At 43.2% G+C, this 137,171-nt stretch overlaps 3 protein-coding genes and 2 long non-coding RNA genes across 5 annotated transcripts; 3 read left to right on the top strand and 2 right to left on the bottom strand.

The window, feature by feature from the left end:
- Nucleotides 1–1,758: 1,758 nt before the first annotated feature.
- Nucleotides 1,759–8,133, bottom strand: dkk3b (dickkopf WNT signaling pathway inhibitor 3b). The gene is made up of 7 exons (XM_070831146.1): nt 7,940–8,133; nt 7,199–7,324; nt 6,919–6,999; nt 4,462–4,554; nt 3,472–3,616; nt 2,228–2,378; nt 1,759–2,010 (listed from the first exon to the last, which is right to left on the bottom strand). The coding sequence occupies exons 1-7, from the start codon at nt 8,108–8,110 to the stop codon at nt 1,968–1,970; spliced, it is 810 nt and encodes a 269-aa protein (XP_070687247.1). The 5' UTR covers nt 8,111–8,133; the 3' UTR covers nt 1,759–1,967.
- A 24,529-nt stretch (nt 8,134–32,662) lies between these two features.
- Nucleotides 32,663–92,323, top strand: mical2b (microtubule associated monooxygenase, calponin and LIM domain containing 2b). The gene is made up of 38 exons (XM_070830284.1): nt 32,663–32,827; nt 51,021–51,420; nt 52,852–53,059; nt 55,313–55,429; nt 56,140–56,241; nt 56,868–57,023; nt 57,179–57,279; nt 59,279–59,536; nt 59,654–59,769; nt 60,726–60,852; nt 61,597–61,687; nt 65,227–65,374; nt 68,012–68,211; nt 69,883–69,977; nt 71,146–71,214; nt 71,368–71,496; nt 72,679–72,879; nt 73,057–73,305; nt 73,406–73,531; nt 74,251–74,778; nt 75,288–75,389; nt 75,562–75,654; nt 77,396–77,582; nt 78,093–78,166; nt 78,965–79,043; nt 83,498–83,659; nt 84,455–84,505; nt 85,892–86,013; nt 86,410–86,640; nt 86,866–87,041; nt 87,177–87,559; nt 88,243–88,316; nt 88,421–88,510; nt 89,593–89,686; nt 90,354–90,462; nt 90,591–90,664; nt 90,757–91,002; nt 91,123–92,323. Exons 2-37 carry the CDS (start codon nt 51,157–51,159, stop codon nt 90,975–90,977), a joined length of 5,607 nt encoding a protein of 1,868 aa, XP_070686385.1. The 5' UTR covers nt 32,663–32,827; nt 51,021–51,156; the 3' UTR covers nt 90,978–91,002; nt 91,123–92,323.
- On the bottom strand, nt 89,574–90,811 carry LOC139201069 (uncharacterized). The gene is made up of 4 exons (XR_011584308.1): nt 90,728–90,811; nt 90,549–90,639; nt 90,305–90,415; nt 89,574–89,637 (listed from the first exon to the last, which is right to left on the bottom strand). It is a non-coding gene; the product is annotated as an uncharacterized lncRNA (long non-coding RNA).
- A 535-nt stretch (nt 92,324–92,858) lies between the features above and the next one.
- parvaa (parvin, alpha a) lies at nt 92,859–111,156 on the top strand. The gene is made up of 13 exons (XM_070830301.1): nt 92,859–93,065; nt 97,088–97,177; nt 97,532–97,602; nt 98,151–98,253; nt 98,397–98,537; nt 101,880–101,995; nt 102,234–102,292; nt 103,973–103,992; nt 104,099–104,160; nt 105,220–105,288; nt 105,875–105,976; nt 107,782–107,854; nt 110,133–111,156. The coding sequence occupies exons 1-13, from the start codon at nt 92,930–92,932 to the stop codon at nt 110,207–110,209; spliced, it is 1,119 nt and encodes a 372-aa protein (XP_070686402.1). The 5' UTR covers nt 92,859–92,929; the 3' UTR covers nt 110,210–111,156.
- LOC139200871 (uncharacterized) lies at nt 104,231–104,589 on the top strand. The gene is made up of 2 exons (XR_011584304.1): nt 104,231–104,401; nt 104,434–104,589. It is a non-coding gene; the product is annotated as an uncharacterized lncRNA (long non-coding RNA).
- Nucleotides 111,157–137,171: the final 26,015 nt, after the last annotated feature.

The following is a 137,171-nucleotide window of genomic DNA, read 5'->3' as shown; positions in this document are numbered from 1 at the left end:
ATATTGCCAAACGATATTTTTCTGTAAGTTTGCTGACTTTATGACTTTTCTTTTACGGCACATTTTAGCATTAACTGCTTGTGGCCACTGTGTTCAGCAATAGTCAAACTTTAACAATTAGATTACCATATTTCCTGCAGTGACCCATTCCTAAATATTTAAGTCAGTCACATCTCCGCTCCATTTGGATTATCAGTGCCTAAGTCATGGCACTCATAGCTGTCTTTATTTCCTCTAATGACCTCCTGAACCCTCTGTGAAATGCCTACATGGAGACCCAGAGACAGACCAGTACTCCTATGCTGTAAGGTTGAAATAAGGTTTTAAAACTAGACTTTGACACAGGGCCTCTTTAAAAGACAAAACTTGTAACACCAGATCCACTTCAGCTGATTGGTGCAAAATTCCTTTCCAAATTTGCAATCAAATAACCAAAAATGTGCACTGAAGCTGGGGCACTGGAGAACCCTTGGAGTGTGGGGATCTGGTGTACTTGCCCACTTTGCACAGTTGTTAATCCAGCCTGTGAGTGTTTTCAACCAGGGGAAATCAGCACATCCAGTGGAAACACACATAAACAACAATGGGTTTCCACATAATAAGACCCGTGTAGGATCTGAAATGGGGACATTTTAATCATCGAGCCATCGTGCATCACAGCCAGCAGAAGCTAGACACTTGTTGGCTAAATTGTACGAGTTAACATTTGCACTTTGGATACATTTTGAATGCTGAAAATTAAAGCACCTGATTGTAATGAAAACTTCGTAAAAGCTCAGTTCTAAGCTCTGGCTGGTGTTCTCACTGTAGAAAAAGGTGGATGAGGCTCATGGGTACTGTAGTGCTTCTTGGGGACAAATCTATGCATATGAAGGAATGTTTCATTTGCGCACTGAGAGGGATACGCTGACATTCACACTTGGCATACTTGGCAGACTCTGGGTGTCCTGAGGTGACGATAAGATATCGACTTTGTTGAAGTTCCAGACTCCCCAGATAATAATGGAGGGGATTTGACTGGGATGCAGCTCACACACGTTGTTTTGGCTCCTGGTATGATTATATGTGATTCTGTATGACATAGAACACAATGTACAAAGCTGAGCGAATGTAATTTCACTATGAGCTGTGTCCATGTGTACCTGCTGTGCCAAGATCCTTGCTGTTGTCAGATGTGTGCTGTAATAAACGTATGAATGCATGTAAGGACAAGATGGGCTGAACCAGATTGTACATGCTTTTCCACATCATCTGCCTAAACGTGATTGTTGGTAATAAACATTTAACAGGTTTAACATTTAAGAATGATGACCTTTTCCTTGTACATGCTCATATCATATGCTAGTGGAGGATGTATTTGGATATGAACTTTCTGGAAAAACAGAATTTGAATCAAAAATATTTCTTAATATGCAAGTCAAAGACCTTTTTGTTTCCTATGGTTGTGCTAACTGTGTGTGTGTGTGTGTGTGTGTGTGTGTGTGTGTGTGTTAGTGTGCCAGGGAGACAGAGATCTGTATCAGTTTGCACAACGGTCATTTGACTATCAGCCTCTTCCTGAACATTTCCTTCATGCGTCTCCATGAATTCGTGTGCATGTGTGTGTTGTTTCTCGGCTTATGCTGCCTGACACACAGTAAAGTGACAGAGGTTTGCCCTCTAGTGGTCAGCGCTGTGTCTTGCTCTCACTCAGCAAAAAAAGAAATGAAGTCCACCTGAGGGCGTAATGAATAGGAGAATACCACAGTAGAGCTTTTCTTGGTTCTCAGTCAAAACTAAAAACAAGTCTTTTATTTGCTTCATGACATATAATACACATCGGTAGTAAGGCATAAATAAGACAGTGCAAGTCCTGTCCCGAAGCTACATCCTATGTTTGTATGAACTGTTGATCAGCAGGTTTGATGGATGCTCAGAGAGGATGTTAGAACAGCTCCTGGACTGTGTTATGTATAACTTCCTCGTGCTCACTCCATCTCCGGGTGCCACCCTCCACAAACAGATCCACGTCTGTGAGAGAAAGGACGCAGCTCAGAAAAACAAAACATTTGCAGCGATGCTTTTGCTTACTTCTATTCTATACCCCCAGACATAGCTTATAGAATCTGTTGTTAATCGATATTGTATGATGTTACTACAACAGATAAAAGATATATCTTCAATCTAAAGAACGATTTCTGATTTCTGGGGGGGTTTCGGTGTAAATGTAGACGATGTTTGCTCTCACCCATGAGGTTGGCACTGGAGGTCATCGGCACACGGGCAGTGGTCACGGGGGCCCTCCTGGTCCCAGGCCAGCATGTCCATCAGCAGGTTGTTGTGGCTCAGACAGGCCTCCCCCTTCTCCGGTTTGGGATTACACACTGGGAACAACAACTCTGGAGGAGTCAGAAGAAAAATTAGATATAAATAATACATTTTTAAAAAGTCCCAAACTGTTTTTTACTTTGTTGGTTCAGCCACTCCATCACTTCTAATATGAACTGCACAGTACATGTTGTTACAAACTAAAAATATAAAGCCCATATCAGATTCATAGATATGAAGACTAGACAGCACAGATTACTAGGTCAATCAAAATCAGACAAGTTCTACTGTACAAGTGCTATTTGGTGGGAAACATAGCAGTCAGCACGAGAATGTGCACAAGTTCTTCCACTCAGTGCTTCAATGTCAGTCCTTCAGTGGTGACTGGCTGTGATGACCGCTAAAGTTTCCCCACACCATTTCTATTTGAGACCTTTACACAGTATATGTGACCGATATCATGGAGGGAGGATATTCTGTACAGTGTGTGTTTGAAGACAGAGAGTGGAGGGAAACGTGAAACCTTAAAGAGCAATTTAACAGCCCAGAAGATTTCAGAAGTGTAACTTCATAACTGCTGCACTTCCACTGTACTGGGATGGAAGCAGAGATGTCAGAGGAATGGTGAACGGGTCGTACTTGTATTGTGTCTAGTCTTTTTCAACCCTACATTCACCCACTGACACAACAGTAACACAGGAGGTATCTAGTTTGAATGGAGGAAACTATTCATCGCATTCTGATGCTGTGCACGAGCAATTTGAAGCTGAAGACTGAACCTCCGATCATCTGAGCCACGGGAGGACACCTAATAAATATAAGCTTCTTTGTTGCTGATATCTCTAGTGGTCAGGGAACAAATGTGTGTTTTTGTAATTCAAGTGGGCCAGTTCACCCAAATTCAGTTCAAAACAATAGTAGCAGTAGCAACAAAATGCACAAGACAGTTAAAAGGATATGAGAAGCAATAGAATTAGATTATGGATGAAAGGACAGGGGAAATTAAAGCTTATGTGAGGGGCACGCAAAGACGCATCACCAGACTTGACTTAAGATAACCCTACAGCATAATTGTGCTCATACCAACTTATGAGGAATATGAGGGGGTAAGTCTGTCCATCTTCTCTTATGTCAGTGTCCAAGGGTGTCACTGTTAAAGCTCACCCCTTTGAAAGGCACAGCAGAGATCCGGCCTGCAGTCGCTCTGACCCTGACAGATGGTTCCCTCTGTTCCTTTGGTGGCATTGACTGTACACTGGCCCCACACACACATCTGGTCTGAGCAACACTCCTCATCCTTAGTGCAGGGCTGAGCGGGGACACACGTTTAGAGATGAAAACACACGTGGGCTGTTGCCGCATTCACGGTTAATGCAGTTTTGTACCATCATTCAGTCTTTCATGGGTGTTTTTGATTTATTAATGTTGCTTTACTGTACAGGTGTAACTTCACCTGACATTGTAACCTCCACCGAGGAGGTTCCTTGGTTCGGTTTTGTCAGTTTGTCAGGAAGATTACAGACAAACTGCTGGCTTGATTTTTTATAAATGTTGGCAGAAGAGCCTAGCATGGACCAAGGATGAACCCAAGAACTTTCAGAGTAGATCCAGATCCGACTAGATCTGCTCCGAAACTGTAACAACACCAAATTATAATATATATTATTATATTATTGGTACGACCAAACATACGACACGTTTTGGTAAAGTGTCCAAGCATATAGTGCTTACATACATACGCTTACATAGATACACAGCGCTTGTATAGAAGACCAGACTATTAGCCTCAGCAGAGGTCTGTGCTGTCCAGGTACCCTTCTAGTTTTCAGCATTTTTTGCATTGTGTTGAAGCACTTTATCATGATAATACACCTTTATGTGACTTGACTTATTGGTTATGTTGCTAGCATCCATACTTAATTTGTCATTGGTTAAATTATGTGCAAAATCTGCTACTGGGTTGGACAAAGAAACATATTACTTTTGAAGTTATAAAGCAAACAGTTGCCTTTGATGACGTTCACCTGACAATGGAGCCTTTTGGATTAATTCATCATCTTTCTGGTTGCTAAATGACTGTGAGTCTAATATTCTCTCTTGTCTTAGTGTCAGCTTTAACAAATAACTACACCACAACACTGACGGAGTCCCCACCATATCTGTTGGTATGCAGGGGAGGCACTTGGAGTGCTCGATCTCATACAGGCAGTACTTCAGGTCACCACAGTCCTCGTCCACCATGCATTCCTGGGTTGAGATAGAGAGAGTTGCTTATATAGCCTGTAACAGAATTAAAGTGCATATAGAAAGCTAGATTGTAGACCAGGATTTGGGTTCTTTTAAATGTTGTCACTGCAAATCATCAGCTTCCTCTCTCTTTCTTAAAGAGAAATGACTATTTCAACTTTTGATACATTTATTATCTTTCAGACACAATAATGGCATTAATGTAAACACAAGCTCATCTGATGGCAGTAAAATATGCAACACTGCCAAGATGCACTCAACCAAATATAATTATGGTTTCCGTTTTCCTGTATCACAGTAAAAGTTGTCCTCTGCCCCCCCCCTCCAGTGAGTTCCTAAAGCTGTGTTTCTGGCAGCCACAGTCCATCTCGATGGAAACTGTCTGCTGGAGAACATCAGCGACGTCTGAATTACACAGAAGGGCTGAATCTAAAGTTTAAACTCCCCTCTCTCCTCTACACTACGCTACTGTGATCACTGATCACAGTAGCAGACTACACCGCACACTGCTTTAAAAAAAGGGTACATTTTTAGGGCAGATTTTCCCTGTAGCATAAATAAGACTCTTTTAGTTGAGATATTTGAGAATTATTTAACTCTTTTCTAGCGGTCAGAGGAAACAGCGCCTGCCAAAATCAGCACAGGCCTGCTGTGAATCCACCATTTTGGTGCTTTTTTTCTTTAGTCTTTATCTTTGTGTGTGCTGCCTCTGGGAAATCAACACAGAGACAGAGCCAAGCCCCTGAAAGCAAAGCATTATTGAGGCTGGCTGGGCTGTGTCAAAGTCAGAGACAGGATCAAAAGCCTGACAGCAGAATCTGTTTGTTATTAACCAGGGTTACTTCTAATGATAGACACTGGAGCATGTCGGCTGCACCCCTGCTACCAAGTGAATTGTTAGTTGTCTAGTGAATCTGTCCTTAAAATGTGTGTTCACCGTGTGACTGATGTTAAAGCGTTCCTCCCACATTCAGTTTCATAAAGCTCTCACTCCTCGACATGGCATGGCGTGCAAATAAGAAGGATTTTAACAGGCTTTTCCTCTGTGCTGTTGTCAGTATGGTCTGTCTTTCTGTAACATTTGCCGTGAAATCAGATATGATTAAGCAAACAGAGCTACAAGTATGGACCACACTACCCACAATACCCTGCAATTATCTTGATAAATGCCAGATGACTACAGCAGTTATTGGTCTCCTAGGCACAGTATCAACTTTTACCTTTCTATAACATTTTCCACAAATGACTTTGCAGGAAAAGGAGGAAGAACTGTAACACAGAGGACCCACTGAGCAACAGACCCCATTTAAGCTACTAAGCCTGAGGGATTTCTAGTTAAACTGAGCAAAGCTAAGCCCTCATATAATCAACCAACTAAGCTTAAGTCACATTTTGAATTTGAGGCCTGTTAAACTACCCGTAGACCACACTTACCTCAATTTCATCCAGCTATATCTACCACTATTCATTCCCACGTTCATTCGGAGTATTGTCTATGAAGTGCGTACCAACATCACTGTGACTTCCTTCAGTCTAATTCAAGTGTGAGGCTAACATTTCTATACAGTTAGTCATTTTAGAGGAGTGGACCTTACCCTGCCTGGCTCGCAAGCTCACTTGCTTCCCTGGCATTTTTTTCCAGGCGCGAGCTCTATTAACATAACCACTTTCTGTACTTCTGCCAGGAAAGCAAAAGATCAAAACCAGCGTTGTAAAGTAAAAATGGCAAAACAGGCAGCGAGCAGCAGTAATGGCCTCAATCCAAGCTGGCCTCCTGAAGGTTAAAACTATGAAAAGTATACAGTAGGTCTGGTTGTTGGATGATCTCATTCTTTATAAAACAAGTTGAGACAACGCAGCCACAGTTGTAGAGGCACTCCACCTCTCTGTCTCTTCTTCCAGACACCATGAATACTCACAAAAATGAGGGGAACGTGTTCATATAAAAACTTCACATTTCAATGACAAAGCGTTCTGAATAAGTTGGCCATTTCTTGAACTAAAAATACAAGATGACTGACGCTCACTGGGGCTTTATCTGTGTTTCCCGAGGGCTGCATTTACAGTTTCCTTCATCATTACTGAAGGAGAAACATTTGGTCTGAATCCGGGGCCGTTGGGGTTTCGTGTTCCTGTCTGAAAACCAAACATTTCTGGAAACCTGAGTCGACCAGCTATCAGCTGGACAAGCAGACCCAACACGTTACACTGCTATGTGTATATAAAACTACATATTTAGTGTCATTCTAATACTCTCAGTGTCAGGATGGAGTAAGATCAGATTACAGGGAAACTTAGGCCAGAATGCAGCAGGTCCATTAGTAACAATTCACATAGACTAAACAGGGAAGGCAAAAGACTCACGTGATCCACACTGTTCCACTGGCCAGAAATCTCCATATGGATGTGTGAAAGATGAATCTCTCCTGTTTTATTATCGGTCTCCTATAAATGGCACAAAAGGGTATCAAACCTAATGGTATGTTTGTGTTTTATTCATGATTTATTCAAAATAAAAAGTTAGAAAACCACCTCAACCCACCCAGACATGTAACTCAAGAAACAAAGCTGCTTTTTCTCCATTTCTGAAAACATGACCTGAGAGTTGCATGATGTTACCATCCTGTCAAAAGTGAAGCCCTACCTTGTCGGCTGTATCCAGGACCTGAACCGCTCTGTCTCCGTCCTTTACCACCTTCTTCGTATCATTGTGGTAGCTGGGACGCACATCCATTGACGTTAAAGCCGATTTAGCACTCTCAGTGGTTATCTGTTGGGTTGAATGTTAGCACACACGTGGAATCAATTCATCAGTCTTAGAAATAGCCACATATGCCAAAAGGGGGGGTGGAGTATGAATCCTCAGGGTGGCTCTAACTGAGCAGAGTTTGTTGATACACAGCACCAAGTGATTGAGATTAATCTCCTTCTCTTGGATGACACGAAGGGGAAACTTCCCAGTGCTTCACAAATGATCAAAACCAGACACTGTCTTCTGAAACATCTGCAGACCTGTTGAAATCCAATTGCAGGGAAAATGTCTGCCCTTCCTGCTGCCTTCTCACCTGGTACCAAAGACTGGTGGGTGTGTGTAGAGTTCTCAGCCACAGGAGTGTAAGGGGTTAATACCATAGAACTATTCCCTTTATTGAACTGAGTGGACAATATCCATTTCGAGCAGCTACAATGATGAGGACTGTTCATACAGAAAGCTGACATGGAAACTATGCCTAGTATGTAAGTGTGATGATCAGAATTAGGCTGACCACCAAAACAATTCAACGTGATGTGACTCCTAATAAAGCAGGGGTTTGATAAACAGTGGCTTTCTCCACCCGAATATACAGCTGCGCCCTTGTATGAATGAATAAAATATGACGCAGACCTGGTCCACAGCCTCCTCCAGTATGTGCTGAGTGTCCTCCATCAGCTCCTCCACCTCCCGGAACATGTCGTTCAGACTGACCGGGACCCGCTCCAGGATCCCAGCCCCGCCGCCTGCCGCACACAGCAAGCACAAAGTCAGAGACACCGACAGCAGCATGATCCCGGACATCTTCCCTTCTCCTCCTCCTCCTCCTACTGTAGCCTCTGTAGCTCCGTCTGTCCGAGCAGCGGCGCAGAGTGACGCACGGAGAGCGCACAGCCGCACACAGCTGGAAACGTTTTATTTGGAAAGTCTGAGAGGTGGTGGAGGAGGTGGGGTGCGGTGAGGGACTGGAACAAATCAGGTTTAATGGCGTGGAAAAGGTTCAAATTGCATTTCATGAAGTATATGTCAGAACGAAACGGCTTTTTAAGGCTTAGGCGCTGTAAAATGAAAAGTTACAGAAGATGAGAAGCTGCTGGCGGGGGATGTGATCTCCAAAGGGAAGTTCAGCCCAAGTCCAAGACTCACTCATCACACTGCCAGTGGAGCTGACAGGAAGCCTTATGAACCTTATTGCAGTGATCTTCTGTTACTGGAGTTCTAACCAAAACTTTTGCACACAAAAAATCCTAATTTTACACGTGAAGTTCACGGAACCATCGTCACAACAGCAGAGAGAGAGAGAGAGAGAGTTTTCATTTTATTTCATGCACTCTTAGAAATTCCCCCTGTTAAAAAACGGTAAACAACTGGCAGTAGGGTTGCCAGGAAATTACTGTAAAATTAACGGTATATTACAGTTTACAGTTAACTACTGTTAGTATAAATACAGCAAAAAGCTGTTATTTTAAACCTTTACAGGAAAGTACTGTTGAAAAGATTAGCAGTTTATTACCGTTTATTTACACTTCTTAAGACGTATATTTGCAGCTTTTAACTGTGAATTTCAGCAAAATACTACACCTTGTTGTTAATTCATTTCCTTCTAGCAAAATAGACAATATATTTATTTTTCTAAACCTAGTGATTTGATAAATTACTTCTTGCATGTCATGTTATAAACGCCATGTTTTAATGTGATAAAGAAACATAGCCTTTGAAACTGCAACTTAAAATGCCAAGACAAATAATAAAACTTCAAAGTGTCTTCTCAAACCATGCCTCTTTATTGAAATTGAACAAAGTATCAACAAGAACAAGGACAAGTATTGCACTGCCTTGCCAAAACCTTGTGCGAAAAGGTCACCTTTTTAAGGTTAAACAAAAAGAGTTTGGTGGCTCTTAGGATTAACACACTTTCTCATAACATAGAGAATAACTTCAAACTTAAATTCTTCTTAAAACACTAAAATAACAAAACCAAAAAGTTGCTTGAGAACTGAGAACAGCAGCAACTACGTGTGTGTGTGTGTGTGTGTGTGTGTCTGCGTGTGTGTGCATGTCTATGTGTGTGTATGTGTGTAACTGACTATATGAAGTCCCACTCAAAATCCATCAGTCTCTTCAGGAGACTTGAGACCGGAGGGCTGACGGAGGGAGAAGCTCTCTTCTTGCCTTTTCCTTTGCCCCCTGCAGCCTTTGTGCCCCGCTCAGGGTTGATCCTGATGAATCGCCTGAAAAACAAGAGTGCATGTTCAGAGTTGGTGTTGAAAAACATTTACTGTAATTATATCCATGTGTTTAATGTTCTTGATATTCCATATTGTAGTTGATTTACTAAGCCCAGCCAGGGTATGAATTGAACCAATATTAATATGTCTCAAGGCATTGCATACCCATATAACAACCCCTACCGACATTTGAAATTACAAGAAAATGTTTTGTGGGGTTTTCCCCTTTAGCAACTGTTAAGGTCGCGCTAGCTAGTTAGCTAGCAAAGAATTTACTCATGGTGTGCCTAGCTAATGCTAATCTTACAAATGACTCCAATTTAAGTAAGTGATGGTTTTTGCCTATTCTAATTAGCAAAGCAGTAAGAAACTCACCTGTTTGTTGTGGTGATGGAACTAGATAACAATTTGGCATCAAACTCCACTCTCCAACGTGTCTCCTGCTCTCTCACCTTCTTGTTCCCAAAATGCATTGCAAAAAATACAAGAAATTACTGTTTTCTTTTCTTGAAGTAATAATACAGTAAACTAATGTTATAAACTGTTATTATACAGGGTAACCCTGTATTTAAACATATCAGGATCTTACTGTTGAAATTTCACCGTAAATTTACAGCAATTTCTTAGAGTGTGGTACGCAGGCAGAAATACAGCAGGCTACAGTCCTGCTTCCACTCATAATCTCTACTGAAGTCACTGACTGTATTTAATCCTATTAAACTGCCAATCATGTCATGGCAGTCTTCTAACTGTGATGAGCTGTACTGACAGCTGAATACCAACATACGGCCTTATTTTCCCAGGGTTTATTGGGAAATCATTAAAGCAAGTTGCCAGCTCCAAGAGGATTCAGATTTGTGCTTTACTAATTTATATCTAGCTGTATAAGCAGTAGAATGAAGTTAACCTAGGAGGACAATAAGAAACAATAACTAGCAGTACCCTTTCACACAGACATAGAACTGCAAGCAAGTGATGCCACAAATGACCTTTTCCCTGCCTGCCACTGTGCTAGACAGGTAATGTTTTGTCTGCCACTTAGAAACTTTATCTGCCACTTTTAAGTTTATGTGCTAAATGAGGGGATAACATTTAGTTAATGTAGATGTCGTTTAATTTAAAGAATGTTGTCATTCAGTGGATGATAGGCCTGTATTTACACAAAAAACATGGCATGCATGATAAATTCACTGTAGAAGTTGGAGAGACTGAACACTACAGGTGCTCCTCTGACTGAGAGAGAGGCGCCACCCTGTCCATAACCTTTGTTTTTTTCCTCTCCATCCAATTTTACGGGTTTCTTAATATTTGGAAAATGATGCCACTGTAGCCAGGTTTCCACCCAAATGTAACACATATTCTAATCAAAAGAAAATGCGTATGAATGCTTGTTTCCATCCACTGCTGTTATACAATTACTGGGGGCTGGTGCCAATTCTCCCACCAAAAAAACCATTAAACTAGTGCAAAAGAAGAGTGTGCAACAAGATGGCTAAATACAGGCACTGAGGCAATTATTTAAAAATGCAAAATATGCAGTGGGGCGTGCTGGAGTGGGGTTATGAAAGTATGCATGGACTTATACATACAGCCACAAGCTCTATACATTATGCAAGTTCAAGGTTTCTTCCTGTTAAAGGGGAGTTTCTTCCTGCCACTGTTGCCTGATATAATATCTGATGCTTGCTCTCCTGCTGATTCTTGAATCCTTTATTTTGAATTCCTGAATCGTTGGGTCTCTCTCTTAATTAAAGAGTTTGGTCTAGACCTGCTGCGTATGGAAAGTGTCTTGTTATGAATTGCCGCTATATTAATAAAGATTGGTTGATATATTATGCTCTAAGCAGCAATGCTCAGCTCCAGACATGTAAAAGGTAATACCCAACAACTGCAAGTGCTGTAAATTTCCTGTAATAAAATAAATAACTGAATTGCCGTAATTGGGTTTCAATGATGCAGGTCTTTCAACAAAATTCTTAATTTGCCTGTAATTAGTACCACATTTTGTAGTTCTTCACAGGGAATGTTTCAGCAAATAATTAGTAAGTTACAGACCAATAAAATAAAGATCTTTCAATCAAGATAATAATTCTGTACACTTTTAATGTTTGCTGCACTATTACCTGAGTATTACTTTCTAATTGTCAGATTATTGAAAATACTGTGGTTACAAAACCGTTGTGATGTAGCCTCTCCAGTCTGTGTGCCAGTCCCCCTTCTTTCTGTCTCTCAAGAACACATTGAGTGAGTGTCGGTCGTCTTGGCAATGATGCTTGTTGAAGCTACCCATACGGGGTCGCTCCAATCTGCTTCATCACCTTTGTGGTAATGGCTTAGTTTGAGCTGGTGAACCTGGTGGTGGCAGCAATCATTCAGGCTCTGAAGGACAGCAACGAGACACTGTTGCTGAAAAGCAGGGACGATGTGGGATGGAGGAGACTCTGAAACTTCAGGAGTTAGCTGATCTTCCAAGGGATCGCTGTCTGAAGGGTTGAGGAAGAGTTCCTGATCCATTCATAGAAATAAATCTTGACTGACTGACAGAAGTCAAAGTATTTTACAATGTTGTTGAATTGGATTCAATAGACCAATCTTCATTAACACTGAATAGCATTATATGTAGCTTGTTGCAGAGTGCGTTAACAGCACGGCAGCGGGCTAGCGCCATAGCTAACACCAGGATTGGTTAAAAATAAATGTAGCAAGTCTAGCGTGATCTAATGCTACACTTTCAGCTTGAAGTTAGCACCAATAAAGTACCAGTGAAACTGTATCAGCAAACAGATTAAAACAGTCAAATGATGCCATTCGGCTCCTGCCTGCAGCTCCACACCAGCTGCCTGTCTGCTCACAGCACAGAGGCAACCCAGTCTCCTAGAAGTTTGTGACATAGTCACGAAATTGTAATCTATGATTTAATCTATTCTCTTTTTTTTCCCCATAATTTCAGATTTGTTGGTATATGTCAGATATTCCTGTTCCTGTTGCCATGGTACTGTAGTACTGCTAAAGGCGGTAGCAGTAGTGAGTGAGTGAGTGAACAGTGCTGAGCCACAGAGGAGCCTAATGGTCGTTTCCACTAGTACCTACTCGGCTCGACTTGACTCGGTCTTGTTGCGTTTCCACTAGCGCTAGTACCTGGTACCAGGTGCTATTTTAGTACCTCCTCACTGGGGCGCCCCCAGAAATTTTTCACAGGGGGGGCCAGATAGGGCCAGAGAAAATCCTGGGGTGGCACACCAAAACCAAAAACAATAACGGAATTTCAAGAAGAAAAGCTGTTGTAAGTATTGAGGCTAGTCAAGATCAATGTCAGTATGAGAGTTAAGGAATCACATACTCATATACTTTCTAATTTTACAGTTAATGTTACTTAGATGTACATGGACTAATACAGTACGAGCCTGTTTTATTAAGTGTTGGTTTATTTATGAGTTAGGACATTCATTGTTCTAATAGGGTAGTTGTATTATACAGCTTTACTATTAGGGAGTACATTCATGTAATGAACTAAACAGTAACAGGGAACAAGTCTACTCAAGTTTAAAAACACCACACAGAGGCCTTTGATTGTTTTCAATACAGCTTTATTCTGTTGTAAACATGTAACAGACTATGTCCACAAAAGCATTGTCTTTGACAGTAGACATTTGACCACAGCTCTGAGAGGATTCTAGCCATGCGTGCGCACTTATTGAAGCCTCGTCTTCTGTCCCCTTGAAGAGTACGAGGGAAAAACTTGAGATGCAGCTGTTTGGCCCCTCTGATGTTGACTGGGAAATATCTGTGATGAAACATGAGGACAATAAGTTACTCTGAATTTAAAATAGCAGCAGCAAAAACAACAATAATAACATGAGTAGCTGTCCATAGTAATCTCAGATTACAGGTGTATTATTAGATTAGATTAGATTCAACTTTATTGTCATTACACCTGTACAGTACAAGGCAATGACATGCAGTTTGACATCTAACCAGAAGTACAATTAGTAGCAAGTGCAAAAATATATAAGGAGGATATACAGAATATACAGAAGGATGTTTAGATGCTCTATACAGATTATGGACCCACAGTCAGTTCTGTTCTGACTGTTCAAACTCATCTACCTGTAAACATGAATAAGAAGCTTTCTGTTGTTGCACCAGGATTCATAACTCAGTGTTGACACCTTGTTACCACACGTTTATCCAGGTGAAGTTACTCTCTTGCCATTCATTTCCTCATGAGGGACCCTGTTCTCGGCTCACCTGTTGGTCCAGCCAGAGCCGGCTCTACCCAATGTGGCGCCCTAGGCGAGATTTTAGATGGCGCCCCCCTCCATCGGCGATTATGTAAAACTGCTACACCTGATGCTCACTGTGATAACTGCTACACCTGATGCTCACTGTGATAACTGCTACACCTGATGCTCACTGTGATAACTGCTACACCTGATGTTACACTGTGATAACTGCTACACCTGATGTTACACTGTGATAACTGCTACACCTGATGCTCACTGTGATAACTGCTACACCTGATGCTCACTGTGATAACTGCTACACCTGATGCTCACTGTGATAACTGCTACACCTGATGCTCACTGTGATAACTGCTACACCTGATGTTACACTGTGATAACTGCTACACCTGATGCTACACTGTGATAACTGCTACACCTGATGCTCACTGTGATAACTGCTACACCTGATGTTACACTGTGATAACTGCTACACCTGATGTTACACTGTGATAACTGCTACACCTGATGCTCACTGTGATAACTGCTACACCTGATGTTCCACTGTGATAACTGCTACACCTGATGCTCTCTGTGATAACTGCTACACCTGATGTTCCACTGTGATAACTGCTACACCTGATGCTCTCTGTGATAACTGCTACACCTGATGCTACACTGTGATAACTGCTACACCTGATGCTCACTGTGATAACTGCTACACCTGATGTTACACTGTGATAACTGCTACACCTGATGCTCTCTGTGATAACTGCTACACCTGATGCTCACTGTGATAACTGCTACACCTGATGTTACACTGTGATAACTGCTACACCTGATGCTCTCTGTGATAACTGCTACACCTGATGCTCACTGTGATAACTGCTACACCTGATGCTACACTGTGATAACTGCTACACCTGATGTTCCACTGTGATAACTGCTACACCTGATGTTCCACTGTGATAACTGCTACACCTGATGTTCCACTGTGATAACTGCTACACCTGATGCTCTCTGTGATAACTGCTACACCTGATGCTACACTGTGATAACTGCTACACCTGATGCTCACTGTGATAACTGCTACACCTGATGTTACACTGTGATAACTGCTACACCTGATGCTCACTGTGATAACTGCTACACCTGATGTTACACTGTGATAACTGCTACACCTGATGCTCTCTGTGATAACTGCTACACCTGATGTTACACTGTGATAACTGCTACACCTGATGCTCTCTGTGATAACTGCTACACCTGATGTTACACTGTGATAACTGCTACACCTGATGCTCTCTGTGATAACTGCTACACCTGATGCTACACTGTGATAACTGCTACACCTGATGCTCACTGTGATAACTGCTACACCTGATGTTACACTGTGATAACTGCTACACCTGATGCTCTCTGTGATAACTGCTACACCTTTCTTTACATTTGAATCAATGTGAGCTTTTTCATTTTTAGAGTTAATAGTAATAACTAGTTTTAATATAATTGTATTTAAGGTATTTTTCCCCCTTTTGTGGCGCCCCCTGGAGGCCACGGCGCCCTTAGCATTTGCCTCTATTGCCTATTGGAAGAGCCGGCCCTGGGTCCAGCAGGTCCTGTCTGACCTGCCTTACTTCTTCCCTGTTCTCTGGACCTGTCGCTGCCTGAACCTGCTCTGTCTCTGTCCCTGTCTGTTCATGGGTTTGCTCGGCGGTGTTATCCTGGCCTCCATCATCACACATATGGAAGAGATGTCCGTAGACTTTCTCTTCATTGTCTGCAAATTGCCGTAGCATCACGGCACAGGTGCTGGTGATCCGACGCTAGCGGCCCTTCACACAAGCTAATGAGATGCTCAGTAACGGAGAGCAGCCAGCAGGAGGTTCAGCACAGACACAGTTTACCAAACACATACTATTTGTTCTAAAAGTAAGTACTGTTTGACTGACTAACCTGTTGGTAGTCTGGTTGACGTTCACAAGAATCAACCGCCATTTTTAAATTTTATTATTTCTGTGAACGAGGTAAACGGATACACACAAACCAAACGCTCCATGTCTATAGTTGTGTTTGTTTGTGCCGTATACAAATTACGCCACCGGAGTTTCGGGCCGCCTTGCTATGACCACCCCACCCACTTTGAGGTGGTACGCTACTGTAATGGAAATGCAACCAAACTGAGTCGAGCCGAGCCGAGCCGAGTAGGTACTAGTGGACACGCGCCATAACTGTTGATAGCACACAGAGCCCTGCGGAGGGGCCACTTTAACAAGCCCTAAGATGAAAACAGTAGGTCATAGAGCTGAACCAAACATCACAGTGAGCAGCAGAAGACTTTGCTGAAGATAAAGATGTGTAATTTGTTTGGATAAAGTTGAAAAATTACCTCAATATCACTGTTTAAAAAGTCCAAACTTTGTGGTTTTGGTCAAAGATTTCAGTGAATGAGTTGAAGTTGAAGTAGTGTCCTGTTGCTTTGGGGCCGATAGTTCAAAAACTGTGGGACCGACAGCTGAAATGGTTACACACTCTTAATGTCTTACTAAACTCTTTTGAATGAAGTCTCTAGCTGAAAGTATGAGGAAACTATAACCTTTCAAAGTGGAGGAAGTTGGAGAGGATTTGAACATTTCTCCTATAGACCTCAATGTTAAAAAAAAATATTTGAGAAGTTTAAAAGGTAGAAATGTGAAAAGTCATAGCACACATGTCCTTAACAAGCTGAACATTTTGATGTTTAAACGGTTTCTGTAGCTCAAAGTATGAAGGAGTTGAAATGCTGCCAAAAATGTACGGAAGAAAAAGTCCGGATAATAAAGAACAGGACTAGAAAATTTCCCGCAGAAATTTTAGGCGGGGGCCGCCGTGGTGCGTGCGACGTCTGAGTGTGAGTGAGTGAGTGAGTGAGTGTACGTGTGTGAGTGAGTGTGTGTGTGTGAGTGAGTGAGTGTGTGTGTGTGTGAGTGAGTGAGTGTGTGAGTGAGTGTGTGTGTGTGTGTGTGTGTGTGTGTGTGTGTGTGTGTGTGTGAGTGTGTGTGGGTGAGTGTGTGAGTGAAGTTGAAGGATGTACAGATGAACAATCTGAGGAAATTTATTTTGAAAAGCACAGGGCTTTTATTTTGAAAATCGGACTCTGGCAGAGTTCCTGTGACTGTTGTGAGTCAACACATGTAGTTGTTTGTATGTATGTATGTATGTCTGTGTGAGTGAGTGTGTGAGTGTGTGTGTGTGTGTGAGTGTGTGTGTGTGTGAGTGAGAGTGAGTGTGTGTGTGTGTGTGTGTGTGTGTGTGTGAGTGAGTGAGTGTGTGTGTGTGTGTGTGTGTGAGTGAGTGTGAGTGAGAGTGAGAGTGAGTGTGTGTGTGTGTGTGTGTGAGAGTGAGTGAGTGTGTGTGTGTGTGTGTGTGTGTGTGTGTGAGAGAGAGAGAGTGAGTGTCTCTGTGTGTGTGACAGTTCAATTTGTTCAGTTAAAATCTCTGAGTGAGTGAGTGTGTGTGTGTGTGTGTGTGAGTGTGTGTGTGTGTGAGTGAGTGTGTGTGAGTGAGTGTGTGTGTGTGTGTGTGTGTGTGTGTGTGTGAGTGAGTGTGAGTGAGAGTGAGTGTGTGTGTGTGTGTGTGTGTGTGTGTGAGTGAGTGAGTGTGAGTGAGTGAGTGAGTGTGTGTGTGAGTGTGTGTGTGTGTGTGAGTGTGTGTGTGTGTGAGTGAGTGTGTGTGAGTGAGTGTGTGTGTGTGTGTGAGTGAGTGTGTGTGTGTGTGTGTGTGAGTGAGTGTGAGTGAGAGTGAGAGTGAGTGTGTGTGTGTGTGTGTGTGAGAGTGAGTGAGTGTGTGTGTGTGTGTGTGTGTGTGTGTGAGAGAGAGAGAGTGAGTGTCTCTGTGTGTGTGACAGTTCAATTTGTTCAGTTAAAATCTCTGAGTGAGTGAGTGTGTGTGTGTGTGTGTGTGAGTGAGTGAGTGAGTGTGAGTGAGTGAGTGAGTGTGTGTGTGAGTGAGTGTGTGTGTGAGTGTGTGTGTGTGTGTGTGTGAGTGAGTGTGTGTGAGTGAGTGTGTGTGTGTGAGTGAGTGAGTGTGTGCGTGTGAGTGAGTGTGTGTGTGTGTGTGTGTCTGATGAAATCTGATTCCCACCAACTGAGCATGCTCAGTGTCTCTGTGGGGCTCAGAGGTCACTCATCACCTGATGGTTGCTATGGTGATGTTGCCTAATGAGCCACTCTGGGGAGACACAGCTCTTTTCATGGAGCTTTGAGCTGTGATATGCCTCTGAAAATGAGGGTTTTACTTGAGTGTCATAGCTTTGGCGTGTGAACCAGTGGACAGACGAGGGTCTGCTGAACAGGTACGTGTAGTTTTGAGGTCTCTAACTTGTGAAATGAGAGAGCTGGAGCAGGTTAGAAAAGTGGTTGCGTCTGCCTCCCTCCTCAGATTTGAGCTGCCAGTTAACATGGCACTTAATGCGGCAGTTCCTGTCAGTTTCCGTCGCTTGGAGGCTCGTGGGGGCTGCTGCGTGTGTTTCTGTGGGTCCAAAGTCACATCGTTGCGACCGGCCCGAGGAGTCCTACGTTTTTCTGTATGAATCATGAGTCTGAGTGACACGCTGTGGGCATGAGAGCGAGTTGTTCCCGAAATTTTCAGACGATTTTTCTGCTCCTCTCCACTCTAGCGATGACATCACCCACTCTAGCTCCTCATTCATTTTCTATGGAGTGATTTTTGGTGCAAAGCGCCAAAACGTGCACTCCGACCTCTGAGAAAAGTCACAGCAACTCGACCGCCGCCGAGCCGCACGTTTTGGTGCGTTTTTTGTGTGTGTGGTGCAAAAGCTCTGGGAGGAGTAGCGAAATGAAATTCGCAAGGCCCACTATTGTGCCCTATGCTTTGCATAGCTGGCACAATAGTGGGCCTTGCTTGCAAGCGGCCCCCTAATGACAAGACTACTGTGAATGCTGAAGCAGCATTCATGGATAAACACTTTTAGTGGTTAGCTGAATTACTTAGCACTATGTACTCACTGATCTTTGCTGACTGTTTGTGCATTGTGGGGGAAAACCGGAGCACCCGGAGTAAACCCACACAAGTACAAGACGTGTGTTAATCTGTTATCTTACCTGACCAACCTCATTACTTACTGTTCACTTACTGTTTTGTTCCATATGTTACCAAAAATGTACGGAAGAAAAAGTCCGGATAATAAAGAAACACTTTTAGTGGTTAGCTGAATTACTTAGCACTGTGTACTCACTGATCTTTCCAATAAAGGTAAAAATGCCAATAATCATATTTCCAATTAAATAATGATTTAATTTTTATTTACTTTTGTTTGTGCATTGTGGGGGCAAACCGGAGCACCCGGAGTAAACCCACACAAGTACAAGACGTGTGTTAATCTGTTATCTTACCTGACCAACCTCATTACTTACTGTTCACTTACTGTTTTGTTCCATATGTTACCAAAAATGTATGGAAGAAAAAGTCCGGATAATAAAGAAACACTTTTAGTGGTTAGCTGAATTACTTAGCACTGTGTACTCACTGATCTTTCCAATAAAGGTAAAAATGCCAATAATCATATTTGCAATTAAATAATTTCAATTTTATTTACTTTTGTTTGTGCATTGTGGGGGCAAACCGGGGCACCCGGAGTAAACCCACACAAGTACAAGACGTGTGTTAATCTGTTATCTTACCTGACCAACCTCATTACTTACTGTTCACTTACTGTTTTGTTCCATATGTTACCAAAAATGTACGGAAGAAAAAGTCCGGATAATAAAGAAACACTTTTAGTGGTTAGCTGAATTACTTAGCACTGTGTACTCACTGATCTTTCCAATAAAGGTAAAAATGCCAATAATCATATTTGCAATTAAATAATTTCAATTTTATTTACTTTTGTTTGTGCATTGTGGGGGCAAACCAGGGCACCCGGAGTAAACCCACACAAGTACAAGACGTGTGTTAATCTGTTATCTTACCTGACCAACCTCATTACTTACTGTTCACTTACTGTTTTGTTCCATATGTTACCAAAAATGTATGGAAGAAAAAGTCCGGATAATAAAGAAACACTTTTAGTGGTTAGCTGAATTACTTAGCACTGTGTACTCACTGATCTTTCCAATAAAGGTAAAAATGCCAATAATCATATTTCCAATTAAATAAGAATTGTGGAGGGCAAACCGGAGCACCCGGAGTAAACCCACACAAGTACAAGAGGTCAGTTTTTTTTTTTGTGACATGACCTCAGTTATTCGGAGCTTCAGTAATGAAGAGCTGTGGCTGGAGAGACTTGGGTGAGACAACATGATAAGGTAGTTTGCTACCTCTGATCTCTGGATTCAGGGGGACAAGGACTGGCTTCTCTGACATCCTGATCATTTTGGTAATGGTATGTGTCCGTTTGTGACCTGATTTCTCTGTTGTCTGCTTGTGCTGAATATTGGAGAGAGGTGGGAGCTGGGTATGACCTGATTTGTCTTCAGGTACCTGCTTGGCTCCACTCATTTTCAAGGCCTCCCTCAAATCCATGTTCTTACTTCTTTCTTGCAGGTAGCACTTTTTGTAGGTGTCTGCCTTCTCCAGCAACATCTCTTTCTCAGCCTTGTACTCTTCTGCTTCTTTTTGCAGCATATAGAGATTTCCTGTTAGACCTTGAATCATTTTTTTCTTCTCTCTTATAACAGACTTGTACTTTGGGACCAAATCTACTTCGTGAGGAGGCAGCATCCGCGACATACTTTCCTTCAACTCCTGACACTGCTTCTCCTTTTCAGCTAAAATTAGATTGTTCTTCTCTAGTTGTTTGCGCTTACTGGTCACATGATGGCTCAATGTCAGCACCCTTTTTTTCAGCTCTTCATCCTGCTGGCTGGGCGCGATCGTGCTGGGGAATTTGTCCGAGTCCACTTTGGTAATTGCCTTCAGTTCCAGTTCTCCGATCTGCTTGAATGCCTGGCCCAGTTGTTCTTCAAGCTTTTGATTGTCTTTAAGAAGGGCTTTATTTGTTTTTGAAAGTTCCTCCATTTTGGTGTTTTCCTCGGACACTTGGTTTTCTAGATTATTTTTCTGGTGCAGAAGTTTATCCTTCTCGAGCTCAAGAATTCGGATTTTCTTCATTTGTCGTTCGTCGTTCCTGCTGTGGGTCAATTTCAGGTCATTATTCTCCTTCTTCAACTTAAAGTTTTCATTTCTGTGGTGCATGAGTTCTTCATGTTGATGACTCAGCATGTCTCTTTCGCGCTTCACCATCTTCAGTTCTGCCTTCTGTTCAGTGTAATGGGCCAGGTGCTCCTTCAGCTTTTTAGCTTTCTCGCGTTTGAACTCTAACTCCTGTCTTAGTTCTTGTACCTCCTTTGTCAAAGATTCATTTTGTGACAATGACTCTTTGAAACCTTCAAGCTGTGTGTGAAGCTCGCGATTAGCTTTCCGTAAGTCGTCATTCTCCTGATGTACTTCAGCGGCACACGTCATGTAATGTCTCAGCTGCCTTGGATTCATTTCCTTCACTGATTCTTTAGTGAATTTCTGCATCTTTTCTTTGTCCACGTTCATTTTGATTCTATCAAACTGACTGTCTTGGTTAAATAGCGATGTTTGGTAGTTGAGGCTTGATGTGTGTGCTGGAAACATCTCACTGTATAAACTGCACCGTTGAGATATCTTATGCTGTCTTATACTATCTTATCCCATGAGGTCACTGTTTTTTGCCTTTGATGCATCACATTCCGCTGCAACATAAAAGGAAATGCCCACATTTAGCCCCTCCCACTTATAAATTCAAAACATAACTCCACCCACTGCATACATTTGAAAAATGCTAAATAGTGCAAGAGGGTCCAACTGAAGACCTCCATCCACTCCAGTCCAGCTATCATCAGATAATCTCAATTCATTTGTAATTCAAAAATGAAAAAAACGGAAATTTGTTTTTTGGTTCAAAACTATAATGGAAAAACTGTTAAGGGAAGTGTAGCAAATTCAAAATAAAAGCCTAAAGGATTGAATGGACATTCTAAATAAGTGTAACATAGTGCAAGCACAGGATCTATGCCACGGTAACAGACGGATAGATAGACTGATAAAGATCCTTTTTTTGTTCTTTAGCGAAACATTGAGAATGGCAGCCACTGGACATGATATATATATATATATATATATATATATATATATACTCCATATTTAATCATTATACAGAACATATTGATGTTGCTACATGTTTACAATTTGTCAGTATACATCAAGAGCTCAAGACAAGAGCTCTCTCCACCAGCATGTATTGGAGAGGGAAGGTCTTAAAAACATATTACCAGCAAAAAAAAGTAAAACAAATAGTTAAAAAGATAGTTAAAAGTAATAAAAAATAATCATGTCATCATGTCCTCACCTGTCTCGTCTCCTCCTTTAGATCTAGTTAGTATTCTCCAGTAAGAGTGATTAACTTCTTGAGTAGTATTTTTGAGTTGAGTCATTTGGTAAAGCGTCACTCCAACATGAAGAACTTGAACTCGTCGTCATGTTTCAGCAGCGTGCCGTATAAAGGCTGCACAGACTTAACATCACGAAGACAGTGGGAGGAGAGCCGAAATGGACGCTGAAGAACAAAATAGAGCATGAAAACACCCTACATGCAATCCGGGTAAAACATATTTCATGTTTGATCAAGGTTAGGCTGCAGAGGCCTCTTTTCAGGAGAACAGAGAGGCCAATGGAAAAGTGAAGGTCCTGTCTGTTGATTCCAACGCACCCAAAAAGTGTGACGTGATTTGTGGTTTTAAAGACTGGAATCATTGAAGGTTAGACCTGTTGGTTTGTTCCCTAATTGTCTCTTCTCTTTAGACCTTGGTTCCTGTCACTGTTGAGATTGTTGAGAGTCCTTTTTGAGCTTCATCCATACATCGTAGGACAGTATGGAAGTTGAATTTTGAATGAATTTGAGGTGTGTTTTACAAATTTAACATTTGTGTTGAGTGACCTTATTGTCTGACTCCAGGTTAATATTGAAGTGCCTGCTCCTGACCAGCAGTCTGATAGACTCACCGTTACCGGCTTAGCTAACCACCTCGACCGCACCAAAGAGGGCCTCTTGTTGTACATCAAACAGCTGCAGACCAAGCAGGATTGAGTTAGTACAAGCTGGCTTTTGCAAGTTAGGTGATGTTTGAGATCACCTTAAAAGATCACTCTAACATAGTGTAACCGGCATGAAACTGCACGGCCACTAAAGGGTTAACCCCCTTCACGGCGGGTTGTTGATCTACTGCGCAGCTTTTCTGAGCAGACCCTTTTTTTTCCCGGGCAGACCCACAAAGAGAGAGGAGAGAGGTAGCGGAGGCTAAGCAACGATTGGAATTATAATATTAATTAAACCAGCTAAAGAACTAAGTTTTGGGAGAGGGAGGAATCCACTGGTTTTGTTTACTCGAACGGTGCGGTGCTCCGGTGGTAAACGAGTCCGGTGAGGTTACCCTATCGATGTTAATTAGCTGCCTAAGCTAGTAGCCTAGCGAACCGCTAGCTTGTGTAATGTAGTTGTATAGAGTTAACCCTTTAGGCGCCGGAGTTTTTTCAAGAAAATATACAATTTTGATATCAAGATTTCAAAAGGCTATAACTTTAAAGTGGTTTGAGATAAAGGCATACTATAAATGTGAAATATCTTTAGTATGAAACGAAATTTGGGATAGGCTCCAGAATTCATCATTCAGAAAAAGAGAGATGAAATCAATGGGCTCAGAATTTGTCAGATCGTCTCCACAATAACCAACAGGCTCATCAAAATTTCGGATCCACTTTTGATACTCTTCCTCTTCTCTCAAGAACTGCCAGCCATCATCATCATTATCATCACCGCCGTGATTTACGGTGCGGCGATGAACGCCACCTCCGCCGCTATTAGCGGTGTGTTTTTCCCCGCGGCTTCTCCCGCGTCTGCCACGACAACCGCGGTTGTTTTCATCCCCGCTACATTCACCCATATTTGCGGTGTTATGAGCCCCCCTGCCACCTCGACCACGTCCCCTGCTTGACGATCGCAGAATGCTTCACCCCGGCCACGCTGAGGTGAAGCATCCACTATACCATGTGCTGATTGTGGACTATGGCGCGCGGACTTGCCGTCACTACTAATGTCAGTTTCTGCTTCACTGGACAACTGAACAATCGGAGTCAGCCAGTACCTGACAAAGTACTTCGTCGATGGTAAACCGACCTCTCGGCATCATGAGTAAATGAAAAAACACTCTTTCGCTCTCGCTACGCTCTACACTAGTACTTCTGCTTCGCCGCCGCGTCTCTGCGCCGGAGGGTGTTTTACAAACTCCTTTTACTGTAAAACTTACAGAACCACGCCCACAAATGTTGCTCAGATTACAGGCACACATGTCCGCCATGTCCTGGTGAAAAGTAATAACAAGATTCGGCACCACATTTATAGATACAGCCTGTTTTATTCAGCAATGTTGCTTGTCGCAATTTTGCGACTTTGGCGCTTAGAGGGTTAAAAAAAATGAGCTAAACCAGTTGGAGTGTTTGAAATATTGTGTATGATAAGTTTATATGCATTTTCAATACATGTTTTGTGTATGTATATGTGTGTGTATATATATATATATGTAGGTTATAAATTAAATTTATTATATATATCTATATATATATATATATATATATGATTCCACAGGATTTGCAGATAGGGACCAATTTGGTGTTGTTAAACTGCAATAAATCTTCCGGCTGTTGTAAATTGCAAGTATATGTCTTCTCTTATTCACTCCTCCAGAACCTAGTAACCGTATAGCTTTGCAATTGGCCCAAAATCTAAGCAAGTGCTACAATAGCATTTATGCAGGACATAAGTCCTCTAATTATAAAGAAAATGTGAACCTATTCCCTCCATTAATGCAGCAGGTGATGCTAAATTACCAGTTCATACATGACATGAATATATGAGTAGCACTAAAGGAGAATAATACAACAACTATAGTAGTTACTGTCATAGAAATGAAAATTGCAGAATAAGAAGAACTTTTTTCCCATACATTGATTTTTTGTTTTATATTTCATACTAAACTTTCACCACAGGATCAGATTACTATTACAACATATGAGCACAAAGCCACCGCAGCATGAGATGCCCCCCATGCTATCATGGATGAGCTGGAAGAGTTCAGAGTATGTTCATAACTAAGCAAATTAAGTGGCAACTCCGTCTGAGCTGGTCATAGGTTTAAAGGACCGAAGGACTGAAGGAAACAACTCAACAGGCACACGACACTCAGACAACTGCTTCGTCCACGATATTTAGTGCGGTGACATTACTGCATGCATAGAAACTACAATGACTGAGAACAGCCTCTCTAATCTTTAGTAAATCATTACAGAAAACAAATCATGCATCAATACAACAAAGAATAAAGAACCCACCAGGAGAGCTGCATTCCAGCTCATAGTGCAAAATTGAAAATGAAAAAATGGTGAATGGTGTTTTGTATCTCCAAGGTAACATTTTTTCAACAATATTCCAATTTTGCACTACAGACTGCTATGATTATATGAGCAAGGGAGCTGCAGCTGCAGTATGTCCTATAGTAAAAAAGAAATGTATTCAGTTTGGAATGCAGGGCAAGTTTTTGGTTTTTGGTTCGAGGATCTGCTCTTAACAGCTGAATATGGACTGGTTTAGCAACAGCCTTTGTCCTACATTTCTGGAGGTGTTTCCGAAGGGTTACACCCACGATGACCCAACTCTGTTAGAGGGTCAGATGGTGCCCCTGGAATGGGGAAGCAACAGAGATTATTGACAGATTCTTATTGTGGTTTAGAGTTTCCTCTACATTGAAAACTGACATGTACTGCAATGCTTCAATGTTGTCCAGCAGTCTCACCCTCAACTCATTAGTGAGGGAGATGGTGAAGGCTACACACCGCTTTCGGACATTGTTCTTCTCCTCAGACACAAGGTGGAGCTCAGCTGCCTTTGACTCAAGAAGGTAACCAAGGTACGTTTTGGGACTGATGGATCCATCAATTGGCTCTTTGAGTACATCAGTATTTGCCAGTGGATTCAGCACCCTGCTACTCACAGACTTTATCAGGCTAACCAAGCTGTCAAGACGTTTAAGAGGATCCATCTGCTTTCCCTCAAAAGCCTTGATGGCCAACTGTACCTCACCCAGCACTGTCTTCAAAAAAGTCAGATACAAGATGTTTGAGGATCACTGTACATGGAGTATAAAACCTCAGTCATGTAACAGTGTTCACTGGACTTGGTGAATGTGAAATGCAGTTTAAGCGCCTCCCACTGGTCCAAAATGCGTGAAACCGCTGGTTCAATGGAGAGCCAACGTGTGGCACACACCTTGGTTATTTGTAAGGGTTTCTCCCCACAGTTGATGGTCTCATATATGGCTTTGTAGGCCTCCCTGCGCTTTGGAGACACTGAAAACCAGTTCTAAGTACTCCACACTACGGGGGATGGTTTCATTGGAAGCATGGCTTACAGCAAGCTGCAGAGTGACACACACAGTGAATAAGAACGAGATCTTTGAGGCCATACTCCTCCTTCAGCACTTTATGGACCCATTGTTAATCCCCGTCATGACGGAGGCACTGTCAGTCCCTATCCCCAGGAGTGTCCCTCTATGGTAGTTGGGAAAAAATCTTAGGAGTGTTTTTATGTCTTAAAATAAACTAAATAAACAAGAAATTTTATAAATTTTGTATCTTTTGGAAGTTTTGGGGGTTCATTGCCTGTAGGCAACATAGAACATTTTATTTTTCAATTTGAACATCATTTATTTCATTGACGTGTAAAATATTCAGTTGCTTCAACAGGTTACAATACATGCCATTTTAAATGTAAAAGCATTATAAAAGGAACTCTTAATGGGTTTCTTGTCTGAATGTTGCCTGTAGACAACATTGTACCATTGTGGAACAATGTAATTGAAATTAATGTCTCGAAGAGTCCAAGCGTAATTCTTTGAACTTTGCACGAACTATCGAACTTATCAAAACAAAGATCATAACCATTTGCAAAACAAGAAGCTGGTGTCAAATTCCAGTGTTTGATCATCACTGCTTCATTTCAATGCATGTTTCCTGTCAGTCTCCTGTGTCTTTCCTGACATGCGTTGCCATCATTTGTGGTGATGATGCATATTGAAGCATATTGATGCATATTGAATAATGATGCATAGTGAAGATGAATTTGTTAAGTCATCTTCACTAGTTTCCATTATTTAATTAGCAAATAAATTGCATTAAACTATCAAGGTTTACTCACCTATTAGTGTGAATATATTTTTTCCCAGATGGAAAAGGGCCGGGAAAGTTTCAAAGCTGTTTCCTTTGAAAAAGTCTGCAAAAAACGGTTTCAATATGGCCTCTGGAAAGTCATGTGACAAATTAAAGCATTGTTATTTGTTCCCTATAGTCTTCCCTCTTTTTTAAAAGTATTGTATTATTCAAAGGGATGGATGCATTGTGAAGATGTGACGGGCCAAAAATGGGTGTGTTGCCTGAGCAACACGGTACCATAGAGGGTTAAGGCAACACTTCTCCAGGAAAGCCACAACAGCTCCAACTCAACAAGCCCCAGAAATGTTGAGACAATTTTGTGTTTGGTGTCATTAAAGTACCTTATCACAACCCCCAGGTACCTAGAAACACTTCCATCTGTGGACTCATCGAGGAGGAGGCTTGAAACGCTGGTCACCCACATGTGCGACCAACTTTTTTAGAAAGTATGGTGCTAGAACACACAACACAACAACTACAACACATGAATCATTTCCATGCACTTTGTCCTGTGCATTTTGAAGCCAGTAGCAGTTGTGGAGTCTGAGAAAGCAGCTTTACATGTTTCCGCAATGTGATCGCATGCCAGAATGGCTTAGCATGGCATAGTTTATATGCTTTAAACCAGGGGTGTCCAATCTTTTTTCACTGAGGGCCACACACAGAAAAACATACAAAGGGCTGGGCTATATTGCTAACTTTAATCCACTAGAGGTGATGTACATCGCCTTTGTATTTATTTTTTTACCTGCAACATTTTGTACATTTTTATTTTTATTTTGCTTATTTATTTGTTTGTGTTCATGGTGGTGGTCACTTTACTATTGTAGCACCAGAATTTCCCTCGGGTATCAATAAAGTATTTCTATCTATCTATCTCTTCAAAACTGGTCGATTTCTGACCCCAGCACCAGCATCAGCATCAGCATCAGCATCAGCATCAGCATCAGCATCAGCACCAGCATCAGCATCAGCATCAGAGAGGGAAGCTTGAAATAGTCTGTGCTAGAGCCCTGGTGCTCGAATTAACAGCCTTTTTTTACGGCGGACACCGTAGATTCCTTTGCGCTGGCCTGTCCCAGCTGGAGCTCCATCCGTCGTACCTCCACACAGCTCGTCCCATGTAACTCCCATCATGTCAACTGCACCTGGCACAGCTTCAAAAACATCCTCACCCGTCCTGGTGCTCTTTAGACTGCTAACATCAAGCAGCTCCTCCGTAATGCAAAAGTGATCGTCATTAGTTATTAGCTGTGCTCTCATCGCACACCGCATCTGAAACATTCTACACTCACTTGCTCTCTTACGTTTCCTTAATTCTGCCACTTTGGGTCACCTGTAGCAACTTTCTTCTTCGATTACTGATTTTATAGAGAAGCTGCCTCGTTCAAGACAGTTACTCCACCTAGTGGTGAGACTGAGAAGTACAACACAGTCCAGCGCAAGTTGGCACGTGTGGGCCATGTTACAATACATTTTTAGAATTTCCTATAATAATAGGATACCAAATAAAAAAGAAAAAGTATAATATTGGACCTTTTATATAACAGTTTGTATAGAACTAATGCCTTTTTTATTTCAGTTATTTAATCAATTAGACACTTGTGAATTAGACTTATTATTGAACCTCAAAATCATCTATGAACAATCAAAAGATTTCAAATATTAATGTTATTGGTTCGTAGATTATTGACAGGACATTAATTTAATTTGCCTTTGGAAAACAAACATATAGAATTACAGCATAAAGATGATATGAAGTGACCTAACCTTTTTTTTTACTAGGTGTTTCTTTGCGTGGGCAACAGGCCGTCATGTAGCCAGTCAACAGACAGTGGACCATTTAGAGTTCACACGCTGACGCTCTGGTCTACAGTACAGCCCAGTCTCACAGGAGCCCATGACATAGTCACAAAGTTTAATTTCCCTTTTTTCACGTCGCTCAAACTCATGTAGTTCAATTGGATTATCTTTTGTGTGGGCATCACTTGGGAGCACAGAAGCTGTCTTTTCATTTTATATTAGTATTTCGATTTTAACTGCTCAACATTTAATCACAATCTCATTTATTTCTGTATTTTATCAGTTCACATCAGTCTGCTGGCGGTCCAGAGGAAGTGGATGTGGCCTCCAGGTCTGAAAAGTGAAACTCCTAATGATTAAAGTAAATGTGTAAACTAAACTAAACTAATGAGTTTTTGCTCTCAATCTCTAATTCATAAATCAGTTTGTTGTCCCATTCTGAGGAAAATAGAACATGAAGCAGAGTACGCTTTAGGGCGGAGTTACTTTGTCACTAACCAATCAGAGGCATCATTTCTGGCTCCAAAAAAGACAAGATGGCGATGGCCAGGAAACCAACATGGCAGCACCCACAAAGCCAAACTTGAGGCTTCAAAACAGCAGTTCACAAACCAATGGGTGATGTGACGGTGGCTACGTCCACTTCTTATTCAGCCATTGGATTTGTCTCTGTATAGAAAGTCTTTTTAGAAAAACATTTTATAGTTTTATATAGTTTATAGTTTATTTTTATAGTTATTTTACAGCTCATTTGTTTGTCTGTCCAGGTTACAGGTACAAATTCTCTTCATCATGAACTGTAGCTCTGAAAGTAATTATGCTCTATGTATGGGAAAAGATAAAATATAAGAATAAATACAGAAAAACAAACTGCATAGAAGTCTTAATACAGTAGGTAGCACCAGGTCAGCTGTGAGCTACCCCAAGCACAAAGATACATATCTTTAAAAGAAATGAATTGAATTACATTGTAATTTGTTGCCACTCCCCTGCCGTAGCTCTGGATGATCCAGAACTCACTGTCACTTGGCAAATATAATATTTTGGCCTCCGTTTGACCCTGTGGTCCTTCCTGGTGCCGTAGCGGTGATCCACCACCTGAGGGCAGAGCAGGACAAAACATCTGAGGGGAACAAGCAGAACAGGAAAGCTGAGAAAGAGAACGGAGAAAGTAAAAGCAGGATAAAAATGAAAGCCAAGTACGTTGTATGTGTGTTCAGATACACACATATCTGCTACCTGGATGTCTCGTTGTCTGAGTGGACCCCATTCAAACATAGAGCTGCAGTAGTCCATAGAGTGCACTTTGTGGCTCAAACTATAAACTGTTGTGCGATTGGTGATGTTAGTAAGCCTTTTATAAAGGCTCATGCAGCTGTAAATGTTAGAAACTCTAATTACAAAACCCATATTTCCTCCCATATGAGGTGGTTACCAGCCTACCAAATGCTAATCATTTTAGGTTGCTCCCTGCTATATTGCAGGCTCTGAAGCCTCACTCACTCACTCCCTGTATATTTGAGACAAACACATACTCCACATACGGTGTCAAGTGTGTCTTGTAGCGCCTCTCTCTCTCTCTTTCCTCTCACAACATGTGTGCACTTTTCTTCTGGCTTCAGATGACAGCTGTCACAGAGCAATAAAAGCTTCAGCCTCCACACAGCTGGTGTGGTAAGAAGTGTGTGTGTGTGTGTGTGTGTGTGTGTGTGGTGGTGGTGGTGGTGGTGGTGGTGGGGGGGGGGGGGGGGGGGGGTATTTTAAAGGGACAAGGATGCATTAGAAAGTGTGTGTCAGTGCTTATTCTGGACATGTTCACACCCATGCTGAGGCTCCTTCCACGGCACTACTGAGCACCACACACACTTAGTTTAAGTCCTACTGGGACTGTTTCCATAAAGGTGAAATCACAGAGAGCACAGCCATAAAGAATGATGAGGCCACGAAAGAGCAAAGTAAGGAGTCCTTTACTCCAAAATCATTTGAAACATTTCCTGAGGTTAATCGAATACTTCATTTATAATAATGTGACACAATATGAACGCGTGTCGGAAAAGCTGGTTTTTCTATGGTTGCCCTCCACATGGTCCGCAGGAAGGTCAGAGGTCAGCCAAGGAGCCGGTGGGATCAGTTCGTTGGCCGTTGCTGGTTCTGGGATGGTACTGGGCCGCCACCGTGAGACCTTCAGGTCTCTGGACTCACTCCTCCGGCGTCTGTCCAACTGTTTCTGCCAATCTGGAAAAATCCAAACGAAGCAAATGCACAAGAATGAAAGCACAGAGCCGTCGCGGTTGTCTGGGATGGATCTCAGTGAGGTGAGGTGCTTATTGAAAATTTTGCATGAATTATTAAGTTATTAACAGATCTAGAATTCCACCACTGTGAAAACAACATGTGGCTGATGGATCCAGTGACAAAGTCATGCATTTATTTATGAAAGTCCTGATTAAATACAGACATACTAGCTGTTAGATTTGTTGTGGCTTTAACTATTCTGAAGATACTTGCTGTGCAGTTTGTCAGAGGGGATTGTAACAGATACATGTGCTGCTACTGTCCAGGCTCACTGCTGATTACTGAGGTCCTGGTGGACACATGATACTGACACAGTCTGAGCTCTTCCTGTGCTCTGTGGCTTCAACGCTGACAGAGGAAAACACACTTGACGGTCGAAATTTACATCAACTCAAGTTCATCGCTCTGACTGGATGTCTGGGAGCGCAGCCTTTTCAAACCCTGCACCGGCTGCGACAAGCTGGCCACAGGCGGATAAGGCAGCACTGGACATGGGGCAAATGCACTTTCAAAATAAAAGCCAATCTGAAACTCTCTCACCTCTCAGGTGTGATTGCTGTTCCCATGCAGAGTAATGTATTATAGTTGTCATTATTTACGTGGTCAAAGTTACAGAATGAAGATGAAACAACATAGCTTCGGCGTAATGACAGTAGGCCATTAGGAGGAACTTAATGTGCACGAGGTCCTCATATTATTAGTACACATTTAGCAAACTCTACAGGCAGTAATGCACCACAGTTGGTTGCAGATATGAAACTTTTTCTGTGTGAGAATTTAGGCTTGCACTGAAAACGAGACAACAATCCTTTGCAAATATTGTAAAAGTAAAAGCTTTCTTATGCTGTCGTGAATATCAGAACTGGCTGCATAATGTAGAACATTCTCACAAAGTTTCCTACAATCTGAGGCTGCGGTGTGATGGCCAGCCCTCTCTTTTAATCAGCCAAGACTATGTCTGAGAACCTTTAGTGTGTGTTCTAGTGTGTTGCTTGTTAGTTCTGAATAACTACAGGCGCTGCATGTTTACAATTTTACAATTTTCCCTTTACAGAGAGAAAACCCAGGTGTCCTGTTTCAGCCTCTGGGACAGATAGAACATTGACATTCTCTGTTAAATTAGCAGCTTGAAATTTTGAGCCACAGACTGTGACCAAAATAATAATAATAATAATAAATCAACCATTTCTTCTATTATACTCAATCAATCAATCAATCTTTATTTATATAGCGCCAATTCACAACAGCGTTATCTCATGATGCTTTACATGAAGAGCAGGTCTAGACCAAACTCTTTAATTAGAGAGAGACCAACGATTCAGGAATTCCCACATGAGCAAGCATCAATATTGTATTATATATATGTATTATACCACTTCCCTTGTCGTTAAAGAGAGCTTTATTCTTGAAAACCACTAACCGGAAGGTGGCCCTCTGTGCTGCAGGCGGACTTGACGCTGCTCTACAACAGCGGCAGCGTCAGTGGCCTCACGGCAGCTGTCATGAGCGGAGCGCAGCGCCGACGTTAAGGTGTCGGGCTACCTGTGAGGACACTTTGGGGCTCCCGCTGCCGACACGCTGAGGATCGAAGGTGGAGGAGCCCAGCAGGAACACGCCGCTTCTGGACCAGGACCCCCCCCCCCCCCCCCCCCCGGTGAGAGGAGCCGACAGCCGCACTCCCTCTGAGCGTGAGTGCCCGACTGAGCGCCTACCGGGAATGTGATTTTGCAGTGGTTCTTGTGTGACATCCAGCCCACGCTGCTGGGGAATGACTTCTTGTGCTCCGTGTGTGTGTCAGTGCTGCTGCTGAATTATTCACCAGCGGCTGTAACTTTAGAGACGCTGAAGGTGCAACAGGTGACGTGGGCAGGCCCCAAACAAAGCTTCAGTGGTTCACTGGAGCTCTCTGAGTTTATCCTCGATGAAAATTAGGCAAACTGCAGGTATGAACCCACTACCATCACTAGACTGGATATTCACCAGGTGGACTGTGGATGGATTTAACCTCAAACACTTCACTGTCAGGTAACATCCACTCTCTTTAGTCCTGTGGTTACCAACCGAGGGGGGGTCCTTGTTTCCCTGGGCTGACCTCTGCAGATGCCGGGACACATGGAAAAAGTATACAGGAGATTTACTAATTTGACTAAATACAAATTACAGATGTACAGTGCTTAACAAATGTATCAGACCACCTGTCATAAAAACGAGAAAACACAAATATTTTGGAAATCTGTCAAAAACTTGTTTCAAATTAAACATTGTATTATTATTTATTAGGCAAATAACAAAGTGGAACAACTAAATAGTCCTTATTCACATATTTTAACCAGAAATCTTAATATTTAGTTTGACCTCCTTTGATTGTTTTCATGGACTTTTCGACCGTCTCTTTTGTTATTGAGCTCCAAATAGTTCCTAGCTGTTCCCAGAGACTTGCTTTGGATTAAATTTGTGTGTGATCTATTTTTTAATTCAATAAATCCCAGATCTGTTCGATAGGATTCAAGCCTGGACTTTAACTTGGCCAGTCCATCAGTTCCACCACTCCAGATTCCTTTTACATCATTTCAGATACATCATTTTGATTAAAGAGCTTACACATACTGGTGGGTTAACCATTACAGACATTAAAAAAATATATTGGTAATCAGCAATACTGTTAATTTAGGGCAGGGGAGGCAAACACCTTCCACTGGGTGGTGGTCTAATAAATTTGTTAAGCACTGTATATATCCTGAACAATGTTGTGTTTGAGTCCAAACAGCTAAAACAAATGGTTACCAACAGTAAGGGATAAGTGGCTGAAATAGAATCCAGTTGAAAATCAGTTTGAGTGAACACATTTGGCTGTGGAGGTGCATCAGAACCGCTGCAGAGGCAGAAAGAAGGTCATCAGAGAGGGGATTAAGTTGTAGAGGAAGCCTTCAATAGCAGCACAGTCTCTTCCCTCTGGAGCGTTGGAACCTTTGCAGTTTTCTACAGTGATATAAGTGTGACCGTCCTCTCACCTTCCAGCTGATTCCTGAGTGCAGCAGGTGGCCTCACGTCCTCCGAGACCTGAAATCCAGTCAGGCGAGAAGGCTCGTCTCATCTTAGAACCCACAGTTGTTGTGGGCTGATGTTTCAGTAGCAGGATAAACTTTCACTCAATTTGCACTTGAGTCATATAGTGGATTAGTCTTCATTACAACTGGATCCGCATCCAGACCTAATGAGGTCCCTCTTTTTTTTGAAGAGGCAGTGGCAGGCGGTGCAGAAGTCAGGACATCAGGCTGCTGATTCTGTTTTTAAGGAGAGAGACACTCAGTTAATGTGTTTTATGGCTCTGCTCATGTGCTGCACATGGATCAGGGGTTTGAGGTAAATGAGCATTAGGAAGAGCAATTGTTGGAAGTAGCTTATAGTTGCTGAATGTGAGTGTTGGTTAGAAGCAGCTTGGTCAGCATAAAGGGCTGACGGGTCAGAGGTCCAGGTCCTGGACAAATCCTGGTTAAAGGGTGGTTATTAAACCAGAGTAGCTGCAGGTAAAAGGCACGTGTGCTGACTGAACTTTGCCCAGCGCCAACCTTAAGTGGTTTTCTAGCAGCAGGTTCTATCTGCTGATCCCACAGATGCTGTCTGCTGTCTGCCTGGAAAGACAAAATACTTTCCCGGGGGGGGAAAAACTGTTTTCAGCGTCCACAGGCTGTGCAGCTGACTTAAGGGTGCACTGTGGGCTGTTCTTCTAAACAAAGTTTGCACTACTCACAAAACACATTGTCTGCATCCTTGGGCTCCAACAAAGGTGTTGAGTGCATTTCCTTTTTCATGAAACATGTAAAGTATTCAGTGTCCTGCATTGTTTCCATCCACGGCTGATCTCTCTGTGCTGCTGCCAGTTTGCCTTTGATAATGGTCGTAAACAATTGAATATTTCACTTCATTTCACGTAAACAGATAGTGATGACAGTAGGGATTCTAGCCACAGAAATGCTACACAGCTTTTACTTTGAAAGAGAAACAGGAAGTGTCTTTTAAAAAATCTATACATATATTTTTTCCACGTATGTGACATATTCTACAGGTGTGGACTGTGAAGCTCTCTGGATGAGCTGCTCACAGACTGTGTGGCTGCTCTAACCCGTTAACTTGGATGCCAACAGATTGTGTTGGGTGGTCAGTGTGTCCCCGGTGCAAGTCATTAGTGAGCAGTAAATTGGGATTTCAGACACTTACCAACCGCCATCATCATTTCGTGCCATCGCAACAGATGTAGAGACCGTCTAGTGTGGAGCATTGCATTGTGGGATTGTTAGCAGACAGTAGTGTTCATGTGATTGGCCCTGCTTTTGTCCACAGTTTGTATCTCCTCATTTAGTTTTTATGTTTGTGGCCTCGATAGACACTCTTTGTGTTGGCAAATCCCAAGTGAGCTAAATATTGTAACCTTTGTTTATGTTTTTTTTTCCCCATTCATGTTTAATGTTATGCTGCCAAACGCTGAGATGTTAATCTCTGACCATTTCATGTTGGTGTGTTCTACTTGTCTGTACCATGATCCCTGTGGGAGGGGGGGGGGGCAGGCCGTTGCACAAGCTGTCACTTCCTGGAATGAGCGGTTGACTTATAAGGGGGTGTCACTGCATATATCAGACCAAGGGGGGAGAAGCAGCGAGACAAAAATACACCAGGGAGGGTGTCACTGTCACTGGCCGAGCAGTGAGCTGCTGTCAGATGAGAAACTTTTCCAACTACAACCAAAACTTGAGTTGTAGGTTGATTGAAAAGGTTCTTTGAAGAAAAGGTCAGTAGATAGTTTGGGACCATCCAGTTCTTCTACTATGTACAGGCTCTGATTATGATATTTATGATGCAGTACACTCCATATTTAAGTAAAAGAATATAGCCTGCAGAGTGTATGCTGAAATCTGCATTAATCTGTATTGATATTAACGTTGCATCAAACCGACTGTAATATGGAAGCACGTACAGCGATGGTGAAGACAATTATCAGCCAACTCTGCAGCTCTCTGGAGCCTTTGAGACTCTCGCGGTTCCACTTTGGTTTAATAGCCAGCACCAAACAGCAGTCACAGTTGGCAACGAGCTGACATGTAGTGGCTACAGAGCCAGGCGTTTTCTCAGGTGGAGGTGGAGAACAAAATAATAAAATAATTGCCTTTTTGGTCTTCAGTTTTCGAGCAAACTGCACTACTTTATCTACTATTTGAAGCTACTAACTTTGAAATATGTTTGATTGTTGCCACGAGCAACAGATTATATTGGTATCGCTCCCTCTTGCATAAACTGGCCAGCCATCTGCTGCGTTTTAGGAGTCTAGCAGGTTTAACTTTGTGTTGAAATGCTCCTCCTTTCCATCCAACTTCAAGGGTTTAGGGTCTGTATGTTAAAGTCGCAGTCTGGAAATATTAAGAACTTAACATGCTGTGCAACAGCAGTCCAAGGGTCTAATGCTTATTGGCCTATAAAATCCAATACCTCTAGAGAACACATGGGCCCAAATCCCCCTCAATAAGATGGGGTCTTAAGTTTAATCCAAACCAACATAAAGTCTGGAGAGTCTTGCATTGCAAGGCTGTAGCACAACCATCCATGAGGACTGGGCTGGTAAGACAGCTGTGCATTCAGTAAAGGTTTTGTACAATTGTTCAATACCGTATCAACCAAATCTGAACATTATAATAAGCCTTTACTGCAGAGCTTGTTGTATATTAGGCTCATGCAAACAAGTAGTTGGCTGCTAGATTCAGGACACACTTAGATTAAACGTGTGTCATCCAATTGATGCACTCTGTAGACAAACTGTATGGGATATCATTTCACAGTCGTAGGCCTAATCCAGCCCCAAACCTGCACAGTGTGTGCTTTTAACACTGTGGGGATTAAGGGTTTGATTCAGGGCTGTACCAATTAAAACCTATATCAGTACAAGCAAACATATGGTGTGTATTATTCAAGCCAAGCTACTGTAGTCTGTGTTGTGAGAGGGCAGAGTGATGTCTGACTCATATTCTCACTCATTCACTCTTATTAAGTTCCTGAAATCCACGTTTTAGACTTATACTTTATACTATATAAGAACTTGGATTTGATACATAGATTTAAGGTGGAATGGAGAAAATGTAGCACTGGGGAAATAAAGCAATGTTATAATTTACTTAGTCTAAGTAGAATTGTATTGTGGCAATAAGATGATAAAATTGATGATTTTAAGTAAATTCTAATTGAAACTGTGGCACGAGTTGTTGAAGCGCTTGTTTTTACATTTTTTCGTCTGATGTTTTGCAAATCAGTGGAACACAGTTAGTTCACTGCTCTGAACATCAATTAGTCTCCCTATATGTAATGTTGCATACATTCCTCAGCTGTTCTAATTCTGTTTTTCCTTATTTTCCACGGGTATGTCCACTGGTAGGGTTCGATTTTATAGTCGTTTTCAACTGATTTGTTCCCGTCAGTCAGTCTAAAAATACACTGTAGCAGTTACTGTACACTTAGAATACAGTTAGATATTTAGGATCAAATCTGAGTCAAGTCTCAAAAAGACTAAGGAGCTCACTGTGTACTTCAGGAAGACCAAAGTGGTACACGCACCCTCATCCATATCAGCAGGACAGAGGCTGAGTGTGTCGCCAGCTTTAAGTTCCCGGGTGACCACATCAAAACCTAAATCCCAGTCAAGAAGTCTCACCGTCGTCTGTTCTGCCTAAGGAGACTGAGGAAGGTCCGTCGGTCTCCTCCGATTCTGAGGAACTTCTACTGCTGCACCATCGAGAACATCCTTACCAGCTGCACCACAGTATGGTATGACTACCCAGAATGCTCTGCAGAGGGTGATGAAAACTGCCCAGCGCACCGATTCCTCACTGCACGCCATCGAGGCTCTCTGGTGCAAGTGATATATGCGGAAGGTTCGCAGCATCGCCAGGAACGTATGTACATGCACATATCTTGTGGGTCGTGTTCTCACTGCCATTTCCAGCTACTTTAAGGAACCTTTTTGTCAATACCAACAATTGATGTCATTGCAAAACATTTAGTGACGCTACTGATGTCAGCAGTGCTGGTGAAGCCCTTGTTACTAAACCTTTCCTTTTACAGTCATATTGGTGTTTGCCAGATGTTTGGCCACTCCCACATGCTTTGGTGCAACCTTTGCACCAAAGGTAAGAATCATCACTGTGCCCTTATTAGTAAAACTGTATTCAAAGAGGAAGACCAGGTGTGATAAGGAAAACCTTAAAAGGAATCTTTAACCCCAAGTCAGACGTTTGCCCAGCTGCTGAACACAGACGCTGTTATCTCTCCCCTTATATATCTGTTGATTTCAAACGGCTGTGAAAACCGCATCAAGAGTTCTGGGAGATGGTATCATTCTTCACCTCGTGGTATGTACGAACAGTGGTGTCTTTTACACAGAGGCTGTTTGGAGCCCACTGGTGCTTGTTTCTTCTGGGCACCCATGCATTACTGGAATTTCTTCAAAGACCAAAGGAAAGATTAATATTTGGAGGTAGAGGTTGAGTTTTACTTGATTTTTTTTTTTTTTTCCTTCTTTCTCTCAGATTTAACTGAATATTTTCTACGGTATATTGTTAGTGTAGCAAGTTTCAGTGTGTTTGTATGAAATTTCTTGGAAGAGGTCAGAGAAAACGGCACCAGACACCCACCACAAGCAGTTTTGGGGTGGATCTTTAGACTGTTTGAGGTTTGATAAAAAATCTACAATGCCTAAAAGATAATCTTGTCTCTACTAAGTCGATGCTTTTTAAAGAACTGCGTATCACTTCCCCATTACTTTCCTGTGCTGTGATGACTTTAGCATTGTCTCTGTGTGATTTACTCAGCTTTGTTGTTTCAGTACTTAACTGAATTTGAAGTCAGTTGATGTCAGAGCCAGATTTTTAGTCTTACCACGACTCTGCTTTTCATACGTGTTGTGAATCTATTGGGATTTCCATGCATTTGAATTTTTGGCTGGTGGGTTTGGATTGTTCTCTGATATTTACATCTGATTAACCAAACTAGAGGCAAGTCTGTCTTCCCTTTTCCTCCTTCGCTCCTCTTACGAACCACCTTTAGACCAGCATGCACTGTATGAGCTCACACATGAGGCTAACAGTATGTTCCAGTCACAGCTGATTTCTAGTGCTTTGTCAATCCCACCGATGCCAGAAGAGAACAAGTCTTAACCCTGCTTGTAAGTTGAATGTAAAACATGAACTGCGTCAAGCTGAGAATAGGATATGACTGTACTTTATCCCCAGAGAAGTTTTGTCATAAAGCTCAGCTGTTCCCTTATGGCTTTGTTTTATGCCGCCTTTGTGTTCAGTACTGTTTTCATTCTGACGGGCCTTGTGCAGAACTCTTGTGCAGTTTTGGTGAGTTATGTTTGCCTGAACTAGTCGGCCAAAAACACACACATTTAACACAAAGGGTGCTTTACTTGAAGGAAATTGTTATTTGTACATGGCCTTTAGATGACGTACTTGCGCATTAACTCATCACCAAGTGGAGTCGTGCAGTAAGACGGCAAACAGTCGGTGACCAAAGTCATAAAACTCAGCTGTCCCCTTAAGACTTCTTACATCAAAGTGTGGTTTGGCTGAAGAGCTCAAACATTGCAGCCTGCTCTCAGGTGCTGATCAGACCACAGTGGAACCTGTTTACAGTGTGTTTGTTTAAGACTTGTTCTTCTCGCTCTGGTCATTTCTGAACTGGTTGTGACATATGAACATCATCATAGGAGTAAAAATAATTTGTGAACCAGATGCAGATGGGCTTTCAATGTCACAATAAAAAATATATATCTGTATAATACTGACCTTTTTTGATCATACTTTACATATATACTGTCAGGAAAACATTTGCATGTATGGCTCTCTTCTGTACTTTTACATTAATGAGCCACCCCTCTGTACTGTGGTCTCCCACCAGGGGATAGAAACATGGAGCTGATGAGTGGTTTGTTCCCTCCTACGGACCCTTATCTCTGGGTTAAGTATGGGCGTGTTGCTCTCAGCTGTAGTCCAGTCTGATGTGGCTTCCAGATATTCACGCAGAAGCTTCCTCCCTCCGGAAACGCTGTTTGCAGTGTGAGCAGTTAGTGACTTTTTTAAACTCAGTTGCTTTTAAGGATTTTATCCACAAAGGAAAGAATGGGAGAAAGAAAACCTCTTGTGAATTGGTCACCTCCAGCACAAAATGTTGAATTGTTTACAATAAGGTTTTTATCATATGGAAGAAGGCTACATTTTTTAGAAAATGTTTGTGTGCTGGACGATAAACTTTTTCAGTTAAAACATTTGAACTAGCTGAAATACTGAAACGGCTGAAGTTGTAGTGGAAGTGGCAGAAAGTACAGTGAAAGCACCGAGTGAAGCTGATAAAAGGAAAAAAAGTTTAAATATCATTGTGATGTGCGCACTGACAGCAGTCTAAAGTTAGTCGAAGTGTAAGATTTGAAGTTATTTCATGATTTAACAATATAGTCAGCATGGCTAGTGTTGTGTACCGAACTTGGTACTTCAGGGTAACCACCAAATTCCGGCGGTGCTGCTGAGTACTGATTCACGTTAAATCAATCGGTGCCAAATTGTGATACTTCAGAGAGCGCATCAAGGTGAGACAGTAGGCTAGAGCACATGTTGGAGAGTCGCTAATGTGGCTACACTGACCAGAACTTGATGCAGACAACTGCTGCTTTATCCTGTGTGATGTGTAAGATGCTCCGAATAAGTAACAATGTTAAGATTGAGAAGTTTGGACTGATCAGCATTACATTTATGTCATTACAGAGAGAGTAAGGAACCGCTGTGCACTGGTACCTAATTCCTGGTACCAGTTGAAATGTAAACTGACCCTAAATATGCGTCATCGGTGTTGAGTGGTGAATTATTGTCATTGTTAGAATGAACTACATGTGTTGTTGGTACAGCAGTAATCAAAACTGCAAATGCAGGATGCTGACTGAGTCATGGGGGGGAAGTAGGAACATTTGCTTCTCTGGTGAAACTATTGTCAGAGTTGAGTTCAGGGGCATGTGAGCAGGAGAGGTTTGTCTTAAACTTTCCACCCTCTTATATTATTGACCTCTGAAACCAAACCTGCAGGACTGAACACTTTTTCATCCACATGTGTTTTTCATGTTCATTTTGTATCTGACGGTGAGTGCTGCATGTTTAGGGCTTTACTTCACTGATAAGTCCAGATTGGAGGAGTCATAATGGATGGAAACAGATGATGTCATTTGACTCTCAGTCCAAATTAAATATTACAAAATATGATGTTTTTTTTTTTCTTCTAAAGCAAATGACATATTCATTATTTGATCATTTGGACACATTTTGTGTGACTTCTTGAAAAAAAAAAAAAAACCATTCATGAGCAGATAGTGTTCCTCATTCACTTCAAAACCAAACTTCTCAGGATCTCATGGTCATTGTGTCCAGATCCTGCTGCCGCCGCCACTCAGGCTCTTCTGTGGTGTGTTTCTGAGATGGAGGCAACACATCCACACCTCAGCCCTCTGACATTCCAGCTGTTCATATTTCCTGTTTTTGGAGCAAATCACTGCTGCTGGAGCTAATCAGCATCCCGTTCAGGAGCACGTCGTCTCCTGGCCAAGTCTGTACTCTCTGTGGTGAGATTTAAATTCCATGGATTTCAAAACTGAAGAATGTGCAACAGTGTTCACTGAAACAGCTCTCTGCACACACTGTCTTCCTCTCCTGTCTGTTTTTCTCCCTCTCTTGGCATCTAGTCTGTCTGGGCAGGAACATGTTGACTCAGCTTTGATCCTTCTCTCAGACATTAACACACACACACACACACACAGGCCACTAACTTTACACAACTAAGGTTCTGTTATGTTGTAAGTGATTATCTCCTCAAGTGAAATCTTGTGACCTCTAACAGAGGGCCTTAATGTGAATCTTTCTGCACTGTTTTTATGGAAGAATTTCAAAACATAACAATGTACATCATAACACTGTTTGTGTTATGGCTCTTTATGACCGTGAGGAGAAAAACACCTTATCTGCCTCTTAGGGTTGTAAAAATCCACAGACAGTTCAATGTCGTGTCCCCAACCCAGCAAGGCTCTTCTCCTACCCACCCACCTTTTATACCATGGTCTTGGGTTAACACTTGATTCTTAACACTTGATTCCGCCGCAGGACGTACACCGCCCCTCTGAACTTACTGGTGTATCACAAGAGATCATCTCACATCCCACATTCATCTCACTTAGTCAGGCTTGCACAACATTAGCTTTCTGGCTAACAGCTGAGCCACAGGGTTCTATGAGCTGAGCACACTACAAGTATCTCCTGTTGCCAAGGCGTATCTAAGGCTCATAAAGGAATTTCAGATTGTGTTCAGGTCCTGCTCCTTGAAAACCTGCCGTTCACCTCTACTATTGCTGAACTGTGTGTGGGAAAAGCCAGGAGCTGTTAAGCTCGGCAGTCACTGGAAGTCACGGCAGCCTTTACGATGTGTGGGTGAAATGTATTTAACCAACCAGTTTTGTCCATTTTTGATTTTATTTCTATTAAAACAGGATGGCTGTGTCTTCAAAAACAGTAGTGACATTAATTGTACAAGCGCAGATAAGGGTGCACACTCTTAGACAGTCTTGGACCTTCCATGAAGGCATTGGTATTGTGCTGGTATTCACCATTCACCAAGCATCCTGACCCTCCTCACCCCCTCACACTGAATGACAGGGTGAAAATTTGGCCCAATTCTAACTTTTGTTGAGGTTCAAGTTGGGCTTAGTGAGTACAGCATCCACCCACTATTACGAATGTGAATTCTGGATAAAGACTGTCATGATCAGTTATGCCTTACTTTCCTGTATCATTGCCACATGGATGTAAACTGGCGTGAGTGCATCCCTAAACAGTTGAAGTGTTCACACAGGTGGACTGCAGCAGCTCATACTCCTTTTGAAACGCACGCACCTGTCAGTGTAGGAATGTGACGAGGAAAATAGTTTTCGAGATGCTCTGCCGGTCTTGCTGCTCTTCACAAAATAACAAGTGAAAACCAAAAGATCATTTTATTATTTGAAATATTTCTTGTTATAAGCAGGGGAACAGTCCAGACTCTTGCAGTGCTGCATTCCTGTCTCATATTGTGTTGATGGAACAGATTATGGTTCATCCAAAGGTTGTGGCATAAGCCACTTCCCTGAAGTTAAAAGCCACTGTAGATTGTTCTGACTGTTGACCACTGAGACCATCTCAGAGGTGAATGTAATATACACCCTGTATTGTCTTGTTGACGCTGCCCTCTGGAGACAAATAAGATAACAGATAACACCTTTTTAATGGAAAGGAAACACTGACTGGATGCATGTGTAGTAAAATGAGCTCATTTCTTTGTCTGTAGCCCAGTGACACATATTTCCTGCTCTACTTGTCACCTGTACGCTCCAGCTCAGACGACAGGTAACCTGATTCCATACTGTGTCATGTTATAAACATTACCCTCAGCCTGTCGACACATTTTGTCTTCATGTGAACTAGTTGTGTTGGTGGGAATAATGACAGTGGCACAAAGGTTTGCCTAAGAAACGGCTTTGTTATATTAGGAATGGTTCATTCATGTAGAGTCACTACAAAGATCAACAGGAAATTAATCAGCAACATTATTGTTAATTGATTACTTATTTTACATAATTTATGAAGCAAAAATGTCAAACATTTGTTGGTTCCATCTCTTCTACTGTGAGGATATGTTGCTTTTCTCTGTTTTTGCGTCAGTGTAAATTGAATCCATTTGGGTTCATGACCGCTGCTCCGACAATACAAGATATTTTAAGATATCACGTTTGGCTCCAGTGACACTCTCTGGATGAGTATTAAGGTCACTTATTTGTCATTTTACAACACAGGGTGGCCCACCGAAATGGCCCCTTCATGCTACACACACGCAGAACATTAGATGAATGCAGGATACAGTACATGTACACGTAAACACCCAGGAAATAATTCTGTAGTGTGTTTTGTGAATTTGCATCTTGGGGGATGTAAACAGCAGCAACAGTATAGCGCTGATAATATGGTCTTTATCTTCATGTCAAAAGTTCCATATCTGGGAGATATATCCACTTTGATAAAGATATCCGCACAACACTTTCTGATTTCCTGTTTCCGTCCCATTTGGTCTGTTTGTTCCTGTGACCCAGGTGAGCTGGGTTACTTTGACTTCCTTCCCTCCCCTCCCCGGGGGCGGTCGCTCCTTCTACGGTGGCAGCTGCTCTGGCTGGTCTGACTGGGCGTTTGGAAAATGTCTTGGGTAGCAATCATCTCAAGCTGCGCTGCTCTAAATCTAAAGGCTGAGCTTCCTTTTCCAGTGCTGTCATCACAAAGTTGTGTTTCAGCAATTAAGGCAAAAAGCAGTTTAAAACTAAATGTAAGAATGTTAAGTTTGAAGGAGACTACCGGCCGCCGTCACCATAGCAATAATAATAAGGTATAAAGATATGATACCTTCTCGTGGACATCTTTGGGAAGGTAAGGGAGATGAGACATTGCTGTCTTTAGCATGGGCACAGTCACACTTAGAGGCATATACAGCTTTCAGTAAGAGGGACTGCAGACAGGCTGTCCCAGCCCACTAATTGTGAAGCCGTACATTTTTTTTCCTTTACAAATTCAGTTCTAGTATTGGAATGGCTAACGTTGGTGTTGGAGCCATTTATCAAGTTGTTTACCTTTGTACTTTTTGCTGTAATACTGGGGGGTCAATTACCTGCATTCCTGCATTTATACAGGAAGGGGTAATATACAGAATTTTTTTTGCCATCTGTAGGTAGCGTAGCGGTGTCTTGAATTGGGCCAAACTACCAAACTGTGTGACTGGATATGCTTTATGTGGATGTAATGAACAGTGTAATGGTTCCAGTGTCTTATTGGAAAGCCACTATAACCGGCTTAGCTATTAAAATAGATTTCACTGTAGATATTCCTCCTGCTAGAGAATCTGAACAATAATTCTCTGCACGCAAGTGGACACAGATTGAAGTGACAAGTTTCATTTCATCAGGGGTGTGGTCATACATGCAACATGATTTGTTTGATCAAGATTTGATGGCCCCTTCAAAATAGTTACAGCTGAAAAAAAAAAAAAAATCCAGCACTAGCTTTTGGCCAGCGACGCCTGGTTTATTTATTAATGAATTTTTGTCCACTTGTGTCTTCCCCATCAACCATCACTTCACTTCCTGTCTTAACGTTTCTGCATCACACTGGAGACAAATCTGTAATGGGGGGGGGGGGGGCACACTGACACTTGACATTAATATCTACAGAGACAGCATCCTTAACATGCATATACGTGCTGTCAGCTGCCTGTTACTTTTGAAAGGTTCTTGTATTGCAGGTGACACCACCATTATGGACACATGAACCTACTAAAAAAAGATCACTTGATTAACAAGTCACCCGTTCAGTGTTCAGAAATAGATGCACATTATATGAATGTTCAGTGTTAATAGGTGTGTATGAGTGACATCTATGTATAGTGCTGTGTATGGTACTGTGGAGTCACGACCAGGAAGCTGTAACTTTCATAATAAGATGTTGTGTAATCACTTATTGGGTCATTACAGTCATGGAGGCTCTAATAAGACTGAGAATTCACAATTATTAAGCAGAATTATAGTAAACACACAGCATTGTCAGCATTGTTTTTATATATATATATATTCCAGCTGAAGAGTCAGCGATGGAAGCAGATGAAATGTCAGGTGGCTAGTAACCAATAAAAGAAGCTACACTGCCAGTTGAACGGTAAACAGTGAACCAGGTGAGATTTCAGTTGAAGTTGAAACACCTGAGATGGCTGAAACAAATGTGTGCACTTTAGATATTTGAACTGTCAGTTGTCAGTTGAACTGTCAGAGAACAAAATCGTTGAAGTGTCAGTTGATATGTGGATGCTGTAATGTCACTGGATGAATAAGACCTGATGAACTGGAAATGTTCAATGTAAAATAATACAAGCAATTACATTTCAGTTTAAGATGGTACATACAAGAGTGCAAACACACACACATTTGGAAAGAGAAGGAGATACCAAGTTAACCACTTCCTGTACCAGCACTCCCAGAATGCACAGCTTCCACATGTGGTTACATACAGTACAGCTGCCAAAGGCCGTGATGTTTCCCATAGCCTTCTAACTCTGTGCATCAGTGCACACTTCATTCTATTTTTCTCTTGACCCAGTGGGTCAGTGGGAGTTGTAGTATAGCATGTCTGGTCCTCGGAGCCAGACACAAGTAGGGCAGTCGGTCTCTGAGCTGATATCAGGATGTTATTTCCAAACAAATTCCTTGAATTTCCTTTCCAGTGTCCCATAGTTCCCCGGGCATTAGAGATATGGATGAGATCCAAAAGGATGAATAATCTGGGACAAGTATTTAGGGCCTACTTTTCTGAGGCAGTCTTTAGTAGATGGTCATACTCCACTGGCCAAACACATTGATTTACTAATATTTTCACTGAAGCAGATACGATCATAATTAAAGCAGGTTTTGTTTTTAATCCGTTGCCGAGGAAACCAGGACCGAAGCTTTGGAAAATTTGTATCTGGGCAGGACATGAAAAAGCAGAAAATGACTATGGGTTACAAGTTAGTGTGTGTGTGTGTGTGTGTGTGTAAGGGAATTTGTCTGGAGGGGGTAATTGTAATTGAGAAGCTACTGTCTGCTGCCAAACTGTTAGGTAGCAGCGATCTGAGACCCCCTCTGGGCCACTCAAGGACTTAAAGGGAAAGTGTGTGTGTGTGTGTGTGTGTGTGTGTGTGTGTGTGTGTGTGTGTGTGTGTGTGTGTGTGTGTGTGTGTGTGTGTGTGTGTGTGTGTGTGTGTGTGTGTGTGTGTGTGTGTGTGTGTGTGTGTGTGTGTGCGCGCGTGCGTGTGTGTGTGTGTGCGCGTGCGTGCGGTGGGATATGTGATTGGCACAAACTAAGGGGCTGGCTAGCCATGTGTCGTCCTTGTTGCCCCTTGCCATGACGCACACTTGACTGCATACAGAGTACATCCGCAGGTTTTCAGGTGATTTTGTTTCAGGGCTGTTGGGTACTGCGTTTGTGTCTGTGTGCGATGCATGTGTTTAAGTTGGTGTATGTGCAGACCCTTATCTGTGTGTGTGTGTGTGTGTGAAACTGTATCCTTCTCCCAGCCCCTCTAGGATAGCAGCTTCCATGGCTGTAATAGTGAGAATAATGCAGAGAGGCTTCCAGCGATCAGGATCTGATACTCAACTTTAACAGAGATGTTATCCACGACACGCTTGGCAGCAGCTTCTAATAACTTGAGAGTCTGTTGTTGGGTAGAGTTTGGTATAAAGATTGAATCCTGTGGTTAATATTAGGCAAAGAATTTTATTCAGACTGAAAAAACTGCATTTTCAAAGAATGTGTTTGATCACTTATACTGACAATTGTCTTCAAATGTGAACTGTTGTGTGCAGCTGCAGTTTAAGTTGAAACTTCTGCAACTGATGAAATGCCCGTTGTATCTGGAGCACCGAAAAGGTTTGAGGTGCCTCTTGAGAGTGTAAGAACCAAAGATGGTTGAAATCAGTTGAAGTGAAGCATAATTCCTGAAAGGACTTCAGGATTTTACTCTCAAGGTTTAAGACCTGAGGGCAGTTGGATCATCAGGTTGTCTGCTAACACTGAAAGTCCCACTGTTGTAAAGTTGTAAAGAGCTGAAAGCTAATGAACTTTCACCTTACGCCATGAAAGCAGTCAAAATGCCAGTCGACGAGCAAGCACTAAAAGCTGCTAAACTACCTGTGGAAGTCAAAGGAAAGTTGTTGTGCTGTCATTTAAAATGTAAGAGATAAAGGTTATGAAAAACGGCAGTTAATTTGTCATGAAAAAAAGCACCCGATGTCTCAGTTGGGATGCCAGAGATGGCTGAAGTACATGTTAGTTGGTATGTAAGCAGGGACATTGTAGAAAATAGTTGGTCAGATGTGTGGACGCTCAAAGCAGTCGATATGTCCTCTGAAGTGCAGGATGTAATGTTGGTGACTTATAACTGATAAAAGCAATTCAGTTTCAGTTGAAGACTTAACGAGTTTAAGAGTGTGCATCCGAAAGTGAATGAAAAAATGTATTCTCATGAGATGTTTTCACAGGAACAGCAGGGTCACGAAGGTGATTAATCCAGCAGCCAACCAGCTAGTCAGTCAGTCCATTCAGGACATGGATGCTGCTCCTGTAACCTTGAACGACTCAGTTTACATTTGTGAGCAACTAAATAACCCTCACCTAAAATTAGAAGCCCAGAGAGACAGCACTTTCTTTCCTGCATCTTCAAGAAGGAAATTCTGGTGGGCAGGCAGGTGACTCTGTAAGCATGTACACATTGCTGAGGGAAATTTCGGGGGACAGCTGGACAAAGTGAGAAGAACGTTCAACGAAGAAAACTGATCATCATCTTTTCACAGTGATGAACGTCTTGGTTTGACTGCTTCTGCTCAGTTTCATTCAGAGCTGCTTGCCCGTCCAGTAAGTTGAAATATGAACATACTTTCTACTCATTTTTTTGAAAGGAGCTGCTGTCCCCTGTCTTTATGTAGCTTTACAGTGAGACTCGGCTCATTATTTCAATATTTGGCCCACAATATTACCACTTTCGTTCACTCTCAACACTTATTATAGTGTTATTTTCTACCACAGCAGGCAGCATTTTTCAGCTAGAAAGGTTCTAAAAACCCACTGTGCACCACCGCTCAGCAAATAACAGACAGACACGATTGGCATAGTTACCAGAACGGAGCATTTAGCAGCCAAAGAGACAGATGTTTCCCTCAGGAATTGGTAGAGACCAAAAACAGAACTAAGAGAAAGTGAATATTTGACTTACAAACACAACTCCAGATGAATGCTGCCCTGTAACTGCTGCAAGTTTGCCAAATCAACTTAAAAGATCAATATTACACTCACAACTTGTTTTTGCTGCCCCCAAGTAGCCAAGAAAATCAGTTATTGCAGGTTTATGGCTATGACCCACTTTGGCTTCCCCACCAGAGGCCAGAGGAATTGGGAGAGTGGGAGGGGAAAAAGAACATGACCGTTGGTTGTACAGAAAGTGGGTCTTTGAAGAGTCATTGGAAGTGGTGGTATTTCAGTTCTGAACTTCAAAACCCTCATTAGACATTCATGTCAACTAAGATAGGATCACCAAAGGAACCAGGAATCAGGAAATTTCTCATACCCCGGGACTCTGCTGGGAGATGGAACGCGGAAGTGATGCTCTCCTGATAGCGGCTAAACTTCCTCATGTGTCGAGGCCTGTGGGCCTGGAACAGCTTGTACAGTGGCGGGACAAGAGATGTAGTCTGCTGTGTAAATGTGCTGTATTTCAGGGTTGTTTCCACTGCATCTTGTGCCTCACCAAGTTGCTGCTTGCGTGTGGTGACTGTGACTGTTTTGTCTGTATTCCTGCAGCCGCAGTGTTCAGGCTTCTCCCATGACTGCTCAGCTGAACCCTTCCAAGCGCACTCTCGGTCATAATCCTATCAGGCATTCAGTGGGGGGAAAAACATCTTTGTTGTAGAGAGGGAAAAAAGTATGTGCAGCTTAATTAATGACTGTTTGAACTCTCCAGGCTTATTGTTGTTGGCTGGAGGTGTAGTGCTGTGTGGCCAAAGCACCGTGTGTCCCTGGGCGTCTCAGAATGTAGGTTGTGACGACGTGGCTATATGAGGCAACACATTGACCTCTGCAGTTTATTTTCAGTGCGAGCTGCAGACATTCCTTACATTTGGAATGTGACCTCTCTTTTATATGATTTCAATGTTTTCCACGACACAGTTGTGTGTTTTGCCGAGGTCAGTCAACATCACCCATATTGCAGGCTGTGTAGGATGATTCAGTCTAATACATTTGTAGTCAATCTTTCACCAAAAACAGCAACTCAGCAGCTTAAAATTACATACACAGGATACCGGACTGACCACCAGGGTTGGTTGCACCAACAGTGCCAAGTAAACATCACTCACTGGTTGATGCCGCTGCTTTCTGCTCCGACCAAACCAGTCAAAGCAGGGGCACCTTCTTCAAAAGCACCAAGAACATACTGATGTTTTCAGGGAAAGGACCGACCCCCATTGCTTTGACCCCTGTCCTTTTTCGCCCTTACATCGTTTTCTGAACCAAGGCTGCCCCAGTCTTAACAATCATTTATGGCCTCCATTATTGACTGCTGCCTCTTATTATCAATCAATCAATCTTTATTTATATAGCGCCAATTCATAACAGCGTTATCTCAAGACGCTTTCCATAAAGAGCAGGTCTAGACCAAACTCTTTAATTAAGAGAGAGACCCAACGATTCAGGAATTCAAAATTAAGGATTCAAGAATCCCCACATGAGCAGCATCAGATATTATATTAGGCAACAGTGGCAGGAAGAACTCCCCTTTAACGGGAAGAAACCTCGAATTGGTTATTAGTTGGCATGTTGGACTACTTGGCAGGCAGCGTTTTCTGGCTGTGCAGCTCTATTCATTTTCTAATCTCAAATATCTGTGAAATTGCTCTTTCTTTCTCTTTGATACACCATATCGTTGCCACAAATTAGAAATGATTAGCTACAAAGACAGTGGAAGATTGTTAACAATGTATCCCAGCATCACACGCTGCTTGGCAGTAATCATGGTCACATGGCTGTTCACACTAGTGCACCTTGCTAATAACAGGCATAGTTTAGACTGCGCTCACGCTAAACACTGGTCTTAACAAAGACTGACTTAGCAGTTAGGACCAGGAGTAGTAAACATCACTTAATTCTTCAATGATTTCATTTCCAGTCTCTTGTGTCTCTCACTAAAAATCTTATTTGTTTCTTTTAGAGCTGGCTAAACATGACGCCACACACCACATCATAGGGCATCCAGCACTGACAGTGTGGGAGGAGTTAGCAGGAAAAAGAAGCAGAGGAGGAAGAAGGAAGAGAGCGTCACAGGAGATTGGACACCATCAGAGCAGATGGGTGAGACGGAGGATGAGCGTACGGCTCAGGCCAGCGTGCTCTTTGAGAACTTTGTCCAGGCGTCCACCTGTAAAGGGACCCTGCAGGCCTTCAGCATCCTCTGCAGGCAGCTGGATCTGGATCCTCTGGAATACAGCGACTTCTACAGCTCACTGAAGGCTGCAATCAGCACCTGGAAGGTCAAGGCCCTGTGGACCAAACTGGACAAAAGGGCGCAGCACAAGATCTACAACCAGAATAAAGCCTGCCAGGGCACCAGGGTAAGAGAGTGAATGACACGAGTAGTCCATTTCAGAATCTTAGCAATCTTTCAACCTTTTCGATAGTGTTGGAGGTTTGCTGGTTTGGACAGACAAAGTCAGCATTCCTGTGTCTCCAGGAAATATGTGGTTCTACACACACTAGACTACTCACTGCGCTAGTTGGTGAACTACTGTAGCTGGGAAGGAAACAACTAAGATGCTAGTGAGTCATGTTAGTTGGACTCCTCGTTTGCTGTCAACAAACGCAACAACAGCACAAATTTGCCTCATGCAGGAAATTTGCATGGCGTGGATGTTTCCCCTTCCTCCGCTCTCTTTTCTGTGCTCCTTTGAGTAAAACATGTGCCTCTGTTAAACGCACTGAAAAAGCCTAAACCCAAAAAAGAAGGAATTACAGTTTGATTCAAATACCCAATTAGGATCTTTACCAGTGTGGATTTGTTCGAAAAATAGATTGCGTAAATGGATTATTTGTGTAATTGTATGCCATGAATTAATTGGACCATAGTAATCCTAGCTTTGAGAGACTGAACCAATTGGACTTGGTGCATATAACACAATAGTATACATAAAGAAAATTAAGCTATTTATATGGGCATCGTTATGAAAGTGAGCACTGTATGTTAGTCAGATTGTAGGCCTATAGACAGTATGGCAGTTCAGATATATATTTCATGTCTTAGATATTTGTTATTTTATGTGATGTTCTAATGCATCTTATTGTCTGACCGTGTATGTCTAAGCATTACGAGCAGCACATTAAGCATAGTGTTGGAATGACTTCATATCTGACGGAAAAGATAAGACGTCCGGGGGGGGGGAAAGAGGCCAGAGACTCACAGAGGGGAGATTAACAGAGATGGGCTGAGCTGAGGGTGGGCCAAAAATATCAGCTAAATTCTTATCCCAGACATTTTTTTGGGAGAAACTGCTATTTGGAGAAAAACGGTGACCTTGTAGCTGGGTGGGCGCTCCGTTTTCTGGAACTCTGTATCGAGAATCCTAATTTATGTAACTTAGTTTTCTGTATATTTTCTTCTGTTACATGAAAGATACTCCCAAAATTGATAGAAGTGACCTCTCCCAGATAGCTTTGCTAATTGTTTTACCCGTTAATTTTCCCTATAAGTGTAAACCAGCACACTACACACTGACCTGGACATGAGACGTTGACTGTAATCAAACTTTGCAGATGAAGCTTTTTCTTCTCCTGTTCCCATTTTCACACGATGGTGCTGTTCGCTGCTTTCCAATGTATTCAACCTTTTTTTTTTTTTCTCAGTCCAAAGGCAGATAAAACATGTCAGTTGCTGTGGAAATCTGTAACACAATCAGGCCAACTACACGTGTAGTTTTGATACTATTGTTTTTCTTTTCCGAGATCTCCACTGTTCACAATAGCATCCGTCATCTTTTAACTCCATTCAGTGTCTGATCATCGGCGGAGGTCCGTGTGGCCTACGCACAGCCATCGAGCTGGCCCTGTTGGGCTGTAAGGTGGTGGTGATTGAGAAGAGAGACACCTTCTCCAGGAACAACGTGCTCCACCTCTGGCCCTTCACCATCCACGACCTGAGGGGCCTTGGAGCCAAGAAGTTTTATGGCAAGTTCTGTGCCGGCACCATCGACCACATCAGTGAGTGTCAATCTGTGGCGTTTGTCTTGGTGCTTTATTTATTTTAAGTCATGAAGTGAGAGATTTGGGGCTAAGTAACCACTTTTTCTTCGTTATACAGCTCTGAGAAAGAGGGAGAAACAGTCTTTCGTGATGTCGTATAGTTTCAGAGAAACAACTTCCTCAAGCGTGGGGTCAGGACCCCTTTTTAAAGTCATTTGACATGTGGACTGGATCATGGGAGATTTGGATAGCTTTTAATTTACTGGAATAGAAACTGAAGAGAGTAGAAATCATCATCACATGAATACCATATATGTTTTGTTTTTCATGTGACAATTTGACCCTTAAAACTACAATTTTAGGACCTAAAAAACCAAAAGATTCAGGAAAACCCATATTAGAATTTTTCAGTTCTCTCTCTGCCTTTTTTTCTATTATTTTAAAAAGAAATAACATGGAACCATACATGCAAATAAGGCCTACCGTGTCTGTGTGTGTGTGTCAAATCACTACAATGAAGATAAATGGGACCAAAGCCATCTGCACAAAAGTGCCTTTCACTTCTGCTCTCTATATTTAACAGTGTGGCATGACGGGGGCGGTATTTGCTGGCTGTGTGACTCTGTAACCTGTGAGAGGAGATTTTCCAGCAGCCTAGTTTGCTGCAGTTTGTTTCTTCAGTCTCCGTGTCCCTAGTGGGATGTTTCCATTGGCGCTTCTTCCTCTCCAGCTTTAGTAACAGTGTCATGTATTAATATCTCCTGTCACAGACGGTCTCTTCTGAGTGGACCTCACATAGACCGAGCTCCTTCTCATCTAGAAGTGCCGCCAGGTCTTCCTCCCACAGCTGCTGCTGAGGAAGCACCTGTAAATACCGTCTGCTGAGCTGAGCTGCTAGATAGGAACTAAATGACACACAGTGTTTTATTCTTTATGGGTGCAGGGGTACATCATTTTACTGCCAGGATGTTGTTGATCCATCACATTTTATAGTGTGTTAAGTTGGGTCACATTGAGCCGACACACAGGATCAGATTCAGTCGATCAGGTATCGGCCACGATGTGACAGATCTACATTAAAAACAGTCTCTTCATCTGTGTCATTATAAAATGCATTGTTTCCCCTATTAGGCCCCCAACTCAGTTTTTAGCTGCTTTGTGTTACCCTACATAAAAGTGGTCCTGTTGAGTTCTACTAAGTGGGGCACACAGATTTTAAATTTGGGGGAAAAGATACACTCGATACAGGCAGATACACTCAGATAAAGTACTGGAAGAGAGAGTTTGATCTGTGGTGTCTACTGCTCAGGAATAGAATACATATATTTGAATATTCTGTATGTTGTACATGCATATATTTCTAATTGTTGACTTGTGTTGAGTACTTTATGCTCTTAAAAAATTAGAATCTAGGAAGAAGCAACTTTTTTTCTGACAGTTGGTTAAAGCTGTTTCACAAAGGCCAAATTGTAGATTAGGACAACTTAATGAACGTGAAACTAAATACTGTGTTAAAGTCTAACTTAAAAGAAGATGCCGTCACTGCTTCCACTGTTTCCACTTTTAACATGACAGCAACATGGAGAAAAATCAGCTTCCTGCTGTGTCAACCATAGAGGCCACATAGGAAAACTAAGTGGGGGCTAATTTCACTGATAGCTGGAATCTGTAGCAGCATCTGCTGTAAAGTTTGCCCCTCCATTCTGGGCCTATATGCAGCAGTTATTATACCAGCTAAACTTTCCATATTAATCAAGTCACTAAGCTTACCATTTCCTCTATTTTAAGATACAGCTTGCTCTATTTATAGCTTTATAATGAGATTACAGTATGTGGATAGCAGCAACCTGCGGCATTAAGTACAGGTTGTTAATAGGACTGAAGGAAGCTGGCAGCCACAGCAGCAAACACAGAGCACTGACATCACAAGACGGCAGATGCAGCTGCTCACTGTCTTAAAGGCACAATAGGAGAAACTAGCAAAAGTAAGCTAGACTTTGAAGGTACTCGTCTGATTTAAAAAACCCTACCCCTCCCTTCATTCCCCCCAATGCTAAATGTTACTAAAAATTTCAACAAATGTATAAACATGTTTTTTAAAAGAGTTACAGACTTACTTTAAAGTAAATGAATGTGTGAACACACCTTGGGTCAGCCCCAGTTTGTAGTACGCATTTGCTTTCATGCATGTACAGGTAGCTCGAGCGTTGCTTTGTATGCTTTTTGGATGTTCAGTATCAACAAGCACACGTTTGTCTGTGTCCTCTGCAGGTATCCGCCAGCTGCAGCTGATGCTGCTGAAAGTGTGCCTGATTCTGGGAGTAGAGATTCACGTCAACACTGAGTTCGTCAAAGTTGTGGAGCCACCAGCAGAGCAGACTGACGACAGTGAGTCTGTGTGTGTGTGTGTGTGTGTGTGTGTGTGTGTGTGTGTGTGTGTGTGTGTGTGTGTGTGTGTGTGTGTGTGTGTGTGTGTGTGTGTGTGTGTGTGTGTGTGTGTGTGTGTGTGTGTGTGTGTGTGTGTGTGTGTGTGTGTGTGTGTGTGTGTGTGTGTGTGTGTGTGTGTGCGCTGTTATCTGTATGTTAAAGGGCCATGAGTAGCCGTGACACACAGGAGCCTTCCTGTATGTCTCAGCTATATATAGAAAGCTCCCTGCTCACTAAATACATATGTTAAAGTGATCTGGAAGTTTCTTAGGGAGGAGGCGTTGTTTAGTATTTATAGCAAGCTGTGTGGAAAATAGAGTTTATTGATAGAGTCTGCTGATGGTTACACTTTAGTTTGAGTTTGCTTTTCTAAGGGCCCCAGAATATGCCAAGTGTCCAGCATGTGAGGACTTTCTCATTTGAACGCTCCAGGCAACACAAGACAACCATCAGAGGACTTAGCAGCGTCCTGTAGCTGCTGTGGTGGATGTGAGAGAGAGCCACATATACACCTCATGTGGTCAGAAAGGAAACCGCTGTCGCTGTCCTCCAGCTATCAAAGACCTTTGCTACTCATCCTGTAGATGTTCACTCACACTCTCTATAGATTTCATGTGTGTTGCGTATAAAAAGAACCAAATTTGAGGTGAGTTTGTTGTGTTCTTCCTCAGGTCCTGGGTGGCGAGCAGAGGTCCGGCCCTCCAGCCATCCTGTCTCAGACTTTGATTTTGATGTGATAATCGGAGCCGACGGACGCAAAAACACGTTAGATGGTGAGAAAGAAGGAACGACGAGGTTATGGTTCAAAATGGGCCACATTTGTAGGCCAAATTCACGCTGCAGTCGGAGCAATATTTGTTATTTTTACTGGAAGAGGCGAAGTGTTGCCGAGCTGCTTTCAGTTACTGGGTGAAGCTTTTCCTTTTGAATGGTGTGTATGGAGTCAGCAGTGACACATCAAGTCAGACTTTATTTATACAGCCCAAAATCACAAATCCCAATCTGCCCCCGGGGGCTTTACAATCTGTACAGTACACAGCACCCTCTGTCCGTAGACCCTTGATTTGGATAAGGGATAAAATCCTCCAGAAAACATTTTAACAGGCAAAAAATGAATGAAACCTCAGGATAAGCAAAAGAGGAGGGATCCCTCTCTCAGGGTGGACACATGTACAAAGTCATAATAAATACATGAATCATGATGACTAAACTTTCTGATATATCATGAAATACAAGTGAAGAACGTGTGTGTGTGTGTGTGTGCTGGTTTATGAACTGTTTGAGAGATCTATTGTAACCGTATTTATTTGAACAATCAGCCACTAAAATGAGATGTTTTTCACCGTACAGTAGGGTTCTTCTCTGTGTTCTCTGAGGTTTTCCTTCCCCCTTTCAACAGGTTTTGGTCGCAAAGAGTTTCGAGGGAAGTTGGCCATCGCCATCACGGCTAACTTTGTCAACAGGAACACCACAGCAGAAGCCAAAGTGGAGGAGATCAGTGGTGTGGCCTTCATCTTCAACCAGAAGTTCTTTCTGGAGCTCAGGGAGGAGACGGGTGAGTGAAAAACCCTGTGGCAACAGCTGCCCATGCATAAAGCCCCTTTTTAAAGAAACCTCTGTTTGAGTGGTACACCATGCAGTGCTGTCTGTGTGCTCCTCCTCACAGCACTTTAAATACGCCTTGTTGAGTAAATCTGCTCGTGTTTTCAGGAATTGACTTGGAGAACATAGTTTACTACAAAGACAACACCCACTACTTCGTCATGACGGCGAAGAAGCAGAGTCTGCTCGACAAGGGGGTCATCATAAATGTGAGTTTGCTCAAGCACGAACGCGAGGTCTTCATTTTGACGCCTGATTGACTTCGTATAGACAAAAGCACAATTGAGGTCAAGACATCCAAACTTCATTTTTCACAACTCCACATACTTAAGGGTAGTCTGTACAAGATTTAGAACATTAATATAACATTAAACAACTGTTTGCCATGTGAAGATGCAGTGGAGTACTGAGCAGAGAATGAAGTCACACTACGTCTGTGTTTGTTGTAACCTGAGCTTCTCTCATCGTCCCTACCTGACGAACACAGTGTCCAGTCCAGAGAGCCACAGCTACGTCAGAGCACATTCATCGGGGGGGGGGGGATTTAAGGCCTCTCCAAAATGTTGACAGATTTGTCACTCGGCTCTTTTTAAAGGGATCTTGTAAGTCAGAAATCTAGTGAGAAAGTCGCTAAGTTGACAGCGCTGCCTGCAGCCTTGTCCACTTGACTGTCTCTGTAGTTTACACACATGGGTTCCAATATTTAAAACCAGCTCCCAGAGCAGAGAGTCAAAGTGTTTTTGGGGTAGACAGGAATGTGTGTGCTCGCCAGGGCAGTGAGCGATGGACCTCCATAGGGGGTGATAATGAAATAGGGCTCTAATTAGATGCTTGCTCTCTCTCACCTGTCTTCTATGTCACACACACACACACACACACAGTATGAGTCAGAGGTTGTCTGTCAGCGAGGGTGGCGGTCCTCTAGAGATCAGCCAGTATAAATGAGGATATTATTATGGACTGCTGTTAACCCTCCCACCCAGAGCCTGCCAGCATAATCATCTGAAAATACACACAAACACACACACATGCAGGAGGCACTCAAATATACTGGAGATGCAGTGGCATACATATGCGGGCTGCTCTCTCTCTCTCTCTCTCTCTCTCTCTCTCTCTCTCTCTCTCTCTCTCTCTCTCTCTCTCTCTCTCTCTCTCTCTCTCTCTCTCTCTCTCTCTCTCTCTCTCTCTCTCTCTCTCTCTCTCTCTCTCTCTCTCTCTCTCTCTCTCTCTCTCTCTCGCAGACACACAGGTGGTGAAACCCTGCCTCGCCCCCTCAGTGGGCTCCATCTCTTCTTACATTGCCCATTAGTGCAGAGTGATATCTCAGTGCGTCAGCTGTGTGACAGCATGAGGCCTCATCACTCATAACAGCTCACTGAACTGAGTTCAACAAACTGACTAACTTGGTTTTGTGCCTCTTGGAGTGAAACACCAGTCGAAATTTGTTTTTCATTTCATTTCTTGATAAATATGAGTCTTGTTTTCTGACTCAGTCCCAGTCTTGTTTTCTTTGCTGGTTCTCAGGACATTTTATTCTCACAAAAATATGTGACAGTGATGCATCTCACTTTGATAACAAGTCACAGCAACATGGCGTAGTTATTTCCTTAGTGACTCAAAGGGAGATGGCATCATTCAGCGGGGGGGGGGGGCATTCACTGGCCATTCACTACTGCAGAGCTCACACTCTGACCTACCAAGAGCCACAAGCTGACGTGAGGATCAGCAGCAAATTGGACCCTGATTGGTGGTAATTTGGAAAATCACAATTACTTGACCAATAAATATTGTTTGGCTGAAAGCCTAAATTCCTGTCAGCTGAGTGAATGAATTTCATTTTCCTTTTTTAAAAATCTGGGAGCTCAAATACTCAAAGTCAAGATACATTTGTCAGTAGATGCTTTTATAGACTCCAAATGAACAGAAATAACAAGAAATGTCCTTTTCTGTTTTATCCTTAGTGAGTGAGCAGCACAGACGAAGAGGGAGATAAACTTTGATGACAAAAATACTTTATTGTACCAGAAGTGGTACCCATTCCCATGAATAGAAACCACTTTGGTCAGAGAGCAGAGCTAGAAAACCAGAAACTAAGTTGGGTGATAATTCTGGGTGGGTTGGCACTATACGCAGTCTGTTACTGTATTTGAGAATTTAATCATTGTCACAGATCTCTGCCATAAGCACCCTGCCTTCATCTCATCGCAGGACTACATAGAAACGGAGCGACTGCTGAGCGCTGACAACGTCAACCAGGAAGCATTGCTCTCGTACGCCCGCGAGGCAGCCGACTTCGGCACAAACTACCAGCTGCCGTCCCTTGACTATGCCATCAACCACTACGGACAGCCAGATGTAGCCATGTTTGACTTCACCAGCATGTACGCCTCAGAGAACGCCGCCTTGATCAGGGAGAAACATGGACATCAGCTGCTGGTCGCGCTGGTGGGAGATAGTCTGCTTGAGGTATGACATACTGTGTGTGTGTGTGTGTGTGTGTGTGTGGGTTGTTTCCTACTCTTTCCTCCGCCCTGAGGCTCAGCTTGTGTGTGTTCACGCTGACATGGTGTTCTCCGTTTACAGCCCTTCTGGCCGATGGGTACAGGTTGTGCTCGGGGTTTCCTGGCAGCCTTTGACATCGCCTGGATGGTGAGGGGCTGGACACAGGGCCGCAGCCCTCTGGAGATGCTGGCTGAGAGGTGAGTGGCAAGATAGACTCGTTGGTGCTCTCAGATGTATTTTTTCTGGATTTTATACAGTCCAGACAGTCGAGGGGAGTTAGTTTGTCTATAAAACACTTTGGTCCAAAGCAAGATAACTTAGCAGCTACTGGTCAGACATTTATCAGTTATCAAATGATCAATTCTCCCAAGTGGCAGATTACTATGAAATTTGCTGAGGAAATGTATGCTCCACAGAGGATGAACCATATACATCTGGTTTGCTCTAGCTCCTCCATCTCCTGTAACTGCTGCGTTTGAAGTATAATGAGCAGCTCGCTGTGAAACTCGTGGGCGGTCATGCTCCCCAGCAGATGAATACTAATGCTTATATTGACCCTTTTTCTCATCCTTTGGCTCCACCATCAGGCCAGAGTTTACCCAAGAATTATGAAAATGTGAAAGGCAAATTGGCGTACCACTAACCCACTACATTCATGCTCCCCATGGGATGGACTTTTTTTCTGTTTTGGAAATGGAAAATATATGAAACTGTTAGCTTTTCTCACAGGCTCTCTCCAGATGTAAGGAGAAGAGTGGTAACATTTGCTAAGCACATTCATGTCTCCCAGGGGATTCATCGTTGGTCTCCTGTCTATGATCTTACGTCGTACCATACTAACTTCGAAGGTGACCATGATGCCCAGGAATGTGAATAGGCTTGTTATCACCTGCCAAAAAAAAACTAAAGTAGCTGTAGTCAGTAGTGCAAATACCGCCAGTCTGGACGCGTCTAGTGTAAATGCACTTTACGTGATGTAGAGTTAATGTTAAAGGTCTTTATTTATAGCTTTCAAAGCAGCATTTTGTGCTGTCAGCTCGCCTCAGTGTTTGCTGCCCTGAGACTGATCAAGTGGTTGCAGAGTAGTTCTCGGTACTCTTTGAAGCCGCGGTATCTTGTATCTGCCAGTTATATCTGCGGCGTTGTTCCCCAGGGAGAGTATCTACCGGCTGCTGCCTCAGACCACCACAGAGAACATCAGTAAAAACTTTGAACAGTACACCATTGACCCTTCCACCCGCTACCCCAACCTCAACTCCAGCTGTGTTCGCCCACACCAGGTCAGTTCAAAACGTCTACTATATAAGAATACACTTTATTTGTGCAGCAGTTTTTTTTTTTTTTTAATTATAACATGCTCTCTAAGGAAAAAGAACGAAACACAAGATACATATGCATTGGAATGTAACCAGATATCACAGGGAAAAATAAGGGATTATGAGACATTTTAAACATGGATCTTCTACTCAGTGACAGCGACACTGGGTTTAAGTGTTTCCATCTTATTTTAGTGATAAAGAACAATTTTACAATCATTTTGCATGTAGAAGTATTTCTCAGATAAACTCAACAATGACTGTGAAATGCCACTTCACTATTTACCAGCAAGCTCAGACTTGTTTTGAAGCCTTTCTGCATTGTGAGATCCAACCCCCCTCCTTTCCAATGATCTAATGCCATCCAAGTATGACAACAAGTGTGGCTGATGTTTCCAGCAGGCAAACCGTTGTGTTAGAAATGGTTGGATGGGGGCAAATGTTGATGCCAGTGCACAGCTACTGAACAATGATTACTTACTGATGAATATAGTCCTTTTGTTAGCTCTGATGATTAGCAGCCATTAGTGGTGGAGGTTTGTGTGAACACTAAAAATCCTACTGTTTTCTTTTCCAGTGACTTAATGTCCGTGTGATTGTGATGAAAGTTATCTGATGTACTTTATAATCCTTTTTCCATCTGAGCTGAATCTTTCCATACATCTCTTCTCCTTTCTTTTTCTCCTCCTCCTCTTTTCTTTCTCTCAGGTGCGTCACCTGTTCATTGATGGCCAACAGGACTCGTGTCTGCTGGAAAAAGGGGGACCCACCCGCAGATCAGTGAACTTGTCCAGAAGAGGTGAGATGCAGACTGTCTGTCTGTCTGTTTTTCCCCAAACACAAACTGATGATCTTGTCCTCATGTTCTGGCTGCCACATTCAGTGTCACCGAGCATGAAAACATTTTCATTTGAAAATAATGACTGATGAGGAGAAGAGCTTTTACCGCTGCTCCAAGATTTAACATCGCCCACAGAAACATGTTAGTCAGTGACCACGATCATCCCATATATGATCCTGACCTTGATGGTTAATAAATGGCAGGGTTTTCTTAGGGTCAGCGCCTAAATGTGTTTTCACAGCTAAATGAACAAAAGGACCTATAAGAGACGAGTTTCGGGACGTGCTGCTCCCGCTCTTTCATGTGCTGTCTGTGTTGGACTTTCACCGTGGGCGGGGCTCAAGCAGCCCCTCCACATTCTCTCACACACACACACACACACACACACACACACACACACACACACACACACACACACACAGCGACAGTGAACCAGCTGGACTGAAGATAACATGTTACACGAGGCCAAGGGCAGCAGCGGCCGTTGGGAAAACATGTCTTGCCCACCCAGTCAAAGGTTAAGAGACCCAAAAAAAGCCCTGAAGCAGAGCTGTCTGCTACACAGAGTGTAAAGCAGCAACACACTGAACCTTAGTGTATTGCCTCGCCCCCACGGAAGGATATTTACCATGGTCTGATGAACATTCTTAAGAATTCAAAGTTCATTGCTCATTGAAATTATGCTGTTATATTGTCATTATGTCAGTGGCACAAAAAAAATACAAAAATATAGTTTATTGCAATTATTTCTTGGACAATATTTCGTCTAACATAACTAGCTATCGGCTTAAGTGTGTAATATCGGCCTCCTGCATGTTATTCATGTGTAACTGGATGACATCACAGCGTGGGAAGGGGTGTCAGATCTCACAATGCAGGGCATATAAACACAGTACGCACACACACACACACACACACACTCAGTATAATGTATCATCTTGCCAAAAGTGTCTACTAATATTCAGTACAGTGGTGAGCAATGTTGAATATCATGAATAAAGTAATTACAGGCATAGAGTTGTGTGTCCTGTGAGTGTTTCCGCTGCTGTAATGAAAAACAGACCAGATGCAGCAAGCATCTTCAAAGTAGTGACAGCAGTAAGGTCTGCTGTCAACCGCTCCGAAGGGACTGTACTCTGCTTTCGAAGCTCCCTGTCGTTGTGTAATGGTAATCTGATCATCCTGTGAGTCACCACTGAGAGTAGATGCAGCCACAGATCCATTAACACCTCATGGAAGCCTCCCCTCATAGCTTTATAAGTCGCATTTCTTTATGAGGTTGTCTTAACAGTGACTGGGAAATATAGCACGACCAAAACAGCTTTAACAAAGGCAAAGGCAGCTTCAACAAATCTGAGTGAACTCCTGAATATAGTTTATTATATTACCATACTGAGGGGAAACTATAGCCGTATCTCAGTCACAGGCTGACACACCTCATCACAGACAATACAGCAGGATAACATTACACCCACATGATGCCTCTCACAGGCGTGTGCTGACCTGCTCCACTCTACATGTGTAGAATAGAACAGGCCAACTCGGTTGTCCTCCCAATGATGGAGGTTTGTCCACGGGAGGAACAAGTCATTATTTAGTAACAAGATTGAAACGGTTGGGGGTGGCACAACAAGCAGTAAACACAATGTCGACGTATTCTCACCACATGGTTTGATGGTGGCTCTTCTGATCAAAAGTCAGTATTCCCAAAGAAGTCCCATTCAGTTTGTCTCACCTCACCATCAATGGAAATGTCCACTTTAATGTCATCATAATGCTTAGTAGACTCATCTTAAGTGCCGGGGTCCCCCATCACCCTGTTGGGGGTTTCTTTCACAGGACTCACTGACGTGCTGTATGTTATCCCTTACATGGAGAACATCCACAGCAACATAAGCTATTTGGAGTTGTGTATGTGCTGCCTGATGAATTAAAGGCCAATATTCGCTCTCCTTTTAGTTCTGTTTTGGTCGCCACCAAGTCTTAGGCAGGTGTGAAGAAATGCTGTAAAGAAGAATGCTTTCAAAAATATAAAATTGGTTATGTTTATTTTTTATCAATTTACAAAATGCAAAGTGAGACAGCAGAAGAAAAATCTAAATCAAATCACTAGTAGGTATGACCACCCTTTGCCGTCAGAACGGCATCAATTCTTGTAGTTACACTTGCACAAAGTCAGGGATTTGTAGGATCACAGTCAGGTGTCTGATTAACCAATTTAAACCAAACGGGTGCTAATGATCATCAATGTCATAGGTTGAAACAGAAACAGCCGTAGGAGGCTTAAGACTGGGTGAGGAACAGCCAAACTCTGCTACCAGGGTGAGGCTGTGGAAGACAGTTTGATGTCACAGGTCATCATGTTCAGACTGAGCACAGCAGCAAGACACAAGGTGGTTATACTGCATCAGCGAGGTCACTCCCAGGCAAAGATTTCAGAGCAGAGTGCAGTTTCAGGAAGGAAACTTGCAGCAGATAAAAGGCACATTTTGTCCAGCAGTGCCATCAGCTAAGAACTAGCAGAAACCAGTGGGACCCAGGTACACCCATCTACTGTCTGGAGAAGTCTGGCCAGAAGTGGTCTTCATGGAAGAAATGCGGCTAAAAAGCCTAACGCCCTATGTGGAAACATGGCCAAGCGAGTCAACTAGACACGGAAACATAGGAACTGGGGTGCAGAAAAATGGCAGCAGGTGCTCTGGACCGAGTCAAAATGTGAATTATTTGGCTGCAGCAGAGGGCGGTTTGATCACCGAAGGGCTGGAGAGCGGTACGATAATAAGTGTCTGCAGGCAACAGTGAGCCTTTATATTCAAGATCTAAATCAAATCTTTAGGTTTAAAGGCCTAAATGGTCAATGTTTTGCCACATGCATGTAGTTATTCATTTATTAGATACACTAAGCTAAAATCTGCACTCTAATGCAGCCTAATACAGCACTAAATCCTGCTCTAATGAGGGTTAAGAGTTTTATGAGTTTTAGAGAAGTCTGTATGCTCAATTTGGAGGCAGCAGTTTTTGGTGTTCTGCAGTTTCTTATATTTTGTTCACCCCGTTTCTATTAATAAGGGGAATACACACTGCAAACTACAGCCTCCAAGGTGACTATAAAGTTAAATAACCCATGCTCATCTTTTCTCCCCATTCCTCTCACTTTACAGATCAACTCTGAAGTCCGACCATGAAGTTACATGTATGCATTTTAAAGCAGTGCTGCATGTCTATCACATAGGCCAGTCTGTGCACCAGCCTGAACGGCTGCTTTGTCTTGCTGCCAAGGTTACTTTACTTTAGGCTAGGGAGGCGATTCAAGTCTTTCAAGTCACAAGGCTCAAGTGAACCAACAAGTCACTGGTTTTCAAATGGAGAGTTTTATGTTGTTTATGTTTTATGTTGTCATGGTGTGTGTTGTATGCTGTCAAATGGCAAATTCACTGAACACTAGCCTGGCAGAACCTTTTTGACAGTATTATTGATGTGCTGTTTCTCTCCTGCAGAGTCTGAGGTGCGTCCTGGCCGGCTGATGACCTGGTGTCAGAAACAGACTCAGGGCTACAGAGGGGTCGACGTCACCGACCTCACAACTTCCTGGAGGAGCGGCCTGGCCTTCTGCGCTCTCATACACCGCCAGAGGCCTGAGCTCATGTAAGAAAACACGCAAGAGCAAACAAAATGTATTGAGGAAACAAACTTGGAAATATTGACGGTTATTCAGGTTTTGGCAATTTTCTGTTGGCTTGTGAAGAGTCACCTTTCTGTATTGTCTGTCTTTAAACTGAGCAGTTAAAAATTAGTGAGTGGGATGAAATTACTTTTTTCATTAGAATATTGTGCAAACAACACTCAGCTGTCAGATGAGAAATATTAGTTTGGTAACCTTTATTTATTCAGGAAATCTCACTCAAAATAACTATAGAGAGGACAGGAAAATCAGTTCACTCAAAACAACCACCACACACACAACCACACTGATTAAAACAGTCACAAATATTATTAGACATCTAAGCCAATAAAACTCTAAAGCTGTCAAGATCCTTCCAGTTGTAAGATGCATAGTAAACCAACCTGTTCTGTGATCTAGTTGTCGTGGCTCATCTCTACTAAGGATGTTAAGCATCTCAGCAGCTTAGATAGTGGTATGTGCAGTGCAGATATTCTGATGCCTTCTAGATGCCTGTGACAACCATCCATCCTTTTCATATAACTTGCAGTGCGGACACTGGTAGATGGCGTCCAGCGGGTTTAAGTTTAGCGACAACAACACGAGCATATCTCCATAATCCCTAGTAGGTAGTATGGTGGATTATATAACGTTTTCTCTGTTTTCAAAGGAGAGACAAAACTCAGTTACAGTGCAAGAATCTGATTTGAATTTGTAACGTCTGAGCAAAATATTCCACAAGAGTTTTGTAATCTAAAGTATCTTTAATCTTGTACTGTATCACTCTGGGCCTAGTATTGATCCATGGGGGACACCTTTATCAGCCATTTGGGGACAATGGAGGTGCATTTTGAAGTCTACCAGACATATAATCTGAACTAGCTGTAAGCAGAATCCTCAAAACCATCAGAAATCCTCTAATTGCACAAATTGTTGTGATCAACAGTATTGGACAGATCTATAAGTCCAGCACTGTGTTGTACCGCGTTTTTGCAATGCATAGCAAAGGGTTAAAATGTGATTCTTAAACATGAATGAAAATGAATTGATAAATTGCTGTTGAAGTTGAATCACCTGACAGCTAACATGCATTACAGATCTCTGCAAATTGTAAGACCCGTTTCTATTTTCATAGATCATGTATCACTTGGACTGTTGTCCTCTGTCACATGTTATTTGACAAATGAGAGCAAATGGCTAATTGATTTTGCCGTTTGCCGCTCCAGTTTTGAGTTGCATGTGATTTTGCCGACATGCTGTCCAACTGATTGTGGTGAACATAACCACCGATTAATCTGATATAAAACCAGGCTGTCATACAGTCCACACTGACCTACTTGAGTCGAACTGCTCACACACAACTGAGAAAGCAAATATAAGTGTCTGAATGATCGGTTGGGAATTACATCATTTGTTTTTGAGGAGTGCTCATTAATAGATTCAGACACATGTCATATCAATCCTTGTCATAGCAAGTAGCTGTGATTCCACACATACTGTATGTTCTGCACTTGTATAGAGATGATGTCTGCATGGTTGGTTGATTGGTTTTCATGATCCCGACTTCATAACAAAGCAGGTTGTAGGTGTGTGGGCAACCAGTCCCCTTAACACACAACAAGCCCAGGGTGAAATATCTTACTATCTTAATATTTAACTATTGACTTGCTGTGAAGAGGATGAATCCAAATCATTTGGCCAACATATGAAATATTATCATTTTGCCATGCCAAGTGTAATGTTTTTATCATCACTAATAAAGGTACCCAGTGAAGTTTTCTTGACCCAGAGGTGGGGGTTTATTTTCAAACCCCCAAAATGCAACCCTGTGCGTATCTCAAGTTCATGCATGCACCTTAGGTGTTTTAATGAGGATGGTGAACAATCATTTTAGCACACTGCACACCTACTGGCCGCACCTTGTAACACTGTGGACACCACAAACACAGCATTCATTGGGGGGGTTCTTCACAAACGAAGGAGTCAGCCTCCTGGAGCTCTTTAGAAAAGACAGACATTACCTTTGGCCTGACAGCTAATCGTTAGCATTCTGACTAGGTTCTGTTAGAAAGAGCCGTGAGTGTCACAGCCTACCAACAGCCTTTACTAACTGACACAAATACAGACAAATCAGTGATGAAGCCAAACACGTGGTGCTGTTTGTTTATGACAGAACATGGTACACGTCTCTGTAAGTGCTGGAAACATGTAGAATAATGGGATCATTATTCTAATCGTGGTGAAAACGGGGGGAAAAATGTGGTATTGAATGTGGAAACTCGGGATATTTTAGTGTTTTACAGATATTTCTCTTCGTATATACAAACTGGGAAAGTGCTGGACAAACCGGGGGCATCTGGTCACTGTATCCTGGGGGGAAATATTGGTCTCTTTGGCTGCTTGATGTTCCACTATGTTCACCAGCTAGTCTCTAACTGTGGCTGTCTGCTGTTTGGTGCTGAGAGGGTTGTGTAAGTGGGTTTTCAGAGCTTTTTCTCTGAAAATAGCTGCCTGCTGTGGCCAAAATGGATTATGGGGTTGCAGAGGATCTTTGAAGAAACAGTGTAATTCATTATACTAACCTAACCTAACTAACCCTCCTTACTTTGGTTCTTCCTCAGTAACTTCGACTCTCTTAACGAGGAGGACGTGGCAGAGAACAACCAGTTGGCGTTTGACTTGGCTGAACGAGAGTTTGGCATCCAGCCAGTGACGAGGGGAAAGGAGATGGCTGCTGAGGCTGAGCCGGACAAGCTGCTGATGGTTCTCTACCTCTCCAAGCTGTACGAGGCCTTCAGGAACTCCCCAGGAAACAACAACGGTCAGGCTCCTTCCTGTTTCTGTCGCAGAGAATCAAAAGCGGGTCGATCCACACATCTTGTTAGCTGTTGTGAAGCCCTCAAGCATATACTCTGTACTGAGTGTTCTAATAACAAAAGTAGGGGTTTCAATAAGGAACTCAAGAAAGTTCTGAGAGATTGATGGTTTCCAGTTGAAGTGACGGTGCCTATAAGGAGATGGAAAAATCATTGTGGAGTGAATGTCTATGTGTTGTCTCACATGTAATAGTGAGAAAATAGATGTGTGAAGTTTTCTGCTTCCAGTTCTGTACGCTGACCACAACACCGCATACAGCCTCGGAAAAATGACCATAGAATTCAAGGTGTCAGCGCCTGTCAGACGTCCCGAGCCCAGTTTAACAAAAGGGGAAAATGATTCTCCACATTGACTCCAGCGTATGAAAATGGGATCCAGCCATACAGAACAAACAGACGGGGAGGCTCCTGGGTCAGCTATGCAGTGCACGGCTGGACGCGGCGTTTCACTAAAAAAATGTGTAACACTATCCCTAACCAAAAAAAGTTGTGAAAACAGGATCTCCGTTCTTTTCCTCCCTAACTGAAAGGACAAAATAGAACTTATAACATATAAATCAAAAGATACTGCCTGGTTTCCAGAGTGTAAGACAGTTTAAAGAAGCTAATGGAGGTCACAGTGACTGTCTGCAGTAAATAACGTCAGAGCGTTCTGAAGACCACAGTTTTCACTGTGTATTCACATTCTGTTAGACCCAGTTGTATTGAAATAACTGAGGCTCGTGCACTTTTTTAAAAAAAAAATTTTTTATCCACTGCGTGAGCTGGAGTTGAACGTTACACAACCGTGGTCAGGTTAGTCCCTGCCAGAGACATGACTGGTATGTGTGCTATGTCTGTGGAAGCCATATCCAATCACTCGGCGTAACTGTGGAGGCCCTCGGCTCCGGTCACACCACCACTGTAAGCTGCAGCTTCAGCCACGTTTCACTGCTAGTGCTTTAATGTTAATGTCCCACAGTATCACCCACACTGCTGTCACCACAGAGCAGTCGACACCTCTGAAAGGCTGGGAAAATAGTGTCCCTGCTGTGAACCACTTTCACAGGACGTTTTAGGAGCCTTAGCATTACTGACTAAATATAAGCAAACCACACGTTTGCTTATGTTTAGTCAGTAATGCTGTGCAACGTTACATCAGTGGTTTTTGGTCAATTTCTAATGATTATTTAATATTTAGAGTTCAAGGATGCACCTGCCCTCACGTTCTACTGTTTGTTTGTGTCCACTGTACTCATGCAGGCTCCAATCAGATGAATTAACATTTGCTGTTTGTGTGCAAACAAATCAGTTAGTTTGGAAAAGACACAACCCTGGTGATGTGTGTGTGGCAGTCACATGAAGCATAAAGCAAACCAGAATGAATAAAAGTTCATGAGGACGTCAAGATTAGAAGTCTTTTTTTTCGTGGATAGATAAACTGGGGAGGAAGAAACAAGCACCACTAGTAGAGTGATTGTGATGTCTGCTGCTGCTGTGAGCAAGTCCTCAGCTGTTTTGAAGTAAAACACGTCTATAATGGCTTAATATCAAACAGATCCTACCGAACAACCCTCAGAGTGTGAATGAATAGATAAGCTTAATGTAAAACTAATATGTCTGTGTTCATATTCCAGGTTCGAGGGAGACTGATGAGAATAGTGAAGACTATCCAACCAAAACCAGCCACAAGCTGCTGAACTTGGCTCAGCCCAGGAAAAGGATACCCAGGGTAAAGCCAAATACTGTCTCATTTTTCTTCTGCTCTGTCCTCTGTTTTTTCTCTGTTTGTCTCCTCCTCTGTGTCATCTGTCATCTGAGGCGTTCATTGAGAGTCAATCTCTTCATCAAGGTCCTTTTCTTTCACCACCACCCGACTTTTCACACTCATTGAAATCTTGATTAGATAAGCTAAAGCTTACAAAGACATCAAGGCAACATAATAAACGTGTGAACCACCAGCCTGCAGGGTGATCAGAGGGATTCTTGATTACGTGATTAGTTTACGGTATCGCCGTTTACACTGATCACAATCAAAAGCTGCCCAAACTACACGGAACTTTCATTGTCAGGAATTTTTTTTTTTCCCAGGAACTAAAAGTGTCCTTCAGTCTCTCTAATCAAAGATTAGGCAAATGTCTGTCTGCTGCTGCTCCTCCAGTCGGCGGTAATGCAGAGGACTATACAACAACAACGTAACAGCATTAAGGCTCAATTAGGCCTGGACTCATTGGTCAGTCTGTCTGACACATTAACATGGAGTTACAGAGGAAAGCAAAGCACAATGGACCAAAAACACCGTACATACAGTCAGCGTGCCGCTACAGGTTTTACAAAATGATGGCTGAAATAAAATGCTGTGAGTACTTGACTAATCAGAAATGTTCAGCACTGCCTGCCCTGCCCTCCACTTTCTGTACTTTTGGCAAGTACCAGTAGGGTAAAATAATGTCCCTGCAAATTAAAGGGAAAGTTTGCCACTTTATGTGCAATGTCCAATTTATATCCAATAAGTGTTGGTGATGATAAGTGTGGTCTGTTCTATTAAAAACTCAGTTTATCCTGCTTATAGAGCCATTCTGGCAGTGCCCACATTTACCATGATGCATTGCATGTGAGCCTGACTCCTCTCTGCTCTCTTGGGGTTTGGGTCAGCTCAAAAACAACAAAAAGGAGACTGGACAAAAAGTGAATGCTGAAAGAGTGTGTAGTTCTTCCTGGTCACCAGTGACTCAAATGACAGTGCTGTCGACCAGGAAGTACAACAGACTGATCCACAGGTTCCTGCAGTGGAAACATGGCCTTAGTGACTCTTTGTTCATTCGAACCAGTAAGTTCCAGATGGAAACTTAGATAATTCAACTCTGAGTGAATCTTTATGGTGCTGTGTTCTGTCACAGGACGACAAGAAACTGGAAGAGGACTCGGTTAACAAAAGACGACGAAAGGGCAACCACTACCTCACAGAGGTAGGTGTAAGGAGAACAACCATATTCAGTTCATCATTTCCAAACAGTCAGAAAGCGTCAGAAGCATAACTACATTATGTTTCATGTCCCACTCCCTGCTTCTCGTCCCCCCCTCTCTCTATCATCCCCTCTCTGTCCCTGTCATGGCATCAGCTGTCCTGTCACAGTGCCCCCCCTGCTGGGGAGGATGGGGAGCTGCGGGAGAACAAGGTCCGCTCCATGGCAACTCAGCTGCTGGCCAAGTTTGAGGAGAACTCCTCGACTGCAAAGACGAGCAGCAAGGTGAGAGATGGACCGTGTGAAAACTCTTCTGTTCTTGTCCCCCTTGGATTTCATTTGTTCATGTCAAAGGCTGAAGCCCACCGGGGGCGTCTGCGTCGCCTTCCGGCTGCGACGTGGCTGCCGGAGCTGATGGCGCCCCCTCTAGTCAGTGCTTTCAAACCCACCAGCGCTCCGCTCTGCCAAAGAAGTGCACCTGCTCTATTTTCGACACAGCTCGACCGCGTCAAGCGGCACAGAGCAGACGAGGCGGGCAGGAAGTCAGACCAAAAAAAAAAAAAACAGCAAAGGGAATCCAGCCTGTTTTCAAAATAAAAGCTCCTGTGCAGACTTTCAATAATATATTCCACCACCACATGAATATTATTATATAATCGGTGGCACAAGGCCAGACATTAACGGTCAGTTTTTAACGCCATCGATGAGAGGTCCGTCTCTTTCACTTTAGCTGCTGTCTGTAGGCTACAGCACAACGAAGCAGTAAATACGCACAAGAGACACATTTAAAACAGACCAAATATGAAGCTTGTTTGGACACGTTAGAAGAAGATCCAGCCAAGCAAAACGCTCCGTGCCTGAAACGCTCCCCAGTGGGTTTTTAGGGTCCATTCATTTGTTTCAAAGAGTCTCCCGTCGCTGGCTTCAGTGTGGAAGCAAAGAAAGGAATGATATGATATAATATATCATTTTTCTTTAAACTCAGAGACGCTTCACAAAAGCAGACAAGACAACACTGATTACACATTAAAGGCAGTGAAGGTAATCTGATAGGACAGAGCTGTGGTCGATTCTTTCCAGGCTTCACTGCTTTTGTGTCTGACTTTCACCAGTTCAACTTGAGCATTTGGATTATCTTGTTTTTTTTTGTTTGTTTTTCAAAGCGAGTTGTAGATCACCATAACTTCAGACATGAAATATTTCACCGTGATAAATTCAGCTGCATTTAAGTTTCAGTTTTTTGTAGTAGTTGAATATCACCATTGGATATGAGACTTTTATTTATTTGCTAGACGTAACCATAGATCCTTACTCGAGAGCACATATGTTGGGGTTGGTGGGACACCTTCATCATCCTGTAGCTAACTCTGTTCAAATACAGGGATTTTATCACAGAGTGATGTACGATGTGTTTGTGGTCTCTTCACACTTTTTCCTTGAGTCTCCTCTCCTCTCCCCCTGCATCAGTCCGAAGAGGACCCATCTGACTCATCCTGTCCTCAGCCTCTCTCTCCTTCCACCTCCCCGCCTCCCCTCTCAGAGGAGGAGGAGGTCGAGGTCAAGGAGAATGAGGAGGAGGAGGAGGAGGAGAGAGAAAACCCCCGTTTTGCAAAGCCCAAGGACGTCCCCCCTCCTCCCCCTCTGCCTCCCCCTCGCCCCAAGTGGCAGGTATGCTTCCCTCTGACCACCTCTCAGCTCTTCCTGTTGTGAGTGTGATTGGATGGGTTCTGATTTATCTTTTCTTTCTCTCTTATTTGTTTTCTTGCACATTAAACTATTACAAATAAGTGCCCCCCCCCCCACTCTTGTGTCCTCCTGCTCCTCATCTCTTCTTCCTGTTTCCAGCCTTCCGTCTACCTTCGCCTACTCGAGAATCCTGGTGCTGTGGCTCAGAAAACCCCTTTCCTCTGTTCTTCTCCTGCTCAGAGCGGCTGCAGTCGCTCTCCCTCACCCTCGCGCTCTGTCAGCCCATTAAGTCCTCCCCGCTCGCCGAGCCCTAACGTAACTGGGCATTACTACCCACAACGCACCTCTCACTTCTCTGCTTCAGACATGGACCGTTCCTCTGAGGGGTCAGAGGGTTCGGTGCAGCAGGTGAATGTCGTGTCAGTCAGCACAATATTTTTCATCGTGACCTTTGCAAATGTGGTTTTTGGCGTGCTCAGATTTTCACCGCCGCCTGCTGTCCGTGCAGAGTAAAGCCCAGAGGCCGTCTGCTAGAGAATTCTCTGTGAGGAGCATAAAGGAGAGGGCCGTCCTCCTCTCCTCCATGTTTCCTGGGTCCGCCAAACCACCTCCTGCTCCTCCTCCCGCGTCTCAGGTTGTGTTTCCGTGCTTGACTTGTGTCATGGCCGACACTACTGCATGCTCATAGTAACAGCATGCAGACTGGTCACGTGGGCCCATGTGTGAAAGGTGCATGAATCTGTCGGAGCTTGTGGCAGTGGAGTGAAGTGAATCTCTCATCGTCTGAATTTCACCAGGCCAGTTTGAGCCACTGGGTGTTTTTAGACCAGACTAGAGATAGACTTCACTTCAACTTAGGCTGGAATATAGGTTTGGGATACTGGTATTTATAGATATGACAATATTTATACCTCAAATAAAGTCCTTGACAACAGAGTTTCAGTTAATATTCAGTGGTATTTAAATTCAGCGTCATGATGCACGTCTCCGCATGCAGCTCCTCATCATTGTCTTTGCATACTTTACATACTTTGCTGCTTTGAGGTTTGTTCAGTCACAGTTAACAAATGAATCGTCCGTAAACGACCATCTTGTTTGGTGTTAGTGGTGCCTGAGAACCTTTTTACAGCAAACATCCAGAATCACTGAATGAGCAACAGTTAAATGATTAACGAGAAGCTGATTGACAGAATAAGTTTTCACGGTTTTAATTTACTTTATAGTTTCCCTTTGAAACAAGAGCGACCTGATTCAAATGTGACTCACTTCTTTGTGTGACATTTGCTCTTCTTCTCTAGTTTCATCCTTCTTTTCTCCTCTGTCTTTCATTTGTCTCTGACTCTTCTAATGTAGGTGGAACTATCTACTTCTTCCCCTCGTTCCTTGCCCTCATCTCCTCCTCCTCCTCCTCCTCCTCCTCCTCCTGCCTCTGAATGGAAGAGTTCCACCGTCCACCCTGTAGTCCACCCTGTAGTCCACCCTGTAGTCCACCCTGTAGTCCACCCTGTCCCTGACCCCGCTGCTCAGGCCGGTTTCTCCGCCGCCCCCCCCCTCACTGCTGGACACAAGGACAAGAAACAGAAACAGAAAGACTCCTCCGCTCCCTCCTCTTACGCTGGCTCAGAGCAGATCCCTTCCGCCCGTGTCGATTCCTCCACACGCCACAACAAAACGTCTCCTGCACTTTCCTCCACTTGCTTTGATGAGAGCCTCTCTGACGCTGACTGTGAAAACGGACACGGCAGCTCGTCCTCTCGTCCAGCGGCTTTGCTGCACGAGGAAAACTGTGAGAGGATTCAAGAAAATGAGCTGGAGAAGGTCCGCAAAACTGCTCAGGCCACATTTGACGATATGAAATTAGCTGAAAATGACCACCTGAAGGTAACTGTTTCCTCATGCTAGACGTGGCTGCGAGGTCAGCCATGTTTTATAGTTTGAAAATAGTCTTGATTTACCCAGAATTCCTAGCAAATTAGTCCTGCTGACAATATCAAAGAACTGGACAGATTTGTGCAAGGAATGACTTTAGATATCTGAAGTCTGACTCTCGGTTTACTACGCCATCAGAGTCTACCTTTCCCAATTTTCAATAGCCATTTCATTTGAAGTTGACACCTTGAACTTATCTTTACAATTCCTATGTATTGTTTTTGTGCCAAAAGATGCTGCAAAACTACAAACTGGTGAAATAAGTGATGTTAAAGTGGATCTAACATCTGGTTAAGCTTCTGGTACGTAGCATTACCAGAATAGTATAAATATCTGGCTGTGAGAAGTCAGTCTGACGTCCACATGACTCATATCTGTAGGGCCGTAGGAAGAACAGCAGAATGCTTCAAAGTTCTCACTGCATATCATTCCAAGTGATGTTCGCTCTGGTGTTCGTTTAGTGCAATGAGAGCTGCACCACTGAGAACCCTGGAAGAATCTCTCAAAAGTCAATTGTTCGCTCTGACAGTTGTCCGACTGGAGCTCCCAGTTACCTGAAAGAGGTACCAGCCGAGACCTCCGTCTAAACACACTTCTATTCATTCAAAGTAGATCATGCTTTGTCTGCCCTCTTGTCCGTCCTCTTTCTAACTCCTGTCTCTGCTTTCCAATTCCCTCCTTTTTTCCCCCCCATCCAACCCCTCTGCGCCTGCGTCTCCCTGCCGGTAACGTTAGCGCACAGTCGGAAAGGTATCATCAGCCATAGATGCTAAAGCTCAGTTACTGGCCGTCCTCTATGAGACAGACCACAGGCCCAATGCCTCACTGGTAAGATGCATGTGGATGTTGCACAGACAAAATCTAACTCAGAGTTCATGGACTTTTTTTTTGTTATTTATTTTAGACATTCCTGCCTTCAGCTTTGACAGCCCATAATCTGCCTTTTCTGGCTCTAGTTCCTCGGCCACAGAGGGCTCCTGAGGCCCGAGAGATAAATGGGCTCTGCTTTGTCTTTTTGAGGGAGAAACAACAAAGCAGCTAGTGTGATAACAACAGTGTGAGATGGCTCCACATCAGAGAAATGAGATGGGCTGGATTTGCATGTGACAACTTCTGCATGCGATTATTTCTAACTTTAAGTCTTTTTTTTAACCATTATTTGCTCTTTTTTTTTTAACCATTTATAAGCTTGTTAGCTGCAGTGTAGCTTTAAGAGGTGAGATGATGATCATCATCATCTTGATGCTGATGTGGACTTAAAGGAGACATATTCAGCTCATTTCCAGGTTCATACTTGTGTTTGGGGATCCTACTAGAATATATTTAGCACAGACTGCATGCAGAAGTGGACGTAGCTTCCCGGTCTGACCCTACTTGACCCTACTTCTCACTGGATTTATTACCTCTGTAAACACTTTTCTAATGAGTTTATGTCTCAGGTGCTAGTTTACAGCGTTGTTCAACACAGCATGATGTTCATTTAGTAAGTTATGGTCCATTTAGAGGAAAATAGACCATAAAGGAGGGTGTGCTTTAGGGCGGGACTACGATGTGACGACCAATCAGAGGCGGTCTTCGTGGCACGAACGCCGCTTCTGGTTCCAAAAAGCCAAGATGGCGGCAGCCGTAAAGCTGAACTCGTGGCTTCAAACCGGCTGGTGACTTCACAGTGGCTACGTCCACGTCTTTTATACAGTCTGTGCTCCGGAGGGGAAACCTGCCAAATACACAACATAAAACACAGTCACTGCCAGTATCGATCCATCCTGGAGCTTGTACCGTCTACAGCCCTCGTTAAGAAAGCAGCTAAAATAACACACACACACACACACACACACACTTTATTTCGGATGCACTTCTGATGAAAATGTCCCCACAATGCAGAACACTATGTAAAGTCTTCAATTACTCAGATGGTGGGAGCCCAGTCGGTGAAAGATGGAGCAGGAGAAAACATTTATATTGAAAAGACTCTAAAAAGTGCATTTTGCATAAAATGTCCCTTTTTAAGTTGCATGATTTTGAACTTTAGTCCAACTCAAGTCACAATTCTACTTACTTGACTTGATAATTGAGTTAGATGACAAGATTGATACCATCAATCAATCTCATCAAGAAAGCCCACAAGCACATTTCCCAAAATATCATACTATTGTTTTAATACTTAAGGGTGAACTTGGCCTGGAGCGAACCCTAGTCTGTCACAGACCATTTTCTGTTTTAATATGTTAAATAATGATATAATAAACAGCGGGGCCTGTGGACTATCACGAGTAACTGCACATTAATGTAACTGGTGCTTACATGCAGTGAAAGGAGCCCTTGTAGCCTCAGGAGAACGTTGTCCTATTGGTCACGGTACAGCCGCTGTCATCGCCGTAACTCAACTTGGCAACATCACTTTTTGTTTCTTATTTTGACTGTTTTGAACAGTTCACCATCTCACCGCTGGACATTCCTTTGCAGGCATCTCTCAGAAAATCATCAACAACCCCAGAAAACGTGTCTTGAAGTCACATGTAACCTCTCTAACCTCATCCTGGTCTCCCCCCCCCCCCCCCCCTCTTAGTGTGTGACAAGGAAGGATTTCCCTCGCGGGCTGGGCGGCAGCGACGTCTGCCACTTCTGCACCAAGCGGGTGTACGTGATGGAGAGACTGAGCGCTGAGGGCTACTTCTTCCACCGCGAGTGTTTCCGCTGTGACGTCTGTAACTGCACCCTCCGCCTGGGAGGACACACCTTCGACTCGCAGGAGGGTGCGTTTGATTCACTGGATGCTTTCACCCTGGGGAGTTTTTGTTCTGCAGATGCAGCTTGAGCATTTGGTGAAACACTAGAAATTGACTTACGGTGCTTTTTAGCATTGTTTTGGCCCTGGTGTCACTCAGAAATATTATGTACATGTGGAGGTATAGGTGAATGATTCCAATTTTGGGAATGTTTTGTGTTGATGTTTATTCATCATTTGGTCTGTAATATGTTACAAAACAGTGAAAAATGTTCAATGTGGTATATATAGTATATATATATATAATGCAAAAACAAGAAAAGCAGCATATTTTCACATTTTCAGACCCGGAACGATCACATTTTTGGAATTTTTGCTTGAAAAAGGGACATATGATAATTACAGGATAATTAGTTGATTATCAAACCAGTTGCTGATGAGTCTTTAATTAATCGACTAATCTTTGCAACTATAATTTTCTATTTCAATGGACTCTTAAGCTGAGTGGATTCACGATCTTTGTGTGCTTCCTTTACAGCAAAGTTCTACTGCAAGATGCACTATGCCCAGCGCCAGAGCAGCACTCACATGGGGAGGTTCAGGAGGAGAATGGTAAGGACCTCTGAACCTGTTACACACAAGAAACAAAAAGTCAAGTTTAGTCGTCACTCCCTCACTCGCCTGCTTCACTTCCACACTGCTGCTCAGCTGTGGATTGGTCACTGGGTAGTTGCTCACCATCTGTTCTTGTAAATAGGTGTGACCAACACAGATAGTTCTAATCGTAGAAACAGAATCCACAGAAATAATGCTTCTCCTGTGGTTCACAAGTTGGATACAAAATGCTGTATAAGTGGCCACCGGGCAGCAACCTGTCTGATTCTGTCAGGTACGATTTCTGTAATGACCACAGAGTTTTAGTTATTCAGATTCATGTTGAAATCAAAAGGGCGGGAGCGTAGGGAGGGGAGGTGCCCTGTCTGAGCCCCCCTGGTATTCCAATGAAGCGCCTGTGGACGGCCCCAAAATCTTGACCTCTCTTGTTTTTTATGTCTTCACCACTTCGTCTTTACTAAACATGCAACTGCAGAACGTAGCTCGCAATCACGCCCCTCATTTTTATATTTTAAGATGCTACGAGTCGTTGCTATGGTGACAATATACCATCTCAGTGTTAACTGAAGAGCATGGCACACGGGCGCATTGCAACTAGTTGCAACTTTAAATCATGTTGTGTCGCAAATCTTTAGTCTGAACTTTGCTCAAGCTGCTGCCTCACTTATTTTGTCCTGACATGGCTTAAAGGATCTGTTATTCCAGGACTAAATCTATTTACTTGTTCCTTTGGTGTGTAATTAAAGGACATGTTGTAGTTCATCATATCCTTCATGTGCATCTTGACTCGTGCAGGAAGACCAAAGCCGTGTCACACCCCCGTCGGACAGCGGCAGCTACTCAGCGACGGGCAGCGTGCAGATCCATCCCCCAGGTACCCTGGTTTCCTTGCTTAGGCGAGGCCTGAGCTGGCCGAGGCGTGCTAGCCGGGCTGTGTGTGTGTTGCCTCGACGGCTGTTTGGAAGTGTGTGTGAGTCTTTCACAGCTGTGGGGTCCCACGTCAGGAGCTACTCACATGACTATGTGTTCCTGTATGAGCTGCTGAGCCTGGGCTGCCCTCTGCTCTGCATGATGCACGAGGTGCTGGGACAGATCTACCAGGAGCCCCAGCTGGCCCAGCAGCAGCTCACCTCATAGGACCCCAGCTGGATTTGAATTTGTGCTCTTGTGCTGCCCAAAATGGATAAATCAGGGCTTCGTGAATGTATGAATTTTCAAACCCAATAATATCTGTATCACCTACATTCCAAGTGTTGTAGTTTTATGTTCATGAGGTAAAAAACGTTAAGTGTTAAGCTTGATTAGCTCCTGCTGCCTGTATTCAATGCCTGGTGTGAATTTTGCCTGGACAGCACAACAAAAAGCATCTGAATCAAACTGTAAAGTAGGTCCTCTGACTGTACTGTGTATGTAAGTGTTACCTGATCAGACCCCCTGGGACATGTTTGGTACCTGTCAGGGTCTCCTGGTGTTGAACCTCCTGAATGCATCTCTGACTCATATGGGCTCGGTCCAGGCTGCTTAAACTGCATCACCTAAAGGTGCTAATCAATACATGTAACCACACGGCTGTGTGCGGGTGGTATGACAGACAGACGGGTCAGCGGTGAGGTCTGGGTGGTCAGTTTGCTTTTCTGATCTGTTCCAGTCATTTGACTCTGTGATGCAGTGAGATTGTTAGACTCAGAGCAGCCGATTGGATTGTCTCAAAGTGTTGGAACCCTCCCGCTGTGCCCTGCAGACACACTGTGAAGTATCTGGAGGACTCCGTCTTCATAATGTACCTTTAATGCAGTAGAGTAGCCTGGAACATGCCCCCGACTCTAACCTTGTTGTCAGAATAACCCACATGATGTTCGACATTACACTGACTGCACCTTAACTCTGCACCACAGAGATGTGCAATGGAAATGCCAAAACAGTATTAATATTTTTAAGTAGAATTTCAGGAAATGCTTTTGTTATTGATATCGGTTTTTTTTTGTTTTGTTTTGTTTTATGAAAGATGGCCATTTTTCACTTTGCTATGTGTTTTATTAAATTTAAGTAATTGGCTGATTACACTTTGTATGTTTAGGGCTCATTATTTATGGTTTTATTTTACCAAAAGAAATCTGGGAATTAATTTTATTTTAATAATTAACCGTAATACAAAAATCTGGGTGGAAATTGGGTGATGATAAATTTGATTACAAAAGCAAATCTTTAACCATTTATAGTCTTTTTTTTTTCCCACTTTGGGACAATGTTCGCACCTTCGAGTTTTTTCTCTTCGCTTTTCTTTAACAGAAGAGTTTTTTTTAGTTCTGCTTGTCACAAGAGGGCCCGCCTTTAGTTTAAAACAGTAAACTAAAAAACAATCAGTTTAGATCTGTTCCTTTTTAATACAGTCTGGATATTTCAAGCCAAAAACAATGAGCCTTATCTATAATCCTATTCTTGACTCAGTGAAAATATTTCACCTTGTTCTTTTTTTTTTTTGATAAAAAGTTTCAGCCTTTTGTCACTTTTGATAATTGTTTTTTTGTGCATAATCTATGTTGTAACTGATGCCTAAGGTGAGTTTAGTTCTGATCGTTTGCAGAAGTAGGGGTCAGCTCTGCCCTGTTTTGGTGCAGTTCTCACACGTCAATGAAATGTAACTTTGCTGCCAACGGTACGTCTCCATGTAATTCTCAGCACTCTGTTTTCTTTCCGTCTTCCATTCTCCATTTTCCGTTTTTCCCCTCATCTCATTCCCTTGTCTTTTTTTTTCCAAATTCATTTTTCTCCGTTTTGTTCACTTCATTTTGTTCAGTCTGTTTCAAGTTTCCAATGCTGCACCCTCTGATTGGCTGATCCCTGCCAGCGGGGAAGGTGACGATTGGCCGGCTTCGGTCAGAATATCTTGTCGTTTTGCTTTTGCGTTGGCTGCCTCTGTAGCTCCGCCCACTCTCCTCCTAACCCAGACTAACCAATCACAAAGCAGCACGAGTCCCGACTGTGGCATGCAGCCGTCAGTAAAGGTGTTACGTGTAGCATCTTAACACGGTAAATAGGATTGTTCACACTCCTACTTTATTCATAATCATACATCTGACAAATAAGACCGCTGTCGTAGGACGTGGCTGTCGCTGGTCAACAATTCTGTTATTGTGAACAAATTCCATGAAAAGTCTGTTGGCCTCCACTTTGGTCTTCACTGAGATATGGATTGCTATGAAATTCTGTTCAGACATTCATAGTTCCCAGAGGATAAATCCCTCTGACCTGTGTGATTCTCTGACTTTTGGTCTCGGTGCAGCTTGAGGTTCACATTTGAGGTTTTGAATGAAATGTCTTCACTCTTGTTGGATGGATCGCCATGATACAGACATTCATGCTCCCAAAAAGATGCCGTGAGTGTTAGTTAAACTTTTTCTTTAGGTTTCTCTTTTGGTTCAGTACCTCCAAAACTAATGACACTGGATTTGCTGCTAAATAGCAAATGGTAGCTGAACGTAACGAATTTGCTAAAGATTATTCCTGCTAAACATCAGAGTGTTAACATTGTCACTATGAGTGTTTTTTTTTAATATTCTAACATTTTGGCCAAGTGTCCTTCCTGCTCCTGGCTGTGATGCAAAGTTTGTACAAGTCTTTTCATGGGATTTGCTGACAATAAGGAAAGTACACGGTATAGCTCGTGTGAACGATCGGCAGCCTCAGGTCATCACCGTCATTTCTGAATCAGACCTGGTCCCACACAGCAGGCTGGTGTTGACGGTTCATTGATGCACACTTGGCACCTTTTTGAGTTGGTTCGTTTGCTACTCTGTTAGTTTGGTGTCGTATCGTCCGAGCTAACCCACCTAACACTCATGTTGTGCTGTGCTCCTCCCTAACCTCCCTCACACCAAACATCCACCTGAATGCCCCTGAATTTCATTTTTCTCTCTGATGTGTTATCATCCCTTCTGGTCGGGCCCATTTTACAGTAACCAATGTGTCCACGTGTCTGTGGTCTGTCTGTGGTTCCCTCTGTTTCAGAAGGAGGCCCCCGCCCCTCAGAGCCCCTCTCCAGATCCCTCTCATGTACCTCCTAGACTTTGCTCAGGAGATCAGCGGCCCCATAGCAGCTTTTTGCACACTGTCGGCTGTACTCTGTATGTGTCGTAGCTTTGTTTAAAGCCGCCTGCAAGCCTTGTTATTTGTTTTCCACATTGATAATTACTGTAAATTTGCTTAATTTATGATATTTATAAGCTGTAAATACATTAAAAAATAAATCAGTTTGATTACATAAATAATTTGCTTCGTGGTTTGTTACCAATTAGTTGAATTGCGCTATTTGAACAAATTCCAAGCAACCGAAGCGTAGACGTGATTGTACAGTACTTCCATAGCTTTTAACCACAAAATTAACAACTTCATCTAAAGGCTTCTGCCAAAGCAAATCCTTTCCCCACCTCTGTGCTCAGTTGACGTAACATCACCCACACAAATCATAATTCACAATCACAGCTTTTGTTAACGCAACAATTAACACGTGCTTTGTAACATCCGATGAAAAGCTGAACAACCTTTTTTAGTTTTGCAGCAGATTCAAAGGGAGGGAGTGGGCTGGAACGGCTCGGCCTTAATCACAAGGCTTTCAGATCTGCTGCAAAAAGAAAAGATTGTCATTCTAACGTAACATGGAAAATGGATCAAAACAGTAGGCTGTAGGGGCAAAACGGTGAACTGCAGTCCGGTCAACCTGAACAGAATTGAAGTGAATGAGTTCCTCCTGTCAGCTTCCTCGTGGGTTCTGCTGGTGGGTCTGCTCTGTCCTTTCCTCTGGGTTTGGTGTCCATGCATCATTTTCCAAGTGTTACTCTGCTGTGGCTCATTTAAGTCTCCTCTGACGAGCCGAACCAAAGTGAGAACACCAAAGAGTCCCATTAACGAAAGGTCCGGTCATCTAATGGCTGCTAGACGCCCTTTATTCAGAGCTTGTATCGAGGTATTTTCATTTCTTTGCTGTGACCGAGTGGAATCCCCTCTGTACAATGTTGACTTCGTTGCTCTGTGAGTACTGTTATGGACATGTCCTGTATCTTACCAGTGCTTGGATTGCTCATAGAAATGAATATTTTAAAAGTGGAGTGAAGCATGCGTCACTTTCAGAAGCAGGAAGTGCTTTTACTTCATGAAAAGTATATTAGGGTATGTTTGACATGCCACACTGATTGTTTTAGGTAATGTTGGACACAAGTAACTGCTACAGGGACACGCTGTGCATGAAAAGAGCTACACGCTAGAACATTTCCACTGCATTTGTTCAAAGCTAGTTAAAACGTCATGCCCACATGCTGTTTTTATTTTCAGGCCGAGGGTCCGGCTTGCATGCAGAGCAGCTTGATAAAGGTCAGAAAAGAGTTCCTGAAGAGACAGAGATGGCCGTCGAAGCTCTGGATGCTCACTGTCTAGTTAAACCTGCAGCGCAAGATGCTACAGGGGCCAGGGGCCAAAGCCAGGACGGTACCAAAGGTCAGTGTCCTGTGTGAACACTGTTTCAGGCTCTGGGAACTAAAGGAAGTCATTCTCTCTCTCTCTCTATTTGAGAATCTGTGCTGCACAAATGGATTTTCAGCTCCGTTATTACTTGAGAACATGATATTCCCTGAGGGAGAATCTTAAACTGAGTGAACTTTAACTACTGACCCTCCTTAATAAGTGTGTGTGTTTGTGTTGGAGCCTCTGCTCACGTCTTAGAGGCCAGGCTGCGTCACACACATACTGTCAGTTTGCTCCCACATTTAGCTGAAGTTAGTTTGTTATTTTAGCTGCAGAGTTTTCCTGGGCTCAGCAGTCTGTCCACACACGCCTCAGCAACTATTGGACGCTCGTGGTGCCCATAGAATTAACCACAATGACTTTAGTAAGGTTTTTCCTGTAACACTCTTGAGAAGTCGTCGTTTGTGGTGTTTTGGCTGAAATGGCATATCAACTATTTAACGGCCATGAAATGTTCAGACGCTGGTGTCCCCTCCAGGATGAACTTCTCATCTAGTGCTGCCAAAGTTTTAGGATTTATGACCAACTATGTGCAATATGTGAACGGTGCTAAGACGCAAAACAAAGATTTTCACTATTAACCTTTACAGCTGCCACAAATTCTTATTTAGTCACTTTTTCTTTTAGAGCTGATGATTCTGAGTCTACTCAGGAAGTGTAGAGAACCTGAAAACACACTGGCGAGCATTTGGCCTGTGTGCTGTTATCATGTAACAAATGAGTCTGCCTGTCTCATTTCGCTTTGGTCTCTGTCTCCCATCTCAGTAGATCACTGCAATGCCAAACAGAGTAATCGATGGAAACGGAAGATCAGAGCGAGTGAGTACCTCAGACATGAGCTCTGTCTGTCCGTGCACCGCTTCTCCCGTCTTCAATTCAATTCTCCTGCTTTTTAACTGTCTTCATTTAGGTTTGATTGAGAACTGAAGCCTGTGCCTGGTCTGTCTCTACTGACAGCTGATGGTTGGGCTCGTTCTCATTTAGTTTTGCACAGTATAATCCTTTCTTTTGTATGCTTTGTATTATGTAACTACTTTACCTTAGAATAACAGCTTCTAAATCATTTTGATGGTGCACTGACTGATGGGGATAATGGCGGCTCTTTTATTCCCACTCGGCTCCTCGGAGTAGTGACATCACACACACACACACACACACACACACACACACACACACACACACAGCCACAGCCACACACACAGCCACATATGGGTCTATCTGCTGTGGGTGCAGATTTTTTGGGTTTTCCTTTGCTCTCTGGTCTGTCTCAGCCCCCCCCCCATGAATGTCTTTGCTCCCCTTAGAAGACTGTGTTACTCCTCATCACTCACAGCAGCAGAATTATATGTGTGTGTGTGTAATTACCATTTGTGGCAGCAGAGGCTGCTGTTGCCGCTGCCCACCAAAAGTAGATGGTCCATAATCTTTGAATCTTTAAAGTCAAGTTGTATCGGTTTTATCTATTTATTGGTCAGCCATCCTCAGCTGCAGTTGATAGACGTGTCCCAGTGGTGAGTTTCTGTGACTTGCATACATGTAAATACCCGTGGGGAGTTGAAATAGCTGCTAGTGGGGAGGAGTGGGGAGTTTAGCGACTGTCTGAACTCAGCTGTTGTAATGCAGCATATGAAACACTAGAGGTCAGTATTGTTCTATTTTAAACAACCTCTTTGTCTTTCAGCAGGTATAATGAAGTTAGATTCTTCGACTGTGTTTTACGTGGCATCGTGTATTTTATGGTTTTCTTCTGTTCAAAGAGAAATGTCCTGTTACACATGTAACACAAGCGTCCCAGTAAGAGGTGACAGTGTGACAGCATGAGAGAACAGAAGGAGCCTGAACCTGAAGCAGCTGAATGGAATTCAGCCATCAGTGATTTTGTTTACACCTGAGGTTTTTCAGCTGTGACATGTCAGTCTTCAGTGAAAATGTTTCACAGCATGCTCATATCAGTGAGATGAATCCTCGGCCTTTTGGTGTTTTTCATGTCTTTTAAAGCGACTACAATAAACAGCTGAGCTGTTGCAGCATTTTGATAATATTTTACTGTTTGAATCTCAGAGGTTTGTTGACAAGAAATCCCCACAATGAACACGTTTATCGTCAATGACACGACATTAAACTTCGGTAGGGATGAGAGTTAGACGACATCTGAACGTCCCTCCTTCTCAAACAGCTGAGTGTGTGCTTTCTGCCCCTGTGCAGCCTTCCCCCTGATCTTCATCAGACACTTCCAGAGGGGCTGGCCGCTGGACAAAGATGGGCCGGAGACTGTCCCCGAGGCGGACTCTGACTTTGAGGAGATCACTGCAGCAGAAAAACAAACCGTATGTAACATGGATTGTATTTTAGCTCTATTGGATGCTCAACACACAGAATGTGTTTTGGGACCAAACAGGTCTGGGGGCTCTGAGGAGAGGAACTGCCCACTGGGGAGCTCCCCAGAGAACTGTGTACCGCTTTTTTCTGTTTGCATTTGCAGCGCCAGTAGGAACGCAGAAGTGACGTAGCCTGGACTTCAGTGTTGGTCCATTTTCTTCCATTTCTCTAAGTTGTGAAGTATTGTTTGGGCAGGGAGGGGGCTCCTCCAACTGCTCTACTACAGTCCCAAACGCCTCGTGTCCATGTGCTTTTAGTCGTTAGTTATGTAACTTCACTAAACACAATGTCTTCTGTATAATTTGTAGACATTACATAGATCTTTTTAATTCCTGTTTTCCCAGAACTCCAACGGCAGTTCGAAGACATCAGCAGGTACCCAGAGTCCCTCAGAGGGAAGTGAGGAGAGCGAAGAGTGCTCAGCTACAACAAGGACAGCCTGCAACTCGTCCACCCCGAGGAAGCGCTTGATGTTATCTCTTCCAGAGAAAGAGAAGCTTCTGAACTGGGACGTGCTGGTCACACCAGAGGAAACTCAGATGAACACCAAAAACACAGATCAGCAAAAGGAGCAGGTGGAGTTTGTCTTTTTTTTAATTTATTTTTTTAAGGCAGTAAAATCTGTTCTACCAGAGAAAAATAAGCCTGCACAGGAAATGTTTCCCTGCTCTTTATCTCTCACTCCTCCTTCCCTCTACAGTCTAATGCAGTGGGCCAGAGACGGCGATGTGAGCAAGATAAGAGGAGTTAATTCCACATTATGTTGACCGCATTTTTTCTGTCCTCTGATGTTTTATCAGGTACAAGCAGAGACAGAAGCAGATAAGCCTCAGACAGACTCTGGCCAGGACGAGGAACCGTCCCAGAGCCAAACCTCTGCCTCGTCCCCCTCAGCCTTCCAGCTCATAGCCAACGCCTTCAGGAGGACATTTAGTGTGACCAATCCCTCCAGCAGCTCCAACACTGCAGTCACCATGTTTGTATAGAACTCGTTGGTCAGAGTTTATTTTAAGCACCACGTTGATGCTGCTGTAGGCTAGAATTTTCCATTAAGATAAATAAATATACCTACATGTTGTTTTATTTCCTGCTCTGTCTTTCGCTTCACCAGGAGGACCAAACGTGCTGGACCCCGCAGACAGAGGCCCATGTCAGAGGGAGCGTTCAGCTTTAGCACCCTGTTCAGCACCGTGGGTTCGGAGCCACCCAGAGATGAGAAGGAGGCCGGCAAACAGGACACCCGGTGGGCGTCTGTAGGGGCCGATCCGTGGGGGGCCGGGCGGGACCTGCCCTCTCTGCTGCAGCAGGTGTCCCTACAGGGCCGTAGAGCCTCTGGGGGGGTGTTCTCTGATGACACGACCTCGCTGCCCCGCAGGAGGGTCAACTTGTTCTCGTCCCTGAGGCTGAGGAAGAGGAAGGAGTCAGAGAGTGAGGGGCAGGACCAGGAGATGCAGAAGGAAATCAGGACAATCCTCACCAACCTCAGAAACAAAGGTTGGTGCAGGGATTCACATCCACATGATCCTTTAGACCTGCTCAGAATCATTTCTATTGCAAACACTGACTTGTTAAAGACACACAAATGTCTCACCTTTGGGTGAAACTTTGAGGTCAGAATAGGTAACCGGTGTGATTGCACAATCAAGCTAACTGTGGTCCAATGTCACATAAAAATGTTGGGTGGAACATGGTGCTGTGAGGGCAGTGTGGCCACTTTTAAGGAATAACTGGTGCGCAGTGTGAGCTTGGTGGGGAGGGAGGGGGAGAGGGAGAAAGGGGGAGAGAGAGAGAGAGAGAGAGAGAGAGGTGGCTCAGCGCAGACAGGTCTAGGTGACGGAGTAAAGAGGAAATTAACAGTGACGTAGTATGAATAGTGAATAAATGCAGCAGCTCCTCAGGCAGTTCCTGTGTCTAACTTGAGTGAGGGAGTTCGGCCCTGAGCTGAGCATCAGCTTCGGCCGTGGAGGAAGCTGAAGCTATAACGGCTGAGTGTTTCCTCTTCGTATTAACTTGTGAAATTATTTAAGTAAGTACGAAAATTTAAGAGACTTAATTGGTGCAACTTTTTAATGAAGTCTCACACCTCCAATGCACATAGATAGACTGGCACCATGACATGTCATCACTTTTACAAGTCATACGTGAAAACACTTGTTTTGTGTTTTTTTTACATCTAGCCTCCAGTCAGCAGAATCTGGAAGAGCTGTCCTCAAGTGATGATGAAAATGAAAACCTAACAACAAGTCAGAAGGTTTGTACGACCATTTCCATGTAGCCAAAGACAGGAGAGTATCTTCTTATATAATGTGTCTGCATGTGTGTCTTTCCTGTAATGTTCCGTACTTCCTGTCCCAGCCGTGTACAGAGAGACAGAGGAGGAAGCAGGAGAAGACGGTGGCCCAGCAGGCTAAAAGGGAGCAGCTGAAGAGGCTCCACAGAGCTCAGGTTTCTTTTAGAGTTTCTTTTAGCCTCACTGCACCGCACCATGACGCATTTACATTTTCAACATTTAACTGATGCCCCTTTAGTACAAGGGTGTGCTGCTCCCACACACTGAAACAATCTCCTGTGTGTGGTCAGTCTGGCTGTACTGAAAGTGTGCTTATTATATTATGCCTGGTTCCATTTCCTTAAATTTAACCAAGTGGGGGAATTATCCCTCACGCTCCTGTTGGATCAGTAGGGGCTGATTTAAAGTGGTACTCGTCACAGGTCTAAATTTCACCTTTGGGCTGCAAAAGGGAGAATGCCTCTAGACTTCATTTTAGTCCCACACATTGAAGGAATAGTATATCATCTGGGAAATACACTTATTCGCTGTGTTGCTGAGAGTAGAGTTGGACTGATAAATAGATCATAGTCTCGCTCAGTGTGCATCTTGGTCACAATTCTATGAATTAAAGAACTAGATAAATAAAAACCTAGAGAGTCCTATCAAAATAGTTTTGCTAAATGAAATACTTCCAGCTGATAGATCCCTACTGGATTGCTGTAGCATAGCATAAAGACTGGTAGCAGGGGGAGCTTGTTTATTATCATGTTAACTTCTATTTTTAATCTGCACAATCCCAGAGGTCACATTGCCTGGCCAGGAAATAGTCCTTTCCACTGCAGGTTGTGTACGCATTAAACAAACAAGCTTTAGAGATGCTAGTAAAATGATTTCATTAGCTTCAGACAGAGCCACGGTCCAGTTTTTATATTAAGCTAAGCTTACTCTCTGCTGGCTCAAGCCTAATATTGAATACGCAAGAGTGTTTTGATCTTTTCATCACACTCGGCAAGAAAGGGAATAAGACTAATTTCAGAAATGTCAAACTATTCCTTTAACTCTAGTAGAATCTAGCCATGCAGAATGTTTGTGTTGTGTCCCGGTGTTGAGAGATGTGCCCTTACATACAGCTAACCGCTCGCTGCTGAACTCGTTCACCTGTTGCTGTGAATAATTCAGTCATTGTTACTACTTTCTAGAATTCTCCTTCGATCACGTGTGTCGTCTAATGTCCCTTTTTTTATTCATCACCCAGGCCATCCAGAGACAACTGGAGGAGGTCGCAGAGAAACAGACAGACCTGGAGGAGAGAGGAGTAACCATAGAGAAGATCATTAGAGGAGAAACGGGTGAGACGACGGTGTAACACACACACACACACACACACACACACACACAGACCAGAGCCTTATGGAGGTCCTTGAGCCTGAACAAGACATTATAAAGCTACTATTAACAACAGAACTCTAAACCGTCACACCTTGGTTGAATGTAAGACCTCAAACAGCTCATGGGAATGCCACTGTGAAAGCCTCTTTCTTCTCCTTTTATTAATTGCTGTGCCCATACTTCTCAGACCATTTAGAAGAAAGCATTGCCTTGTAATCCTGCTCTGGTTAAAAGCTTCTACATACAGTTAATGGCTGTACTCACAATAGACAGTGAGACTTCATTGTTGTTTCATCTTTTTACAGTACAGGGCTCTGTTTGTGCTGGTGAATAGTGAGGTCTTGTCAAGTTGAAGCAAAGCACATGGCCTGTCTCTCTCTCTGTCTCTGTGTGTGTGTGTGTGTGTGTGATTTGATTCCAATTACATATTTTTTCTTGTGATGACTTTACATTGATGTACATTTTTGAAATATTTTTCCTCTCCTTCCTTCCCTCCCAATCCTGCTTCATTCAACCCCATCCATGTCCCTCTCTTCTTCCTTCCAATCCTCACAAACCCCCTTCCCTCTCTCTCTTACCTCCTTTCATTCTTCTCTCCCCCCTCCCTTTCCTTCCTTCCCCTCACAGACTCCTCCCAGCCAGATGACAGCGATGAGGCCCAGCTCTATCAGTCCTGGTTTAAACTCGTTCTGGAAAAGAACAGACTGGCGCGCTACGAGTCTGAACTCATGATCTTGTAAGTGACTCCATCAGATCACACGTGGATTATGGGAAAACATAAATTATGTTGCCGTTGTTGCTACAATGGCTGCTATTTCTCGCCAGTAGAGGTCACTCAATCCAATCCTGTCCTCTCTGCCTTAGTGCTCAGGAGCTCCAGCTGGAGGACACGCAGAGCCGACTGCAGCAAGATCTACGGCGCAGAATGGCAACAGAAGGTAACACACACGCAGACACACAATCTGACAGTCGGCCATCATAGCACATAAATGTGTTCCTACGTCCTCTACTCTCTTCCTCCTCACCCCAGATACAAAGAAGAGCGCCTCTGAGCTGCAGGAGGAGCAGGAGCTCCTGTCAGAGATCATGAGGACGGTGGAGAAACGAGACGTGTTGGTCTCAATTCTGGAGGAGCAGAGGCTGAAGGAGAGGGCCGAGGACAGGGACCTGGAGAGCCTTGTGCTGTCCAAGGGCTACGAGTTTCACTGGGCCCAGGCGGATGACAGCTGGGGGCAGGAGAAGCTGGAGTGAAGGCTGAATGCAGAGCACCTCAGTGGTAAGAGCAGGATGGATGGCAAAGAGTAGATAAGTACTGCAAGACATTACATGACACAATGTTAAAGAAGCTGGGTAAGATTTTACTATAATAGTTTGTGTCTGGCTTCCTGTCATGGAGCTACAAATGTAAGGATGGGAATGTCATGAAAGTCGAGGTGTTTATTCACCCGAGAGAAGACGACGGGACTTCATCTAGTCCCACTTTGTCCTGGTATGCTGAGCTCAGAGACGGAGGAAGACTGGAAGTGAAGACTGGAAGTGAAGCCTGAGCTAATGACTGCCTGCACAGCCACGAGGACTAATGATGCTTCTGCCATTACGGTTATTTGACCTCTGTGCTCGCATGTGTAATCTGTCACAGCCCAGGCTGACACTGACCTGAAACTGGATGCTGGATACAATATGCTTAACCACTACTAACAATGTGACTGACTGCCTTGTAACAACACACCACATAAACCAAACCGACTGTGGTTGCTTGCCTTTAGAGCGGAAATGTTGTGACAGTATAGCCTCACTGGAGAGCACGTGGAACGCCTCAACACTTCTCCTCATGTTTTACTGTTTTGCACAGAGTGATTGGTTTTAAATTTGTGTCATGAATCCTGAGATGTGCTTCGTGTAAGTCACTGTTAGTCACTTTGTTGCTATGTGTGAGTCTAAGCTCTCTTGTGTGTATTTTAATATTGTTATTTCTTCACTTTGTAGTTGAACACTGTCAAATAAAATTCTATTGTATTAACACCCAGACACCAGTGAACACAGGAGAAATGTCACTCATCTCCAGTCAGCTGTTACATTGTGCCTCTGCCAGGTGGCTTAAAATGTCACCTTTTTTTACTTTACAAATTGCCACGTGACTCAAGACTGGATCACAAGGCAGAAAACCGCATCTGCAACGTCTGACACTTTGACGCATGCTGCACACCTGGCCACGCCCCCACCAGTGACGCCACAGCCCTCTTCCTTATTAGCCGATAAGGCGAACCACCTTCTGCGACGTCACGGGTCGGGGCGTGGCCACAGGTGACAGCCCAAAGGTGAAACGCTGCTTTGACAACATGAGAGACGGCTCACTGTGAGACTGTCTGCCACACTGTGACTGCCCCGTTTGGCTGGTTTTAGCCCCATGTGTGCGGGCCCCCGTCCCTCATGAGAAGGTGAATACCGTGTTTACATGGGTTTTAATCCCAGCTGTCCTCACTCGGTCCCTGGGCTTTGAATGTTACGTTTATGTGTTGTGAATTAACAAACGCAAAATGTAGAATTAATATATAATATAATACTGTGTGTAATGTTTTCCTGCTTCAATTCTTTTACATGGGGAAAAAAAATCATCAATAAAAAACGAATTTAAAACGTTGAGCCTGTTACAGCTACGTGTTTTTCTGTTTCATGAGCAAACTATTAGCAAATATCCTCGAAATACTAAATGTTTTATCTGTCAGTTTTGGACTAATTGTAATAACATATGAAATGTATTATTTAATAATGACCTCGATTTGGGTCAAGAAATGAGGATAAAGGAGAAAAAAAAAAAAAAGATGCACTCATTGACTTCCCTTCATAATGGCGTCTCACCCGTAGCGGGGCACGGCCTCCTGTGCCTCCTGTGGCTCCTGTGTGGCCCTCCCCTCGTCGGCCCCCTCCTGCTGGTGCTCCCCGGCCTGCTGTTGTGTCTCCTCAGCCCGACCACCGCCGAGCTTCCCGCGGCCTGCAGCCTCCCCCCGCCTGCCCTCCTCCGCAGAGGAGGGGCTACTCACTCCTGCCAACTCCGGGAGAAAATGTCTGGAATTCCGTTTCCGCTTTAGGGAGTGGACGCTGATTTTTTTTTTTTTTTACTTTACTTCCCGACCAACTTTTATCTCCACGTCAACTCGGACAACTTTGCGTTAACTGTCCCGAATTAAATCCCCGTCACGACGATGGCTTCCTCTCCCCAGAAGTCTCCGTCCTCTCCGAAGTCTCCGACGCCCAAATCCCCGTCCTCCAGAAAGAAAGATGACTCCTTCCTGGGAAAACTTGGTGGAACTTTGGCGAGAAGGAAAAAGGCTAAAGAAGGTAAACAGCTCGCAAAACAACAAGCCAGAAACTAGCAGAGCCGCTGTCGGCTGCTTCTGCTCCGCTGTGTAGAGAAGTTAGCATGAAATGATTGAGTCAGACTAATATTTACATGGTAGCCGACAGCAGGAGCCAGAAAACTCTCCATTAACTCCCCTTTACTACGCACCCACATTTCTGAGAGCGAACACTGCGTTTAATTCAGCTTCGACATACTTTTACCGCAAAGAAACGCCAAAAACTACAACGTGTGGCTGCTTGTGTGTGTTTTCATGGCCGCGGGCTGCGTCTGCATCCATGTATGGTATTGAATCCACTACTACTGTAATAAGTGAGGAATGAGGCAGAGTAAACACAGGCCGCGCACACACACACACACACACACACACACACACACACACACACACACACACACACACACACACACACACACACACACACACTCAGGGATCTGAATGTTGGTCCTCCTGGGGACCCACAGGGCCTGTTCCCAGAGCTGCAGGGTCAGAGGTCAGGCTGCAGGGTCAGCTACAGTGCAGCAGCCCTGGAGCTCACAGTCTTGATGCTCATGCCCACTTCACTGTACCTCCCCTTCCCTCCTGGTAGCTGTAAACCCTGCTATGATGGACACCACGAAGGTGCTTTAAACGCAAATACTCCAACAGCCTCTTTTTAAATGCTCCGTTTATAGCCGCGCTGTGTTGCTTTGGAAATACAGTAGGCTTCAGGGAAGCTGACGTTCATTGTTAAAGGCCAGGTTTTACCATCAAATCAGAAAGGTCTCTTTCAATTGGATGATTACTCTGTGTCATTCAGAATGCTGTGGTACAGCTGAGCCCCATTTTATGTTGCTTTTGTCCACAGGACATGCATGCAATCACATTATATTCCGCTGGCTTGTGTTCACTGCGCACATACATATACACTGAGTGCAGTGTGTTCCATGATTTGATGGAAAGTGTGGGCTGGCCGCTCTTGTGTTGATCATTGATTAAATTTAAGTCCTTGTGACGTTTATGGCAGTCGGTGCGTGTGCCGGGGGAGAAGAGGGGCCACCGGCTTGTGCAGGAGTAACGACCGGATAAAAAGGGAAAAGGGAAGAGGGGGTGAAGGACGAGAGGGAGATGGTGAGAAGGTTGGACAGCGTAAGCGAGGGCTGTGCGTTGCATACAGACGGACACCAGCTGTGTGCAATGTGGATATAGTGCAAACAGCAAATACAGCACATAAAACAGGAGCGGTAACATGTAATTCATTGCTCTGTGAAACCAGAGCAAATATAGAATTTCTATATCGGGGGTCAGGTGTTAGTATTAGAGTCCTCTGAGCTCAGCCTGTGGAGGATGAGCTGCAGGGGAGAGAGCTGGTCCTGCTAGCCAGCAGAGGATGCTCGAGCCTGGGGGACGGAGACAGACAGACATGGGCTGTGGAGCGCTCTGCCCTCCAGGTAGGAGACGACATCAGCACGCATTCTTTCCTTACATGCAGCCGTCACATAGAGGGCATGTTCCTGAACAATGCATCCGTCGACGTGGCTCTTTATTGTTGTCCTTATTGAGCCTAGTGGATAGATTCGTTTTCTCGTTTTATGACAGTGGCCCAGAGGGGGAGGAGTGATGTGCAGTGAGGACACTGAGAACGCCTGCGATTCCGGTTCACTCTGTCTATACTGACAGCAAACCTGTGCTGAACATACTGTATACACTGTGTTATAGAGGTGAGCAAGTGGGTTTTTAACTCTGGAACTGATGCAAACAAAATCACAGCAGACTTGCTTGACCTGCCAATATGGAAACACAGCTGGCGTGTAAGTGATACCAAGGTTATCTCACCCTCATATTGCACATAGATCTACACCCCATACTTCCTCTAATAACATCCAACCAAGGCTCCTACACAGTTGTTCTTCCTTAAATAGCACAAGTGATAATTACAGTAATATTAGATGGTGCTAACTGGAATGGTATTTTTGTATAATTCCCCCATATGAGTCTATAAATTGCCAGACAGTGAAAAGTAGAAGTAAAGTTTATGCAAGTGTTTTATTGAGACAGCGAGCAGTTGTTCTTTGTTTTTCTTCTTTCTTCCCTCATCAATCTGTGAAACAATAATTTAAAACCTATATTCTCCAGAAATGTGTCATGACCAGAAGATGTTGGAAAGATTAACATGTATGTTCCCAATGAAGTTGTTTTGAATAAGGTGCGAGGAAAAACCCTAATTAATCTCAACTGGGCTGCCGGTCTGTGAGCCGAGGTGATGCCAGTTGTTCCTTCTTTACACAGCTGAAGTGTTTTAAATGAAACTGTGTAAGCCTCCTTTTAGAAACAGAGAGGTCCCCGGCTGATCCTGAGTATCTGTATCCTGGTCGATCCGGGCCCATTTTAGTGGACCGCTATCGGCTTAATGATCAAGTGTGTGAATGTATCTACATGGGTGTTTCATTAGTCTTGACAACTACCACAGAATGATCTTGCTGATAGGAGTTCAACTTTTCATTTGTTAACATGAACCTAAGCAATCAAACAGGAAAGATTTAGTTACCACCTATTAGCCATTAAGCACTAGTTTGGTGTCGGCACACACATCTGCTTTTTGTCATGAAGGATAACTCCGGTGTTTTTCAACCTGAGTCCTAATTCTAGTTATTTTGGCCTGAAAATGACTAGTGGGTACTAAAAGTTGGAGGTTGGTCTAGCCGATTGTCTCAGACGGCTGCAGTGGCTGCACCCTGATCCATGAGGGCAACTGTCTACTAAATGTGCTTGTTTTTGCCACCGACTGGCTCATTTACTTTATGGAATGAAAAGAGTGAGATTCTATAGGAGCGCTTTCATTGTGTGTGTGTGTGTGTGTGTGTGTGTGTGTGTGTGTGTGTGTGTGTGTGTGTGTGTGTGTGTGTGTGTGTGTGTGTGTGTGTGTGTGTGTGTGTGTGTGTGTGTGTGTGTGTGTGTGTGTGTGTGTGTGTGTGTGTGTGTGTGTGTGTGTGTGTGTGTGTGTGTGGAGAAAGCACATGTGGATGGTGTTGATTAAGAGGATGTTTTTCCAGTGAAGGCAGAGAAATGCACAGGATGTTCACTCAATGCTTTCAGCACACACACACACACACACACACACACACGAGCAGAGCAGTGATCATGTCACCTCAGGTATCTGACACACTGAGAAGAATGGCATGCTGTGCCAATATAAAGCCCGCTGAGAAGCAGGAAGCAGCATCAGTCTGTGTGTGTCTGACGTCACCTGGCTCTCTACGGAGGGTCTGCTAATGGCTGTTCTGTGGGATCAAAGAAACATTTAGGTAACCGTCCAAACTACTGCTGAACATTGCCAAAGGATGTTCAAAGGAACGTGTCATTCAGCATCATTGTGGCTACATCTTCAACTCGTAGTTGGGTTATAAGTTTGACTTTAGTTAAATCTCAGGCTATTTGAATAACCAACCAATCACTTATGAAGCTGAAACGCCAAACATGCCGCGGTTCTAGCATCTGAATTTAGTGCTTTCTGTTTCATTTCTTAATCTTAATTTGGACTGTTGCTTTGGTAAAACAGGTAATGTGAAAACAGAGTTTTTGGCTCTGGGAAATGGAAATGAGCTTTTACGGGATCACTTACGGATCACTTGATTAATCAAAAATACAATTGAAACATTCACTGATGATGAAAATAACTAAGTTTTATTGTTTTATTTTGAGTCAATCCCACATACCTGTCCTGCTGCAAAAAAATACAAATAAAAAGATGAAATGTATTTTTATTGTGACCCTTTTAAAAAAGGATTTCATTAGAAATGAATGGGTTTGACAGGGTGGGGAAATATTGAGAGCTGGGCTGATGCACTGTTGGTTTTCATGGGAAATTTAGACAATAAGAAAAATCAAGAATAATTCCCGTAAAGTTTGCTATATATTTACTTCCAAATAGAACAGAGAAGAAGTTATAAATCACAGGAAAAGTCTGCAGTAGCAGGAAACTGTTAGTGTGACATGCCTCTCATGATACAATGTTTGTACCTGTAGTGTCTGAGCTTCAAGAAGAGGGGATCAACGCCATCAACCTTCCTCTCAGCCCTTCCCACTATGAGCTGGACCCTGAGGACACCATGCTAGGTAACTTAAAGTATTTATACATGTATTTTCAAATATTCAAGAGCAATTTATATATATATATCAATATATCAAGAGCAGGCTGTATCACAATAATAATGTGCATACTGTTGTAACCCCTATGTCTAATTCTATTTAGCTAGCTTGCTGGGTTAAGAATGAAAGGTGGTGAGCTTGTTACGCCCTTTTTGCTGTTGAGTAGTTTCAAGACGGCACTCTGTGGCTTTTTGGGAACTCATAGTTTGTCTAAGATGCTGATAAATGCCATTTTTTGCTCGGGGCTGAGTTGCTATTCTTCTTCACTTTGGAATAAAACGTTCCTTCTCAGCTTTAACATGTGTCCTGTCTGTGCATTAGAGGAGAATGAAGTGCGCACCATGGTCGACCCCAACTCCAAGAATGACCGCAAACTGCAGGAGCTCATGAAGGTAAATTATGTTTAAATCATGTCATCACCATTCATCTTGAATCATTTTGAATTGTTTAGTGCTGCATCTCTTAATGACTTGCAACAAAGAACATAAGTAAGTAAAGATAAGAAGCTTCCTACCGGGTTTTGTGTGTAATCAAGCTCATCACACATGTAATACCATCCGTACTTTAAAGCTAGAGGTGGCAGCATGGAGCCACGGGCAGCAGCTGCAGGAACAGCAGTGTGTGGACTGGCGAGCAATCACTGGAGTCAAACAGGCAGTTTGTTAAGGGGAACTTTTGTGAGGCTACCGAAGACCTCAGATTGGGGCAACGATTTATGTCCCAGCGGGGCAGTTTTCCTCAGCGTATTGTCCAATCAGCACTGGTCTGACTTCAATAAAGTCACAACGTCCTTGAGAGACCCAGCTAAAGCTCAGAATCACTTGAACAAAGCAGTTCATAGGCACACAGTGTTGCAGTATAATTAAGCCAAAGATAACTTTCTAAACCAATTTAGCAAGTTGTAATTACGATTAATCACTCTTTAATTCTGCCCATGTAGGTGTTGATCGACTGGATAAATGACGTTCTGGTGGGGGAGAGGATCATTGTGAAGGATCTGGCTGAAGATCTGTATGATGGACAGGTCCTGCAGAAACTGTTTGGTGAGGAGCTGAACTGTACATGTGGAGCCACAAGACAGGGAACTAAAACTAAACCAAACGCGCTGTTGCGTTGTCTAGACATGAAATCCATGCTGAAAATCAAGATTTCAGGCTTTTGGCTGTCTCGTTCTCTTGTGCTTCAGAAAAGCTGGAAGGTGAGAAATTGAACGTGGCAGAGGTGACCCAGTCGGAGATCGCCCAGAAACAGAAGCTGCAGACGGTCTTAGAGCGCATCAATGACTCGCTCAAACTCTCCACCAGGAACATTCGCTGGAATGTTGACTGTAAGGATGGTTTCACATATTTTTGCTCAATTAAAATGTTTGTTAACTGTGTTACATTTTACAATGCGGGGCGTAAGGCAAGGCATATAATGATGATGACACAATATGACAGAACTATTAAAGAAGGCTACAGACAGCAGCAGCCTGTATGTCCAAACCAAAAGTACAGTTCACACATTAAGTCTGTGCATATAAGTGATTATTAATTATGAATGTACAGCAGCTGTCCATATGAATTTAGTTGAATTAACCAGAAAAGAGGACAAAACTCAGACAATTAAACAGAAATTACACACAATGAATGAAAAGAAGTATGGACACGTTCAGCAAGTTACAGAAATTAAATAATTTGCCGCTTGGCATCAAAAATCCAGTATTGGTGGAGCATTGGTGGTGGCAGGAGTAAGTGGAGTAGTCATTTTAAACCTTGGGAGCACGGCCACATGCAGGGTCATTTGCTGTGCAGACAGTAATGCACATCAAGTCCTGGGAACAATGACCAGAGCCAGCAGCCCTCCACCCGCCTGGCATTTTCCTGACTTTGAAATTGGTTTTTCCCATCTCTCAGGTGTTTTAGTCGGAATTCTGCCCCAGACGTTGCTCTGAGAAGAGATTTCACTGTCCATCTATTTGTTCTACTTCAGCCCTGTTTGTACTTTGCACTGCTGCACATAATGTACACCCTCAGCCTTTTCACTAATATTTAGACGTGTCAAACATATGTCTAGCTCGTGAGATTACTAATTGCAACATTGCATTGAGATGTTTAAGTACCGGGGCTCTGCTATTGAGCATGCTGTATCAGTGGAGTTGCTTACTGATAACACTGGCACCTGCTTCGATGCCATCCATCGAGAGTCGGTCACAGGGCTGACACGTAGGCACAGACAATCAGTCACACTCACTGCTTCAATGCTATGAGTAGTTAAAGAGCAGGGGTCATGAGAATTTTGGGCTCATGGGCCAGATTATACAGTGAAATGCTGCATTGTAATTTTGAATCTCAACCTGGAGTTTGGTGCAGCAAAGTTGTGATAACGATCATTTTCTATGCAGTCAGATCAGTTTCGGCAGTAATGAATGTGCACAAAGGGATTCACACATTGAGATTTATCTATAAATGACTCTAAGTTAGTGATATGGCATTTAACAAGCAGTCAGAACATATTTAATGAGAGGAGAGTGAGAGAGAGGAGACCTACCTGTGGAGAGCAGCTACCAGTCTCCATGGCGAGGTTTACCCGCTGCTAGCTGTAGCGCTAAGTGAGCACACGCAATCACACCCTCGAATCTACGCTCACGCGACAGGCCGAAGCGGAACGAGCCATCTGATTGGCAATCTGAATTTCATGCATTTTGTGAAGCGCGCTGCGGCAGGGGAGCCAGAGAAGTCCCACGTGCACACGCAGACACGTTCACACCAGGTTCGGTCTGTAAATGTAGCTTCAACAGTTCACATGTAAGTAGAACAACATCCAAACGTGAAAACCAAAAATGCTTTTACATGCACACATTTGTGGGTATTTGCGACATTTATTTAAAACAGAGACCTATTTGCGTGTGCACCGGACATTTATGAACCTCCTGTTTTCTTTCCTGTATGGATTTGTTTTACAATAACTGTTTTGTGTGCTCTGAAAAATATTCATGTGGAGTCCCTCATACACAAATCCCAAAATACATTAGTGAGTCCTTCTGTGTGCATTCATTAATGATGAGACTGATCTGACTCCCATCATTTTCAGACAGAATAACATTCCTTATAATGCGTCTTAGTGACATCTAACCTTAATACCTCGTTGAAGAACAAAGAATCAAGCTCTTAGTATGTCTTCCGTTATTCCGCTGTTGCACGGAGAGTACGAGCTACATGCCTGGTTTTATCAGACCTCCACTTCAACCATTTATGTCTGAATGTACTTGTCTTGCCATTGGATTAGTATGCTTCTTATTGAGCTGTCAGCTTTCAGACAGAAGACAACAGCGTATGTAGCCATGCATGTCAATAGAGCTCTGCACATCTCCTTTGATGGCACTCTTTTATCTGACACAGAGAGTAATGATAATTACTATCAGGCTCCCTGCACACCGCCTTTTACTCATGTCATTAGCTGAAACATAGTTGTATGTGTGTGTGTATATACGTGTGTGTGTGTGTGTGTGTGTGTGTGTGTGTGTGGCATGAGAGAGAGGAGAGAATGGATGTGAGGCACATTACTGTATGTGAGGCAGAAAAATAGATTACATGATAGAGACGCAGAGAAAAGCCTTAAGATAAGGAACTGAATTGATTTTGTGAAAGTAGTGCACTAGAGAAAGGCTTTATCCAATGAATTTATTTCAGGCCAAAGAATATGACATTCTTAAATTTACCTCTGGTAGAAGTTTGTCCTTGAAAGGTATTTGTGCAGGGTCTTCAAAAATGCTGAAGAGCACAGTGAATAACGTGGAATGTAATTGATTTTGCAGTCCTGTTATTTGAGGTGCTCTCTTTTAATCAATTCACATATGTTTGCCCCTACTTTTATCCCCCATTCTAAAGCCTTAGAATAACTGATTTGGATCCTCTTATGCCGTGAGGATCTAATAGGTCTTATGATGGCTTTTAGCCTGCTCTCTGCGATTTACCATTACCATGGCGCACAATCAAAGGCTTGCTTCAGCCACTTAATTGATCCTGATTGTTTTGTGTATCCAGAGGTAAATCCTATTTGTTTGGATGGCTAAAGACGCGTCGCTCACTGTGTCTGACTGAACAGGGTGTTGATGCTGCAAACACAGAATTTAGACTCGGAGTCTTTTCTTCTCCACAAAAGCTTGTATCTTAGTGATTTTATTTTATTTTTTTTTTAGCATCGCCTCAAAGCAACTTTTGACATGTGTTTGTGTTTACCACCGAAGCTACGTGACCTTGCTACATGAAACGTTTAATTACAAATGCCTGAAAGGATGAAAAATAATAGAAAAGATATGGCTTGCAGCGAACAGACAGAAAATGTTCAGAAAACAGGAAGAGGATGGCATGTCTACCTATTAATTGGAGATGATGGCATCATGGCAAGAAGTTGAGAAATGTAAGATTAAATTTTTGGTTAAATCCATAATACTGAATGCAAATACTATAAACTATAACTGCAAATACAGAAAGGTACTAAATGAATAAGTAAGCTGGTGTGCAGGCCATTAGTGGCTTTAAATGTCAGAAAACAGGAAATATAAGTGAAGAGGCTAACGTGCTAATTTGTCTCACACAGTTTGGTACCTACCTTCATCCTTTATATTATTTGTTCCATTACTAATTTTTTTTCTCTTGTGTTATTGTTCTTCTTTCCCTCACATTAGCGGTTCATGCTAAGAGCATAGTTGCCATTCTGCACCTGCTGGTGGCGCTGTCGCAACACTTCAGAGCACCAATCAGATTGCCAGACCACGTTTCTATTCAAGTGGTGGTCGTCCAGGTGGGTGTAGCATTGTTCTTGAAGGCTTTCCAGTATGAATACAGTATGTGTCTTCATACTTGTATAACAAGTCGTCATCTTTATTGAGAATGTTGGTTTTATAATGCTCTGCTGCTGTGAATTCCTCTTTGGCCTTTCCCTTTTCATTTTTGCACCAGCCAGTTCAGTGTTCTCAGTCATATTCAGTAGAAAACAAAAATCACCTATTTACATACTGTCCCACATTTATGTCTTTCAGAAACGAGAGGGCATCCTACAGTCCAGACAAATTCAAGAAGAAATCACTGGCAACACAGAGTAAGTGTGCTCTGCTGCTACTGTCAATGTCTGTGTTTCATTATTTAAAGAGCAACTCCACCAATTTTGTGTTTGCAGGCGTTATGGAGTACTTCTGCATGTGTTAAAAAATTGCAGAAAGCCTTTTGTGGCTCCAAAGGGAGCTGGCTGAAATCTGATACACTGCCTTAAGAGATGTCGCTTGAGTCAGTTTAAGTCATATAGTTTATACTCTGCTTTACCAGGAGCGGCTACACATGACTGGAACAAAAACATCTTGATATCAGAAACAAAGCGGTGCCTGATTTTTTTTTTTTGAAAACATACAGTGTCCTGCAGACTATAAGCTAGCTGGCTGAACTTGCATGTTCTCTTTTGGTTTGCTCCTTTGTCCTTGTTCTGACTAGAATTCAGTGGTAGTGGGGAAACTGATCATTGTACTAATACCAAAACCTTACTGTTTTTGATACCTTGCTTAGAAAAATACAAACACGTACTACAGTCTAAAGATCTCCTAATTACAATAGAAACTGCCCGATTAAAAGAAAAATGTAAAGACTGAACCTGAATGTGAATCCTCGACAGTTCTTGCTAATCAACGTGATGGACACAGTATGATTAGTGAGCTTTGATACGGTGTCGTAAACGCTGCCTGTCAGTAGAGCGTGGTGGAACCAAAACCTTGAATATCTTCTTTTCTGCAAACCGTATTGTGCAGCACACTGCTCTTTGGATTACACTCTCAGAGGAGGTGACGTTCGGTGCTGAATAGACAACCGTTATATTTCAGCAAGATATGTGATGGCAGCCTTAGCTGAAGAAACACACACCCACACTCTCTCACACACACTTTTTGTCTCCCTGTGAGGCTGTCCTGCAGCCTGACGGCAGCAACGAGGGAGATAACAACAGGCCAACACACACAAGCACACGCATTTTGTCATGGTAGATGGATACAGTGTTAATAACACACACACACACACACACACACACACACACATCACATGGCCACAGTGGAAATACGGTTATTACCACACCACCAGGACCATTGCCCAGACCTGCCTGCCTTTGCCATCGCAGATTACACTGTGTGTGTGCGTGTGTGTGTGTGTGTGTGTGTGTGTGTGCGTGCCTGCCATTTCTTGCTGGCCTGCCTGCTGCGATATCTCTTCCTCGGGGACACTCACACTGCAGTGTTCCCTACCCTCCAAAACCACCTGACCCCTTCCAACAACAGCATCCTCCAAAGTGCTAACATTGTAATAATAGACAAGAGAAACCCTCCATTCCCATAGAAAGCCACGTCTTGATTCATTGTACCAATACCCAACAGCATTGTTCTGCTGTTGAGATTATTGCATTGTGCTGTAGTATGTGGTCACCGTGGATGTCCCAGTGATGATACCCAGGTTATTTAAATACCCTCGGTGTACCCTAGCTACATTATTGTATTGTCATTTTGTGTCACATAATCCCCCCATTCTCTACATTCCTTTGTGATTGAACTGGAAACACTTTCATTTTCTCTTGTTTTATATTAATGTTCAAGTGTGAAATTGTCAATAAGCATTTGTGTACCTGACACATTTCTCTCTCTCTCTCTCTCTCTCTCTCTCTCTCTCTCTCTCTCTCTCTCTCTCTCTCTCTCTCTCTCTCTCTCTCTCTCTCTCTCTCTCTCTCTATGCCCCCCCCCCCTCGCAGAGCTTTCTCTGGCAGACATGGTAGGTTCTCATGAAGCAAGTGTATTGAATAATATTTTATTCAGGAAATGTTCACATATAATTGTCCCTGTTTGGATTAATAATTCATTTTGTTTATTCCTCACAGAGCGCGATGCTTTCGACACCCTGTTTGACCACGCACCAGATAAACTCAATGTTGTCAAAAAGGTACCGAGGCACGGCAGTGGCAAGCTCAAATATGTCATCCATGGAGGTCTGATGGAGAAATGGCAAATAAGACCTAAATACATATAACCAGAGCCTTTCTGTGTTTACAACCCAAACAGGGCTTTTTATCCCAGTCCATGGTTCAGGTTTTCCTCTACACAGTGATCTAGCTAACGTCATTGATCCTGATTAATGAGGCAGGTCCTTGACAAGGAAGCACACATCTGAAGAGATTGGTGTGGTGTGTTGAGGACAGATCTGTGCTCACACCAGTCGGGTAGAATGTGTTCCCTTACTGGGGTTACTGTGATTCTTATCAGCAGTCTGGTCTTTAGAAATCTCTGCTCTTTGATCTCTACTCCAAAATGAGGGCGACAGTGTAATCGTTGTCAGGCAAAAGGACTATTTTTTGCCTGTTTAGCAGCCTACTAGCCAGCCTTCTACTGACATGACATGAAAGTTCGTTCTTGACCTTGGAATAGTTTCTCACTAGCTGTCTTTCTGGGACTTTATGTCCCATCTAATTGTCTTTTAGTGGATCTACTTTGCCTACTTCTCTTGGAGTTTGCTTAACAACTCCATCTGCTGAAAAACTTAATATACCATTTACAGCCAGTATAAGTGCACCTTTTCTTTGGTCAAAATTCTTATAGATGCATGTGATATTGTACAAATCATGTAAACAAGTTAAATTCAATTGGCTAAATGTCTTAGTGAAAACATCACTTTCTCTCTGAAGTTGAATTTAACCACATGTGCATGTTCACCTCTGTGCACAGTTCATTTTGAGCTTTAGAAGCACAGCTTGTTTCTAACCATTTTTACTGACCTCCACATAGCTCCAACATGTTTGGTTTACATGTCTGTTTTTGAGTATATCTGTGTGTGTGTGTGTGTGTGTGTGTGTGTGTGTGTGTGTGTGTGTGTGTGTGTGTGTGTGTGTGTGTGTGTGTGTGTGTGTGTGTGTGTGTGTGTGTGTGTGTGTGTATTTGTGTATGCTGATCTTTGAGTGCACGCTCCCTGTTGTTTGAGACGTTGCCATCCTTTGTGTTTTCTCAGACACTGATCACCTTTGTGAACAAACACCTGAACAAGCTCAACCTAGAGGTGTCTGAATTGGACACACAGGTACGTCACATACCTACACACACACACACACACACACAAACACACGACAATACTATCAACACTATTCACTGATGCTGAAGCGAAAATATTTTACAATATTGTAAAACGTGTGCCCTTTAACACATATTTTGCTGCTGTTTTTTAGAGTACACTGCTTTTTAAGAGAAACCTTTTGAAGGAGCTGTTCACCCTACTCCCAAAAAACTTTTGTTTTTACTTTACCTCTAGTGGTGTCTAATCTGTCATGTAGATTTCCTGAGGTTTTAAGCTCTACACCACTGAGCTTCTGCCACCAGATGTGGTGAATGTGCATATTGTGATGATGTCAGCATTTTTGTAATTTGGGTGAACTGTCCCTGATGTTTGCAGGCTAAATATTCATATCAATAGGTGTTTGTTCATGAAAAACACAACCATCTTAACATATTTTGAACCTGCCATTGAGATTTCAGTCTACTGGAAACATATTAAAGATCATCAAACCTGAGATAATGTCACTTTTTTCTAACACTTCTCTTAAGTCACTACGGCTCTATTCTAGCCGGCCCACGGCCTCTCTGCTGATCTGCCTGTGCTGCTGTCTCAGTTTGCAGACGGTGTTTATCTGGTGCTGCTGATGGGGCTGTTGGAGGGATACTTTGTGCCGCTCTACAACTTCTTCCTCACACCAGAGAATTTTGACCAAAAGGTAAAGTGTGATTATTTTTCCTTTACCATCAGCGAGCTGGTTCACCAAGAACCGTTGTTTGGAGCTTGCGCTGTCATGGAGGGCAGCAGCTGCTGTTTGGAATTCACATCTGTTACAATGGATTGCAGTGCCGCCCTTTTTTCAAGTATCTGAGTCATGCCTGATGGATTGAGTTACATCTATTGTCATCCCCGACAGACAGAGACAGCAAGTGTGACTTCTGCTGTATTTTGGAAGAGCTTGTAGACTTGCAGTTGAAAGCACCGCTGTATTTATGTATCCGATCTTCTCTTCTCGAGAAACGGGGCCATGCCCCTTCATTGGTCATGACCTATAGTTTAAGAAACACTCTTGAGTCGATACTCTATTTCTGAGGAGCCTCATGCACTCGGAGCCAGAACTCTCCTCTCAATAGCTTGATAAATGCCATCCGTTCTCCCCAGAGCCCATTCAGTGCGGAGCCATCTCTCCTCTCCATTGGCCTCTGTAGTACTACGGTATTCTGAACAGGCAATCTGCGGAGACACCACAGTAGCCTTTTGTTTGGGCCTTGGCCAGCGGCCCCTGCCAAGCTGCAAAGCAGAATGGGCATCAGTGCTACAATGTACACAACTGCGCACACACACCGACACTCCTGGCCCAGAAGAACAGGCATCAGCCCCACAGCATCTGTAATCTCCTATTGCACAGGGAAACACTGGAGTGGCTTAGGGGCTCAGCTCTATTACTGTGTGTGTGTACACGTATATATAAATACGTGTGTGTGTGTGTGTGTGTGTGTGTGTGAGGGCCTAGAGGCCTATCGATGATGATCCAGGAGTGGGCTGTGAAAAGTAGCATGAGGCATCAAGAAAGCACTCCTGCTTCTGCTCAGTAGATCTCTACTTAAGGCCCATTCTCTTCCTTTCTTTTTGACTGTATTACATGGCTAAGGTCACGCTTTTCAGACAATAAGCCCTTGTTGGGCAAAGCTTTTAGTACATCACAGCAGGGCGAGCACACACACAGATACAACAGGCAGAGAATAGAAAACGTCTTTCAACTTTCTATCTCCTCTCTCTGATTGGTTTTCTGATGTTTTTTTTATCGTTCACAAATCAGATTGGCTTAGACGTCTTTTCTTGTTTCCTCCACAGAACTGTGTCTCTGTTGTCTAAATGCAGCAGCATTGAAAATCTAAATTATTCCATCTTGAAACGGTCCACCTGAATGAAGATTCAGGGTCCATTGAAAAGTCCGCCTTGCATTTTGGCATCATTCATCATGTCCACCATAATTGTCAGTTTTCAGTTAAAACCTTGTAACCAATATCTCCAGCATGTGTCTTTCTCTATTCCAGCTGCATGAAATATAGTAATGTAAGAACTGCTCTGTGCCCTGATATTTTCGTTCATTGTCTACATTGTACAATTGTTGTTACATTTGTAATGACATGAAAAATCTGGCTTTCAATGCGCTGTCTTGGATTCGGGAGGTTTTTGAGTGACACTGCTGACATGTATCTATTGATAAATGAGGGAGCCGAGTGTTTGTGCAGCTGCAGAAGGCTTATGGTCTTACAGAACAGAGCCGTGCTGTGTTTGCCGACACAGGAAGCTGTGGTAGCGCGATTGAATCGACCCGGAGTGTGTTGTGGGATTTAGCAACCAGTGTCTATGTTCCCTGAGAGTGGAGCTGTATGGTTTGTGCTTGCCAACCCCTGCCTGTATGTGCAAAGTTTAGGTTGTGTGTGTGTGGAGTTTGCATGTACACACAATACTGTAGCACTTTCTCAGACTCTAACAGCCTCCTCACTCTCTCTGCAGGTCCACAACGTCTCCTTCTCCTTTGAGCTGATGCAGGATGGAGGTCTGGAGAGGCCAAAGCCCCGGCCAGAGGGTAGGAAGCTTCTTTAACTAGAGATGTCCCTTTTTTAAGCCCAGATCAAAGTATCTTTAACTAATTGTTGATCAAAGAGACATAGCCATTTTCATAAAAAGCTTAATCCAAATACTAAAGGCCCTGATTCTTAAATATAAAGCTGATTACCTCAATATGAACGAAAATTTTTACTGGAAGAATGCGACTCTTGAAACTGATGTGAAGTGATATGCTAGAGAAAAGCTGCATTATTCTGTTGCAGCTGTTGGTACCACAGAAATTCGTACGAATGGTGCTAAAGAGCGATGCCTCTTTTCCCTCATACACAATCTTTGGCCGAGTACAAATACCGGCTTGCAGAGATCACACGAACCAGACAGCAGCCACGCTTCATTTTGCTCTGCCATCAAGGTGCTCATAGGATCAGCGATGGTGGTGACAGCTGATACAACCTGCAGCTAGTGATGTTGAGAAACTGCTTCCTTTGTACACTGATCTTTGCCGAGGGAGAGATTTGTTCTGCTTTAAAGCTGCACTAATCAATATTTGTGTATTAAAAGGTGGTGAAATAACTATGTGTAATGTGAAAGGTGGCGCTCAGAGGGACAAACCAACAGAAAGTCATCACCCAACTCCTCAGCTCACATAGAATTTTAGCATCTTTCAGCTCTTTGGTTGTAAGGCCACAAGTTTCCTTTTCTGACTGAGTCACTTTAGCTCCAGCAGGCAGTTGGTTAAAAAACACTACCTGCCCAACAACAAATGGCACAGATGATGATAAGAACATTTCAACAAAACAGTGGAGCATTTAGCAGCTAAAGGAGTCGGAGTCTAAGGAGTCGGTGGAGACCCAAAGCGGAGTGAATATTGGAACTAAAATCATCAGATGACCAGAAACCACATATGAATGATAATGTAGTTGTGTGTCAGCTGGATGTGTAAATAGAAAGATGTTTGTTTGCCGCAACGACCTTAAAGGTGATAATATGTCAGTGTTGTTTTTAACACCTCGTTCTACTGCCCCCAAGTAGTCAAAGAAATATCGATCAAAGCAGCTTCAAGAAATGAAGGGAAATATGGAAATCATATGATAGATATATGGACATTTGATAAATATGGGCTAATTTATTCATATAGCACCTTTTTAGACACGAGACAATTCAAAGAGCTTTACAGGGACATAAAACAGGATAAAGACGAGACACAAACCTTAAATTGCATGTAGAAGATAAAAAGAATAAAAGCACAGGAAAATAAATAGTTAAAGCTTAAGATGCATTGAAAGACAATAAAAGCATGTGTATAAATAGTTACAAATTAAAAGAAGTTATGTCCAAGGCTACAGCCTGTCCGTCCCTGGGAGCTGGATCTCTCCTTCACTGTGGTGCTCCTGGAGGTTTCTCTTTTCCCACTGGGTTTTTTGAGTTTTTCCTTCCCGAAGAAGGAGGGTCATAAAGGGCAGGTGATGTCTCGGACTGATCCACCGGACTGATCCATTGGCCTCATCGACTGCTGGACTCTTTATTAGATTGTTTGTTCGCTTACACTTGTTTATTTCAGTGAACTTTGTAAAGCACTATGAGACACTCTGTTGTGATATTGGGCTATACAAATAAAATTGAATTGAACTGAATGTAGCTCCATTATTGGAAAGTCACAGTAAACAGTGATGTTTTAAGGCCTGACTTAAATGCGCTGACAGTTTTAGCACCTCAGGTGTTCAGGCAGCTTGTTCCATAGGGGGAAGCATAGAAACTAAACCACTAAACACTTTGCTTGGTTCTGATTCTGGGAACACTGAGTAGACCTGCACCAGATGACCTGAGGGGTCTGGACGCCTCATACCTTATACGTAAGTCAGTTACGTATTTGGGTCCAAGACCATTTATAGCTTTGTAAGCAAGTAACAGGATTTTAAAATCTGTCCTTTGGCACACTGGAAGCCAGTGGAGGGATTTAAGAACCGGTAAAATGAAAATTATGCAAAGAAAATTAAACACATAATACATTCAAAACATAAAAATGTGTGAAACATTTCAATGGATTTACCCTCAGATGACTATAGAATAAAAAGACTTAAGAATCAAAAGCTGCAGAAAATAAATTCTCAGCGAAGTCTAACATAACTCAGAATGTAGGTTTGATATGGCTCATTTATTAATTAAGCTAAAAAGGTCTAAAATATCTGCTTTCGGCCCCCATAGCACAGTCTGGAGCAGCTCTTATTTAGTGGACTACAGACAAGATCTCAACTCTGACTGGATGTACATAACCCTTCTCTCTTTTTTCCACCCAGATATAGTGAACTGTGACCTTAAATCGACACTGCGCGTCCTCTACAACCTCTTCACCAGGTACAGGAACGTAGACTGAGAAACGCGTGTCGCAAGAGGGAACACTTAATACCACGGACCACACACTAAAGCTTATCAGTATGTTTTCCTTCTGTTTGGTGTAGAAATCTGTTTTTATCTGAATGCATGCATCACATGTTGTCCCTGTCGGACAATGTCCCACACACAAATCTTTGTTTTTGGTTTTGTTTTTTTAAATTCCTACTGAGACATTTGGCTCGTGTGCTACAAAATGTTTGACTTTTCATCATTAATTGGGCGTTGCAGACATGTACAGACACCTGTTAGCTAAAAAAGATCATAGTGGTAGAGGTTATAGCCCTGCATTGATAGCATTGAGGGGGAGATTTTAGATGAACAACACTTGTATCTTTTAATTCCAAAAAGAAAATGTTTAACTGTATTTATTGTACATTTTGATACACGTCTGTCTTACTTTTCCAGCGACTTCATTTTCGCCTCTCTATTCTTTTTTTTTTTTTTTTTATGTCATTCATAAGTGCCTTCATTTCAACACGTGAACACTGTCAGCTCCCAGTTCTTAACGTTGGGATGCTCGTGCTCCCGCTTGTCTTAACGCTCCAGATTTCCTATGCGTGTGTGTAGGAACATTTGAAATATTTGACCAAAGCTCTGCTGTGTTGACACTGTAAAGCGTATAAAGTCTTTACTCAGCAGCCACTGGCTTTCCTCTGTCTTGTTGTAACATGCACCTTACTTTTAATTGAGGTACATCAGCATTATATAATCCCTCTGCTCTGAGGTTTACACACTATAGATTTTGCTCCCTTCTGCAAGACAAATGAAATCTATGAAATGTATCTTGTGTTCTACTTTCAAGGCAATTTCACTTCTCCAAACAACAAAGGCAGCAACTGCCCGTGGCTTGAGCTGCCAACACTTCCGCTATCATGTATCTATTTATGTTTTAATGCATTACATTCAATAAATTGTTCAGTCCCTGAATTGCGGCTGCATTCTTTCGCCCCTTCAAAGGAAGCAAAGAGGAATGCTTTCCTAACAAAACAAATATTGGGGTCAGATTGGTTCCAATTTTGCCCGCACAGAAAAACAAGTGAACCTCCACAACAATTTTCTTTTAGCTAAACAGAGACGGACGGTTAGAGACGCTGTGTAAAGGCTCTCTGAATTGGAGCTGACCCCAACACCGTTACCGAATAGATGAAAAGGTTCATTTTCCTCACACATTCCACAATAGTGATTGAAAAGAAATGGGCTGTGTGTGTGTGTGTGTGTGTGTGTGTGTGTGTTAATGTATCATTAATTATACAGTGATATTTCAGTATTTTCTGCTCTCTGATAACGTCTTTATGTTTGATTCCAAGTTGCTTTTCAATTCATGTCGTCGTCTGTCTGTGTTTGTATTCTGTGAGCTCAGTTTGTTTGTGTGTGTGTTTGTCTGTGGTCCCTAGCTTATGAAGTGTGAGTCCATAAATTGACAAGTGAGTAATCTTTCTGGATTGTATCATATGTCAAGGTGAGAACATTTCTATTCGCTATAATTCAATATTGAATCGAGACTTGAGACGTGAGAAAAGGCTCAAGATCTTTCTCCATGAGCAGCAGCAGTTCTTTTAAGGAGCATTTAAATTTCACCTTCAAGACGCTCTTAAAAAACCCCACATTTTTGGTATGTGAAGAGAGAAAGGATCTCCAGGCACATGTACAGTATGTGCATGCCAACTAGATGCCTGGAGTGCAGTGTAACGTTTGCTACGAGTAACAGTATCCGCTGATGATTGCCCTCTCTGATGCTCTCATGTCAGTTGCAACAGATCCTGAGGGATCTGAAACCATGTTATGATCATTTCCTCTCCACTCCCTCGCCCAGGGAACAATCGAGCTGCTCTAGTTATTACCTTGTTACATTATTGTTATTCCATTATTGTTACATTGTTGCTTTGTGCGTGGGTCACATGGGGTCACAGCCACATTCCTCTGATTGAAGACACCGCAGTGATGGAGAGAAAAAAAGAAGAGCAAAAAGTTTGATCTGTTACAAGAGTCGGGGAGTGAACTGTAACATTATGGGAGATTTTTTATTCTAGTTTGACGTTTTTGTAAATGGAGATGAGAAAACAACTTAGCCGGAGACAGCAGCAGCTTAGCTTAGCCTAGCTTAGCATAAGGAGTGCCAGCCTGGCTCTTTCCAAAGGGGACAAAATCAGGCTACATAGAGGCCTCCAATTCTTTTTGCAAGGGGGGGTCCAACAATCGTATCGGGAGGCTGTGACCCTACCTGGACCCTCTTGGTGATTTATCACAGGGTTGTTCTCCATGCTTTTTTTTTTTGTGCCATTTTTGCCTTTATTTGATAGGACAGTGAAGAGCAAACAGGAAATGGGGGGGGGATAGAGAGGGGGGGTTGACACACAGCAGAGGGCATGCACTTTGTGGTACGCACTCTACAATATGTGCTAAAAGGGAACCCCCGCCAGACTAATTTTTGATCATCTCATGTGTTTTATTGATATATGTTCCTTAGGAGTTGGTGGAAACCAAAGCAGAGCTAAAAGTGGAGTTCACCAGGTGAACGGACACACGACTTAAAATGAATTCTGGTGTTTGTCCGTGCTGCCATATGAAATGTGTGACCATCAAATGTCAATGTTGAGTTCCCAGCTTGTTCCGCTGCCCCCAAGTGGCCAAGAGAAATCCATGAATACTGTTTTAAAGCCAAGTTTTTCATTATGACCGCTCTACGTGATCCCTTACCCTGTTCTGTCCACATTCCATACAACAGTGTGTTTACAGTTAGTACCTTAATGCCACTTTGTGTCCCGCTCCTCTATGAAGTCAAACAGGAGAAGAGAGACAAAAAGCATTTCGATGTTTTATCTGTATGAAGCCAAGAAAACATTTTCAGAGCAGTCCTGCCAAACCCTTTCATCACAGAGTACTCGTACATTTGTAATCGCTGACATGAACTATTGGATTAGTCCCCCTCCCCCAGTAATGTCATTGTTAACTACTTAATACTTCATTTGGCCACAGTAAAACGACTGCCTCCTCTGAGTTTGGATCTGGGCTTTATAGCTTCTACAATATGTAGCTTTCAGAAGGAACAACAAGCTAAATAAAGGCTGAGGAAGAGCAAAGTTCTCCCATTAGGCACCAGTGTTAACTGTATCACAACGAACTGAAGTGCTCCTTCACAGCTGGTTTCGACCTCTGACCTCTTTATGAAGCAGGGCAAGAGAAAAGACTGTTTTCCTTGGGAGGATCAATAAAGTATCACATTATTAGATAAAAGGCTCGGCCATACAGCCCAATAATGTTTTGCTGGCACTCCACTCAGGTAATGTTACAAAGCAGAGCAGGATTGCTTCATCAGTCACAAGTGCATCGATGCTGTATGTTTATGCGCTGACATGTCTCCCTTCCCCATTATTTCTTAGAAGCTCCTCTCCAGTCTTTAGGATGAATATCTCCACAGAAACCGTGTGACAGTATCACTTTGCTGTTCTGAGAGGAGACAGAAAGAGCAGCAGAAACACAGAGGCGTGGAGGAGCTGCCATCAGATGAGACTCATACACTAATATCCCATTATGTGTTTGTGTGTCTGTGTGCTCTTCCTATTACTACTGTGAAGTACTCTCAGTGAGAGCTCACAGTGGTGATGAGGGCCAGTAGGTACAAAAGCTTGTTACTGTCCATGAAAAATGTATATAGACGATGCTAAGTGGGTCACACTAAACGATCTATATCATCAAAAGGGCCATGAGACACAGAGTACCTGTGAAGTGTGCAGGTCCTCACTCGGTGAGCACACTGACACGAATATCCAACTGAGTGTTCTGCTGAATTCATCTCCGCATCATCCTAACATCATCGTGAGCACAGGGCGAACCCAGCATGCTAGCATGTTGCTAACATACTGATGTTTAACTTTAAACTCATGTCGCTACCTCAGCTCAGTGTGTTGGCACTAACCACACAGTCCAGCTGAGGCTGATGGGAATGTCTTTGGTTTTCACTGGTGGAATGTAACTAAATACGTATAAATACAATTCTGGGGTACTTGTACTTTTTTTTTTTTTTTTACAGTATTTCTACCAAACCACGTTACATTTATTTAATTTTTTATTCAGTTGCTTACTTTTTAGATTACAACATTCCACCAAAGAGACACAAGCGGTGAGTTAAGAGGTTGGTCCACCCAAGAGAGCTACATCGGCATCCCTACGGCAAGTTCGCCCAAGTAGGTCAAATCTAATGGGATGTTTATGTGCTACCCAGGTTTCTTTATCATATAATCTGACATGTTCAAACACTGTATAACCAAGATACCAAATACTGATAATAACTGGGATACACGTGCGGATGTAAACAAAGCCGCTGCTGCTCCATCCACGGCTGCACTATATACCAAGTTCTTCCTCATCTGGGACGTATCTGTCTGTTGCACACATTAGTCAACTTCATATTCAAGAAAATGCAGACGTAAGAGTGGTATCACTACAAGTAAGTGTGTTTCCCAAAATGTTGAACTAGTCCTTTACGTCCTCACCGACTTGAACAAGTCAAGTCTTGGCTGCCACAGAGGTGATTGCTCACTGAATCGCTCATATCAGTAAAATAAGTAGAAGATAAATGTGTCATTAATGACATCCAAAGTATGTGTGTGTGACCTGTAGCTCATTCGTGGGACACGTGTCCTGCAGTTGTGGTCCTGTGGGGGCAGGACAGTGCAGTCTGGTCCCTGTTTCAGCCGTATTCAGCCCCTGATCACTTATGATGCACATAATGACACAAAAGGTAAAACTGATTCAGATCAGCGCTCCACAAGAGTGAAGGTGCTTGTGACCTCTTTTGACTAGTTCATTCATTCGCTGTCCCTCTCTGAGCAGCATGATCAATGCCCATCATGGAAATTGAGCCCCGAAACCTCAGCGCTGTAACTGCTATCTTTCATGTCTGCATGGCTCTCTGTATCCACACGTCAAATAAATGTCAAAAATTCAAAAGGAGGCTGGTCTGTTCTCCCTTTCTATGAAATGGAGCATTTAAAAACACAAAGGGAGAGGAGGCTCGGTGTACCTGAAGCCCTGTGTTCCACTGGCACACTCCATCTGCCGCTTTTTTAAAATTTGTTACTGCAGTATACACTGCATTATGAACGTATTGTGTCTGAGTAAAAAAAAAGTGGAGCAGTGTGCCAGGCAGACGCTCACGTGGCCCTCAGAAAGTAGCCGTGATTAAACTAAACCCTGCAGAGAAAACAAAATGATCAGGTTGATGTGAATGTGATGGTTTATAATATTGTCTGTGTGTCCTGAATATACTGTTTAAATTGTGCTTCACACATAATGATTCCCCTTATAACTGGCTATTGTCATTACAGTTACCTGGTGGAGTGCAAAGGAACATAGCAAAGCATCAGGAAAGCAAGAAATGCCCCATTTTGTTTAGTCTGACAAAGAGAGCTTTTACCTTGATGTTGTAGTTGTACTCTTCTTGAGCTTTCCACCATCTCCCATGGTCCTCCTCAGTAGGTGGACTGGTAAGTAGACTGTTTTTGTCAAAACACAGTTTCCGAGGTAAAAAAAGAATTAACCTTCACATTCAAATTCTATGTTGCTTTTACATTAACTAATGTTTTCACTGTTAACTGATCTGTTCATGCCAAAACGACAGAACAGGTCGATTTCCAATAGCGACGCATGACGCACATGTTATATAACTTATGTGAGTTAGAATAACTCAACGACTTTTAGTTTCACACAGGGCACAAACGACAGAGTTTGACCCATCCATCCTGCCGCCCCGACACACACCTTGTTGCTCTTTATATTACGTCACCTGACTTCCTGCTCTGCTCCCGTCATAATTACTACGGCCAATTGAGATCGCTTATGTATATAGAAAAAAAGAACCACTGTTTCCTGTTTCCTGTTTCGGTGTGAGGGTGGGCTGTGCGTAGAGTGAACTCATGATGCCAAAACAATGCGCTGAAAGCCAGTAAAACGCTTCGTAGAGCTGAGAGGACCTGCAGATGAAAAATTAAAAAACGGACAGTTTCTTGTCGGCTGCAGATGGAAATGAGCCGTGAGCAGCAGGCTTGTAGGACTGCGTTATCTCTTTGTATCTGACATGTATCTGATGTGCATCTGGTATGCAAACTGAAGAGGGTTCAAGGATGCAATCAGCAGGACTGGCTTTTCATTTCAAAGGTCTTCATTACAGCACTACCACTGGCTGAGGCTGATTAGGCTGATTTTCCTTGTTGAGATAAGATGATGCATTATTGTCGTAAAAACGTGTGCACATACAGCCTAATATTGTTCCATGTTCTATCCAATATGTCCTCTGCATTTACTACAATAAAAACAAAGTGGTATTATCAGGGAGGATCGATGAAAATATGATATCTGCTTTAAAACAACGGCTGCTTCGGTTTGATCCGTCATGTGTGACCTTGAGCAGTGGCAAGACAAAGGCGATGTTATCCTCCAGACCCGACACACAGCCTCCCGATGCTGATATTCTCATTTAGGTTGGAAAGATTAATGTATTTACCGAATTTAGATATCTGGTGTAATTCTGGGAGCAAGTCTTAATTTTAAGGATCAGGTCAAAGAAAGGGTTAGGAAAATATCATGGTTTGAGTATTTTGAAATCAGTGTGTTGGAGAAGCTACGTTTCCTGCATGTTACTTTATAGATGTCAGGTTAAAACACATCCACGTTGACTTTTGCTGTCACATGGGACATATGAGCACTGGGTGAAATCCCTGCTTGACCCTGCCATGTGAGAATTCATGTGATTCTCCATCGGATTTGTGTCTGTCTTGTCATTTGGGTAACAGGTAACATGGTTCCATCACTCTGATGCTGGAGAAACATCATCTTCTGAGCTCTGCGTCCCTCCATGAGTATTCCTCCTACAAGAGACTGTAGATAGTAAATGGACTGTACTTGTATAGTACCTTCCCAGTCTTTTGACCACTCAAAGTGCTTCACAGTCACCCACTCGCTCGCCATTCATACACTGTGTGATACACTACAGTGTGTAACTTTGTATTATGGGTCTCTCCTGTTGTTCACTGCTGTTCCGTCACTGTGGATGTTTTCATCGTGACCTACCCAGGGAGTGCAGACAGAAGTTTGCTTTAAGCTAGCTCTGGCACAATGCAATAAATGGTAACATTTATGTTTAAACGGAGCAATGCTTATTGTGCACAGAGGGACAGAAAACACGGCCTATGAAGTAATACAGTTCTCATTCACTAAATTCTTTGCAATCTTGGATAGTCAGACAGTGTCAAGGCTGCAGCTGATGAAATAACGAAGTAAAAAAAAAAAAAGAAAAAAAGCAATAGATAAATAAATAAGCAAAAACTTTCCTCGCTACTGAAGGTGCATTTAAAAACCTAAGTTGTAGCAAAAAGAAACCACATGAAGTCCACATGCTGCGGATGTGCTCACCCTGTTCTTTATAATGCATAAGACATTTTGCCCAAACAAAACATACAGTATGTGCATCCACACTTGACTGAAGGTTAAAACTGACAAACAAACTCCAGATTATGGTTAAATATGTGGACAGACGGAAATGTGTGCCGATCACAAAGCCCAAGGTTTCGGTGAAGTGTGAGAACACACGACCGCAGCGCTGCTGAATGCTGTGCTTCAGGGTTTTTTCTCCTGGGCTCATCCTGCAGTAGAATGAATTCTATCAGGTGAATTCTGGTTCATTTATGTGCTAAAGTGATGCTTTAATTACTCATTCTCCTTCTGTTTCAGACTAGTTGAACATGGTTCGCTGCAGTATTACCAAAGCGAAAAGGCCAAAGTTCAATTCCTTTTTCATTTTTAATCAGTTTGTCTACTTGTATTAATGACACACAAAATGTTTGCTCTCTTCTTCTCCTTGATGTGCTCTCGGTAAGAAAGCACAAACTGGAGGAGGCCTGAGGCGTCCTTGGTGAAGTCTCTTTTTTAACAAGCTCGATTTAATGCAAATAATGCAACCCGGCTTTTGGTCCGACCGCACAGAGAACACAGCTACGGCTCGGCAACCTTCAGGTCCAACAATGCATCCCGTACATACATACATAAGATAAGATAATAATCCTTTATGGATCCCCGTGGGGGGAAATTCAGGCGTTGCAACAGCCAATGTACAACATTAAAAATACAAAATGAAAAGCGCAATAGAAAAAAGTAACACACGTTAAAAAGAAAGTGACGTCATACACATGCCTTGCATTGAGTGGCACCTGGTGTGTGAGTGAGCTGGACAATAATGTTATAAGAGATAATAAGCTGCTTCACTGATGGATTTTTAAAACTGTCTGTCTCCGTTACTCGAACAATGACCGACGACCACGAGGGACGGCCGTCCTCCTGCCAAACCTCCTGACTAACCCACACCTGCGGAGAAGTGTTGTCATCCATGTCAACTTCTATCAGATAAAGTAAAGTAAGTAGTCATCTAAGGCTCATTGAAGGCGCCCTGCGGAGAACCTTGTTACACCTCCTTATTGTTTCCATTCATGTTTGCTTACTAGCAGTCATCTGCTGGACTGCCTTCATTGGCACTTTGCTGTTTGCCAACTGTCTATCAGTGGAATACTGTGAAACCATTGGCTGAAAAGCTCACACAGTTTTGCATTTGTTTATCAACAGTTTGTATTATTAACAGACAAAATAATGATAAGTGATCTTTAAGAAGTATTTTATCGGCAGAAAGATGGTGAAACTGGTGCTACGTGACCGGAGAAAATGGCCTCTTCCTCCTTCATACGCCATCATTTCCTCCGCACTATATTCTGACTCACATAAGTGGCCCTGAATGTCTGATTACGGCAGTAAACATTTACATTCATGTGCTTATGGCGGGAATACACGAAACAAGGACAAACAGCCCCCGTAATGGCAGAACTGGAGGACTTCAGCTGTCAGGGAGCTCTGGCTGCCGGGAAAAAGGAAGGTTTAAGGTTTTTTATTCACATATACTACCCACAATGCAACAACACAAAGCTGGTTTAAAATCGGCAAAGCATCCCTCTGAGTTCAATTCTTGATTTATGTGTCCACGATGAAGACTCTGGCAGACAGAATAAGACACATTCATTCTCTCTCTCTGTAACCTTTCGCTGCTGTAGCCTTTGGTCGGATGTGACGCCATTCAGTCCACATTTGCGCTGGAAGTGATGCAATGTTGCTCCGTCCGAACTAGTCAGACTTCCGTTGCGACTGAAGGGCTCATTTAAACGTTAGACCGACCGGTAAAAGTTGCCATAGTGTGTCGTGTCAGACGTGCCGAGCGTGTCTGGAAGGGCTTTTTAAGCATTTAAGCTTTCGGGGAGTTGCTCTCTGTGAGAAGGCCGGAGGTTCGGTGTACTGCTCAAGGGAACTGCACCCTGCTCATCTCCAGCCTCTTCCTAAATGTCAGCTCTTATGACTCCAGGTCAGACCCATGTGGAGACTCTGCGCCCGTATTGTTTAGATTGCTCCCCACAGACCACAAAAGGGCTCTTGTTGACATTTTGCGTCCATCAGCTCTGACATAGTTCGCTCCGTCTTTGTTTTCCCCTCTGTCATTTAAGGCACAGAGGAGCCCAAAATATTCAATTATACACAGATTGAGATGCACAGATTAGAAGGTTCCAGTTTAAAGCCGCGCTGCCAAAAGTAGAGCCTGCTCGACAAACTTGTCTCTCCACAGAATTATTTTTAGCACCTCAAAGGGAGTGACAGTCAGATCTATTTGGACTTCATGCCTGTAATATTCTGTCAAGATCTGAGCAGTGATTTTGATCCTCTTATGGCACACAAGCCTACAGCATGGATACATGAATCCCAGTAAGCTAATATTGAACTAATACTTTTCAAATAAATGTCCAATTGCATTTTTGCTTCTGAGATTCAAGCATTTGGCCGCCGTGAGCGAGATACGTGATTCCAGGCACGGGCCGCATTAATAAAACATCAGGAAACCAGGTGAGGTCAGACTCGAGGTCAGACCGCTGACCTCCGGGTCACCCTGCTGAGTGTTTTGCTCTGCGTTTGCATGGCTCTGAGTTTGAGAGGCACACGCCTCCACAGATACACACTCTGTACAGTCCACATGTGAATCAGGTGTGTGTGGCTATGTTTGTATCAGAATTTTAGCCACACACACAAACACACACGCTCGGCCATGTGGAATGCTCTCCGCTGGCCTGCCCGCCTGGCCGTGGTGTCAGGTTGCAGTAGGTGTTCCAGGCTGTGACCCTGGCATATCTGTGTTTGTTTTATGTCACAGCCCCTCCCTCTGGGGAGATGACAGTCCAGCAGTGCCTGAGGGGATGAAACCTGAGACAGGCAGAGCTCGGTAGTAAACAACAACTCCTTTATGAGGTAGAGGCGGCTGCCTGCTGCATTCAAAGATCTGAGGGACAGACAAAGATTTTCTGGTTAGGGCAGTCCTTACCCAGAGTGCGGTCCCCAGCAGCTATGGGGGTCCTTCGGGGCGGTCTGGGTGGGGCCACAGCTAAGTAAGTTAATTTCACTGCTTGTTCAGAACACGGGAATTGCTGGTCTACCGCTGTCTCAATCAGTTTGGTTGTTTGTATTAGTCACACAAAAACCAGAATCAGAAAAAAACAGAAATGAGTGTTTTCGTCAATGGAGTCTGGTGGCTTTAAAGAGAGTGATGTAACGGCACTTCCTAGTTTATCAAAAAGGATCTTACAAGGTCCATCTGTGTAGGAATCCCTTCAATAATGCTGTCAGACACTTAGAACAACAATCTGATCTGTCAGTGGCTAAAACAAGCACTTTAAGTGGACCTACTGTGATCCGGTGCAGTTGCCTTTAAGGAGCACGTTACACATGTGCCAGCTGAAGCGATTTACTGGACAAATTCCAAAACTTTTCCTATCTACTACTCATTTAGACCCCAAAAATATTTTTAAAAATAGGGCGCAGATTTAAAAATACTGGAGTGCTCCTTTAAAAGATAGGACAATCTGCATTTGGCTTGAGCACACGTCAGATAACATTAGCGCAGTGATATTCTTTAAACAGACAAGAATATTCAGATATCTGACAGCCAACATTATCCTGCATGAATTCCACTGATGGCCTATAAACATGACAGGTAGCCAACTGAAAGTGGCTTAAACGTGGGCACGCTAGTCCGTCTGTCTCATGGTTTTCGTCCCAGCTGTTCTCTTGCTAATTCTGCCCTAATTCTAATTGATCACATATTTCTGTCCAAGAACCGCCAGAGAACGTTACTGAAACATAAAATGCTGCTCGTTAGTTCAACAGGTCATGCGGTGCAGCACGTCAAGCACCACTGACAGTTAAATATTACATTTACCTTTGTGGATATGCCACAATAACGATGTGGATCTGTTAAACTGTGCTCAATAGGAGATATTGGCAATTTTAAATATCAAATATAATAAAGTGTTTTTTTTGGTTTGTTTATCCAAGTGCAAATATTAAACTTCTTAAAGGTCCAGTGTGCAGGATTTAGTGGCGTCTGGCAGTGAGATCGCACGATTCAACCATCTGAATATCCCTGACATCACCCTCTTTCCACACGTCAGCCATCAGCCCTCTTTTCTCGTGCTAAATAATAAGTTTGATCCTCCAAACTTCTCACAACACAAAAAAAAGGTATTCTTCATCTTTTTTTCTGATTCATCTTCCAACTGGGGCATTTGTGCCACTAAAGTCAAGCTGGTAGCTCAACATAGCGACGCAAAAGGCCCCACTTGTCCTTTCTGGGCTACTGTAGCAACATGGCATGTAACATGGTGGACTTCATGGAAGAGGACCTGCTCATTCTAAGGTAATGACAACACAACAATTCTTAGTGTGACCTGATTCTACTGAAAACACAATCATGAATATCGATTTCTATTTCTGCCAATAGACACATCATACACACTGCACCTTTAATTTGGGTCAAATGTTTAAAATGAGACTGTGTGACGGTTGGTGCTCAGCCTCTGGGGGAAAATGATGATAGAGGATGATGCTAAACACTAAAATAAGGGCTGGAGTGACGGTCATTCAGTCAGGGAACTACACTACCTACGCCAGCTTTAACATCCGCCAACAGAAGCGCCTGGTCATACCAGACCAGGTGAGACCACATGGAATTAAACAAAGGTTTGTTTTATTGATTATGAATGAAACTTTTCATTTGAAAGAAGAACAATGTGTTTTTCATTTGATGATTTAAAATCTAACTTTTTAATTTCTTCTTTTATTTTGTGGACTCTTTTTTGTTTTAAATTACGTGTGATGAGGCCTGAAAAGTTTGAAATTCAACTCGAGGATGTTGTGACTGTAATTTTGTGAGTGGGTCCTGTGTTGTCAGCTGTCCACGCAGAGCAGACCGTGTTTTTATCTTTCTCCTCCTCCACTGAATAGAGTTTGGGCGCTCCACTCTTTTCTTTTGTTGTTCAGCCCATACAGTCCGGCCCCTTCCCCCTCGCTCCCTTTTTTTTTTCTCTCTCCACCCATCCTCCCATCTCTCACTCACTCTATTTCATCCATCCAGGGTGACGCCAGTCCCTCTCACCCCGCCCCGTTCAACTCAGTCCACTGCGTTCATTTCATTCCTGCTCCCATTCCGCGCATATTTCGCATCCTTGGAGAGACGCTGCGCATTTTACGCACTCAGCGCGTCCGACCCTTCATTAAACCAGAACCGAGAGGAGACTCTGGAGTTGGCGGAGCGCTTCCCGATGCTGTAGCGACTCCGATCCGCGGATAAGTGTGGGAATTAATCCTTAAAGAGGCGCATGAATCGAGGTAAGTTCCCAAGGAGGAGTCCCCCCCTCAGCCTGTAGCCTGCGCCTCTCAAAGCCCCCGGACGTTCCGCTTGTTTCTAAGACCCTGAAGTGGTCACTGAAGCTGAAATTAAAACAATTGTAGCGACATCGCGAGCGAGATCGGCGCACTGAACCCCCCCATAGGTGTTAAACAAGTCCAACAAGCTCGTTAGCGCTCCGCCGTGTGAGCCTCCAAGCGAAGGATGTCGCTTTCACTCCAGTTTTATCCCCCTCTCTCTCTCCCGACACCAAGACACAAACCCGCTTTTCTACCACTTCTTCCTCTGGTGTGCTGGAGCACACACTGTGGGATATGTCTCCATCGGAGTTGGCTTCACGGATTGACCTCCGTGTAACGCGAAAAGGGATGAAAACAGTGTCGCCGCGGCGCTGGGAGGCAGCTTAACAAAGCTGGGAGTGAATGGGGGACTTGTTGCATCGGCGGGGTTTTCTCTTCTCCTACACAGGCTGCAGGCAGGCCCCAGTCACAGGAACAGGCCACAGGCTGATAACATGCTCACAGTCAGTGTTTACCCAGTGGACAGAGCACATTATATGGGAACACGGCCATACAGGCTGCTCCTGGATTTCTTAATCCATCTCCAAGAAGAATTACTAATATTAAGGATTTAAAACTCAGCTCAATTGCAGTTTTTTAAATTTTTTTTTTTTTAAGGCTGACTCATCTTTCACTGTAAATGATTTGCTGTGAGGAGTGAGGGTCAGCTCATGCTCTCCTAGAATTTGATTTCATTTAGTCTTTTTGGTTTATTTCTAATAAGTCCAGACAGTTCAGCCTCCATTTCACGTCACACCAGCTCACATGTATGTCTGAAAGCGTCTCTGGTGATTTTCTAAGAGACCTTACAGCTTTTGAAATCCCTTTCAGAGTAGCACCAGCCCTTTATATCCCCATATGGGCTTATAGTTGTGTATTTCCTTTTCAATATTGATCAAAGGACTGCTCTTGAGCTTTACAGCAAGACATCTGTGGCAACGCAGGCCAAACCACAATGTAATTATTAGAGAAAATTACAGCCCATAGCATGAAACATAGTAGCTGAGATACTTCTCTCACAGAGGTCCATCTGTCAGAGGAGGGAGGGCTGTGTTTGATAAAAGGCTGCTATTTGTTAGAATGAATGTAGCTGATAGAAAATGATCAAATGCAAAGTGTTTTGTCGCTGACAAGCCGACAGAATTACAGTCGTAATGAGTTTATGACTCAGATACATTTATTGTTTCTATTATCAATTCAATCTGAACATTATTTTCTCAATTTATCGACATATTGTTTTTTTTTTCCTAGTTTTTTAATGGTCCAAAACTCAAACATGTTCATATATTCAGATTCACAATGATATTTTCGTTTTTGCTTGAAAAATGAATCAAACAATTAATCAGTGACCATTATAGCTGCTGTCTGTCATTCAACCAACAGATTCCAGCTCTACCACAGTTACAAAACGAGTGTGTGAGAGAGAGATGGTTTTAAACTTTCTCTAAAATACCAGGAAAGCAAAATAGGATTTATTCTCTAAAATGTATTTTCAGTATTAAGTGTGTATTTGGTGGGTAGATGGAGCTTTGCTCCATCGGGGGAAGCTGGCATCAGTGTAAAATATTGATAACCGTGACGTAGCGATGCTCCACACCAGCAACAGCAGCTACGAGGCTGTCGTTACTCTTGAAAATGTGAATTGGAAGAAATGACACACATTAGTTTTTAAATACGTAAACCTCCTTGAAAAAAGTGTTAGCTTTGATTTGGGAGCAAATGGCACTTTTTGTTCTCTCTGTTTGTTCCTTTTTTAAAGTGTTTCAAAATGATAAATCAGGCAGTTTGCAAAGTGTAACGGAGGAAAGAGATGCACTGTGTGTGTGTGTGTGTGTGTGTGTCATTGTCTTTGCTGTGTCTAGGCCTGTGAGTGTACAAAGCTTTGTCAGTCACCCTGGGCAAACAGCCTCTTGTCGCCCCTCTACTTTCCCCCCCCTCACCCCTGTGCCTCTCCCTCTCCAGTCCGTTGACATCTGTTTTGACTGCTCCGTGCACCTGTAGAGACTGAGGAAGTGTGTGTGCGTGTGTGAGTGTGTGTGCAAGAGAGAGGGAGAGAAGGAGGACAGAGGGAGGTGCAGAATGCAAATCCAGGCGTTTGTTCTGGGCCTAAGCAACGCAGACTGACTGACTAACGACCATTTGGTGTGTGTGTGTGTGTGTGTGTGTGTGTGTGTGTGTGTGTGTGTGTGTGTGTGTGTGTGTGTGTTTGCCTCTTGCTGTCCAGGCCAGGCAGGTCTATTGTTGGGGCAGCAACAGGCGTTGGTGGATGAGGACGCACCATATGGCCTCTGTGTGCTTTAGTCACAACCGCTGTGTACGTGCACACATGGCTGTGTGTGTTCATGCACTTCACCAATGCTGTAACAATATGGTGGAGTTGTGAGCGGCGGGCTGCGCGCTGCCTTCCTCCTCGTTGTCTCATCTGTTGTCTCATTTCTAGACAGGAGGACAAAATCCGGCACACAGATTTTTATGGAGTCGGGATTAGGAGGAGTAATCTTCTGGCATGAAATGATGTCTTGCGACCAGATGTAGTCCCACTTTCGTTTTTTACTCAGATAATTTAGTTCAGCAGATTCAGCTGAGGGCTTTGCATGGTGCTAATTGTCAGCTTGGGTGAATCAACAGGTGATTCAGGGAATCCTGGAAATGACGGGATGCTTCTGGCTGTGAAGGAGTCTGTGTTGTAGTTGTTGGAGTGATTGAGGTGTAAATTGGAGCCTTTTTTAAAAAAAAAAAAACATAATTTCATGTTAATTCAAGCTGAAATCACCTCCCCCAGCGTCTCTGCAGTCGGTTTCCTGTTTGTTTTTTTTTGGTTTTTTTTTTACACGTGGGACTTAAACAGCTCCTGCATGTTATTTAGTCTCAAATTTGCTGACAAATGTAGTAATTTCCTAAATGTTGTGTCCGCAGCAGGATGACTCAGGGTCAGAGTGTTTTTAAAGTGGGGGGGGGGCAAACTGGAGTGTCGGAGAAGGGGAGCCTGAGCTTGTGTGTAATGAAATTTAGGGAGCGGAGCCGGTTTATTAGAGCAACAATGCTGAGTGTGTGGGGGGCGAGTGGGCAGGTTGGGAGGGGGGCAGGGGGCAACGGGGGTAGGTGGGGAAAGGGGAGGGTGGATTTTGGGGGTGTGGGGGTGAGGTGGGGGGCAGGCTTTGTTTAGGGGATGGGGGAACAATAGGCATCCTCCTGGGTGGGGTGGGGTAGAGGGTGTGTGGGTGTGCAGGGGAGCAGGGGGGAGCTGGTTTCTGGCTGCAGGAGGCTGTGGAGCCTGTGCTGGCTTGTCTGACTGCCTGGGCTCCCCGTCTCTCCACCTCCTCGCCTGTCTCATGTTCACACCGACGCAAACTCACCTCAAAATGTATCTTTTTCTTTGTTTGCACCTCGACTTGGAACCACGCAACTCAGCAAACGATGCTACCAGCATGTTTTGCCCGTGATAAGAATGGTATCAGTGTGCAGGTGATTCTGCATTCATCATGATGTGTGTCAGTGAAGAGAAAACCGTGGCCCTAAAGGATTAAATCAATACTCACACAGCAGGGTCTACTTTATGCTGCTTTTATTCTCTGGATTATGCAGACGTTTCTGTTACACACAGAAAAAAAACCCCTCAGTACCACAAGAGAGGGACTGCAGTGATGGTGCCGCTAAATCAACAAAGCATCACAACAGACCAGGGGTGGAGCAAGTATTTACACCCTCTGCTTAAGTAAAAGTACTAATACCACCCTGCAAAATACTGTTACAAGTAAAAGTCCTGCACTGAAAGTGTAAAAGTAAAAGCATCTAAGTATGATCAGGAAAAAGTACTTCGAGTATTCAAAGTAAAAGTACATTAAAGTGTCCCCAGTGACTGCTGTACTGTATTTTATTCCTCAGTATTCATGTAAAACAGGATTTTACCGCCGCCGTTGCTTGAGTTGGGGCTCATTTTGAACTGTGTAGTATCAAACTCCAGCTAATTTTATAATGGATTTAAATGCTGATTATTTTCTCCATGAATCTATTGATTGTTTGGTTTGTACAAACGGTGGAAATAATCAGAAACGGTGTCATGGTGAGTCCAAACCTCAGATTGATTCAAGTGATTCAAATAATTAACAGGAAAAGCAGCAAACATTCGCATATGAGAAGCTGGAATCATGAAATGTTTCTACATGAAAGGTTACTTCAACCTTTATCCGAGTATTTGAAATTAATTTTCTGTTAATCGACTAATTAATGAAGTGGCTGGTGGTTTCAGCTGTACTTGAATAATCTGTTGGGTAATTTAATACGTAAGAAAACTCGTCATTTGTTTAGTGTGCAAATATGTTATTTTGTAAAGTAGCTAAAGCTGTCAGATAAATGTAGTGGAGTAAATACAGTATTTCAATCATCAATCAATCTTTATTTATACAGAGGTGTAGACCAAACTCTGTAACTAATAGAGAGGCCCAGTGATTCAGGAATTCAAAGTTGTACTTCAGTACAGTAGTTGAGTAAATGTACTCTGTAAAAGGAGTAAAAGGAGACTGAATAACGCGACATATGAAAATACAAACAACACTCGTTTTCCCAGAGCTCAACAAACACAGTCCTGTTCTGTCCCTCTGTCAGAGGACTGAAGCAGCACGAACCCTCCTGAGTTTGCGTTAGTGTTGGTTTGGATCGAGATCTTTTAATCAAATTAAAAGAGCAGCTTACGTCTCCACCCTAGTTTTATATCCACGCTCACCAAAAGTCGCTGCTCCCTGTTGCAAGAAGACAGCGACTGCTGTGAGCGCAGGAAATCCTCTAGGAAAAGAAAATAATGAGAAATATGGGAAGAAATTGCAAATGAAAATTGAATTACAGAACGGTTGCTGCTTTCCTCTTCATCGCTGTTGACTTTTTTTTTTATTGCTCTTTCACTTTCTTTAAATTCCACCAGTTTTTTTTTTTTAACATTCAAAAATGAGCCCCAGTCCCATTATTTATTTGTAAAACTGAAAAAAATGGAGCTCTGTCTTCTTTCTGTGGCCGTCAGAACCACAGAGCGAGCTGGAGGAAACGGAGCTCACCTGAGGAGGAGGAGGAGGAGGAGGAGGAGGAGGAGGAGATGATGTAGGGGTCTCTCTGTTGTTTTGCTCTTTCAGTGTGGATGGACCCACCCTCGGCATTTTCAGGTTGATCCACATTAACGCGGCCGTGATCTCACTTCTGCCAGGGCTTCGGCACCAAGCAGATAAATGGATGAGAGTGACGAACCCATGGGAAGTCTGAATCAGCCTTGTGTTTCCTGAGCTCAGCAGGAAGCGGACTGGAAGTCTAGATTTCAACTACTTCTTGCTTACTTTCCCGGCTGGAGGAATTGGCGCGATAAACACTCTGCAGAGCGGGACAACAGGTCACTCTGCTCTCTGATGCTCTCTCAGTGGAAAAATGGTTCCCTGCTGTTGTGCTCACGACCTCACTTTTTGTCTTCAGCAGGCCTGGCGGTGATTATTCCTCTCTGTTGTTTGTTCTGTAGTTCTCTGATAACGTTTGTGCACTCAGAGGGATGTGCGGTTCACGAGTGGCTCAATTACAAACTAGATATGTTTTCCATGAATGAAATTGTCCCCCCCAGAGCCTGGAACAATTTCCAGTATTTCTGCTGACACTGATTAACCTGTTTTGTTCTTTAGATGCTATTAGTTAGTGTGTATGACAGCAGAAAGCATTTAAATCTTCACACACCTTCCATTAGAGTCAGTCCTGAGGACTAAAAGGTGAATTGTTCAGAAGTAGTCAAACACTTGGTATTAATAGTTTAATACCAAGAGGAGGTTTTCCTGCTCCACCCTTATTTTGTCTACAGTAGCTAACGGTAGGTGTTGCTGTGTGAGCGCCAGTACTTTCACCATTTGTGTCCAACTGACTTGTAGATTCAGCGGCAAAAGTTCCAGAGTTTAGTTTTAAGTAAAGATCTGCAGTGCAAGCAGATCTTCTGCTTTCAGGTGGGTTTATCAGTGTGACAATTGACTTTCAGTGTTGTTCGTGTGCTGCTGGAAATTTCCAACACCCCCAACACACCGGCATGACAGCAGAACTCTTGTGACTTACTTTTTCACTGTTCTGGCCAATTCAGGAAGTCCTTTTAATGCGTTGTGGTCTGCATGGACATGTCGCAGGAGTATGAGCGAGTTATTTTCCTGTAGGGCCACAGATTAAGTAGTTTTGGCTATGATTCCTTTTTAAATATCCCTTTTTCCAAGTTGACAGGAATGACACGCAACAAAGATCCATGGGTGCCTTAAAGGCCAATGCAAGGGTCCTTAACCCTTTGGCCATCTGGTTGGCTTGTTGGCTTGTTTTTGTGACAATAGAACAGCCCTCATAAAGTTAATTAAGATTTGGGGGAAAAAAGGCAGCATCACTTATAACAAGCTTTAAACAAACCTTTTGCTTAATGCGATTTGTTCGGTCACGGTTCACAGAGCCACTTCCTGGTTCAGCCATGACCCACCTTACTTACTGTAGTCGTGAGCCACATGTATGGTGTGCTCGCTTTCGGTTTCACCTCAAAATAACGATTTTCAGATCACCTGACGAGCCTGTTTGCTTTGAATGACTTTAGAGAGCACAATGTTATCATGACCGACAGAGCGTCCTAGTCTGCTAGGTGTTTTTTAATCATTACACACATTGAGCTGAAAATCTTTGTTCAGTTCAATGTGTAAGTAAGACACGATAAACACACAGTCTTTTTGGGTGGAGCACCGGGTTTTTATTCATTTCATCACCCGCTGCCTGTTTATGCGCTCGCTCAGTATACGTTCACGGTGCCGACCTGTGGAGCCCGGGGACATCTGCCGTCCACTGGTCTGTGATGAAGCTTAGTGAGGGACACAGTTTAACAGAAAGAGGAACATGAAATAATCAGCCTGTGCAAATAAAACCAGCTCCATCCTTTTAAATAAGTTACTACACACCAGCATGGCTACGGGATGCACAGCTGCCACATTCTCTGCCTCCTAACCTGCATCCGTCTAAATAAAGCAGTACCCAAGTTTTAATGGACCACAGATGGAAAACACAGTTCAGGGGCTAATTCATTTTGGGTGTGTGTGTGTGTGTGTGTGTGTGTGTGTGTGTGTGTGTGTGTGTGTGTTTTAGGCAGTGGAGATGAGAGCAGAGCATCTGTTAGCCGTAGAGGATGTAATTGTGGCGGAGAGATGGATAGATGGAGTTCACTATTTTCACATTCATGCAGCCACTGTTCCTTTACTAGGTGTGGAATACGACTCACACGCGCGCACGCACACACACACACACACACACACACACACACACACACACACACACACACACACACACACATAAACACACGTGCGGTTTCTGTCTCAGCACAACGCTCCCGAGCTCACACTTATTAAATGGTGTTGGTATTGCTGCAACCTCCCCAGGCCTCTCTTTCTACTGGTGGAGGATATTGTGTCCTGTGTGTGTGGATGTTAGTGTGACAGCACCACCACCCCACCCCCCACCCCTCCCCAGGAAGAGGCCGGATAATGGCTCGGTCTGACTCAGCAAAAACTGGTGGAAGAAAAAGAATAACAGAGAGCTGCTAGCTAAACCTTTTACCGTCAGATTTCCAATAGGAAATAAGCACTTCACTGTATCAGTGTGCAGTCTGTGACCAATTACTGTGTGTGCATAAATGTTCCTCTGTGAGCAGAGATGGTGAAATAATGAGGAGTGCATGCTGTGAATCACAGCCTCTTCACCACTCATAAAGCAAGTCTCTCTCACTTTCTCTGTCTTTCTCAAGTGCGTATTAGCGCAGAGGAACAATAAAAGAAGCTCTACTGGTTTTGTTTCACTGACGCTGCTTTTTCATTCGGCCTAATGAATATCTGGCTTTGTTTGTTTTAAACATGAATTCAGGTCAGAACTAATCAAACCAACTAGAGACTTTCATAAAGATAATTATTTTTTCTCTGCATTGTGCAAGATGAGTTTGTCGGTAATGGATTAATTGAAAACTGTGACTACGTAAAGAGTGGATGCAGAGTTGTGCGTCAGCGCCAAGACAAAATTAGAGAGCTGATTTAAGCCAACCTTAGAAATGGAGGCCCGAAAGAGTTCAGTCTGCACGGAAAATACTCGTGCAGTCTGATCGATCATTTCCATAAAACTAGCGAGCAGAGACGAGCGCCCTTCCAGGTTTAGTACCCACGACATGGCTGTTGGATATGTCTGCCATTATACATCAAAGTGGTATGAAGCTTCCCGTCGATTGTTTTTCAGCGCACAGTATCTTCCCTTAAACATTTCAGGTAAAAATGCACCATCTCAAATTGTGCTTCAGGCTTGTTTTCGGTGTCGGTAGAGATTGGAGCCGCACTCACCCGCACTTCAGTCAAGATTCAGCCGAAACTAAACAGTCCAGTTTGTGGGAAATCGTCACAATAATAGTTGTGTAGCCTCGTGAGAAAGGATTCCTTCTTTTTCTGCTTGTTTACCTGCACAGCTCTTGCCAAACTGTTTCTTACATGAGTGGATCATAAGGAGATCCCACTAGCACTACATCCAAGTGCGAATGCAGCCTGGATGCAGTGGAGGCATTACGCCGGGCGCGGTCAGAGCCGGTCAGGTCCTTGTGTGTCCTCTTACGACCACATGTGTGTAGTTCACCCCCTCTGACCACACCGAGGGACGGCCCAATTTACTCTAGTGTGTGGAAAGCACAACGAATCTCCCAAACACACGCTGGGCGATTGCAAGTGGGCGATTACAGGTGATTCGCTGACGCCAGACAAGTTGCTTAGAGTTTCAGAAGCCGCTGTGCATGGAGACATCTCTAGCTGTTGGGTTGGGTGCTAATATGAGAGAGTTTCATCTGTGGTTAGCGGTTGTTGCCGGTGTTACAGATGCCATCAAATGGGAGAAATAGCAGAAAACTGACGAGAAGAGATCGTTCCAAACATGTTTACGTGTCAACTGCAGTGTGGAGAGTTATCTGGACACAGTCTGGATGGTTCTGGATGAGGTTTTGTCCTTTTCCACTGTGAAAAACAGATATTGGATCTATGAAAATGGTAAATTCTTTACTTCTCACATGGATACAATACGTTAAAATCTTCATAGTTAATTGTATTTTTCTTGATGTGAGCCTTAGTAGCAATGCAGTTTTTGACCACTAGCACTGCTACTTACTTACAAGTTCTTGTGACTTCACTTGGTCACCATACACACAATACTGATACATCTTCAATAACCACTCCACACCTTCTAAACCTTAATGTACATTCATACATTCACTTAACCCAATTATATGTGTGAGATAACAGCAGGTCAACCGACATACAAATCTCAAAGCGTTGGACATTCATCACTCAACCGCGATGCTTTCAAGCTGTAGCTCTCAAGCAGCCCAGCATCCTTTTTGAATTAGCAGACTACATAATGACGTTTGCTATAACAATGCAGAAAATAGTCGTAAACGTCAAAAACACACAACGGAGTAATTCACATATAGAAAGTTTCCTTCGCCATCAATTTTAAGCAAACGAGCGCAAGTACCAGAGGGAGGAGAAATTGATTTTATGCATGTTAGATTTGTTCCTGTAGTGACAGACAGTACATCAGCTCCGGCTGAAATCATACACTTAAATACATTCTGAACATTCTGTTTGAATAACATGAGGTGTAGCTGAATGATCTTCCCTTGCAAATGATGTGTCCGCTGTGGAGGCTGTTAAAGTGGCAAGACAAATGAAGCACCCCTGAATCTATTCAGATCTGGAACGCTTTAGCGCTGAGTGTTGTGCCTTATGGTCCTTGATGCAGGAAAAAAAAGGAATACTAAAATAAGCAGAAGACAAGAAATATCACCTCAGATGCTGAATAATTCTCTTTGGGACGCAAGGGACCATTAAAACATGGCAAAACATTGTAAAGTGGAACAATGTTTGCTTTGAGGATTATGAGAAAATCCTCTTGTATAAAACCTGTGTGTGTGTGTGTGTGTGTGTGTGTGTGTGCACATGTTGGAAGCGGTTAAAACAGATGCCGTTGAGTGGTCCAATAGGAGAAGGAGTGAAAGGAACTGACTAGCCTGTGATAACACATTCAAGTTGTATACCAACAGGACCCCCTGCTGACACACACACACACACCAAAGTCCCTCTGGTAATACCGACACTCACACATCAGTTGCATTACATTTCATTACAACCTCACTGGCCTGCTTTTGAGAATATCGGGGCTGAGAGCCATGCACATTGCATGCTCACAAGCACACATGTAGTTGGCGTGTGGTGGAAGCCAGTAAGTGCTGTAAGAAAGAAGTGGAAGAGGAAGAAAGGCGACACAGAGGGAGAGCATGAGAGTCCAAGGCAGCTGCAGGACTGTGGCTGCATGCCCTGTGTGTGTTCTCCTGAGGGCTGGCACTGACACCATGAAGCCTGCTGTCCTGGCTGGAGTGGCCCGGGCCTGCCTGGTGACAGAGACACACAGAGGGAGGGAGGGAGGGAGGGGGGGACCCAGGGCGCAGAGGAGTCGCCCAGTCAGAGTTGATTGTTGTGTGACTAATGTCTCTCTCCAGCGTCCATCTGCTGCTGGGCCCCTCTTATGCTCACGTCTCCTGAGCCTCACTGTGGTGCTTCTGTTAACCCTCAAACCTCCTCACTTTTCGTCTTTTCTCTCCCACCTACTCATCCCTGATTTTCATCCTTGTTAGCAGCTGCAAATGAAATACAAGTCCCATCTCAGATTTATCACAGTGAAGCTTTTATTAATAATCAGAATTTGGTTTCACCACCTCTGAATAATTCCATCACAAAATTAGCGTTAAGTTCTTCTTAAGGTGTTAGTAACACTAACTTGCAGTGATTTGATATGTCAGCAGCTATGATCCAACATTTTCAATCAAATGACTGTGTGTGAGGTTAAAGGGGGCGCGTGTGCTGAGAAACCTGTGAGTCTTCTCAAATCTGCAGCTCCCCTTGGCTTCACAGAGCTTTGTGGTGAGTTTCATAGTTGCTCCGACTGCTCTCAGCATTGTTTTCAGCTCTGGCAGGCAGCTGTTTTCGACGAAGCTCAAACCCACTATACACTTTAACGTTCAGCTAGTATAGATCCAGATATGTCCCTCAGCAGGTGGTGGAGACCAAAACGGAGCTGAAGGGAGAGCAAATATTGGACATGCGTTGTGTCAAGTGGACACAGGCTCGACTCAAAATGAGCGTTACATGCTGCTTCGCACCTGCTGTATGTCTAAATAATATCATATTAACTTAAACGGTGACGACATGTCAGTGTTGTGTTTACAGTTTCTTTTGGCTGCCTCCAAGTAGATAAAGAAACAATTATTGCAACGCTAAGAAAAAATGTACATCAGTTGCCAGTAGTTTGCAATATAAACAGTAGGTGTAGCATGTAACATAACTTCTTTACATGTTAAACTTAGAAATGCAGTTGGTTGGCCGGCTGATTTTTTTTTTTTTTTTTTGGCTACTTGGAGGCATCGGAATCACAACACTGACATATCACTTTATAAGTTGCCTTTTCGCACATCTAGCAGTTTGAGAGCAACATTATTATTCGGTTGGAATCGTGTTTCTGCTCACCAGGCAAACAAAGTCCAATATTCACTCTCCTTATGATTCTGTGTTTGGTCTCTACCAACTCCTGAGGGTTCTAACCGCCCCACTCTGTTCAACAGCATTGTCATTTATAAATAGTTTGTGTGGTGCAACCAGCTTTAATTAGTGATGCTGAACTCTCCACTTAGTTCATATTTAAGTTATAACTACGTTTTGAACTCCTTGGTTGAGCAGCTGCCCCGTGGACAATGTAGTTCAAACCACCAACTTCACTTACTTCTTAACTAAACCATTTGGAAACATTGCATTTATAGGGATTCATCATAACGTTATAACATTAGCATGTTTTATATGTTTCTAGAAAGAGGTCCACATACTGTATTGAACCCAGGGTCATTCTTCCTATCATATAATGTTGGAGATTACGGGAACGAAACATTACTGTGACATTTAAAGTTTCACGTTCTATAAATGACAATGTACACTATGACATCCAACACAAGGTTGAAGATTCATAGCACCCACACGTGTAGCAGTGATAATACCAGCAGCCGGTCTGGCTATGGGTTGCTGTTTGAAGGCTGCTGCACTATGATAAAAAATAGCGTTGTTGAATGTTGTGGATACAATAGAGACAAAGTGTGGCTGTGGGAATTCAGAGGCCATTGAATGTAAACGTAGGTGGCTCATTGTCACTGCTTCATCACAGGCCTTCAAAGAGGTCAAATGTTTTATGAAAAGTAAAACGTATGTATTTCTTTCTTTGCATGAGCTGAAACTGTCTATAGCCTGCGAAAGAAAGAAATTCTCTGCATTTCTATGACAACAAATATCAAAGCTACTGACTTGAGATCTATAATTTGGTTCTTTTTATTACATTTTAGCGTTCCACAGATCACAGCTGACTAAAGAGGGGAGCAAGAACCGCATTTCTATGGCAAACATGTCAGCAGTTCCTAAAAACTAAACTCATTAATCCATTTATTTTTGGACAGTTACACCATCCAGCAGACGTGGGGCTCCGTGAACGCCGACTTGGAATCGCGTTTGTGTCAAATATAATAATATAACATACTTGAATATAAGTCATATATTCGCTGTCCTGTTGGCTCTGTTTTGGTCTCCACCAACTCCTGAGGGAAATATCTGGCTCGTTAGCTGCTAAATGCTGCACTGTGTTCACTGGCCAGTCGCTAACTTTGTCTGCTGTGTCTGCTGGGCGGGTAGTTTACAGTGGGTATATCAGACTGGAAGTAAGGGAACAATGATAGCCTGTTACTCTGGAAGAAGGATAATTCACTTTAGTGTAGAAAGTTGCATATTCACAAACACACTTGCACTCTGTGTAGAGGAAACAAATCTTGTTGCTAGTGCTCAACCATACAGCCCGCTGGATGAATGAATCCTTGTTTGAATGGAAAACTGCTCGGGGAGGGCAGGAGGGAAGAGGGGAAGAAAGCCAGGGTGGGAAGTTGGAGAGGAAACGGAAATGAGAGTGAATAGAATAAGCATGGAGAGAGAACCAGTGAACAAACTCTAGTAAAAGCAGCAGATCTCATTCATTACACATGGCTGCAGAGTCTAAGCCAACGGATGTTTTCTTGCGGCCTTGCAGTGTTTTGCCCCAGGTGTTAAAAAGCGTAGAGCTTGCTCAAGTGTGCGGACGGGGTGAAAATGTGTCCAAAATGTTGCCTGCTGCTTTACATGCTTCAGTTGCATGTGTGCGCGTGCACACTGTCAAGTGTAATTGTGTTAAAATTAGCCAGACACACACACACACACTCTCACACACACACACACACACACAAAGTATACACACACTGACATACACTTCACACTGCAGGCTTGTTCAGGCTGTGGCAAGGGACAGAGCATGGGAAGTGTGAACAGTATAAGACCAGACAAAATGACATGTGTTCGCCTAAGGAGCTGGCACTGTAATTGTGTGTGTGTGTGCATATGTTGGTGTGTGAGTGTGGTGTGTACTGCGCCAACCCTGCTGTTTACCGTGGGGGATTTTAGAAGAATTGTAGGCAGCTGGCAAGCCCCTTTATCCTTTTTTCCCTCCTAAATCTGCTAGTAGCTGTGTGTAGTAGTGGTCTCTGTCTGTTTATCTGTCCGTCTGTCTGTCTGTCCCTCATTCACTTGCTCCACTTGTGTGCGTGTGAACTTGATGTTGGGCTACCACAATGGCTTAACAACATAGGCAATTTCCAACATGAAAAGAAGCAATAATTTCCCAGTAGCAGCTGGGGTACAGGCCTACAATGTGTTGATCAGAACTTAATAATGAACTAGAAAATATTTTCTTGGTAAAAATACAGAGGTAATATCAGCTTGAATGAGGGGAAAATGGCCCATTATATTTGTCCTGTTTTCTGAAATGAAATTCTGGCTTGTGGTGGAAAAATTAAAATTTGTGAAAAGTGAAATCCAAACTTTCTTCTGAACGACAGTGACAAATACGCGATACAGAGACTTTCAGCATTTCAGGATCATGTTATGTAGATCTCACAACATACTGTATTGATAGAATGGTAACACCATACTCAGGCTCATTGC

This window comes from Pempheris klunzingeri, chromosome 5 (assembly GCF_042242105.1).
Source record: "Pempheris klunzingeri isolate RE-2024b chromosome 5, fPemKlu1.hap1, whole genome shotgun sequence".
Classification (NCBI taxonomy): Eukaryota; Metazoa; Chordata; class Actinopteri; order Acropomatiformes; family Pempheridae; genus Pempheris; species Pempheris klunzingeri.
This window is presented reverse-complemented; position numbering and strand designations above follow the sequence as displayed.

What these genes read in the sequence shown, in the direction of transcription:
- dkk3b (XM_070831146.1), bottom strand. Translation starts at nt 8,110, where the DNA reads ATGTCCGGGATCATGCTGCTGTCGGTGTCTCTGACTTTGTGCTTGCTG. An exon ending in TCCTGGATACAGCCGACAAG is followed by an intron (nt 7,000 to 7,198) that starts GTAGGGCTTCAC and finishes TGCCATTTATAG; the next exon opens with GAGACCGATAATAAAACAGG. An exon ending in AGTGGAACAGTGTGGATCAC is followed by an intron (nt 4,555 to 6,918) that starts GTGAGTCTTTTG and finishes ATCTCAACCCAG; the next exon opens with GAATGCATGGTGGACGAGGA.
- mical2b (XM_070830284.1), top strand. Translation starts at nt 51,157, where the DNA reads ATGGGTGAGACGGAGGATGAGCGTACGGCTCAGGCCAGCGTGCTCTTT. An exon ending in TGGGAGATAGTCTGCTTGAG is followed by an intron (nt 59,537 to 59,653) that starts GTATGACATACT and finishes CTCCGTTTACAG; the next exon opens with CCCTTCTGGCCGATGGGTAC. An exon ending in GATCATTAGAGGAGAAACGG is followed by an intron (nt 89,687 to 90,353) that starts GTGAGACGACGG and finishes TTCCCCTCACAG; the next exon opens with ACTCCTCCCAGCCAGATGAC.
- parvaa (XM_070830301.1), top strand. Translation starts at nt 92,930, where the DNA reads ATGGCTTCCTCTCCCCAGAAGTCTCCGTCCTCTCCGAAGTCTCCGACG. An exon ending in GAAATCACTGGCAACACAGA is followed by an intron (nt 102,293 to 103,972) that starts GTAAGTGTGCTC and finishes CCCCCCTCGCAG; the next exon opens with AGCTTTCTCTGGCAGACATG. An exon ending in CAGAGAATTTTGACCAAAAG is followed by an intron (nt 105,977 to 107,781) that starts GTAAAGTGTGAT and finishes CTCTCTCTGCAG; the next exon opens with GTCCACAACGTCTCCTTCTC.